The 142891-nt window shown below is 38.7% G+C and overlaps 13 protein-coding genes, 4 long non-coding RNA genes and 1 pseudogene across 27 annotated transcripts in view; 10 read left to right on the plus strand and 8 right to left on the minus strand.

The window, feature by feature from the left end:
• The window catches only part of LOC112202494, a 3266-nt gene extending 1501 nt beyond the window's left edge, over window positions 1-1765 (plus strand). The window contains exons 2-3 of the long non-coding RNA XR_002937399.2: window positions 87-178; window positions 1654-1765. This is a non-coding gene — a long non-coding RNA (uncharacterized LOC112202494). The remainder of the gene's footprint in view (window positions 1-86; window positions 179-1653) is intronic.
• Window positions 1766-4256: 2491 nt separating this feature from the next.
• On the minus strand, window positions 4257-4868 carry LOC112163801. Its single transcript, XM_024300059.1, has one exon. It carries the CDS (start codon window positions 4866-4868, stop codon window positions 4257-4259), a length of 612 nt encoding a protein of 203 aa, XP_024155827.1.
• A 9138-nt stretch (window positions 4869-14006) lies between these two features.
• Window positions 14007-19126, plus strand: LOC112201942 (pentatricopeptide repeat-containing protein At2g28050). Of its 2 annotated transcripts, none has more exons than XM_040507364.1 (3): window positions 14007-16124; window positions 17387-17508; window positions 18584-19126. In XM_040507364.1, the coding sequence occupies exon 1, from the start codon at window positions 14123-14125 to the stop codon at window positions 15458-15460; it is 1338 nt and encodes a 445-aa protein (XP_040363298.1). In that variant the 5' UTR covers window positions 14007-14122; the 3' UTR covers window positions 15461-16124; window positions 17387-17508; window positions 18584-19126. The 2 variants fall into 2 exon arrangements, with proteins under 2 accessions (XP_040363298.1, XP_024198637.1); XM_024342869.2 differs by having other exon boundaries at window positions 14007-15858; window positions 18584-19124.
• A 1070-nt stretch (window positions 19127-20196) lies between these two features.
• LOC112163802 lies at window positions 20197-20808 on the minus strand. Its single transcript, XM_024300060.1, has one exon. It carries the CDS (start codon window positions 20806-20808, stop codon window positions 20197-20199), a length of 612 nt encoding a protein of 203 aa, XP_024155828.1.
• A 15788-nt stretch (window positions 20809-36596) lies between these two features.
• On the plus strand, window positions 36597-41698 carry LOC121049488. 2 transcript variants are annotated; one of them, XR_005800460.1, is made up of 5 exons: window positions 36597-37149; window positions 38076-38265; window positions 39303-39324; window positions 39874-39965; window positions 41455-41698. It is a non-coding gene; the product is annotated as an uncharacterized LOC121049488 (long non-coding RNA). The 2 variants fall into 2 exon arrangements; XR_005800461.1 differs by having other exon boundaries at window positions 38079-38265.
• Window positions 41699-44064: 2366 nt separating this feature from the next.
• LOC112163803 lies at window positions 44065-44676 on the minus strand. The gene has a single exon (XM_024300061.1). The coding sequence runs from the start codon at window positions 44674-44676 to the stop codon at window positions 44065-44067; it is 612 nt and encodes a 203-aa protein (XP_024155829.1).
• Window positions 44677-50161: 5485 nt separating this feature from the next.
• LOC112201672 (pentatricopeptide repeat-containing protein At2g28050) lies at window positions 50162-66509 on the plus strand. Of its 5 annotated transcripts, XM_040507335.1 has the most exons (4): window positions 50162-52272; window positions 53531-53652; window positions 54726-54995; window positions 55591-55909. In XM_040507335.1, exon 1 carries the CDS (start codon window positions 50272-50274, stop codon window positions 51223-51225), a length of 954 nt encoding a protein of 317 aa, XP_040363269.1. In that variant the 5' UTR covers window positions 50162-50271; the 3' UTR covers window positions 51226-52272; window positions 53531-53652; window positions 54726-54995; window positions 55591-55909. The 5 variants fall into 5 exon arrangements, with proteins under 5 accessions (XP_040363269.1, XP_040363268.1, XP_040363270.1 ...); XM_040507334.1 differs by lacking the exon at window positions 55591-55909 and having other exon boundaries at window positions 54726-55311; XM_040507336.1 differs by lacking the exon at window positions 55591-55909 and having other exon boundaries at window positions 50162-52237; window positions 54726-55311.
• On the minus strand, window positions 56299-56909 carry LOC112163804. The gene is made up of 2 exons (XM_024300062.1): window positions 56901-56909; window positions 56299-56799 (listed from the first exon to the last, which is right to left on the minus strand). Exons 1-2 carry the CDS (start codon window positions 56907-56909, stop codon window positions 56299-56301), a joined length of 510 nt encoding a protein of 169 aa, XP_024155830.1.
• On the plus strand, window positions 59354-59913 carry LOC112201673 (probable L-cysteine desulfhydrase, chloroplastic). The gene is made up of 2 exons (XM_024342583.2): window positions 59354-59635; window positions 59804-59913. Exons 1-2 carry the CDS (start codon window positions 59409-59411, stop codon window positions 59829-59831), a joined length of 255 nt encoding a protein of 84 aa, XP_024198351.1. The 5' UTR covers window positions 59354-59408; the 3' UTR covers window positions 59832-59913.
• Window positions 66510-75443: 8934 nt separating the features above from the next.
• LOC112166575 lies at window positions 75444-79066 on the plus strand. The gene is made up of 4 exons (XR_002923325.2): window positions 75444-75629; window positions 76665-76686; window positions 77236-77327; window positions 78823-79066. It is a non-coding gene; the product is annotated as an uncharacterized LOC112166575 (long non-coding RNA).
• Window positions 79067-81440: 2374 nt separating this feature from the next.
• Window positions 81441-82052, minus strand: LOC112163805. The gene has a single exon (XM_024300063.1). The coding sequence runs from the start codon at window positions 82050-82052 to the stop codon at window positions 81441-81443; it is 612 nt and encodes a 203-aa protein (XP_024155831.1).
• Window positions 82053-93106: 11054 nt separating this feature from the next.
• Window positions 93107-95911, plus strand: LOC112202437 (annotated as a pseudogene).
• Window positions 95912-98242: 2331 nt separating this feature from the next.
• On the minus strand, window positions 98243-98854 carry LOC112163806. Its single transcript, XM_024300064.1, has one exon. The coding sequence runs from the start codon at window positions 98852-98854 to the stop codon at window positions 98243-98245; it is 612 nt and encodes a 203-aa protein (XP_024155832.1).
• A 3156-nt stretch (window positions 98855-102010) lies between these two features.
• On the plus strand, window positions 102011-103088 carry LOC121049244 (protein OSB3, chloroplastic/mitochondrial-like). Its single transcript, XM_040505922.1, has 3 exons — window positions 102011-102526; window positions 102679-102800; window positions 102918-103088. Exons 1-3 carry the CDS (start codon window positions 102415-102417, stop codon window positions 103086-103088), a joined length of 405 nt encoding a protein of 134 aa, XP_040361856.1. The 5' UTR covers window positions 102011-102414.
• Window positions 103089-117353: 14265 nt separating this feature from the next.
• On the minus strand, window positions 117354-117965 carry LOC112163807. Its single transcript, XM_024300065.1, has one exon. The coding sequence runs from the start codon at window positions 117963-117965 to the stop codon at window positions 117354-117356; it is 612 nt and encodes a 203-aa protein (XP_024155833.1).
• An 11438-nt stretch (window positions 117966-129403) lies between these two features.
• Window positions 129404-130935, plus strand: LOC112166029 (pre-mRNA-splicing factor CLF1). Of its 2 annotated transcripts, none has more exons than XM_024302780.2 (2): window positions 129404-129657; window positions 129781-130935. In XM_024302780.2, the coding sequence occupies exon 2, from the start codon at window positions 129817-129819 to the stop codon at window positions 130837-130839; it is 1023 nt and encodes a 340-aa protein (XP_024158548.1). In that variant the 5' UTR covers window positions 129404-129657; window positions 129781-129816; the 3' UTR covers window positions 130840-130935. The 2 variants fall into 2 exon arrangements, with proteins under 2 accessions (XP_024158548.1, XP_024158549.1); XM_024302781.2 differs by having other exon boundaries at window positions 129427-129458.
• A 136-nt stretch (window positions 130936-131071) lies between these two features.
• On the minus strand, window positions 131072-134806 carry LOC112166030. 2 transcript variants are annotated; one of them, XR_005810758.1, is made up of 6 exons: window positions 134501-134806; window positions 133827-134123; window positions 133185-133281; window positions 132387-132457; window positions 131503-131625; window positions 131072-131375 (listed from the first exon to the last, which is right to left on the minus strand). It is a non-coding gene; the product is annotated as an uncharacterized LOC112166030 (long non-coding RNA). The 2 variants fall into 2 exon arrangements; XR_005810757.1 differs by having other exon boundaries at window positions 131072-131405.
• A 532-nt stretch (window positions 134807-135338) lies between these two features.
• The window catches only part of LOC112201606 (bifunctional TH2 protein, mitochondrial), a 9083-nt gene continuing 1530 nt past the window's right edge, over window positions 135339-142891 (plus strand). For 2 of the 3 annotated variants that reach the window (XM_024342512.2, XM_040505610.1), the window contains exons 1-7: window positions 135339-136461; window positions 136537-136761; window positions 136918-137402; window positions 137483-137638; window positions 137739-137909; window positions 138003-138173; window positions 138267-138668. In XM_024342512.2, coding sequence (XP_024198280.1) covers window positions 135774-136461; window positions 136537-136761; window positions 136918-137402; window positions 137483-137638; window positions 137739-137909; window positions 138003-138173; window positions 138267-138389 — 2019 coding nt within the window. In that variant the 5' untranslated portion in view covers window positions 135339-135773 and the 3' untranslated portion in view covers window positions 138390-138668. Of the gene's footprint in view, window positions 136462-136536; window positions 136762-136917; window positions 137403-137482; window positions 137639-137738; window positions 137910-138002; window positions 138174-138266; window positions 138669-142891 lie in introns of those variants that run through there. The other variant, XM_040505611.1, reaches the window with a different exon arrangement.

Raw genomic sequence — 142891 nt, forward strand, 5'->3', positions numbered from 1 at the left:
GATTGCTGGTTGGTTTCTGATATGAAATCACTACTCACTGAATCAGTAAATGATAGTTTTTTTTCTTTCTTTTTTTGGTGATTTAGGTGTCAAGTGCTGGGTATGGTCACAATCGGAACTGTTCAAAGGTGCAATCATCCATCTTTGGGGCTTCTATCTCAACCTGGTCGTCTTTACAGTTGAGTAATCAGCTCTCATTTTTTTATTTATTTTTTATTTAGTTTGTTTGGGAATTCCAGGCTATGTTCTCCTTCCTTTATTTCGTTATCTTGCATACCGACTCCTTTGAACATCTAAAGCGTTGCTCTTCATTGAAATGAGTTTCCTATTTTCTGTCCTAAGCTTTGTTTTTGTGTGTCTATATAATTTAGGATGTTGATCGATATGGGCTTCACTGCTAGCATCATTGTTCATTAGTGGATTGCTCTGTTTCAAATTTAGTGTGGTTGTGAATATGAGATTTATATGAAATTAGATTAACAGCCAAATCAGAACTCCATAACGTTACCAAGAAAACACTAAATTTTAATTTCTAGCATCTATTTATGCATGTCGACAAATTTATAAGAAAGCACATGTCGACCTTCTTAGTGTGGATCCACGAAAACTTTTAAGGTCTCTCTCCTCATGGATTGAAATTTTCTTCCAAGAGTTTTTTATGGGTTTAATTTCTGAATTAGAGTTCCAATTTCACTTGTGTTTAATTTCTGAATAGTTGATGATAAAACTCTTTCATTATCTTTTATAGCTTTATCTGTAAAAATTTGTTGATCGAACAAAACCCACATCGTTTCTCTGGTCATTTCTCAATTCTTCTATGACTACTTTCACATATCCTGTGAATATCTTATCAAGTCTTCCAAAGCATCAGCATTATTCGAAAGGGAAGGTATGGTGCTTGGACCCCAAATAGACTGAACAGTTTATTTGATTGGAAATTAATCTGTCTTTGTTTTCTTGATTTGAAATCTTATTTGTTTTTCAGTTAAGCTAATAGAAGTGTTTTGTTTTGTTTTGTTTTTGGGTTCTTCATTTCATGTAAAATTTATGGTACCTTGAATTCTAATTATATTGATTGGAGATGCCTTATTTAATTTCATATTATTCTGTTAATCACTTGATGCTTCTTTCTTCATATGTATTGAGTAGCTTCTGGTCCAAAATCAAGTATTTACAGTCCCACATATTAGAATATAAAACATAATTTACACAGAGCTTGGAATGGTATGAAATTTTTGGCACATCAGGTTATCAAAGTATGGTTATGATGTTAATTTGCTTCTGTATATGTGTATATATATATATATATATATGCGACTGCTCTCTTTGACATAAGTTGACAAGTTTTGATTAGAGGCTGTGCAAAATGTAACTGTATTGTCATGTCTTTTGAGCCCAATGGCCTTGATTATGGCTCAAATTCAAGGTACAGAAAACACATTGAGAGCTGATAGACGATATTGGGTCTTAGTGCTCAAAACATTTGTTCTTCATTTGCGTATGTAAATATCTGGTTAGATTTCTCTATCATGGAACAATAGTTGCTGGAATGTTTGGTTCTCATTCAAAAATGCATCAAGCATGCCCATGTTTTGTTCCTTTGATGATATCATTAGCCTAATAATTGTTTGGGTTTTGCTTTATACCTTGTAGTTTCAGCATATGCAGTGAAAAATTCTATGCAAACTCTGAAGGCAAGTGATTGGCATCTTGAAGGAGCTAGGAGCATTTAATATATTCTACAGCAAAGCCACGGGAGGAGAAGAAAAACAAAACAAATGTCCAAGCTCTAGAGTACATTGTAAATTATTTTGCTAGTTAGCTTCAATATATAGTTAGGTCTCATGGAACAGTTAATGACTATTGTAGATGTATTTTGATGGCTGTAATGGCATTGGAGTTTTCAGAATGAATGCGAACAACAAAGAATGGCAAGAGCAAACTTATATGTGTCATCTGAAATACAAGGCAACAACAAACTTGAAAAACAATATGTTGTTGGAACAGCTGAGAAACAATAGAATAGAATAGAATCACAAATAACTATCCTCTGATATTGATTAAGACAACATAAAATTGTCACTCAAATGTACATAGAACCACAAATAAGTATCCTCTTATATTGGTTAAGACAACAGATAGTTGTCGCTCAAAGGTACATAGAACCATAAATAACTATCCTCCTATATTGATTAAGACAAAAGAAAAATGTAATCTGAACTAAAAAACCACGACAAATATTTGTTATATGTAATAGACATAGACAACATAATAGTTGGATTATTTGTTGTTTTATACACATTCAGACAACATAAAAACGAATTATAAATGTAGCTACAACAACAAATAACTGATGTTTCTTATATTTTCAGACTGCAGTTATATGTAATTGAAACATACTTAAGACCACAATTATTTGTAGTTTATAACCATTACAGACAACAAATAAGTTCTCAGCACCTAATACTTTAGTTCATTCATACCACTGAAAGATCATGAATACTGTCTTTGAAATTACTATTAAACAATAGAAGATAAAGACTGTTGATGTCTGTTTATATATAAGGTAACACATTTCTGTCGTCTGAAATCTTCATAACACACACCTTTACATGCGAGGAATCAATCAGACAACAGAAGACCAAAAACATGTCTGTCGTCTGAGTGCAATCAGACGACAGAGTTTAATTATCTGTCTTCTGATTGCACAAGAGACGGCAGCGCCTCAGACGACAGATAAACTCTGTCGTCTGATTAACTTTTTGGCATAGTGTGTTCTGAAAGTTATTTTAATTTTTGCATCAAGTTATCAATATGTTCTTCTATAGGAAAATTGAATGGGATGAGAAGTCAAAAACAAATATGTTCTTACAGTCATGAAGGATGCACTTTAAATTGCAAGGGAATGAAACATTTGTTACAATATAAGAACAACAACCCTGATAATAACTTCTGCGAGTAAAATCCAATTGTTAATTGTCTTTTGCTCTCTAATTTGAGTTAATAGGGTTTTATATTTTTTGCTCGTTTTCCTCTACTCTCCATATAAATTAACTTCTACTCGATAAGGACCGCTTCATGGCTGCAAATATGATGCCTTGAATTTGTCTTAGTTCAAGCTTCAGTTCTCACCCACTAAACCTCATTTTTTTAATTATTCTTTTTCTTCTTTTATCTTTTCAAAAGCTTGATCATAAAACACCAGCATGATGAGATTCGACATGACTGTCCTACAAGCTTGTATGCATATTTGTTTCTTTTATTTTTTTCCAAACTGTTGCAACAACATACAGAGATTATACAAAACGACTAATTCCAAAAGCCAACACACTTTGTTAAGTAACAGAAAGATCTCTACATTTGTCTCTACTTCTCTAGTTACCAATCTAAGTTGGTATGATATGGGGGGAAGTCTAACATAAAGGTATTAAGCCATAATAGAAGTTTTAGTTCCTCTACTTCCTTCACTAATAAGGCAAATGAGGCCGTTGCAGAAGATGTATGAAGTTGCTAACTGGCATGGCTTGCCTTTTCTCTTTCATCTGCAGGTGCAAAGTCTCAAGGCACCAAGCAGCTTAGACTTATGGAGTGCAGGATGTGCTCATCAATCAGAGAATTCTCAACATGTTCCAACTTTCATGTTCAGGCTTTCAGCCATTGGCTACCTTTCATTATAGTACGCAAAACATAGATACACCTATCATTCTACATAAAATCATACGATATCTGGGCAACCAACTCCAATGACCCGTAAGTACACTCTCAGGAAATCCTTGGAACTTTTATTTCTCGAAAGAATTCAGTTCAACAATTAATATTTGGAAGACGAAACTGAAAAGCATTTCTAGACTTTGTGGACTTCGATAAAAAGAAGTACTAGTCCTCCCATATATTATCCCTCCTTCGATACCGTACAGTTTCTTTTAGATTCATTTTTTCATTATATTCTGTGTCGTGGATGCAAAATGGAAAAGGCAAGGTGGAGTCAGAACATACCAAGATCAGACCACAAATAGAACAGATTCATATATATAACCAAAAACACCAAATTATCATCAAAGAAGAACTTTATATTTCATTAGTCACAAGTTAAGTTACATAAGGAAAGAGATGAACAAAAACAAATGTATATCTTTGTTTCCTTCGTTTCTTTTTCTTGAAATCAACAACAAATCTTGATCTTTCCGTATATTCTTTAATTACTAGCTATGTGGGAACTGGGAAGATTGAAGCCACCTCCAAGATTGATCAATGATTCAAAAGACGTTAGTAGCTTGAAGAGTCGTTCTTGGCTTTTTGATGAGACCAGAACACTGGGCAGTTCTCTTCATCTTCACAGCTTCAAGATTTTTCACCTCCAAACAATTCAGATACTCTTTCCTCACTTTCTTCATCAGTTTGCTCCCTGCGTTGGATCCACTTCTTTTATTGCTTGAAGAAGAAGGTGGAACCTTATCCAAAACCCTAACTTGCCGGCTTCGTTTCCGGGCGCTTTCTTTCTGATACAGATTCTTCAACCTTTCACCCGCTTCTTTCTCAGCCTCTTCCATTCTCTTCAACTTGGCGTGGTACAATTCCGACCATTTGAAACTCACTTTCTTGATCTTCATCTTCTCGATCACCTCATCTGTGGCTTTAACACCGAAATCTCTCTCGAAGAACTTCTTCCACAGCTTATCGGTGATGGGACTCAGATCTTTACCTTTGGTGCTCTTCTCGATGTGAACCAACTGGTCTTTGGAGCAGTGTGGTAAGACCTGCTCCAGAAACTTGAAGTGGAGGGACCCAACATCCCCAAGATCGTCTCGATTGTCTATTGCAATGGAGACCCAACGCTCATCAAGACATATCAACTTTACCTCTTCCATTGTGATGATTGTTTTGCGAGTGAAGTGAGTGAGGGCTCTGGTTTCTTTTTGTCTTATTTATACGAAAATGAGGTCGGCTTGGTTTCCTTTTCCTTAAGGGATAAGGATAATTAAGGAGTAGTGATCAAGTAACTATCCTTTTCCTTATACCGAATGGCTTCTGCCAAGTAAATAGATTTGCTGTAAAGAGACCTAGATATTAGGTAGCTAGGGTTAAGAAAAATAAGTACAGCTCCCAAAAAATGGTATAGACTATCAATAACTCTGCTCCCATAAAGAGATAACTGGTATAGAGTAGAATGGGGATTTAGATCCGCTAAAGTTAGATTTCTTGTATTTACATAAATTTCATAAAATCTTACTCCTCCTTTTAATCTAATGGGTTTTATTGTGCCACATAAGCTAACATTCATTTCTACACTATTTTTTCTCAATTGAATGTTAACGTCGTTAAGATGTGGTAAAAGAAAGAAAAAAAACCAGTCCTCTTTTGACGAACTGAATGGATGCACTTCTCATATCCCTTATATTATTGGTCTTTCTCTCCTCTTTTATTGTGCCACATAAGCTAACATTCATTTCTACTCTATTTTTTCTCAATTGAATGTTAACGTCGTTAAGATGTGGTAAAACAAAAACAAAAAAAGGGAAATGATCATTTACCCAATTTCAGCTTAAAAATTGCCCACTTGCTCCACTAACAGTTTTTTAACCCCATTTACCCAAAACACTCTAAGGGATTATTTCCCTAATACCCAATTAATTCTTTTTTGATTCTTTTTATTTATTTTTGGGACTTTTTTGCCCTCTCCTTCTTTCTCACTTAGAGAGAAAAGTCATCCTCCACCTTGCTATGCTCCGGTGACCAGTGGCCGGCTGCGGAATCCTGCGACCTGAATCCCGAATCTGACTACCGGACTGGTGACCGGATTCCCGCGTCTGATTTTATTACCCCCCAATAATACCCAGTAATCATATTATTGCCCCCCAATAAACTTGTTATCGGGGATCAATAATTAGTGAAAAATGAAGATGTTTTAAAATTTGAAAGATTTCGGAATTTTATTATTGCCCCCCAATAATCTTATCATTGCCCTAATAAACATTTTATTGCCCCTCAGTAATCTTATTATTGCCCTACAATACTCATATTATTGCCCTCAAGTGAACCAAAATGAATTCACTACAGACACAATTGATCAATTTATATGTTCAATTGTAAACGTTCACTTTTTTTTTCCTTTTTTTCCTTCCCCATTCTCGGAGCTCTTCCCATCAAAATCAGAAAAAAAAAAAAAAAAAAAACCATCAAAATTTTTCTCCGGCCACCCACGCTTCCCATGTGGACACCCATGCTCCTCCAGCCAGATTCCGATTGGACTGCCTTCGTCTTCTCCAGGCCCTCTTCTCCAGTCGCTCACCTGCAGCCCATCTCCTATAGGTCCCAGCCCCGACGCAGCAACACCCCTGCTTGCTCGTCCGTACCGGCCTTATCCATGCCTGCAGGTGCCCCACGCCGGCCCTCTCCACCATCACAGCCACCATCTCTCGAAGTCTCTAGATCGGAGGAAACCGAGAAAACCTCTGCACCGATCGGACGTTGGGTGCAGCTGAGGGATTCATGGACCTGATGACGCTCTGTTTGTTCAGCAAATCCAGCTGCTCCACCGAGATCCGACATCCTCATTTGCACCACCGGCGAGTTCACCACCACCTTCAACAACTAGCTCCGGCTCAGCCTGGACAGCACCTCCACATCACCGGTGCTGCAGAAGTTGCGTTTCAGGACAGGCAGGGAGTCGGCGGAGTCGGAGGCGACGATGGACATGGCATGAAGGGCCACGACCTGAGGCTAGAGGAATCTAACGTAGCTGTTCTGGTGTTGTCAGAGCAGAGAGAGAGAGAGAGAGAGAGAGAGAGAGAGAGAGAGAGAGAGAGAGAGAGAGAGAGAGAGAGAGAGAGATTCTGAGAGGAGAGAGATGATGAGTTTTAATTTGATTAATGGGGGCAAAACTGTCAATAGTTGTTAGATTGGGTAAATGGGTTAAAAAACTCTTAGTGGAGTTAATGGGCAATTTTAAAGCTGAAATTGGGTAAGTGGTCACGGCCCCCCAAAAAAAAGCCAATCCTCTTTTGACTAACTGAATGGATGCACTTCTCATATCCCTTATATTATTGGTCTTTCTCTCCTCTTTTCTTTCTCTTCTTCTGTCTTCCGGTAACAAAAATGTGTCTCTTTTGCAAGTAATCTTTTTTAATTCTACATATATATTATTCTTTCATGTAATTTTGATTTGATTTGATTTTTTTGCTTTCCCTTTAACCTGGCTGCTTTGAAAGTGAGAACATTAATTCTGTCAATGAAACAATCCTGTGTAGTATTGCGCCTTCAACACAAAAGAAGTAAAAATATGGTTATGAAATTTGGCCTTACAAGGATGAAAAGAAGAGGCAGACTATGTACTTTGTAGGCTTCAATTCAATTTAAGAACTTTGGATTTGAGATTCGTAGGTCAAAACTTCACCTGGTTACTGCATATCAGATCTAGGTTACTCCATATTTGGAATTTGGTGAATAACAATTTCTCAAATAAGTGCAAATCAGATCTAGGTTTTGGTGTAAAGAGACCTAGATATTAGGTAGCTAGGGTTTCTGGAAATAAAGCGTTGATAAAAATAAGTACGGCTCCCAAAAAATGGTATAGACTAGCAATAACTCTGCTCCCATAAAGAGATAACCACCAGTTTAGAGTAGAATGGGGATTTGGATCCTCTAAAGTTAGAAGTATTTGGATCCTCTAAGAGCATCTCCCATGGTAGTCTAAAAGCCAAATGGTTTTAGCTTACCAAAAATAGAATATTTCCTCTAATATGCTTTTTTGGCCTACCAGCAAAAAACAGTGCTGCCACCGTAGGCCAAATTCTGTAAGCCAAAAATCAAATATCATCACATCCAACGGCTATAATTTGAAAATGACTATAATTCCCAGCTCAGAATATATTTTCGAGTATGGTTTTGACGAGGCTATCAATAAAACTAGTCGTTTTAGTTAAATGAAAATAAGTATATCATAAAATTAATGATTACACATTTATTTTAAAAATTCTAAACATCCTCTCATATTGAAGATCTCAACAAGATATTTACAATGATGTAATTTTAATATTTAGTAACATTATAAATAATCCATGTATATAGGAAAAATGATTTTTCTTAAATGTAAAATTCATGTTCTTAAATAAACAAAAAAACAAAGTTAGCAGGGTCCACCATTTGGCTTACCAAATCTGAGCCCAAATTTGGCCTAGCAAATTTGAGAAGGCCAAATTTTTTTCTTAGTCCATGGGAAATAGTACACTCATAATATCATTAATCCTTGATCTGTTCATTGCTAGGTAGCAGGAGAGTATGTAATGACCTTCTTGGCATGAGTGTCTCTTGAATGAAGTTATCATTCATTCAAAAAATATATATTCTATGGTACATAAAGTAGACTAGTGTAGACAATCATAAAAAAAAAAAAATTTGAAATTGACAATCAGGTTTGTCATTTTGGGTCTGAGATCAATTAGAGTTCAAGTTCCCATCAAACTAGGGTTTTGAGGATAAGAAAGGGAGGCGGGGAGGTTAATAGCCTCTCAAATTGATAAGAAGTAAAAGAAAGAAGGAATGATGGTAAGGTCACAATGACGGAAAGACTTCATAAGACCTTAACACACCCAAATTCAACGAAGCCTCTATGGCTTGGGATTCCATTATCGACGTCCCTCGCCGAAGCAAAGCGGATTTCTTCTCTCCACAGCTCCAAGCTGTTTTGCAGCCTTTCAACTTCAACCATGGGTGACAAACACCCAAGAGAAACTGCACTCCACAGGCATGTCCTCTAGTCGAGATGGGTTCAAGGAGGATTTTGGTTGGAGGATGCAAACAGCAAGAGGGCGTCTCAAGGCCCTGAAAGACTGTGACAGACTCAAGGAGGAAGATCAAAATTGGTGTCGCCGATCTTTGGCGTGGAATGGATCTCAGCCTTTGAAGCTTGTAGGTAACGCAATGCTTTTAGTATGCTTCTGGAAGTGAGAGCGGTGAAGAGAAGAGTGTCTCTGGTTCAATTTTGGATGGGTGTTGAAGGCGGCGGAGGGGCGCTCGGAGTTGAGGTTTTTCTGGTTGCAAGGGCTCGCCGCACAACAATGATTGATTTCATGCTACAATATGTTAAGATGTCGGTGATAGGCAGCGCACACCGATTGATGGTAGTGAACAGGGCTGCCATCACTGATGAGGCAGGTTAGGTGCCCATATCAGTTGGGAGGCCAAACTCTAATTGGGTGTCCAAACTGACTCTGAAGCCCATATCAATTTGAGGCCCAAACCAATTCTGATGGCCAATGGTGTGTCCACAGTTTTTGAGAATGTTGCTTGGATCTGGGTCCATTCGTGGACCAGAATCATGGGCTCTAGTTCCCTAGGGCTTAGTATTTGGGACCCCGGTGGCTTCATTCAGCAAACTACATCTATATTTGACTTTTTTAGCCTGCAGATGTTGAGCAAAAAAAATGCACAAAGTGTAAAATGTCACCCAATGTAATTTCACTCATATTCATTAACGAAATAGAGTTTTAATTATTTCGGGTTCGACCCATTCAAGACAGAATGTGTCTCTTAATTACAATCTCTTGTTACAAGAGAAACACCCTTTGATTCCATTTATAAAGAAACCAATGTGTGGTTGTTTGTTTTTGCGGCTGCACCCGAATTTTGGAATGGGTTGCCTACGTACCCGGGAAGGGATCAAGCCACTCGTAGTTCAAGAGTTCCAATAGGTGAATGACCCATTGGAAGGCTTGGATTTTTGGGATAGGAATAGTGTTTAGGATGCGGTTGCATCTAGATTATTTGATTCCAGATTGCCTACATACCCTTGCAGGATCAAACCACATGTAGTTCCAGGCATTTGGGATTTAGATGGGTAGATGACCCATTTATTTTTGGATTTGTGTTTGAGATATTTGTGAGGGTTTAGAGCCCTTGAATTTGCTTTTGGGTGATTTGGGAATGATTTGATTTTTCTGGTGTTTGGGTGAATTTGACTGGTGGAGTCAGAGATTCGGATTTGCTGAATTTGACTGGGGGAGTCAGGGATTCGATTTGAATTTGCGGTTGCATCTAGTGGGTCGCTAGATTGCCTACATACCCTGTGAAGGGATCAAACCATTGTAGTTCTGAACATTTGTGGATTTTGGGTATTTGCCTTTTCCTTGGTTTTGTACCAAAAGGATTTTCATTTTGCCTTTTCTCTTAATTACAATCTCTTGTTACAAGAGAAACACCCTTTGATTCCATTTATAAAGAAACCAATGTGTGGTTGTTTGTTTTTGCGGCTGCACCCGAATTTTAGAATGGGTTGCCTACGTACCCGGAAAGGGATCAAGCCACTCGTAGTTCAAGAGTTCCAATAGGTGAATGACCCATTGGAAGGCTTGGATTTTTGGGATAGGAATAGTGTTTAGGATGCGGTTGCATCTAGATTATTTGATTCCAGATTGCCTACATACCCTTGCAGGATCAAACCACATGTAGTTCCAGGCATTTGGGATTTAGATGGGTAGATGACCCATTTATTTTTGGATTTGTGTTTGAGATATTTGTGAGGGTTTAGAGCCCTTGAATTTGCTTTTGGGTGATTTGGGAATGATTTGATTTTTCTGGTGTTTGGGTGAATTTGACTGGTGGAGTCAGAGATTCGGATTTGCTGAATTTGACTGGGGGAGTCAGGGATTCGATTTGAATTTGCTGTTGCATCTAGTGAGTCGCTAGATTGCCTACATACCCTGTGAAGGGATCAAACCATTGTAGTTCTGAACATTTGTAGATTTTGGGTATTTGCCTTTTCCTTGGTTTTGTACCAAAACGATTTTCATTTTGGGTTTCAAAGCATTTTTTATGAAACCAATATTCGGGTATTTTTTCTATTTGGACACCCGTAGCGTCAAGCTTCGCCGATTTCCTCAAATGGGTCCAAATTTGGACGTGGGCTTTGCTTGAGGGTCATGTTTCTTGGTCCACTCCAATCAAGAGCTGCCCAAATTTGATATGGGCACCCATGATGCTGAATAAACACGATTAAGCTTTTCGGAGTTGAGTAGGCCAATCTATCACGTATGCGATTTGAGTGTCAACAAATTAGAGGACCGCCTTTTTTTTTTCTTAGGTCTGCGACACATTTATTGGAATTTGTGAAGCCTACGAAGGTCGAGGCGGTGCCATCTTAGTGCAGCAAGGTTTGATCCTCCACATCTTGGGAGCACCCTTTATTTGTCGACAATTTTGAAAGCAAAACATAGCGGCCAACCAAAACAGAGACCATCTCTTAATTTGTTATTTGTGTTTTCTCAGGCCAGCGATACATTTGTGACTTATGGGGCCGAAACGGTGCCATCCCCTCTGTAACTTTGTCTTTCTTCTATTTTTTTTATTTGACATTCTTCAAAAGCTCGAGCGAACAAAACATCTTTTATATGAGCTGGGTCAGGTTGTAACCTCCTTGTGGCTTTAGTAGCTTGTAACAAGGGCTGCCTGTGTAACAAGATTGGGAGTTAGTAGAATACTTTTCCTGTCCTTGTTTACTGATCGATGCTTCATACTTGCAACTCATTGGCTGTAGCTTCTTTGGCTCTGCTTTCATCGCTTCAAAAGAATTGATAAGATCTCTCCTTCTCTATTTGTCAGCGAGTTTTAAACTGCAGAATGGCTACTGCCCGGTGTTCTCCACCTTTTTATGATTTGCTTTATGTACATAGGATCAAAGCTCATGTTTGTCTTCTTGCTCCACCGCTTCAAGCTTCAGAAGAAGATGTGCTGACACCAATACTTGTAGTAGGCATGACTCTTTAATTAATGTACACCTCCATTGTTTAATCACAGATTTTGTTTTGATGTACAGGTGTGTCAAATACAAACCAAGGTGCTTATGATCATGGCTATTTATTTATCACGTTGTCAACTTTCCTTCATTCTTTTTGTGTGGTTATTGCTTCTGAGCCATTCAATTGCTTTGCTAGCATTTTATTAACGAAGGCTTTGTGCAGATACCATTATGTGAAGAATTTTGGCCACATCAACACCAGACTGATCTCGTGTATTCCATGGCTTCTTTATATATATTTGGTTGTTTTGCTTTGTGTAAAGTTGACCACCTGCTCAATGAAAGGTCAAAGACAATCCCTGTGGCAATTTTTTGACAGAGCTTTGTCGTATTGACAGATCGACCCACGGATCACCATATTTGGTTTCTCCATATCCAGACTTCACCACTTGATTTGATCATTTTTGTATTTAAATTCACCATGTCTAAAGCAAAGCTCCAACACACTTTGTATAATAAGAAGATATGTTTAAATATGCCTTCCTCCTTGTTTTGACAAACCACCGCAGGCCTTTATTCTTATCTTCTTTATGCCTTAATGTATATATATATTTTGGTTTTGTCTTGGTCTGTTGAAGAAGACTTGATCATGCAACTTAATTAAATGACTTTCCAAGAGGTGCTTTTGTCATCTTACTGAGGAGGAATTCGGCCACATGCAGAAGTGACCCCAAAGTGCAAGATTAGCTCTCTTAGTCATTTGTTTTCCCATCCTTCTTTGACTTTTATTTTGAAAGAAATCTCATCGAGCTCGTTTTGGTTTTAAGAGCAGAAGAGCCGGAGTTTCAAGGACTCTCCTTGCTCAGATGTTTTTGTTAAGATAGTCTGACAGGGAAGCTTTTTGCTTGCTTTTTTTTTTTTTTCTAATGTCAGTGAAGATAAAAGTGATGAGTTCATCTCTTTCTTTTCTTCTTCTTTTGACATTCCTGCTTGCAGATTGTTGCAGGTTTCACTGTTTCAGTCAATGCTTTGTGGCACTGCTGGAACTTGAGAGCAGCGCTTGCTACTGGAACACGGGAGAGCCAGGGGGCTGCTGCTGGGATTTTACGAACCAACGGCCGTCACCCGGATTTTGAGGGCAAAAATGGTGCCCAGCGATATCGTCGGGGCTCGACGACAATACGGCATCCCAATGTACACCATGTCGAAGCTTGAGGATGATACGGCACCCTAAGGCATGCCGTGATGGAGCTCGACGACAATATCGGCACCCTAAGGCACACCATGTCGGAGCTTGAGGATGATACGGCACCCGAAGGCACGCCGTGCTGGAGCTCGACGACAATATCAGCACCCTAAGGCACGCTGTGTCGGATCCTCATTCAAGATGAACTTGTGCTTTTTTTCCATTTCAACAGCAGATTATGATGTTTTCTCTTTAAACTTCACACAAAACTACTTCTTTGTAGGGTAATGTTGTAGTTTGTTAGGCTCCTTGTTTAAGTGAGGTTCAATGTTTTAAGCGAATGGTGTATGATTCCGATTTTCTGGAAAATTTGTAAGTGCCGTTCTAGCCTGCGATTATCAATGAAATCTTCATTTACTCAAAAAAAAAAAAAAAAAAAAGAAGTAGAAGAAAGGAAAATAAAGTTGTGGCTTGAAAAATAGAAGAATGAAGAGAAAAATGGGTAGCAAGAAAAAGAGAGAGATAGAGAGAAGAGAGAAAGTTTCCGAGCCAATCTTCTTCTTGTAAAATTTACTTATTTCAAAAGGCATAGAGGTGGAGGTCATAAGCGTCTATACCAGATAGCTGCCAAAAAACACTAGTCAAAAACCACAATATGTGCCCGAGCAGAATTAAGGTAGATACAGATCAAACTAATAATAATTAAGCCATTATTATGACACCATTTCTAATTAAGGACTATCAGTTTTATTTCTAGTGTTTTCTTATTGTCAGTTTGCAAACAAGCAATAGCTTGTTGACAATGACGATTATTGTGATGAGAGATCAGTCTTTATTAGCTCATAATATCTATCAGCGTTTGCTTCTTTAGACATGAATAGTTCTGAATGTCAGTAATGATCACACGGTCACTAGGTGATTAAAATTTTTTTGTGGTCATCCACATTTGAATTTAATTTTAAGAGTTAAGGTTAAAACACTCAAAATTCATTTTTGGAATCTCAACTCTCTCTTGATATTAAATCTAAAATTGAGTTTTAGTGATAGTCCTTAGAAATAGTGTACCTTAAATGAGAATCCGAAGTGTACAGAGAACAAGCAGAGAGTAACAGACACTCAAAACAGAGGCCCAAAGCCGAACCGACGAACCAAGAGCATAACAGTTGGAAGAGGAAGACAAAAATCAGTTATCTGGTACATCAAAGATGTCGTTCCACAACGTCCTCCGAACCCTGAAAACTGTGAAAGTAAGAACCCAAGTACCCTTTCAAGAATTCTGTGAACTAATCTCTGCAATCCCAAGTCCCTCAGCTGCTCCAAAACCCTTGAATCCCACCACCATTTCCCTCCTGTCCAAGCTCAACCCCAACTCTCTGCACCTCATCCTCTCAGAACCCACACTCAGCGCCTCCAAATGCCTTGTCTTCTTCAACTTCCTCCTCAAAAACCAGTCCTTTATCTCATTCAAACTTGACCTCCAAGCCCACTTGACTCTCATTTGCAGGCTTATCAGGGCAAGAAAGATCACACTTGCGGAGCATGTTTTCAAGTCCATCTCGGTTGATCAAAATTCCAGGTACCCATTTCGTGCCATTGCTTCTTGTGTTGAAGTGTGTTGTCTTGAACCTGTGGTTGAAGCCAAGTTGTTCAATTTGATGCTTAAAGTTTACTCTGATATCAAAAATTTCGATGGAGGTTTGGAGGCTTTTGATTACATCAAGAGTATTGGGATTCGGATAGATGAGAGGACATATAATTTTTTTTCGGTTGCTATGAACAGAGCTGGTGAGGTGGAAAAGGGTATAGATTTCTTGTATAGATTGTTATATTCGGGCACTGGGGTCTCTGTGTATTGTTTGACAGCTGTGGTGGAGGGGATGTGTAGGAATGGAGAGATTACAAGGAGTAGAGAGTTGGTGCAGGAAATGGCTGGTAGAGGAATTAAACCCAATATCATCACATTCAATATAATGGTGGAAGCTTGTGCTAAGAGATGGAACTTTTCGGAGTTGGATTTGATTTTGCCTCTGATGGAAAAGGAAGGACTTGCATTTGATGTCAAGACATATGAATTCTTGATCGATGGCTTCACGAGCTCCGGGAAGTTAGAAGAAGCTGAAAGATTGGTTGGGGAGATGCATGACAAGGGATTGAAAGTAAAAACTCATGTATACAATTTGATAATAAATAGCTATTGTAGAAAAGGTTTTCTGGAAGGTGCTCTTTCTTTGTTTTCCAAGATGGCTGAGAGAAGTATATTCCAGAATGCTGATACATACTGGTTTCTAATAAATGGTATTTGCAAGGTTGGGGAGATGGGGCTGGCAATGCAATATGTTAATGAGATGCAGAACAAGGGATTTGAATTAGACAATCTTGACTGCAACATCTTGGCTGATGGTTTTCGCAGCAAAGGGATGGCCAACGAGCTTTTTGAGTTACAGGCGTTGATGGAGAAAAAAAGTTCTAAAGCTAATGGCTTTAAACAGAAGAAAAATGGATACGACTTGACGAGGAAGCAGCCAGCTGTACATAATAATTAAAAGCAGTAAGGGAGATTCACTTTGGTCATATATGAAGAAATAAGGAATTTGGTAGAATCCTATGATTGTAAAGCTGTTTTATACTGAAAGAAACGGGGGAGGGGCTATCATGGGAGAATGAAGCTCGATCAGAATTGGGATGGAGGATCAGAATTGCATGCTGGAGCTGGATCATAATCTTAGAAGTCATCGCACATTTATGGTAGGGAAAGCAGAATATATAGTAAACCAGTTTGAAATATGCTAAATGGGTTTGTGTGGATAGCAGTGCATATGCAAAAAACTCTCAAGACTGTGGAAGGAAAGAAAGATTAAATATACTAGTTGAGGTCATCACTATGTGACTTTACTCTGCCTGTGACTACTTCGAAGAAGATTAATTCTTAAATCTCCTTCTGGTTAGTATACTTTGCATCTCCCTTTGGTAATGGATTGAGAAATGAATATGATTTAGAAATAAAGGTACCACTATAAAAGTATAGCTGTGTGCATATGTCCCTTTCCTTCAGCAGTTTTATGTGATTACTATGTTTTGATGGCTGGGGAGCAAGTGATTCACATCCAGTTGAACATTGAGCACAGAGGGATATAGAGAGGATAGCTGGCTTGGCATTTTTCTATTTAGAGAGGTTAAGCTTGCTAACCATCAGATGGTTTATCTGAGGTGGCTAAATTCTGAGCTTGTTATCCATTGCAATATATTGTTTTCACTTAATAAGAAACCAACCATTTTTGAAAACTTTATTTTCATTCCATCATTTCTCAAGCTGTGTTCATGGAATAGTTTTCTCTTTGTTAATGCATTCTTTTTTAACAGACATAAAAGTTTGTGGCGTAAGCTACATAGGACTTACTATATGTTGAATATGATTTGCTGCAGCTGATGTCATATGTTGATGTAGAACTATTAATTTGAATTTTGATACCCTAAAAGAAGTACATGGAAATAAACCAACTTGTAATGCACGAATCGGAGTTGTATGAAATCATTAGTCTGAATTTTACTATTCATTATGAAATCATTAGTCATTCAATGTATGTGTATTTTGTATTTAACTTTACATGACCTGAATTTAGATAACTCATACTGGCTGACTAATGAGGATTCCATACTATCTCCCTATTCATCTTCTTGTATATTACTTTGTTCTATCTGTAGGCATTATTATGCAAGTTATGTGAGAATGGAAACATATTGGGAAATATTAATTTCCAATTCAAGTGAGGGAGGGTAAAATCTGTTATTTTATAGGTCCTGTGTCGTAAGAGGTTTTTCTCTTTTGCTTGGGTCTTTAATTTTCATCTTTTACCTAAAGATAGAGGGAGAAAGGAGAAAGGAGAAAGGAGGGTGGAAGGAGAAAGAAATGATGAATGTAAAAAATTTAAAAAGAAAAACTACCTCCCTCCCTTCTCTCCTGTATTTTGCTTCTATCTCTAACTGAAAACAAGCCCTTAGCTATTGTTGGGCTAGCACTAGAAGTGCAATTTTTTCTTTTTGGGGTTTTGTGTAGCTAAAACTGGAAGAAAATAAGAAAAAGCTATGAAAAGTAATAGACTCCATAGGTCCAGTCTCCTTGCAATCTCAAATAGTTTCCATTTTTCCTCAGATTAGGTACCTTTAGCCACAGATTACATAACATTGTGAATTGTCGAGAAATGTAACAGAAAATATGGGTCTGCAAATTCAAATACACATGTAATACTTTACTTATTTTTATAAATTGAGTTTTGAAGCCTTATCAAATCCATACTAATTCGAATATTTGGGATGTGCTGTATTCTTGAATCATGTTGGTTTTGGAATAGTATTATGTTGACCATATAAAGCAGTAGTCATGGACACATTGAAGAGAAAGTACCTGCCTTGTGCAAAAAGGCATATGCGATTGTGTTCATCTTTCACTCTGTCTCTCTTTTTCCTTTCAGATCACCCCAGATTTCAGAATGTTTCACTTGGCTCAATTGTGAAACTTGTATCATTTCATGAAATGCAGCAATTATGGAGGATATCTGTCCTTTCTACAGAACAAAGTTTTTGGTCTGGCGTGGTAAGACAAATTACATGACTATACCTTTATTATTGATTCCAGCTTCATCAATTTTAAGTTGGTTTTGGTGATACCTGAGTACAAGTTATATTTATATGATTTCTTAAATAGATAGGATTAGATTGAATGTGATCAGTATCCCCTACGGCCCTACCTGTGAGCTGAGGCTTAAAGTGGGATATGCATGGTTTAGGCTTCTTGTTCTGTTGTCTTGTTTAAACGGCTAAGTGATATGCTCATAGTCTACTGAATGATCAACTAGGATTAAATGAGCCTTGCGCATTACTCTCTACTTTATTTTGAACTGTTTTTTTGTTATTATCAGGGTTGTTGTTCTTATATTGTAACAAATGTTTCATTCCCTTGCAATTTAAAGTGCATCCTTCATGACTGTAAGAACATATTTGTTTTTGACTTCTCATCCCATTCAATTTTCCTATAGAACATATTGATAACTTGATGCAAAAATTAAAATAACTTTGAGAACACCACTAATTGAATGATTGCTCTGCAGTATGATAAGGCCTTTAGAAGCAAATGCAGGAAGGGAAAATTGTTTTGTAATGATGAGTTGGAGCCTTTAGAATATTAAACTGGAAAGTAAACTAATATAAGTAGTAGGATAGCTCTAGCGAGTACCATGCTGAAATTCTTGTAACCCTCTTGATATTGGTCAAATATGATGGTGGATAGCGTTTTCTACAAGTGCATGTTTTAAGTGAGGGAAAAGGAATTCTGATTAGCTTTGTCCAAGGGAAGAACACTGATGCTGAGGAAATCTTCAAATCTATCTCAGTAGATGAGAAGTACTACGTCTCTGGTGTTGAAATTTTCTCTCTTAGTTAAAGCCAAACTGTTCAATTCAATTCTTAAGAGTTTATAGGATAGTGAATATTTCCACAAAGCATTGTTTGGAGGCTTTTTAATTCATGAACATTAGTGGCTCTTCGATTGATAAGAGGACCTATACATCATTTGCTTGATCTTAGCATATGTGGTGGATGCCAATTGCGTTTACATTTCTTGTGTCTATTGGTCAAATTGTTAAATTAGGTCTCATTGTATTCTTTAACAGTTGTGGTTGCTGAGCTGCGTTGGAGTAGAGAGATTAGAAGGAGATGAGAGTTGGCAGAGGAGATCAGATATCTTTACCTTCAATAAAATGGTGGATGCTTGTGCTAAGAGATGCAACTTTTTGGAGTTGGATCTTATATTGCTTTTGTTGGCAAAGGAAGGAGTGGCATTTGAGGCCAAGACACATCAAGCTGTCTTAAAGAAATTCGCTGTCAGAGAAATTTCTCAGGGACACTTCTCAGTATTCAGTTTGATTTTTTTTTTTTTTTTTGTGAGTAAAATCCAATTGTTAATTGTCTTTTGCTCTCTAATTTGAGTTAATAGGGTTTTATATGTTTTGCTCGTTTTCCTCTACTCTCCATATAAATTAACTACTACTCGATAAGGGCCTCTTCATGGCTGCAAATATGATGCCTTGAATTTGTCTTAGTTCAAGCTTCAGTTCTCACCCACTAAACCTCATTTTTTTAATTATTCTTTTTCTTCTTTTTATCTTTTCAAAAGCTTGATCATATAACACCAGCATGATGAGATTCGACATAACATGACTGTCCTACAAGCTTGTATGCATATTTGTTTCTTTTATTTTTTTTCCAACTGTTGCAACAACATACAGAGATTATACAAAACGACTAATTCCAAAAGCCAACACACTTTGTTAAGTAACACAAAGATCTCTACCTTTGTCTCTACTTCTCTAGTTACCAATCTAAGTTGGTATGATATGGGGGGAAGTCTAACATAAAGGTATTAAGCCATAATAGAAGTTTTAGTTCCTCTACTTCCTTCACTAATAAGGCAAATGAGGCCGTTGCAGAAGATGTATGACACTAATAAGGCAAATGAGGCCGTTGCAGAAGATGTATGAAGTTGCTAACTGGCTTGCCTTTTCTCTTTCATCTACAGGTGCAAAGTCTCAAGGCACCAAGCAGCTTAGACTTATGGAGTGCAGGATGTGCTCATCAATCAGAGAATTCTCAACATGTTCCAACTTTCATGTTCAGGCGTTCAGCCATTGGCTACCTTTCATTATAGTACGCAAAACATAGATACACCTATCATTCTACATAAAATCATACGATATCTGGGCAATCAACTCAAATGACTCGTAAGTACACTCTCAGGAAATCCTTGGAACTTTTATTTCTCGAAAGAATTCAGTTCAACAATTAATATTTGAAAGACGAAACTGAAAAGCATTTCTAGACTTTGTGGACTTCGATAAAAAGAAGTACTAGTCCTCCCATATATTATCCCTCCTTCGATACCGTACAGTTTCTTTTAGATTCATTTTTTCATTATATTCTGTGTCGTGGATGCAAAATGGAAAAGGCAAGGTGGAGTCAGAACATACCAAGATCAGATCACAAATAGAACAGATTCATATATATAACCAAAAACACCAAATTATCATCAAAGAAGAACTTTATATTTCATTAGTCACAAGTAAAGTTACATAAGGAAAGAGATGAACAAAAACAAATGTATATCTTTGTTTCCTTCGTTTCTTTTTCTTGAAATCAACAACAAATCTTGATCTTTCCGTATATTCTTTAATTACTAGCTATGTGGGAACTGGGAAGATTGAAGCCACCTCCAAGATTGATCAATGATTCAAAAGACGTTAGTAGCTTGAAGAGTCGTTCTTGGCTTTTTGATGAGACCAGAACACTGGGCAGTTCTCTTCATCTTCACAGCTTCAAGATTTTTCACCTCCAAACAATTCAGATACTCTTTCCTCACTTTCTTCATCAGTTTGCTCCCTGCGTTGGATCCACTTCTTTTATTGCTTGAAGAAGAAGGTGGAACCTTATCCAAAACCCTAACTTGCCGGCTTCGTTTCCGGGCGCTTTCTTTCTGATACAGATTCTTCAACCTTTCACCCGCTTCTTTCTCAGCCTCTTCCATTCTCTTCAACTTGGCGTGGTACAATTCCGACCATTTGAAACTCACTTTCTTGACCTTCATCTTCTCGATCACCTCATCTGTGGCTTTAACACCGAAATCTCTCTCGAAGAACTTCTTCCACAGCTTATCGGTGATGGGACTCAGATCTTTACCTTTGGTGCTCTTCTCGATGTGAACCAACTGGTCTTTGGAGCAGTGTGGTAAGACCTGCTCCAGAAACTTGAAGTGGAGGGACCCAACATCCCCAAGATCGTCTCGATTGTCTATTGCAATGGAGACCCAACGCTCATCAAGACATATCAACTTTACCTCTTCCATTGTGATGATTGTTTTGCGAGTGAAGTGAGTGAGGGCTCCGGTTTCTTTTTGTCTTATTTATACGAAAATGAGGTCGGCTTGGTTTCCTTTTCCTTAAGGGATAAGGATAATTAAGGAGTAGTGATCAAGTAACTATCCTTTTCCTTATACCAAATGGCTTCTGCCAAGTAAATAGATTTGCTGTAAAGAGACCTAGATATTAGGTAGCTAGGGTTAAGAAAAATAAGTACGGCTCCCAAAAAATGGTATAGACTATCAATAACTCTGCTCCCATAAAGAGATAACTGGTATAGAGTAGAATGGGGATTTAGATCCGCTAAAGTTAGATTTCGTGTATTTACATAAATTTCATAAAATCTTACTCCTCCTTTTAATCTAATTGGTTTTATTGTGCCACATAAGCTAACATTCATTTCTACACTATTTTTTCTCAATTGAATGTTAACGTTCTTAAGATGTGGTAAAAGAAAGAAAAAAAACCAGTCCTCTTTTGACGAACTGAATGGATGCACTTCTCATATCCCTTATATTATTGGTCTTTCTATCCTCTTTTCTTGTGCCACATAAGCTAACATTCATTTCTACACTATTTTATCTCAATTGAATGTTAACGTCGTTAAGATGTGGTAAAAGAAAAAAAAAAAGGAAATGATCATTTACCCAATTTCAGCTTAAAAATTGCCCACTTGCTCCACTAACAGTTTTTTAACCCCATTTACCCAAAACACTCTAAGGGATTATTTCCCTAATACCCAATTAATTCTTTTTTTATTCTTTTATTTATTTTTGGGACTTTTTTTCCCTCTCCTTCTTTCTCACTTAGAGAGAAAAGTCATCCTCCACCTTGCTATGCTCTGGTGACCAGTGGCCGGCCGCAGACTCCGGCGACCGATGACCTGAATCCGGCGACCTGAATCCCGAATCCGACTACCGGACTGGTGACCGGATTCCCGCGTCTGATTTTATTACTCCCCAATAATACCCAGTAATCATATTATTGCCCCCCAATAAACTTGTTATCGGGGATCAATAATTAGTGAAAAATGAAGATGTTTTGAAATTTGAAAGATTTCGGAGGTTTATCTAAATAAATAATTTTATTATTGCCCCCCAATAATCTTATTATTGCCCTAATAAACATTTTATTACCCCTCAGTAATCTTATTATTGCCGTACAATACTCATATTATTGCCCCAATAATCATATTATTGCCCTCAAGTGAACCAAAATGAATACACTACTGTTCGCTCAAAAATTGTCTCGGCCGCGTGTCACTGGGCTGAGGTCTTCTTTGGCTTACACGTGTCCTTCTGGAGTGGTGACGTGTGCGCGGGCGTGCCAACTCGCGGCCGGTAGGCCAAGCGAGGTTTTGTTCTAGATTGTAGATCTTGCGCCGATCTGACTTCTGATTAGTTGATTGTGGGCCGAGGAAGGATCGATCTTGGCCGAAGGGTTCTCTCTGCCTTGAATGCAAGGACTTTAGCACGGATCGGCCTTATCTAGCCGCAGTGCTGTGTAATCGGTGATTGAGGTGAAAGTGAAGTGATGATGATTCTTTTTGTGAATTTGTATTTTGTATAAAGTAAATAACGTAAAGTAAACAACAGAAAATAAAAGTGCAAGTAAAGACAAAGTAAAGTGCAGGAATGTAAAGTGCAGCAAATAAAGTGCAGGAAGATAAACTGCTTGAATGTAAAGAGCAACAAAGTAAAGTGCAGGAAAGATAAATACCAGTAAAGAAAGCGATAAGATAAACACGTAAAGATTGATAAGTGTTGCTGAAATGTTGAAATGTATTGAGAAGAAATTTGTGTAATCGCGTAGAGCGTTTGGTTGAGGATCTCTAACAATGAATCCTATGGTCCTTTTTATAGTGAAGCTAAACTACTGAATGAAGGAAAAGAAACAATTTCAGCCTTCACAGTTAAGACCGCATGGATTACAAATAGAACAGTATTCATGTTTGTGATATCGTTATCAATGATTGATTCTATCATGACCAATTAATCAGGTCTTGTAACTGATGATTGGCAATAACACCTCCTAATGCTCATTCAAGTTAATTGCCCCAAACTTCGGTAACGTTTCTCCTGACAATCAACCTCTTTGATGTGTCGCGGCTAATTAGCCGCGGTCATTCATTATGACTTGTGGGTCTGCTGTCACTCATTAAACTTTGTGATTTACTTGATTTCTTCCGATTTAATAATGGCTTTCTGCACACGTTATTTTTAGTCCTCAATTTGACTTGATGCTTAGACAATCAATAGTCGACTCACTTGGGGGGGGCTACATCTCATGAATTCAATGAATAATCGTAGCCGGCAAAGGACCATATTAGCTGGTATCACGAGTACCACGGTTGTTGAAGAACCGCACTTGAACGGACGCGGTTAATAAAGGTCCATGGTTAACTAATTGTATACTGGGCATATAGAATGTATAACTTATAATCCTCAACTCTTTGGGTGGTACTGGCGAGCTGGTATCACGAGTACTACGATTGTTGAAGAGCCGCACTTGAACAGACGCGGTTAATAAAGGTCCATGATTATAAATTCAACCTGAACTTAGTTGAATTTTCCATGGCACACAAGGGAACTGGTTTGCTGATGAGTTTCATTGCAGTCTATGTCCATGTTCGCTAGTTTTTCTTCCAACTCAAAATCATTATCTCCTTTTCCCAGCTCCGCGGCGTACTTAAGTTCTCGTTGGCGAATGTGTTCTTCCATCTTCAAAAGAAGCTTCCTCTCTTGTGGAGTTACCCCATATGTACTGATAACCGAGTACATTCTGTGGTACTCCTTTAGATACTTGAGATCTCGCTGGGATACTGGTAAATCCACAGTGTCAGCTACCAACTCCACACCATCTATTTGTGCCTAATACAAAATCTTCAAACCTGCACTTGATGTACTTTGCACCATTAGAGGCTCAAGACCTGGGTTTTCTGTTAACGCTTTCAGAGTATCTAGTTCTTCCCACGTCGGCCCGTACAAAGCTAAAGCCGAATGTGTCTTGTGGTACTCCTTCATGGTAGTCCAACCCGTTGTGGAAAAAGGAGGTAGCTTGTTTCTCAGGATTTCAACTTTCAACTTCCCAACTTGAGAGTTCTCCGTGACTCCAAGGGGTACCTTGTCAGATGCAGTTGCTGGAGCTATCTCGGTAGCAGGAACATAATGGGCTCCTTTCTTCTCATCCTCTGCAAGTGGCCCTGGGGTTTTTGTTGACATAGAAGTGGATCCTGAATCAAATCTCCTTGTTGGATGACGACTACCATGCGGCTTTTGTTGATTTTCTCTCTCCCAGCATCCATGAAAACTTTGTATGTTGCCTTTGTACTCAAGTTTCTTTTGTACCTCTTGATCTTTTCTTGCCAACGCCAACCTTCTGGCCATGGCAAGTTCTCGTTGTTGCCGGCGTTTCTGGGTTTTGGATAAAGGCTCAATGCGGTGATCTCTAGATACTTTGCCGTACCATCTATTGTCATGGGTGACCGGAGGCTTGTATGCCCGTGGCCTCCTTTCATCATATTCCCGGGTGCCTCCATTATTCGGAGTAGAATTCCTGCTGGCCCAACTAGTGAGGCTAGTATGGTCATACACCATAGGAGATTTTCCTTTTTCTCGATTAGTCTGACCATGCTTTATTGGAGAACTTTCCTTCTTGCTACTATCATAAGGAGGGTTATCATAATAAAGCCTTCTACGGACAGGCTTTGGCTCGATCTTTGCGGCTACTGGTCTCTCTCTCTCTTAGCGGGCTCTTCTCCACGCCTTCTACAATAACTTGGTTCTGTGGCCGACGATATTCTCTAACCGCTTTGCACTTGTGACTGAGACTTTTGAGAATCCCCTTGATCAAGCAGCTTACCCTTCTCCCTGACTCTGTCGCTGTCATGAGTCTTTGGTTGCAGAATTTTATCAAGACCAACCTCCTTCTGGCACCTTCCACATAGCACTGCGGCCACTGGGACTTGAGCAGTTGTTAACTTAGAAGGAGAAAGCTTGATTAAACCCACCATCACTCCTTCAGCCATAGAGAGGTCTTTCTGCTTTGTACTCATGTCGGCTGCCATGGGAATCCCAGCACTAATCATATTCACTTTGGCAGTCGGGAAAGGGTCGCTATCCACCTTCATTGTAGAAATTGACTTGTCAGGGAACTTGAGCTTTCCTTGATCGATTAAGTTCTGCACAACATCACGAAAGATAACACAATTATTGGTCGAATGTTTCCAGGAATTATGAAATTTACAAAACATTCTTCCTTTTATTTGTTCAACAAATGGTAAAACATGTCCAGCAGATAATTTAATTAACTTCGCGGCTAAAAGTTGATCAAAGATCAAATCAGCCTTGCGAATGTCAAAGGAATACGTGCGTGGTGGAGACTTATAAGTGTCGTGTAGAGAACATGCAACTGACTCAGTTTTCTCTAAAGCCTTGCATACAAAAGGCCGTTTCACAGTAAGCTCAGCCGAATTAATTTCGGCCATATCTTCGTCGCTACTCCACTCTTCAATATGGGCCGCGCCAACGGCCTGACTAGTGTAGTATGTGCCTTTTGAAGCAAGCCTTTTTCTGCACTTCCTCTCTCAAAATTGCATCGTATCTTATGACTCTGGATTCAAGTTCATAAAGATCTCTGAATGTCAGACCTTCAAACTTTTTCCTAAACTCGAAGCCAAGTCCTGCCAATGCCATCTCTACAAACTCAGATTCTGGTAACTGCGCTTTGCATCTGGCTCTTAGGAGTTTAAATCTCCCTATATACTCTTGAGCAGTCTCATTGTCCGTCTGAAATGATTTAGCCAACTCAGCTACCGGTATGTTCTGCTCTGCCTTGTGGAATCGGTCATGGAATGCTCGCTCATGTTCTCTCCAATTTTGGATAGAATTGGGTGGTAGGTTCACGAACCACGAAAAGGCTGGACCGGTAAGAGAATTGATGAACAATTGCATGCGGTTCTCTTCACTATTTGCCTCACCACACTGTGAAATAAACCGCCCGATGTGTTCAATCGTAGACTGATAAGCATCCCCATAAAACAAATGGAAAGCGGGAACATGGTATCGATGCGGTAAGGGAACTTGGTCGATATGAGGTGGATACGGCTTCGTATAAGTAGGTCTATCTACCCGCTGGCGCAGATCACCCACCATGCCCTCCACCAGATTCTGAATTTCATTAAAGAGAACAGGTCTATTATGATCGCCATGCCATGGCTGCATTTGTTGTTGCTGGTTTTGGATAGGCTGCCACTGTATTCCATGCTCCGCGTGATCTGGTGGATTATGATGCAGGGGAACTTGTTGGCCATATGCTTAATATGTCGTTTGGTTCGGCCAGGGCTGCAGACCAGTAGTTTGTTGTTGCGCATATACATGTTGATTGAGGGGTTGAACATGTCTCGCAACATTATTTTGGTTGAGGGTTTGATGAGCCAGGTGGTTCTGAGGCCGTGGAATCTGGTGTACATGATTCTGGTTGCTTGTATTTTGCCCAAAGTGTCCATTAGAAAAAACTTGTTGAGTTGACACTTGATGAACTGACTGCTGTCGAGGCTCTAAGAAAGAATGTTGTTGACTTAGAGAATGAACAGTCGCGGCTGGTCTCATCGGCAATGGTGCAGCCTGTCCAGTTGGATGTGGTATTTGTTGTGTTTGACTGCTTTGACCTTGCTCAAAAGACCAATTTCTTTTGCCTTCATTCTGATTGCTATGCGGCACTTGTGTTCCTGTTCCAGTCTGAAACCAACGTAGCCACGCATTCATCATATCAGACTGGACTCCCATGCTGCGGTTGAGTTGCCTAAAACCATTTTCAAGATTGCGGTCGAGCCGAGTAAAACAATTTTCAAAACTTCGACCCATCCGACCGATGCCATCTTCAACGTTGTCAAGATCATTGTTAAGACTCTGCCAAGATACATCTGCCGCAGTGGTTGCTGGTGCGCTCGTAGGTACTAGTTCATACAATGGATTAAATCTTGATGGCAACAGAGTCTTTCCTGTACCAACACTTGCAGACGCGTTAAGCGGCTCATATAACGGATTATAGCCCGAAGAGAATCCCCAAGGGAACGATCCGGTAGTGGCTGTAGCTGCTGGTACACCTACTGACTCATAAGGAGGGGTATACCCAGGTGGCAGGCCCTATGGATAAGTTACAGGATCATACGGTCGAGTACCAGCCGCAGTTGTAAAATCAACTCGATTTGTTGTCCCTGAGGTTTGGATGATATGTGACTGCGGCTGCTGACTGAAAGATGGATGACTCACCGTAGTGGAGGCCGACACTACCGTGGCGGTCGTAGCGACTGATGATGCAGGACGTGCCATGACTCCACTCGTAGAGATCCCACTTAATGTCGAAGCCGATGATTGAACTGATGTCATTGGGAGACTTGACATGGGCACAATGAGATCTCTAGAAGTAGCTTGATCTGTTAGGACAAAAAGAAGAGGTGTGGCCTTGTTGCCTACACCTGTAACAACGATTCCCTCGAGACTTGGCGTAGGGATCTGGTAACATTCACCGAGTGTTGTCCCACTGGGCGTGCCAAAAGATGTTAGCTCAAAAATTGTCTCGGCAGCGTGTCACCGGGGCCGAGGTCTTCTTTGGCTTACACGTGTCCTTCTGGAGTGGTGACGTGTCCTTTTGGAGTGGCTTACACATTGAAGAGAAAGTACCTGCATTGTGCAAAAAGGCAGATGTGATTGTGTTCATCTTTCACTCTGTCTTTCTCTTTTCCCTTTCAAATCACCCCAGATTTCAGAATGTTTCACTTGGCTCAATTGTGAAACTTGTATCATTTCATGAAATGCAGCAATTATGGAGGATATCTGTCCTTTCTACAGAACAAAGTTTTTGGTATGGCGTGGTAAGACAAATTATATGACTATACCTTTATTATTGATTCCAGCTTCATCAATGTTAAGTTGGTTTTGGTGATACCTGAGTACAAGTTATATTAATATGATTTCTTAAATAGATAGGATTAGATTGAATGTGATAAGTATCCCCTACGGCCCTACCTGTGAGCTGAGGCTTAAAGTGGGATATGCATGGTTTAGGGTTCTTGTTCTGTTGTCTTATTTAAACGGCCAAGTGATATGCTCATAGTCTGCTGTATGATCAACTAGGATTAAATGAGCCTTGCGCATTACTCTCTACTTTATTTTGAACTGTTTTTTTTGTTATTATTCATGAATTAAAAAGCCTCCAAACAATGCTTTGTGGAAATATTCACTATCCTAATAAACTCTTAAGAATCGAATTGAACAGTTTGGCTTTAACTAAGAGAGAAAATTTCAACACGAGAGACGTAGTACTTCTCATCTACTGAGATAGATTTGAAGATTTCCTCAGCATCAGTGTTCTTCCCTTGGACAAAGCTAATCAGAATTCCTTTTCCTTCACTTAAAACATGCACTTGTAGAAAAGGCTATCCACCATCATATTTGACCAATATCAAGAGGGTTACAAGAATTTCAGCTTGGTACTCGCTAGAGCTATCCGTAGTACTTATATTAGTTTACTTTCCAGTTTAATATTCTAAAGGCTCCAACTCATCATTACAAAACAATTTTCCCTTCCTGCATTTGCTTCTAAAGGCTTTATCATGCTGCAGAGCAATCATTCCATTAGTGGTGTCACTATGCCAAAAAGGTGATCATACGACACACATCAGACGACAGAAGCCTAATTTTCTGTCGTCTCAATTTTTCAGACGACATAAAAATGTAATTATGTTGTCTGAATATTCACTGAAACACACTTTTTTCATTTTGAATAAGAGGGTGGCATTCAGACAACATAATAACGTTGTTAGTTCAAGATAGAAATATAACTATCATTTTCATTCATCTGAAGCCGAGAAGGTAGTCATATTCAGACAACGGTGATAAGAAAATTCTATTGTCTGAATATAAATTGTTGAAATTTTGGAATTCTCCCCCCAGGCTCGTTTGACCATTTCCCTCTCAAAATGGTCAAACCCTAGTTGAGTCAAAAGACCAGTAACATTCAAACAACAGATTTAGAGAAATTGTGTTGTCCGATCAATTTTTTAATTTCGGTATTTTCTTTTTAGCAAACTACAAAGACCCCCCTAGTAGAAGTCCAAAACACAAATAACTCCTCCACTTTTGATTTTATACATCTAAGAACAAAAGTTTACACTTAAGGACATTTTGTCTTTAGTAAGTCTTTTACTTTCCTTAATAGTTATCTCTTCCTTGGGTAAAAATAAAATTGACGGAGCGTAGTGGGCCAATGCTTTTGAATTTGTTTGTTTAACCATATTGCAGGTATAAATCCATCCTCTATACTCGAAGGTAAACGGTTATTTTCACCATTCATAATTTCGATTATTGATAGACTTGAGTTGATTGCTATTTGCAAAATTACTACTAAGGAACTGCAAAAGGAGAGAGAGAAATTGAGAAAATTAAAAACCTATAGAGATAATCTTAGTAGAGATTCTCCCAATTACTGGGATATTATCTATAGACTACAGACTAGAATATATAAAATAGAAGAGGAGATAGATAATCTCTTAGAAGTTCTGGAAGAGGAACAAAAACCTCTTGATTATTTGAGCATTGGTTAGATCCGCACATCACTGGTATCAGAGCTTGTAAAATAGCTCAAGGAGAACCCCTCCTTAATGGGGACAATGTCAGAATTGTTATTAGAAAAAATAAATTCTCTATTGAAATCTTCTGATGAGAAATATCAGAAGTTGTTACTAGAAATATCTAGATGTCAAACTCATCTAGAAAAATTACCTGCTATAATCCACCAATTAGAAAGATTGGAAAACAAACTGGATTATATCAAAGAACTTCCAAAAGTGGAAGAAGAAAAGCTGACAGTTGTCAGTAGAAAAGTCAATGAACAGCAAAAAACGCTGGATATCATGAAAAATATACTGAAGGACAAGAAAGTGCCTACAGTAAAAAGAAAACTAATGGATTCAAACCGTTAGAAAAACCAGACACAAATCGTATTCCAAATATGATTTTTCTGGAACCATCTACTAGTCAGACTAGTATCCGGTATGAAAATCCGGAAAATAGAGAAATGAAGATGTTAAGCATCTTTGGGAAAAAGAAGGGAGTACAGCTCCTAAATGCTGAAGAATTCGAATTCAACGAAATCGAACAAGAGGTAAAAAATTCCTCAATCCCAAAGTTAGATTTTAAACAAATCTACAAAAGGGGAAAGTTTGATTTAATGGATAGCCATTATTTTAAACTTCTGGAAATTACAACTCCAGCTACAGCAGGAGGAGAGACTGATCTTCTATTAATCACTCCTTCAGAAGTTGCTAGAGCTCAAGCAAAAAAATATCAATTTATGCATATTGGAGCAGTCCAAGTAGGCATAAATCTGCTTGCACGTGAAGGCATAAACTGTTCGGTCCTATGTGTCCTACAGGACAACAGGTTAATAGACTTCCAAGCTAGTCTGTTGGGAACACTCGAAGCATCCTTATGCGACCAAGTAGCATATTTCAACTGCTTCCCCAACTTCACCACCAGCTTGAAAGATGCAGCTCATTGTCTCAGACTGAGAGTCAAGACAGATGGTATATCCATGAAAGAAGATATGCAAGAACTTGCTATAGTATATAGAATATACTATAAATTGATGAGTACTACAGTAGCCCCTAAGACAAGGATAACAAATATCCCAGGTCTTACTACTGGATTCCTCACCAATCAAAAGAACCATTCACAACAAATCCACAAAGTTACTTGGAATGAAGTAACTTTTCCTCTTGAATGGAAATTATCCGGTCCAAAGAAGCAGCCGGAAAGAGCAAAAGCAAAGATCTACGAGAGTAGAAAGACTGGAGAAATTAGTCTTAATTTTGACAATCACAGAAGAAGTGATGTCAGTCCTGAGAATCTCAGGATAAACAAGAACAATCTTCTAAGAAGAAGCTACAGCACTAGAGAAGCTAGTGTCAGTGGTATAAAACCCACTATTGAAGAGCCAATTTCTGAAGAAGAATTGGAAGCTGATCTGAACAGACCAGTCCATATGTTCAGAACTAAGAAGCTCTATGATCTTTATGAAGAAGCTGGGAATTGCGAAAATCCTGAACGATTAGAAAAACTAATCGAAGAAATGAAAGAATACAAATTCAGAAAGACAAGAAAAGTCTTTCCTTATCAAGATATTGAAATGGAAGAAGGAGAAAGCTCCAGAACTTTCATTAGCAAAGAAGAAAAAAGAAAAATATTACTCTAAAAAATTTAAAAAGAGTAATCAGAAGAAGAATTGGAAATTCAAGAGAAGTTCCAATTACAAAAAGCAACAGGATGAAGATCCTAAAAAGAAATTCTTCAAAAAGAAGAATACTCATCAGCATAAACAGCCTAGCAAGAAAGCTTGCAGATGTTGGTTGTGTAAAGCTGAAGGACACTATGCAAATGAATGTCCGGAAAAGGGTAAAAGATCTACTAAGGCTCTCTTTGAAGAATATGAGCAAATAGTAGAGGTAGCAAACATGAAAGGCTACGAAATAGCCTATTCTGATGATGAAGATGACGACAGGTCAGTCTACTCTGCCTGGTCTGGAGAAGAAGAAAGTTCATCAGAAGAGTCTGAGATTGATTCTGAAGTAGAGTACTTCGAATCTAGACAACTGAATGTTTTGAGAATAAAAAACTGGGAAGAAAGCAAGACAGAATCCTTCATGTCTTCTTATCAGGTGAACCCTGGTACATTCGTTTGTGACTACTGCTTTTGTCATGAAAAGAATGGTCTCCCAATGTTTTGTGAAGAGTCTAAGAAGACTTATCACAAAGAATGCTTCATAGCTGAAGCGAGAAGAAAAACCAAGAATGGTCTTGTTAGCCAATTGGTTAAGCAAGAATATGAAGAGTATTTTGCCGAGCAAAAGGCAAAAGAAATTGAAACTCTTTTCCAGGAAACCATGGAACCGTCTTCCTCGAAAAAGGAAGAAATCGTCGATAAAGAAAAAGTCGATGAAGATATTGAACTGGTTGAAATACCAGAAAATGTAGAACTGGTAAAACCACCAGAAACGGTACATCTCTTAGAAAGACAAGAGGAGGCTACTGACACATGGGATCTACTTGGCCAACCTTCTGGCAAGTATGATTATAAAGTCAGATATGATCCTCCGTCCTGGTTCAGTGATCCAGACATCAAAGAGATAATTCCTACAAACTGGGATGATAGTGAAGATAAATCACCCATGCAGGAAAATGTTTCAGAAGAATGTAAACCATTCATTCCAAAAGAGCAAGCTCAAGAAAATGAGCCTCACCAATCGAAAGTCGTCTCTACAAGTAGATACAGCAACTACATAGAGATCGGACTCAAATTCCCTGATCACAGGAAATATCATCTACATGCCTTTGTAGATAATGGATCAGGTTTTACTGTTGCAAAGAGATTTGCAATTCCAGATGAACTCTGGAAAGAAGATAAGAAAAAGTCTGCTACTGGTGTTACATTTGATGGAAGCCATCTCACCATGAAGAAAGTAGCAAAAAATGTTCATATCACCATTGGTGGAGGAACATTTATCATCCAGAATGTTTGGCAGTCAGAAGGCCAAGGATCTGATTTCCTGTTAGGAAATGATTTTATTCTCCAACAAAGATTTATTCAGGATGAAGAAGCGATAGGCTTCAGGAAAGGAGGACGGGTGTTCTGGGCAGACCGACTCACACATGCATTCAGTGTGGTAGGTCCCGGTTTTACTACTCACTATCAGAGATCGCAACAGAATAGTGGTGATCTTCCCCCCTACAAACCCAAATTCGAGCCCATACTCCAAATCAAACAACAAGAAGAATTGCTTGTTGAAGAATCTTCAGAAGAAGAAGAAGAAGAAGCCAGTGAAGATGAAGAAGCTAGTTTCATCCATGAACACAACCTCAAGCACTTTCAGAATAAGCTTGAGTCTCAGCAAATTCCCACTCTTGAAAAAATCAAGAAACTACTCGAGCAGAATGTGGATACAAATCCTCAAAAGTTTTGGGAAAAAGACCCAGTGGTCTGTGAATTGAAATTGCATGACATGAATGCTATCTGCCATGTCAAAGCCATTCCTCATTACAAAGAGGAAGATCAAAAGGAATTCAGAAAAGATATTGAAGATCTCCTGAACAAGAGATTGATTCAACCTTCCACTAGCCCTCATCATGCTCCAGCATTCTACGTGAGAAATCATGCAGAAACTCTAAGAGGAAAAGCTAGAATGGTGATTGACTACAGAGATGTCAACAAGAAGACTGTCAAAGATGGTTATCAAATTGCTCAAGTAAGAGTACTGATCAACCAGCTCACAGGAGCCAAAGTCTTTTCGAAATTCGATGCAAAGTCGGGTTTCTGGCAAGTCAAGATGCATCCTGAGAGCATACCTCTCACTGCATTTGGAACACCACAAGGCCATTATGAATGGTTAGTAATGCCTTTTGGTCTAAAGCAAGCTCCCTCAATCTTCCAAAGAAAGATGGACAACATCTTCAAGCATGTGGCAGAGTTTTGCGTCGTCTACATAGATGACATCCTAGTCTTCTCCAAAAACAAAGAAGAACACATGAAACACCTCCATGAGGTAGTAAAGCTGATAGTTCAGCATGGAATCATCCTAGGTGAAAAGAAAATCTTCTTTATCCTTGATGAAGTTGATTTCCTAGGGATAAACATCAAAAATGGAGTAATAAAACTCCAACCTCATATTCTTGAAAAGATCTGGAAGTTCCCAGACAAAATTCCTGATGCTAAGAGTCTAGAGAGATTCCTTGGTGTCATAAATTATGGGAGAGATTTCATCCCTAAAATCTCAGGGTTAACAGCGATGTTATCTCCTAAGACAAGTTCCAAAAGAAAATGGAACTTCACAGAAGATGATGAAAAGATTGTGAAGCAGATAAAAAATCTCTGCAAAAACCTCCCTCCTCTCCAACAACCAGAAGAGAATGATGAAATTATCCTCCAGACAGATGCGAGCGATAATTACTGGTCCGGTGTTGTTCTGGCAAGAGCGCCTGGAACTAACATTGAAAAGATCTGCAAATTTTGTAGTGGCAAGTTCAGCCCTGCAGAACTGAATTATCCCACAGGGGAAAAAGAAATTTTGGCTGTCAAGAAAACGATTTTAAATTCACCAGCTTTTCTTGGAAAAACCTTTACTGTCCGCACCGATTGTGCCAGAGTAAAGAATTTCAAAAATTTTAAACTTGATAAAGCTGCTGATAGAGGAAGATTAGCAAACTGGCAATTATTTCTTAACCAATATGATTATAATGTTGAATTAATTGCAGGAAACAAGAATTATCTTCCAGACGCATTGACCAGGGAAATGGCAATGTTTAGCCAAAGAGAAGACGACGAAGGTCGTAATCCCAGAAGCAGAAGGACTGGGAAAGAACATGAGCATCAAGAAGATCCTATGGAAACCAAAGAAAAAGTTCTTAAAAGGTTTCTGCTAAGTCCTAAAGGACTAGCCTCAACTGATCAATCCCAGGGTAAAGGATTGGCTAGCCCGTCTCAAACGGCAGACGGTAAAGGCTCATCAAGACCGTTGACGGCTGCTGCTTTGCCAAAAAGCAGACCAACTCCAACTGGAGTCATAAATGTTTTTAATTATGAATTAAGAACTTTTGACACTCCTGTGTTCAGAACTGGCAGGAGACTAGCTTATCACCAGAAGGCAATCTTAGATAATCTCTTATTTGCTTTCCAAGAAAGAAGCAGTGGTCTAATGTTCCCGGCACTCTTTGCACTAGCTGAAGAACTATATGAGAACGCCAGACCACAATTTGAAGAAAGTCATATACAGCAGAGTGCTGTAAGAAAAGAAAAATTCTCTTCCTTGAAAGTCCAGAAAGTGCTAGAGTTCCTGTCATGGCACTTAATGAATCAGACTGGCATGAATTCCACAGTCTGATAGGAAGACATAATCCAGAAGACCTAGTTCCTCCAACTCTCTTTATTGTTTCAGGTCCTTATGTTGGAAGATACCTGGTTAATGTTCAGAGTGAACATCCTCAAGAACACAAGCTCTGGCTTGTTGAAAATGGTTTTGTCCATAATCTGTGGACTAAAACAAATGATGATCTAAAAGGTTTGCCGCCTATCATTGTTAATACAGTCAAAAATGTAAGAAAAAATGACTGTATGCTTAGACTGAAGTTCAGATCCACTCCTCCAGAATGGATCCAGAAGGCAAACGGTGAAGTTGAATATATTCCTCCTTATCATTATGTAAGAATTATTCAAAGGAAATATCTTCAACCAGCCTGTGTAGGGTACAATGGCCAACCAAACTCAAGCATCCCTTGGATGAAAGCCATGACTCTAGAATATATCAAAAAGATCATCTCTGAGGATACCTACAATACCTTCCTGGCAGCAGGAGAGAAAACTATCATCACTGCTTACGATCATCCTGACGTAGTCAGCAGTGACTTGTTTCTATCTCTTACCAGAAAAGAGATAGATTCGACACTGGCATGCTTACGATGGGTGGAAAAACTTGAAACTGACAACCACTACAAGATGTATGTTGATACAGATGTCGAAGACAATGCAACAACAGTAAGGATGGCCCAGGCAGATAACGACTCGTTTGTCCTTGGTCACAATTCAGAAACCGACGAGAACATGTGAAGCAGCAGGTGTAGAAAACACCGAAAGTCCTTTTGGATTTTTCCTAAAAGTGACTTTTGCTTTTCAAAAAGCAGGTGAAAAACATTTCACCTAAAGGAATCTGCTTTTTCCCCGGTCGACCTCCACCAGCAGGAGCACTAAGGAAAGCAGGAAATCACGGAGTCGTTCTGTACATTTTGTTGTTTTGAATTGTAATTTGAATTCCGCTCCCTATATAAGGAGCTTTAGCTTCCCTTAGAAGGCATTCGAAGAAAAAGGCATTAGTTCTATATTCGAAAATCTCTAAGATCAGCATATCTCAGTAGCAGTAGCAGTCCGTCTGTGGACACAGTGTGCTTTCTATTACAAGTAAGTGTTTGTAAATCAGTTATGAATAGCTAAAACAGCTTCTAGCTGTTTGCCCAAGAGTGAGGCTCTGGGTTCTGTATCTGTATTTATGTTTGAATAAATAAATTCAGTTTGTGCCCAGTACTCTGTCACAAAAATATTTTACTGTTTTTGCATCTATGTTTTGGTAACAGTAGCAGTCAGTAAGCAGTAGCAGTCTTTCTATAAAAAATGACCCCTATCATACTAAGGCAGCAGTGATTCCGCCCTGGTAGTAGCCGCTTAGACAGGAAGTCGTTAGGTGAAATTGTGGCATGTTGAAGGCTAGTCCTTAGGCTGATACTGTGTTAGTTTGGAAAAGAAATAGGCTGATACTGTGTACTGTAGCTGATACTATGTAAAAAGCAAAGAAGGTAAAAGAAGAATAGTGTCTGTCCTTAATTGTATAGTGGAAAAGGTTGTGGACTTAGTTGTCAAAAAATATGTTGTCTGGTAGTGCTTTGTAGTTAACCCTTTTCTTTTTCCTTTGAAAGTCCCATGTCCTTAAGCCTGATATTTTTTTCATTTGGGCTAAAACTCTCAAGTCTCGAGTAGAGTTTCTTTTTGGGTCACCCACTCACCCCTTCTCCATCACTCTTCCGCTCTAGCTGTTTCTTTCCCACATAACTCATCACCCCATAGCTGTTTCTCCATCTATGAACGAGGAACTAGTGTAGCTTTTGGGTACTCGAATCCAAAAGCCCCAACTACATTTCTCTCTCTCTTTACTCGTTAGATCACCCGTTCATCCAACCCTAGAATTGTAAAAAACTAGATTAGTTGCAGTAGCCATGGCCATCTCTTCCATGGACCCAAAAGCCGTGAAATCGGACTTGGTCTTCATCCTCGACTACGGCTCCCATACACCCACCTCATCACTCGCCGCATCCGATCCCTCTCCGTCTTCTCCCTCACCATCTCCTGCACCAGCCCCCTCAAGGCCATCACCGACCTCAACCCCAGCGTTGTCATCCTCTCCGGCAGTCCCCATTCCGTCCACACTGACGACTCCCCCAGCTTCCCAGCAGGGTCCACCGAGTGGGTCGAGGCCCACGACTTCTTCGTCCGCGGAATCTGCTATGGCTTGCAACTGATTGTGCAGAAGCTTGGCGGGGTGGTTAGGGCTGGGAAGAAGCAAGACTATGGCAAGATGGAGATTGTGGTGGAGAGCAATTCGGGGATTTTCCGGGACCAAGAGGGTTGGGGATACCCAGGGGTTCCGGGTGATGGAGCAGAGCTAGCAGGGAGTGGTGGCCGCCATTGAAAGCCTAGAAAGGAGGTTCTATGGGCTGCAGTACCACCCTGAGGTATTATTTCAATGGACTTGTTATCATGTGCTTTCAACATTTTTGTTATGTATGTTGCCGAATTGGACTTTGATGAAACCCGCAATGTTTGTTATGACTTTCATATCTAGTAAATATGAATGGTTTTTGGTTCCTTCTGATTTCCCACAGAAAAAGTCATGTAGTAGAAGTCTCTGTTTCTATTTCAAAGTGTGTCACCTTCTGTGTGTTATAATGTGATGGAAAGGAATGTTAGCAGTTGCTTTTAATGTTGACTGTTTGTTTTTTTTTTTTAAGTTTTCCTTGATTGAAAATTTCAATTGTTATTAGCAATTATAACTGCTTCAGTGAATGAGATTCGTAAATAGGGAATGGGAAAGAATGGGTTTTGGGAAGAGAAATGGGTCAGGGGGAGTATTTTTCTCTCATTCCTTTCGTTATTTGCAGATAATCTCAAAAAATGATAGTTTTTTAATTGCCAAAATGTGTGTCAACTCCTATAATGTATGTTCTTCCTCTGAGTTGGGATTTCAGACTTCGATAAACCTAAAGACCTGTAAGTTGAGGAACTCATTACACTATTATCTTAAATTGAGTGAGTGATGCTTATCCCATCTAGATTAGATTGATAGGAGAAGGTGGATTCCTCCTGTAATCTGCAGATGAAGTGTACACCCTCTCTCTAGTCGAGTTTCCTACCAAAAGAGGTTTGCTGAGCTTGTTGTTAAACTTTCTTTCACAAGTTACCCCAGACACTGCATGCGTTGTAGATTCAATGCCATGCATCATTGTTAAACTTCTTTTATATATCCCTTTCAATTGTACTTGCTACCTGGTTTGACTATTACATTTTACTTGGAGATTATTTGTTATTATTTTGGAATAGCCTATTCTTGAGCTTGTATCTCCAGACTTGCTATGATTGTGTTTGTTTCCTTTTCGTTTAGAAGAACCGGCCATGTTTCACATTTCTATCAACTTGATTGTAAAACTGCAAGTATGCTGCATTATCAAAAGAAGAGTGGGAAGAACAATTCGCAAGTATAAACTGCAAGTATGCTGCATTACTTGGAGATTATAGTTTTATTCTGAAGCATAAACAACGCAGGTTGTTAAAGTGAAATCAGCCATCTCAAGGTCTGGTTCATTCTCTATTATATATATCGATCTTATTTGCTTTACCGGAAAAGAAAAAAAACATTTGGGGACAAGCTGTGATTAATTAGTTATCTTTTTGATTGGCTTTTATATATTGTTTATAATCAACATGCATTTATGCAGAGTGGATTTAGATTATGGCAGCACTCACAGTTCTTATTTTAGTATCCGTTTGATAATCTCAAACCATTTTATGGCTCCACTTTTTCTAATTTTTGGTTGTACACAATGAGACATGGTAGTTAATTAACTGTTATAATTGTCTGTTGGATCATTGTATGGAATTGATCAAAGGTCTTTTGCTGTTATTAGCTGAGTTGATTGAATGAGTTGCGAGAAAAAGATTGGTAGAATAAGATTAGTGTTTCTGTCTTAGTTCGATGAGATCAAGTTAGATATTTTCTGCTAAAAAGACAATTCTTTTTGTTTTTCTTTTTAAATAGATAGGGTGTTGTGTTTAGATTCATCAAATGTAGGTTCTTTTGGGTAAGTAAAACTCCTTTGCTGACAAAGTCAGATATCACCAGATATTTGAGGGATTGTGAATATGAAACAAACTTAGTCCTCTGCTGCATCTTCTTTTGCTTTACCAAGCCTTTTCTCTACTCTTTTCCCAGCTTTCCATCACCTGGGTATGTACCTTCCACTATAAATAATTGCTTCACAGGCAGCTGGACCTTTATTTCAAAATTTCATTTCTATTTGAACATTATGTCCACATTAAGAAAGGGGGAGTTCTAAGAGAGAAAATATTGATTACTGTTATGCTTCATTGATATGATTGCCCTCTTATTTGTGGTTTCTGCTTCAGACCGGTTTTCCTTATACTTTCAACTGAATTCATAGACTCTTTTTTTGCATGTTCATGATCTTCATAGCTATAGTTTGTGTTCGATATGAATTATATGATAGATTTCTATTCTTAAAAGCTGTATGCTTAATTTTTCTCTTTGTCAATTGCATCATTTATTCTTCTTTGTATGATATCCTTATTTCTACTTTTTATTGTATTGCAGGTCTGTTAGCAAGAAGAAATAGGTGAGATTTCATGTTTGTGTGACTCAACTTAAAATATAGTTTTACGATGGGTATTCTAAGTGTCTTAACTCTTTTCTTATTTAATTCAACATTATACTTATCAAATATAATACAAGAAAATGAAGTATTTCTCACATACAAATAATATGGCATCCAGAAAGAAAATATCTCAAGAAGAATAAATGCAAATAGATTAGCTTATTGAAAATAGGTGCTTCCTCGGTTCATACACAGTAGATCATACATAGAATAATTCATATTCCAGTTGTTTGCTTTTTTATTTTTAAACATATTCCAGTTTATTGCTTTTATAATTCATGTTTTGTCGTCTTTCATCGGTTATGGATTTATGTTTTGTGCTCTCTGCTACTTTGTGTGTGTGTTTTTTTTTTTTACTGGAGAACAGTTTTTCGGTGTATGTTTTAGTAGTGGAGTTGAGTTTTGATGGCTTTGTATGGCTTTTCGATTGCTGGTTGGTTTCTGATATGAAATCACTACTCACTGAATCAGTAAATGATAGTTTTTTTGTTTTTGTTTTTGGTGATTTAGGTGTCAAGTGCTGGGTATGGTCACAATCTGAACTGTTCAAAGGTGCAATCATCCATCTTTGGGGCTTCTATCTCAACCTGGTCGTCTTTACAGTTGAGTAATCAGCTCTCATTTTTTATTTTATTTTTTATTTAGTTTGTTTGGGAATTCCAGGCTATGTTCTCCTTCCTTAATTTCATTATCTTGCATACCGACTCCTTTGAACATCTAAAGCGTTGCTCTTCATTGAAATGAGTTTCCTATTTTCTGTCTTGAGCTTTGTTTTTGTGTGTCTATATAATTTAGGATGTTGATCGATATGGGCTTCACTGCTAGCATCATTGTTCATTAGTGGATTGCTCTGTTTCAAATTTAGTGTGGTTGTGAATATGAGATTTATACGAAATTAGATTAACAGCCAAATCAGAACTCCATAACGTTACCAAGAAAACACTAAATTTTAATTTCTAGCATCTATTTATGCATGTCGACAAATTTATAAGAAAGCACATGTCGACCTTCTTAGTGCGGATCCCCGAAAACTTTTAAGGTCTCTCTCCTCATGGATTGAAATTTTCTTCCAAGAGTTTTTTTATGGGTTTAATTTCTGAATTAGAGTTCCAATTTCACTTGTGTTTAATTTCTGAATAGTTGATGGTTAAACTCTTTCATTATCTTTTATAGCTTTATCTATAAAAATTTGCTGATCGAACAAAACGCACATCGTTTCTCTGGTCATTTCTCAATTCTTCTATGACTACTTTCACATATCCTGTGAATATCTTATCAAGTCTTCCAAAAGCATCAGCATTATTCGAAAGGGAAGGTATGGTGCTTGGACCCCAAATAGACTGAACAGTTTATTTGATTGGAAATTAATCTGTCTTTGTTTTCTTGATTTGAAATCTTATTTGTTTTTCAGTTGAGCTAATAGAAGCGTTTTGTTTTGTTTTGTTTTTGGGTTCTTCATTTCATGTAAAGTTTATGGTACCTTGAATTCTAATTATATTGATTGGAGATACCTTATTTAATTTCAGATTATTCTGTTGATCACTTGATGCTTCTTTCTTCATATGTATTGAGTAGCTTCTGGTCCAAAATCAAGTATTTACAGTCCCACATATTAGAATATAAAACATAATTTACACAGAGCTTGGTATGGTATGAAATTTTGGGCACATCAGGTTATCAAAGTATGGTTATGATGTTAATTTGCTTCTGTATATATATATATATATATATATATATATATATATATATATGCGACTGCTCTCTTTGACATAAGTTGACAAGTTTTGATAAGAGGCTGTGCAAAATGTAACTGTATTGTCATGTCTTTTGAGCCCAATGGCCTTGATTATGGCTCAAGTTCAAGGTACAGAAAACACATTGAGAGCTGATAGACGATATTGGGTCTTAGTGCTCAAAACATTTGTTCTTCATTTGCGTATGTAAATATCTGGTTAGATTTCTCTGTCATGGAACAATAGTTGTTGGAATGTTTGGTTCTCATTCAAAAATGCATCAAGCATGCCCATGTTTTGTTCCTTTGATGATATCATTAGCCTAATAATTGTTTGGGTTTTGCTTTATACCTTGTAGTTTCAGCATATGCAGTGAAAAATTATATGCAAACTCTGAAGGCAAGTGATTGGCATCTTGAAGGAGCTAGGAGCATTTAATATATTCTACAGCAAAGCCACGGGAGGAGAAGAAAAAACAAATGTCCAAGCTCTAGAGTACATTGTAAATTATTTTGCTAGTTAGCTTCAATAGTTAGGTCTCATGGAATAATTAATGACTATTGTAGATGTATTTTGATGGCTGTAATGGCATTGGAGTTTTCAGAATGAATGCGAACATCAAAGAATGGCAAGAGCAAACTTATATGTGTCATCTGAAATACAAGGCAACAACAAACTTGAAAAACAATATGTTGTTGGAACAGCTGAGAAACAATAGAATAGAATAGAATCACAAATAACTATCCTCTGATATTGATTAAGACAACATAAAATTGTCGCTCAAATGTACATAGAACCACAAATAAGTATCCTCTTATATTGGTTAAGACAACAGATAGTTGTCGCTCAAAGGTACATAGAACCATAAATAACTATCCTCCTATATTGATTAAGACAACAGAAAAATGTAATCTGAACTAAAAAACCACGACAAATATTTGTTATATGTAATAGACATAGACAACATAATAGTTGGATTATTTGTTGTTTTATACACATTCAGACAACATAAAAACGAATTATAAATGTAGCTACAACAACAAATAACTGATGTTTCTTATATTTTCAGACTGCAGTTATATGTAATTGAAACATACTTAAGACCACAATTATTTGTAGTTTATAACCATTACAGACAACAAATAAGTTCTCAGCACCTAATACTTTAGTTCATTCATATCACAGAAAGATCATGAATACTGTCTTTGAAATTACTATTAAACAATAGAAGATAAAGAATGTTGATGTCTGTTTATATATAAGGTAACACATTTCTGTCGTCTGAAATCTTCATAACACACACCTTTACATGTGAGGAATCAATCAGACAACAGAAGACCAAAAACATGTCTGTCGTCTGAGTGCAATCAGACGACAGAGTTTATCTGTCGTCTGATTGCACAAGAGACGGCAGCGCCTCAGACGACAGAAAATCATGCAATCAGACGACAGATAAACTCTGTCGTCTGATTAACTTTTTGGCATAGTGGTTCTCAAAGTTATTTTAATTTTTGCATCAAGTTATCAATATGTTCTTCTATAGGAAAATTGAATGGGATGAGAAGTCAAAAACAAATATGTTCTTACAGTCATGAAGGATGCACTTTAAATTGCAAGGGAATGAAACATTTGTTACAATATAAGAACAACAACCCTGATAATAACTTCTGTGAGTAAAATCCAATTGTTAATTGTCTTTTGCTCTCTAATTTGAGTTTATAGGGTTTTATATTTTTTGCTCGTTTTCCTCTACTCTCCATATAAATTAACTTCTACTCGATGAGGACCGCTTCATGGCTGCAAATATGATGCCTTGAATTTGTCTTAGTTCAAGCTTCAGTTCTCACCCACTAAACCTCATTTTTTTAATTATTCTTTTTCTTCTTTTATCTTTTCAAAAGCTTGATCATATAACACCAGCATGATGAGATTCGACATGACTGTCCTACAAGCTTGTATGCATATTTGTTTCTTTTATTTTTTTGCCAACTGTTGCAACAACATACAGAGATTATACAAAACGACTAATTCCAAAAGCCAACACACTTTGTTAAGTAACACAAAGATCTCTACCTTTGTCTCTCTACTTCTCTAGTTACCAACCTAAGTTGGTATGATATGGGGGGAAGTCTAACATAAAGGTATTAAGCCATAATGGAAGTTTTAGTTCCTCTACTTCCTTCACTAATAAGGCAAATGAGGCCGTTGCAGAAGATGTATGAAGTTGCTAACTGGCTTGCCTTTTCTCTTTCATCTACAGGTGCAAAGTCTCAAGGCACCAAGCAGCTTAGACTTATGGAGTGCAGGATGTGCTCATCAATCTGAGAATTCTCAACATGTTCCAACTTTCATGTTCAGGCGTTCAGCCATTGGCTACCTTTCATTATAGTACGTAAAACATAGATACACCTATCATTCTACATAAAATCATACGATATCTGGGCAATCAACTCCAATGACCCGTAAGTACACTCTCAGGAAATCCTTGGAACTTTTATTTCTCGAAAGAATTCAGTTCAACAATTAATATTTGAAAGACGAAACTGAAAAGCATTTCTAGACTTTGTGGACTTCGATAAAAAGAAGTACTAGTCCTCCCATATATTATCCCTCCTTCGATACCGTACAGTTTCTTTTAGTTTCATTTTTTCATTATATTCTGTGTCGTGGATGCAAAATGGAAAAGGCAAGGTGGAGTCAGAACATACCAAGATCAGATCACAAATAGAACAGATTCATATATGTAACCAAAAACACCAAATTATCATCAAAGAAGAACTTTATATTTCATTAGTCACAAGTTAAGTTACATAAGGAAAGAGATGAACAAAAACAAATGTATATCCTTGTTTCCTTCGTTTCTTTTTCTTGAAATCAACAACAAATCTTGATCTTTCCGTATATTCTTTAATTACTAGCTATGTGGGAACTGGGAAGATTGAAGCCACCTCCAAGATTGATCAATGATTCAAAAGACGTTAGCAGCTTGAAGAGTCGTTCTTGGCTTTTTGATGAGACCAGAACACTGGGCAGTTCTCTTCATCTTCACAGCTTCAAGATTTTTCACCTCCAAACAATTCAGATACTCTTTCCTCACTTTCTTCATCAGTTTTCTCCCTGCGTTGGATCCACTTCTTTTATTGCTTGAAGAAGAAGGTGGAACCTTATCCAAAACCCTAACTTGCCGGCTTCGTTTCCGGGCGCTTTCTTTCTGATACAGATTCTTCAACCTTTCACCCGCTTCTTTCTCAGCCTCTTCCATTCTCTTCAACTTGGCGTGGTACAATTCCGACCATTTGAAACTCACTTTCTTGATCTTCATCTTCTCGATCACCTCATCTGTGGCTTTAACACCGAAATCTCTCTCGAAGAACTTCTTCCACAGCTTGTCGGTGATGGGACTCAGATCTTTACCTTTGGTGCTCTTCTCGATGTGAACCAACTGGTCTTTGGAGCAGTGTGGTAAGACCTGCTCCAGAAACTTGAAGTGGAGGGACCCAACATCCCCAAGATCGTCTCGATTGTCTATTGCAATGGAGACCCAACGCTCATCAAGACATATCAACTTTACCTCTTCCATTGTGATGATTGTTTTGCGAGTGAAGTGAGTGAGGGCTCTGGTTTCTTTTTGTCCTATTTATACGAAAATGAGGTCTGCTTGGTTTCCTTTTCCTTAAGGGATAAGGATAATTAAGGAGTAGTGATCAAGTAACTATCCTTTTCCTTATACCAAATGGCTTCTGCCAATTGTAAATAGATTTGCTGTAAGGAGACCTAGATATTAGGTAGCTAGGGTTAAGAAAAATAAGTACGGCTCCCAAAAAATGGTATAGACTATCAATAACTCTGCTCCCATAAAGAGATAACTGGTATAGAGTAGAATGAGGATTTGGATCCGCTAAAGTTAGATTTCGTGTATTTACATAAATTTCATAAAATCTTACTCCTCCTTTTAATCTAATGGGTTTTATTGTGCCACATAAGCTAACATTCATTTCTACACTATTTTTTCTCAATTGAATGTTAACGTCGTTAAGATGTGGTAAAAGAAAGAAAAAAAACCAGTCCTCTTTTAACGAAATGAATGGATGCACTTCTCATATCCCTTATATTATTGGTCTTTCTCTCCTCTTTTCTTTCTCTTATTGGATGCACTTCTCATATCCCTTATATTATTGGCCTTTCTCTCCTCTTTTATTGTGTCACATAAGCTAACATTCATTTCTACACTATTTTTTCTCAATTGAATGTTAACGTCGTTAAGATGTGGTAAAACAAAAAAAAAGGGAAATGATCATTTACCCAATTTCAGCTTAAAAATTGCCCACTTGCTCCACTAACAGTTTTTTAACCCCATTTACCCAAAACACTCTAAGGGATTATTTCCCTAATACCCAATTAATTCTTTTTATTTAGTTTTGAGACTTTTTTGCCCTCTTCTTCTTTCTCACTTAGAGAGAAAAGTCATCCTCGACCTTGTTATGCTCCGGTGACCAGTGGCCGGCTGCGGAATCTGGCGACAGATGACCGGAATCCCGAATCTGACTACCGGACTGGTGACCGGATTCCCGCTTCTGATTTTATTACCCCCCAATAATACCCAGTAATCATATTATTGCCCCCCAATAAACTTGTTATCAGGGATCAATAATTAGTGAAAAATGAAGATGTTTTGAAATTTGAAAGATTTCGGAGGTTTATCTAAATAAATAATTTTATTATTGCCCCCTAATAATCTTATTATTGCCCTAATAAACATTTTATTGCCCCTCAGTAATCTTATTATTGCCCTACAATACTCATATTATTGCCCTCAAGTGAACCAAAATGAATACACTACAGACACAATTGATCAATTTATATGTTCAATTGTAAACGTTCACTTTTTTTTCCCTTTTTTTCCTTCCCCATTCTCGGAGCTCTTCTCATCGAAATCAGAAAAAAAAAAAAAACCATCAAAATTTTTCTCCGGCCACCCACGCTTCCCCTGTGGACACCCATGCTCCTCCAGCTAGATTCCGACTGGACTGCCTTCGTCTTCTCCAGGCCCTCTTCTCCAGTCGCTCACCTGCAGCCCATCTCCTATAGGTCCCAGCCCCGACGCAGCAACACCCCTGCTTACTCGTCCGTACCGGCCTCATCCATGCATGCAGGTGCCCCACGCCGGCGCTCTCCACCATCACAGCCACCATCTCTCGACGTCTCCAGATCGGAGGAAACTGAGAAAACCTCTGCACCAATCGAACGTTGGGTGCAACTGAGGGATCCATGGACCTGATGACACTCTGTTTGTTCAGCAAATCTAGCTGCTCCACCGAGATCCGACATCCTCATCTGCACCACCGGCGAGTTCACCACCACCTTCAACAACTAGCTCCGGCTAAGCCTGGATAGCACCTCCACATCACTGGTGCTGCAGAAGTTGCGTTTCAGGACAGGCAGGGAGTCGGCGGAGTCAGAGGCGACGATGGGCATGGCATGGAGGGCCATGACCTAAGGCTAGAGGAATCTAACGTAGCTGTTCTGGTGTCGTCAGAACCGAGAGAGAGAGAGAGAGAGAGAGAGAGAGAGAGAGAGAGAGAGAGAGAGAGAGAGAGAGAGAGAGAGAGAGAGAGAGAGAGATTCTGAGAGGAGAGAGATGATGAGTTTTAATTTGTTTAATGGGGGCAAAACTGTCAATAGTTGTTAGATTGGGTAAATGGGTTAAAAAACTCTTAGTGGAGTTAATGGGCAATTTTAAAGCTGAAATTGGGTAAGTGGTCACGGCCCCAAAAAAAAAGCCAGTCCTCTTTTGACGAACTGAATGGATGCACTTCTCATATCCCATATATTATTGGTCTTTCTCTCCTCTTTTCTTTCTCTTCCTCTGTCTTCCGGTAACAAAAATGTGTCTCTTTTGCAAGTAATCTTTTTTATTCTACATATATATTATTCTTTCATGTAATTTTGATTTGATTTGATTTTTTTGCTTTCCCTTTAACCTGGCTGCTTTGAAAGTGAGAACATTAATTCTGTCAATGAAACAATCCTGTGTAGTATTGCGCCTTCAACACAAAAGAAGTAAAAATATGGTTATGAAATTTGGCCTTACATGGATGAAAAGAAGAGGCAGACTATGTACTCTGTAGGCTTCAATTCAATTTAAGAACTTTGGATTTGAGATTCGTAGGTCAAAACTTCACCTGGTTACTGCATATCAGATCTAGGTTACTCCATATTTGGAATTTGGTGAATAACAATTTCTCAAATAAGTGCAAATCAGATCTAGGTTTTGGTGTAAAGAGACCTAGATATTAGGTAGCTAGGGTTTCTGGAAATAAAGGGTTAATAAAAATAAGTACGGCTCCCAAAAAATGGTATAGACTAGCAATAACTCTGCTTCCATAAAGAGATAACCACCAGTTTAGAGTAGAATGGGGATTTAGATCCTCTAAAGTTAGAAGGATTTGGATCCTCTAAGAGCATCTCCCATGGTAGGCTAAAAGCCAAATGGTTTTAGCTTACCAAAAATAGAATATTTCCTCTAATATGCTTTTTTGGCCTACCAACAAAAAACAGTGCTGCCACCGTAGGCCAAATTCTGTCAGCCAAAAATCAAATATCATCACATCCAACCGCTATAATTTGAAAATGACTATAATTCCCAGCTCAGAATATATTTTCGAGTATGGTTTTGACGAGGCTATCAATAAAACTAGTCGTTTTAGTTAAATGAAAATAAGTATATCATAAAATTAATGATTACACATTTATTTTAAAAATTCTAAACATCCTCTCATATTGAAGATCTCAATAAGATATTTACAATGATGTAATTTTAATATTTAGTAACATTATAAATAATCCATGTATATAGGAAAAATGATTTTTCTTAAATGTAAAATTCATGTTCTTAAATAAACAAAAAAACAACGTTAGCAGGGCCCACCATTTGGCTTACCAAATCTGAGCCCAAATTTGAGAAGGCCAAATTTTTTTCTTATTCCATGGGAAATAGTACGCTCATAATATCATTAATCCTTGATCTGTTCATTGCTAGTTAGCAGGAGGGTATGTAATGACCTTCTTGGCATGAGTGTCTCTTGAATGAAGTTATCATTCATTCAAAAAAAATATATTCTATGGTACATAAAGTAGACTAGTGTAGACAATCATAAAAAAAAAAAAAAAAAAAAAATTGAAATTGACAATCAGGTTTGTCATTTTGGGTCTGAGATCAATTAGAGTTCAAGTTCCCATCAAACTCGGGTTTTGAGGATAAGAAAGGGAGGCGGGGAGGTTAATAGCCTCTCAAATTGATAAGAAGTAAAAGAAAGAAGGAATGATGGTAAGGTCACAATGACGGAAAGACTTCATAAGACCTTAACACACCCAAATTCAACGAAGCCGCTATGGCTTGGGATTCCATTATCGACGTCCCTCGCCGAAGCAAAGTGGATTTCTTCTCTCCACAACTCCAAGCTGTTTTGTAGCCTTTCAACTTCAACCATGGGTGACAAACACCCAAGAGAAACTGCACTCCATGGGCATGTCCGCTAGTCGGGATGGGTTCAAGGAGGATTTTGGTTGGAGGATGCAAACAACAAGAGGGCGTCTCAAGGCCCTGAAAGACTGTGACAGACTCAAGGAGGAAGATCAAAATTGGTGTCACCAATCTTTGGCGTGGAATAGGGTGGACTGGATCTCAACCTCTGAGGCTTGTAGGCAACGCAATGCTTTTAGTATGCTTCTGGAAGTGAGAGCGGTGAAGAGAAGAGTGTCTCTGGTTCAATTTTGGATGGGTGTTGAAGGCGGCGGGGGGGGGGGCGCTCGGAGTTGAGGTTTTTCTGGTTGCAAGGGCTAGCCGCACAACAATGATTGATTTCATGCTACAATATGTTAAGATGACGGTGATAGGCGGCGCACACCGATTGATGGCGGTGAACAGGGCTGCCATCACTGATGAGGCAGGTTAGGTGCCCGTATCAGTTGGGAGGCCCAACTCTAAATGGGTGTCCAAACTGACTCTGAAGCCCATATCAATTTGAGGCCCAAACCAATTCTGATGGCCAATGGTGTGTCCACAGTTTTTGAGAATGTTGCTTGGATCTAGGTCCATTCGTGGACCAGAATCATGGGCTCTAGTTCCCTAGGGCTTAGTATTTGGGACCCCGGTGGCTTCATTCATCAAACTACGTCTATATTTGACTTTTTTAGCCTGCAGATTATGATGTTTTCTCTTTAAACTTCACAGAAAACTACTTCTTTGTAGGGTAATGTTGTAGTTTGTTAGGCTCCTTGTTTAAGTGAGGTTCAATGTTTTAAGCGAATGGTGTAAGATTCCGATTTTCTGGAAAATTTGTAAGTGCCGTTCTAGCCTGCGATTATCAATGAAATCTTCATTTACTCAAAAAAAAAAAAAAAGAAGTAGGAGAAAGGAAAATAAAGTTGTGGCTTGAAAAATAGAAGAATGAAGAGAAAAATGGGTAGCAAGAAAAAGAGAGAGATAGAGAGAAGAGATAAAGTTTCCGAGCCAATCTTCTTCATGTAAAACTTACTTATTTCAAATGATTACCACAAGGCATAGAGGTGGATGTCATAAGCGTCTATACCAGATAGTTGCCAAAAAACTCAAGTCAAAAACCACAATATGTGCCCAAGCAGAATTAAAGTAGATACAGATCAAACTAAAAATAATTAAGCCATTATTATGACACCATTTCTAAGGACTATCAGTTTTATTTTTAGTGTTTTCTTATTGTCAGTTTGCAAACAAGCAATAGCTTGTTGACAATGACGATTATTGTGATGAGAGATCAGTCTTTATTAGCTCATAATATCTATAAGCGTTTGCTTCTTTAGACATGAATAGTTCTGAAGGTCAGTGATGATCACACGGTCACTAGGTGATTAAAAAAATTTTGTGGTCATCCACATTTGAATTTAATTTTAAGAATTAAGATTAAAACACTTAAAATTCATTTTTGGAATCTCAACTCTCTCTTGATATTAAATCTAAAATTGAGTTTTAGTGATAGTCCTTAGAAATAGTGTACCTTAAATGAGAATCCGAAGTGTACAGAGAACAAGCACAGAGTAACAGACACTCAAAACAGAGGCCCAAAGCCGAACCGACGAACCAAGAGCATAACAGTTAGAAGAGGAAGACAAAAATCAGTTATCTGGTAAATCAAAGATGTCGTTCCACAACGTCCTCCGAACCCTGAAAACTGTGAAAGTAAGAACCCAAGTACCCTTTCAAGAATTCTGTGAACTAATCTCTGCAATCCCAAGTCCCTCAGCTGCTCCAAAACCCTTGAATCCCACCACCATTTCCCTCCTGTCCAAGCTCAACCCCAACTCTCTGCACCTCATCCTCTCAGAACCCACACTCAGCGCCTCCAAATGCCTTGTCTTCTTCAACTTCCTCCTCAAAAACCAGTCCTTTATCTCATTCAAACTTGACCTCCAAGCCCACTTGACTCTCATTTGCAGGCTTATCAGGGCAAGAAAGATCACACTTGCGGAGCAAGTTTTCAAGTCCATCTCGGTTGATCAAAATTCCAGGTACCCATTTCGTGCCATTGCTTCTTGTGTTGAACTGTGTTGTCTTGAACCTGTGGTTGAAGCCAAGTTGTTCAATTTGATGCTTAAAATTTACTCTGATATCAAAAATTTCGATGGAGGTTTGGAGGCTTTTGATCACATCAAGAGTATTGGGATTCGGATAGATGAGAGGACATATAATTTTTTTTCGGTTGCTATGAACAGAGCTGGTGAGGTGGAAAAGGGTATAGATTTCTTGTATAGATTGTTATATTCGGGCACTGGGGTCTCTGTGTATTGTTTGACAGCTGTGGTGGAGGGGATGTGTAGGAATGGAGAGATTAGAAGGAGTAGAGAGTTGGTGCAGGAAATGGCTAGTAGAGGAATTAAACCCAATATCATCACATTCAATATAATGGTGGAAGCTTGTGCTAAGAGATGGAACTTTTCGGAGTTGGATTTGATTTTGCCTCTGATGGAAAAGGAAGGAGTTGCATTTGATGTCAAGACATATGAATTCTTGATCGATGGCTTCACGAGCTCCGGGAAGGTAGAAGAAGCGAAAGATTGGTTGGGGAGATGCATGACAAGGGATGGAAAGTAAAAACTCATGTATTCAATTTGATAATAAATAGCTATTGTAGAAAAGGTTTTCTGGAAGGTGCTCTTTCTTTGTTTTCCAAGATGGCTGAGAGAAGTATATTCCAGAATGCTGATACATACTGGTTTCTAATAAATGGTATTTGCAAGGTTGGAGAGATGGGGCTGGCAATGCAATATGTTAATGAGATGCAGAACAAGGGATTTGAATTAGACAATCATGACTGCAACATCTTGGCTGATGGTTTTCGCAGCAAAGGGATGACCAACGAGCTTTTTGAGTTACATGCGTTGATGGAGAAAAAAAGTTCTAAAGCTAATGGCTTTAAACAGAAGAAAAATGGATAGGACTTGACGAGGAAGCAGCCAGCTGTACATAATAATTAAAAGCAGTAAGGGAGATTCACTTTGGTCATATATGAAGAAATAAGGAATTTGGTAGAATCCTATGATTGTAAAGCTGTTTTATACTGAAAGAAACGGGGGAGGGGCTATCATGGGAGAATGAAGCTCGATCAGAATTGGGATGGAGGATCAGAATTGCATGCTGGAGCTGGATCATAATCTTAGAAGTCATCGCACATTTATGGTAGGGAAAGCAGAATATATAGTAAACCAGTTTGAAATATGCTAAATGGGTTTGTGCGGATAGCAGTGGATATGCAAAAAACTCTCAAGACTGTGGAAGGAAAGAAAGATTAAATATACTAGTTGAGGTCATCACTATGTGACTTTACTCTGCCTGTGACAACTTCGAAGAAGATCAATTCTTAAATCTCCTTCTGGTTAGTATACTTTGCATCTCCCTTTGGTAATGGATTGAGAAATGAATATGATTTAGAAATAAAGGTACCACTATAAAAGTATAGCTGTGTGCATATGTCCCTTTCCTTCAGCAGTTTTATGTGATTACTATGTTTTGATGGCTGGGGAGCAAGTGATTCACATCCAGTTGAACATTGAGCACAGAGGGATATAGAGAGGATTGCTGGCTTGGCATTTTTCTATTTAGAGAGGTTAAGCTTGCTAACCATCAGATGGTTTATCTGAGGTGGCTAAATTCTGAGCTTGTTATCCATTGCAATATATTGTTTTCACTTAATAAGAAACCAACCATTTTTGAAAACTTTATTTTCATTCCATCATTTCTCAAGCTGTGTTCATGGAATAGTTTTCTCTTTGTTAATGCATTCTTTTTTAACAGACATAAAAGTTTGTGGCGTAAGCTACATAGGACTTACTATATGTTGAGTATGATTTGCTGCAGCTGATGTCATATGTTGATGTACAACTATTAATTTGAATTTTGATACCCTAAAAGAAGTACATGGAAATAAACCAACCTGTAATGCACGAATCGGAGTTGTATGAAATCATTAGTCTGAATTTTACTATTCATTATGAAATCATTAGTCATTCAATGTATGTGTATTTAGTATTTAACTTTACATGACCTGAATTTAGATAACTCATACTGGCTGACTAATGAGGATTCCATACTATCTCCCTATTCATCTTCTTGTATATTACTTTGTTCTATCTGTAGGCATTATTATGCAAGTTATGTGAGAATGGAAACATATTGGGAAATATTAATTTCCAATTCAAGTGAGGGAGGGTAAAATCTGTTATTTTTTAGGTCCTGTGTCGTAAGAGGTTTTTCTCTTTTGCTTGGGTCTTTAATTTTCATCTTTTACCTAAAGATAGAGGGAGAAAGGAGAAAGGAGGGTGGAAGGAGAAAGAAATGATGAATGTAAAAAAATTTAAAAAGAAAAACTACCTCCCTCCCTTCTCTCCTGTATTTTGCTTCTATCTCTAACTGAAAACAAGCCCTTAGCTATTGTTGGGCTAGCACTAGAAGTGCAATTTTTTCTTTTTGGGGTTTTGTGTAGCTAAAACTGGAAGAAAATAAGAAAAAGATATGAAAAGTAATAGACTCCATAGGTCAAGTCTCCTTGCAATGTCAAATAGTTTCCATTTTTCCTCAGATTAGGTACCTTTAGCCACAGATTACATAACATTGTGAATTGTCGAGAAATGTAACAGAAAATATGGGTCTGCAAATTCAAATACACATGTAATACTTTACTTATTTTTATAAATTGAGTTTTGAAGCCTTATCAGATCCATACTAATTCGAATATTTGGGATGTGCTGTATTCTTGAATCATGTTGGTTTTGGAATAGTATTATGTTGACCATATAAAGCAGTAGTCATGGACACATTGAAGAGAAAGTACCTGCATTGTGCAAAAAGGCATATGTGATTGTGTTCATCTTTCACTCTGTCCTTCTCTTTTTCCTTTCAGATCACCCCAGATTTCAGAATGTTTCACTTGGCTCAATTGTGAAACTTGTATCATTTCATGAAATGCAGCAATTATGGAGGATATCTGTCCTTTCTACAGAACAAAGTTTTTGGTCTGGCGTGGTAAGACAAATTATATGACTATACCTTTATTATTGATTCCAGCTTCATCAATTTTAAGTTGGTTTTGGTGATACCTGAGTACAAGTTATATTTATATGATTTCTTAAATAGATAGGATTAGATTGAATGTGATCAGTATCCCTACGGCCCTACCTGTGAGCTGAGGCTTAAAGTGGGATATGCATGGTTTAGGGTTCTTGTTCTGTTGTCTTGTTTAAACGGCTAAGTGATATGCTCATAGTCTACTGAATGATCAACTAGGATTAAATGAGCCTTGCACATTACTCTCTACTTTATTTTGAACTGTTTTTTTGTTATTATCAGGGTTGTTGTTCTTATATTGTAACAAATGTTTCATTCCCTTGCAATTTAAAGTGCATCCTTCATGACTGTAAGAACATATTTGTTTTTGACTTCTCATCCCATTCAATTTTCCTATAGAACATATTGATAACTTGATGCAAAAATAAAGTAACTTTGAGAACACCACTAATTGAATGATTGCTCTGCAGTATGATAAGTCCTTTAGAAGCAAATGCAGGAAGGGAAAATTGTTTTGTAATGATGAGTTGGAGCCTTTAGAATATTAAACTGGAAAGTAAACTAATATAAGTAGTAGGATAGCTCTAGCGAGTACCATGCTGAAATTCTTGTAACCCTCTTGATATTGGTCAAATATGATGGTGGATAGCCTTTTCTACAAGTGCATGTTTTAAGTGAGGGAAAAGGAATTCTGATTAGCTTTGTCCAAGGGAAGAACACTGATGCTGAGGAAATTTTCAAATCTATCTCAGTAGATGAGAAGTACTACGTCTCTGGTGTTGAAATTTTCTCTCTTAGTTAAAGCCAAACTGTTCAATTCAATTCTTAAGAGTTTATAGGATAGTGAATATTTCCACAAAGCATTGTTTGGAGGCTTTTTAATTCATGAACATTAGTGGCTCTTCGATTGATAAGAGGACCTATACATCATTTGCTTGATCTTAGCATATGTGGTGGATGCCAATTGCGTTTACATTTCTTGTGTCTATTGGTCAAATTGTTAAATAAGGTCTCATTGTATTCTTTAACAGTTGTGGTTGCTGAGCTGCGTTGGAGTAGAGAGATTAGAAGGAGATGAGAGTTGGCAGAGGAGATCAGATATCTTTACCTTCAATAAAATGGTGGATGCTTGTGCTAAGAGATGGAACTTTTTGGAGTTGGATCTTATATTGCTTTTGTTGGCAAAGGAAGGAGTGGCATTTGAGGCCAAGACACATCAAGCTGTCTTAAAGAAATTCGCTGTCAGAGAAATTTCTCAGGGACACTTCTCAGTATTCAGTTTGATTTTTGTTTTTTTTTTGGTGAGTAAAATCCAATTGTTAATTGTCTTTTGCTCTCTAATTTGAGTTAATAGGGTTTTATATTTTTTGATCGTTTTCCTCTACTCTCCATATAAATTAACTACTACTCGATAAGGGCCGCTTCATGGCTGCAAATATGATGCCTTGAATTTGTCTTAGTTCAAGCTTCAGTTCTCACCCACTAAACCTCATTTTTTTAATTATTCTTTTTCTTCTTTTTATCTTTTCAAAAGCTTGATCATATAACACCAGCATGATGAGATTCGACATAACATGACTGTCCTACAAGCTTGTATGCATATTTGTTTCTTTTATTTTTTTGCCAACTGTTGCAACAACATACAGAGATTATACAAAACGACTAATTCCAAAAGCCAACACACTTTGTTAAGTAACACAAAGATCTCTACCTTTGTCTCTACTTCTCTAGTTACCAACCTAAGTTGGTATGATATGGGGGGAAGTCTAACATAAAGGTATTAAGCCATAATAGAAGTTTTAGTTCCTCTACTTCCTTCACTAATAAGGCAAATGAGGCCGTTGCAGAAGATGTATGAAGTTGCTAACTGGCTTGCCTTTTCTCTTTCATCTACAGGTGCAAAGTCTCAAGGCACCAAGCAGCTTAGACTTATGGAGTGCAGGATGTGCTCATCAATCAGAGAATTCTCAACATGTTCCAACTTTCATGTTCAGGCGTTCAGCCATTGGCTACCTTTCATTATAGTACGTAAAACATAGATACACCTATCATTCTACATAAAATCATACGATATCTGGGCAATCAACTCCAATGACCCGTAAGTACACTCTCAGGAAATCCTTGGAACTTTTATTTCTCGAAAGAATTCAGTTCAACAATTAATATTTGAAAGACGAAACTGAAAAGCATTTCTAGACTTTGTGGACTTCGATAAAAAGAAGTACTAGTCCTCCCATATATTATCCCTCCTTCGATACCGTACAGTTTCTTTTAGTTTCATTTTTTCATTATATTCTGTGTCGTGGATGCAAAATGGAAAAGGCAAGGTGGAGTCAGAACATACCAAGATCAGATCACAAATAGAACAGATTCATATATGTAACCAAAAACACCAAATTATCATCAAAGAAGAACTTTATATTTCATTAGTCACAAGTTAAGTTACATAAGGAAAGAGATGAACAAAAACAAATGTATATCCTTGTTTCCTTCGTTTCTTTTTCTTGAAATCAACAAAAAATCTTGATCTTTCCGTATATTCTTTAATTACTAGCTATGTGGGAACTGGGAAGATTGAAGCCACCTCCAAGATTGATCAATGATTCAAAAGACGTTAGTAGCTTGAAGAGTCGTTCTTGGCTTTTTGATGAGACCAGAACACTGGGCAGTTCTCTTCATCTTCACAGCTTTAAGATTTTTCACCTCCAAACAATTCAGATACTCTTTCCTCACTTTCTTCATCAGTTTGCTCCCTGCGTTGGATCCACTTCTTTTATTGCTTGAAGAAGAAGGTGGAACCTTATCCAAAACCCTAACTTGCCGGCTTCGTTTCCGGGCGCTTTCTTTCTGATACAGATTCTTCAACCTTTCACCCGCTTCTTTCTCAGCCTCTTCCATTCTCTTCAACTTGGCGTGGTACAATTCCGACCATTTGAAACTCACTTTCTTGATCTTCATCTTCTCGATCACCTCATCTGTGGCTTTAACACCGAAATCTCTCTCGAAGAATTTCTTCCACAGCTTGTCGGTGATGGGACTCAGATCTTTACCTTTGGTGCTCTTCTCGATGTGAACCAACTGGTCTTTGGAGCAGTGTGGTAAGACCTGCTCCAGAAACTTGAAGTGGAGGGACCCAACATCCCAAGATCGTCTCGATTGTCTATTGCAATGGAGACCCAACGCTCATCAAGACATATCAACTTTACCTCTTCCATTGTGATGATTGTTTTGCGAGTGAAGTGAGTGAGGGCTCTGGTTTCTTTTTGTCCTATTTATACGAAAATGAGGTCAGCTTGGTTTCCTTTTCCTTAAGGGATAAGGATAATTAAGGAGTAGTGATCAAGTAACTATCCTTTTCCTTATACCAAATGGCTTCTGCCAAGTAAATAGATTTGCTGTAAAGAGACCTAGATATTAGGTAGCTAGGGATAAGAAAAATAATTACGGCTCCCAAAAAAATGGTATAGACTATCAATAACTCTGCTCCCATAAAGAGATAACTGGTATAGAGTAGAATGAGGATTTGGATCCGCTAAAGTTAGATTTCGTGTATTTACATAAATTTCATAAAATCTTACTCCTCCTTTTAATCTAATGGGTTTTATTGTGCCACATAAGCTAACATTCATTTCTACACTATTTTTTCTCAATTGAATGTTAACGTCGTTAAGATGTGGTAAAAGAAAGAAAAAAAACCAGTCCTCTTTTGACGAACTGAATGGATGCCCTTCTCATATCCCTTATATTATTGGTCTTTCTCTCCTCTTTTGTTGTGCCACATAAGCTAACATTCATTTCTACACTATTTTTTCTCAATTGAATGTTAACGTCGTTAAGATGTGGTAAAAGAAATAAAAAAGGGAAATGATCATTTATCCAATTTCAGTTTAAAAATTGCCCACTTGCTCTACTAACAGTTTTTTAACCCCATTTACCCAAAACACTCTAACAGTAAAGATTGTATGTTGTGAAATTGATTATGTCTGAAAAGTACAATTATGAAGCCGGGTGATTACAACAACCCCGTGCTTAAGTGAATTACTGGTAAATGTGTTTTGATGTTATGATGACGTTAAGCTGTGGGCCCTAGTCCCTTCAGATAGTGCACTATTATACTCTTAGGAAGGGTGGTACTTTGAGTATACATACTTTGGAGGGTGTCCTTGGTATGCTGCGGCTTACCCATGCTTTGGTATTATGGACCCTAGCATGTGGATTCCCGTGCTTTGGTATTATGGACCCTAGCACGCGGATTTATGATTTGTTACCAGTCAACCTGGTTTTCCCGTGTTTTGGTATTATGTACCCTAACACGTGGATTTATGATTTGTTACCAGTTAATCTGAAAATTCACTAAAAAGAGGAGTGTACTTATGTTATTTTGATCAAATATCTATCTATGATATATTTTGAATATGTGAAGGTGTTAGTGAAATTGATCAAATATCTATCTATGATATATTTTGAATATGTGAAGGTGTTTGTGAAAAGAAAATCAAGCATGCATTACTCTAATGTTATTTCACATATTAATGTTGCAATATTTGTTGGTTGTGATCAAGCATGTGTTGCTCAAATGTTATTTCACATATTAATGCTGCAATATTTGTTGATTGTTTACTTGAGTTATAAGAATTGTAACATAATAAATCAACAGTTCTTTCTTGTTTTCTCACGAGCTGTCAAAAGCTTACCGGGTTTTGTGTTGTTGCAATTCCCGGTACACTATTCAAATTGTGTAGTGGGTAATCTCACAGGTCAGGAGAATCAGGGCAGTGATCGTGCGGTTTAGAGTATTAGTATTAGATTTACAGCATTTGTTTTTGTGAGGAGAATTATACTCATTTGAGTTTTACAATTTGATTTGGTGAGAGTGTGACGTAATAAGTAGCTTGAGGATTTGGTTTATGTAATATTAAGAGGTGTAAGGTGTGGTTGTTTCTGAGAGAAAAATTCAGAACGTTATTTGTATTGTTATTAGTCATGTTCCGGATTTGAATCCTTATTTCAAAATTCGGGGTGTGACATTTTGATACTCTTACAACAGTTTGTTATGTTTTTGTTGTGTGAGCAACTTTAGAATTTGTTGGAAGTTTAATTTTGCCTCCCACCCAGCCCAAGCCACATCGTGTCGAAAGAAAAATGAAACAAATTCTCTTGAGCTCTCTCAGTTGTGAAACCCCCGTCTCTCCACCACCCCTCCCCACGACTCTCCCAATCGTGAAACCCCTCTCTCTCAGTCTCTCGATCTATCTTGTCTCAATTTCATGCTCACTTCTTCTTCAATCTCATCACCCCCTTTCAAACCCCAACCCTAAAATCTTCCTCCCCCAGCAATGGCCTCCTCCCCCGACCACAACCACACCCTGAACGGCGATTCCAACACCCACGCCTCCAAAAAGCCCAAACTCTCCTTCGTCACCCCCTCCGAAATCGCCGCCGAATTCTCCCACCACGATCCCACCGTCGCCCGAATCAACAACGGCAGCTTCGGGTCCTGCCCCGACTCAGTCCTCCAGGCCCAGCGCCGCTGGCAGCTCAAGTACCTCTCCCAGCCCGATCACTTCCAAGCCGGCATCCTCCACTCCCGCACCCTCATCAAGGACCTCATCAACGCCGACCACGTCGACGAGGTCTCCATCGTCGCCATCGTCCTCCAGCAGGCCGCCTGGGGCTTCTCCTAGAGCAAGTTCGAGCAGGGCGACGCCGTCGTCATGCTCCACTACGCCTACGGCGCCGTCAAGAAGTCGATTGAGGCCTACGTCACTCGCGCCGGCGGGCACGTCATTGAGGTACCCTTGCCGTTTCCTTTGAATTCCAACGATGAGATTGTAACCGAGTTTAAGAAGGCTTTGGAGAAGGGGAAGGCTAATGGTAGGAGGGTTAGGCTACATTCCTTCTCCCGGTTGCCACGTCAACTCCGTCAAGTGGAACCACACCAGTTAGTCACTCTCACTCTCACTCTTGTTCTTCATTTGTTGATTTGATTTTGATGAATTCGAAGACGGTTATAGATTTCTTTGCGTTTGGTTTCGAACTTTGCAACTGTTTTTATGAATCAATAGTTTTTAGGCGAATTTTCTGTTTAATGTGGGTTGTGATTTTGCAGATTTGGTTGTGGTGAGTGCCGGAGATGATAAGAAGATATCGTTGTGGCATAAGAATGGGCAGAGCTTGGGGACTATTCCGGTGGCCGGGACGGACAGTGGTGACAACATTAAGGTAATTTTGTTTTGTAACTGAGAAGATATGGTGTGATATTGGATGTGAAGTGAAATGCTTGGGAGAATGAGTTAACTGAGTGGAAATGTTTATACAGGAGTCTATATCGGCGCTTAGCTTCAGTAACAAGGTTTCGAGATATATATGTTCTGGTGGTAGCTGTGATTGATCATATTACTTCAATGCCTCTAATATTGGTGTGAAGAGTTCATTTTGAAGGTTTTTACAATATCAAAACACAACAGACCCTAATATTGTTTTAGATGTTGCATAAACTTTATATTACATATTCTGCTTTACTTGGATGCTAGGTATTTAAATCAGAGAACCTTGAACCTGACATGCTTATTTGGTCCATGTAAATTTCAATGTGCAATGAACTAAACTCCATTCTCAGAAGCTTGGTTTAGCTAATTTTGGTTTTGGGAATTATCTAGTGAGTTTGAGAACAGTCATTGGTGGGGCAACATTTTGGTTGGTCTGAAATGGGAAAGATTATATTTACAACCAAAATGTTCTTTATGGAGATGCCAAATAATTTCCGATTACCAATTTGATGTTGCCCAGGTTGAGTTAATCAAGTGTTTTCAATTATCTTTACAACCGCATATGGAGTCTGTTGATTTTGACAAAGTCTTGTTCTTTGGCTTCCTACTTACAATTTGCTTGGCATGGAATCTATCACTCAGTTTGAATTCCAACAGTGATACTAGGCAGAAAGGCAGAAAAACATACATCTATTGATGCCATCATCCACATTGATGCACTGTTGTAGTTAATACTCTTGACCATGCATCATAGTCTAAAACTGAATTGCTACCCTACTTTTCCTTTTAACAACCTCTAGCTTCTCATATATATACTCTTTTATAGTGGCAAGTGAGAAGGATGATATGAATGAATCACAGAAAGATATCTTAGTGTGGAAAAATATCCTTGTGTGGAAAGATCTCCTTGCCAAGCCTCATGAGTGGTGGGACGTCAGATCGAAAGAGGTAGCAACTTTTATATGGTTAATTTCAGTTGACATTTTTATTTAATTTTGTACAAATGGTGATATAATCCTTTCATGTGTAAGCAATTTCTCATACCCTTTCATAATTTGTGCTCAGGGTTCCCCAAAGGCTGCAGCCTTCGAGCGTAAGAGTAATGGCGAATTACGTATGATTGATGATTCAACTCCCGAGGTTTCTCTCACTCTCCCTTACGCCAATTTCGATTTTCTTAATGTGGGTTGCTCCACTTCTTTATTAATCATCTGCATCTCTATGCTATGTCACTGATTTAAGAACCAAATTTAACCGAAGAAACCAGAAAAATGATGTTACCAGCAATATATGCTTCTGATGCAACTATATATCATTTTTGCAACACCAGTCCAACCTTAACTAGTGAATTTATTTAGAATTTAAGTTTCCGAATCAGAGCTGAAACGTACTTGGTGTCAATTTCCTAGTCAAACAGGACAACTTTTAGTCAATCAGATTTCAATTTTGTCAATGATATTGTTTGGTTTGATTGTTCTTTCTTAATTTTAACTGGATGTAGCGTTGATTTTAGTAACTATTCCCAAGGATCCTACACTTATCCTGAAGCTAGTATTGGAATATACCGGATTCTGCGATACAGTCCACCCTCTAAGTGTAGGTCAACAACTGATCTTAGTTCAGTCTACTCAATCCAGATCCAAAACTTGAAATACTACTTGAAAGGTTGGGGCATGTGTCATTCTGGTTTAATTGTCTTGACTTGGTCTCTACTGTATCAACATCATCTTAATTCTGCCCTTTAGCTTCATGCCATTTAGATCTCCAAGTTGTCCCTCTTTCTAGACAACATCATCTTGTTAGACACGGTTTCTCTGATTTATTATGAAATCAGTCTCGACATTGGTTAGAATTGATGGGAAAGAAACCATTGGGAAAATTGATGAAGATTTTGTACGTTTGTGCAACTTTGGATTGGTGGCCTCCTGAGAAATGTGACTATGGAACTTGCAGCTGGGGCAAGGCTACTCTTCTTAATCTGGTATCTCACATTTCTCATTGCTATTAATTAATGATCGGAAATCACTGCTAATCTTTATATGCTTTTGGTGCTTGAACATAATTGTATTCACTTTTTCTATCTTTGATGTTCTATAAGAAAGTTTCCCAGTTTGTCATGATAAAAGAAGAAACTTTTTGGTAGTACTGTTCTATTCAGATTGAATGTTTAAAGTTAATCTCATTATTTGGAAAAGCTCCTCAGTTCTAAGCCAATGTACAAATCTTAAGTCTGCTTTCTGATCTATTTTGTTTCTGGAAAATCCTTTCTGATATATAATTGATAATTATTGTGCAGGATCTAAGTAATACTGTCTTATCAAATGCCATAAAGGGTAAGAACTCCTAGATATCTGAATGACTGTGACTTGGTTTATAATCTTGTATGAGCCTAAAATGAACTCTGTAGATGATTTAACTCCTGATTGCCTTGGCTGGGCTGGACTTGTATATGAGCACGTCCTTGGTGAAGAGAAGTACACATTTGTCGAAAATGTGAAGAACCCTCATTCTTGCACAATCTTAATCAAAGGTATTCAGTCAGTAGCTCCATGCAAATTGCAAAGTTCTATATACAATTTTGTTCTCTATCCATGTCTCGATATATATCTTGCATCCCTGTCATGGTAATGCGTACATGATACACATAATTTTAGTGCCATTGCCAAGTCATGTGGTAGTTAATTCTTATTTTCACTTTTAATGGTGCAGGGCCTAATGATCATACAATTGCCCATATTAAGGATGCTGTTCTTATTTACTCTAATTAACGTTTTTCTGGTTTTCAACAGTCTTCAATTATGACAGTGAGGACTGGGAAGGAAGACATTAGAGCCATAACAAGGATGCCCACTCTGCGGTAATGATCCAAAGCTCGAGAAGCAACGTAAATGAGTTTTGGACTGGGATCTTAGAGCTCGAGAAGCAAGTGCTATGGATTACCTCCTTTCAGCATATGAGCTACCAAGTTTGATTCATGTGTAGGTAGTAGCTAGGAAGGCTTGTTTGGTACATTATCTAATAACTTGAATGTTTGAAAAACTTATATGATATGGATTAGTGTGGGTTTATGTGGTAATATGGAGCATTATTTATGAAAAGATATTCCAGGTATGGAATACATAATGAACAAATAACAGCTCAAAACAATGTTGTGAGAACCAAGCTCAGACAACAAACCTAATGTTGCTCACACAATGGATGATAAAAAGAATTTGTTGTGTGAACTAACAACAAACAACAAAAGAAAATAAACTTCTGTTGTGTGAGATTCAAACACACAACGGAAATAAAATCATTTCTGTTGTCTGAGTAACCAACAGACAAGGGAGATAATTTCACTTCCGTTGTGTGTTACTTACCTCAGACAATAAAGAATGAGTTACATCTGTTGTATGTTATTAGTCTCAGACAACAAAGAATAAGTTATACCCGTTGTGTCTTATGAATCTCACACAACAAAGAATAAGTTATACCCGTTGTGTGTTATGAATATCACACAACAAATAATAAGTTATACCCGTTGTGTGTTATGAATCTCACACAACGGCAAAATTTCTTTTTCTGTTGTGTGAATGACCGAGGCATCCCTGCGCATGCCATGGCAGGCACCTGCTTCGCAGAATTCACACAACAGAAAAATAACTTTTCTGTTGAGAAAACTAATGTTAGACAAAGGTGGAATTACCGTTGTGTGATTTTTCAATCACACAACACTCGCTTAGACCACGGTGAGCTTGGTCATCACACAACAGAAATCCACCGTCGTCTGATGACCTTTTTGTAGTAGTGATTATTGGTCTTTCTCTCCTCTTTTCTTCCTCTTATTGGATGCACTTCTCATATCCCTTATATTATTGGTCTTTCTCTCCTCTTTTATTGTGCCACATAAGCTAACATTCATTTCTACACTATTTTTTCTCAATTGAATGTTAACGTCGTTAAGATGTGGTAAAACAAAAAAAAGGGGAAATGATCATTTACCCAATTTCAGCTTAAAAATTGCCCACTTGCTCCACTAACATTTTTTTAACCACATTTACCCAAAATACTCTAAGGGATTATTTCCCTAATACCCAATTAATTCTTTTTTTATTCTTTTTATTTATTTTTGGGACTTTTTTGCCCTCTCCTTCTTTCTCACTTAGAGAGAAAAGTCATCCTCCACCTTGCTATGCTCTGGTGACCAGTGGCCGGCCGCAGACTCCGGCGACCGATGACCGGAATCCGGGGACCTGAATCCCGAATCCGACTACCGGACTGGTGACCGGATTCCCGCGTCTGATTTTATTACTCCCCAATAATACCCAGTAATCATATTACTGCCCCCCAATAAACTTGTTAACGGGGATCAATAATTAGTGAAAAATGAAGATGTTTCGAAATTTGAAAGATTTCGGAGGTTTATCTAAATAAATAATTTTATTATTGCCACCCAATAATCTTATTATTGCCCTAATAAACATTTTATTGCCCCTCATTAATCTTATTATTGCCCTACAATACTCATATTATTGCCCCAATAATCATATTATTGCCCTCAAGTGAACCAAAATGAATACACTACTGTTCGCTCAAAAATTGTCTCGGCCGCGTGTCACTGGGCCGAGGTCTTCTTTGGCTTACACGTGTCCTTCTGGAGTGGTGACGTGTGCGCGGGAGTGCCAACTCGCGGCCGGTAGGCCAAGCGAGGTTTTGTTCTAGATTGTAGATCTTGCGCCTATCTGACTTCTGATCAGTTGATTGTGGGCCGAGGAAGGATCGATCTCGGCCACAGGGTTCTCTCTGCTTTGAATGCAAGGACTTTAGCACGGATCGACCTTATCTAGCCGCAGTGCTGTGTAACTCGGTGATTGAGGTGAAATTGAAGTGATGATGATTCTTTTTGTGATTTTGTATTTTGTATAAAGTAAATAAGGTAAAGTAAACAACAGAAAATAAAAGTGCAAGTAAAGGCAAAGTAAAGTGCAGGAATGTAAAGTGCAGGAAGATAAACTGCTTGAATGTAAAGAGCAACAAAGTAAAGTGCATGAAAGATAAATACCAGTAAAGAAAGCGATAAAATAAACACGTAAAGATTGATAAGTGTTGCTGAAATGTTGAAATGTATTGAGATAAAATTTGTGTAATCGCGTAGAGCGTTTGGTCGAGGACCTCTAACAATGAATCCTATGGTCCTTTTTATAGTGAAGCTAAACTACTGAATGAAGGAAAAGAAACAATTTTAGCCTTTACAGTTAAGACCGCATTGATTACAAATAGAACAGTATTCATGTTTGTGATATCGTTATCAATGATTGATTCTATCATGACCAATCAATCAGGTCTTGTAACTGATGATTGGCAATAACACCTCCTAATGCTCATTCAAGTTAATTGCCCCAAACTTCGGTAACGTTTCTCCTGACAATCAACCTCTTTGATGTGTCACGGCTAATTAGCCGCGGTCATTCATTATGACTTGTGGGTCATTTATTCTCTACCGATTTAATAACGGCCGAGTAAAACAAGATTGCGGTCGAGCTGAGTAAAACAATTTTCAAAACTTTGACCCATCCGACCGATGCCATCGTCAACGTTGTCAAGATCATTGTTAAGACTCTTCCAAGATACATCTGCCGCAATGGTTGCTGGTGCGCTCGTAGGTACTAATTCATACAATGGATTAAATCTTGTTGGCAACAGAGTCTGTCCTGTACCAACACTTGCAGACGCGTTAAGCGGCTCATATAACGGATTATAGCCCGGAGAGAATCTCCAAGGGAACGATCCGGTACTGGCTGTAGCTGCTGGTACACCTACTGACTCATAAGGAGGGGTATACCCAGGTGGCAGGCCTCATGGATAAGTTACAGGATTATACGGTCGAGTACCAGCCGCAGTTGTAAAATCAACTCGATTTGTTGTCCCTGAGGTTTGGACGATATGTGACTGCGGCTGCTTTGGACGATATGTGACTGCGGCTGCTGACTGAAAGATGGATGACTCATCGTAGTGGAGGCCGACACTACCATGGCGGTCGTAGCGACTGATGATGCAGGACGTGCCATGACTCCACTCGTAGAGATCCCACTTAATGTCGAAGCCGATGATTGAACTGATGTCATTGGGAGACTTGACATGGGCACAATGAGATCTCTAGAAGTAGCTTGATCTGTTAGGACAAAAAGAAGAGGTGTGGCCTTGTTGCCTACACCTGTAACAACGATTCCCTCGAGACTTGGCGTAGGGATCTGGTAACATTCACCGAGTGTTGTCCCACTGGGCGTGCCAAAAGATGTTCGCTCAAAAATTGTCTCGGCAGCGTGTCACCGGGGCCGAGGTCTTCTTTGGCTTACACGTGTCCTTCTGGAGTGGTGACGTGTCCTTTTGGAGTGGCTTACACATTGAAGAGAAAGTACCTGCATTGTGCAAAAAGGCAGATGTGATTGTGTTCATCTATCACTCTGTCTTTCTCTTTTCCCTTTCAGATCACCCCAGATTTCAGAATGTTTCACTTGGCTCAATTGTGAAACTTGTATCATTTCATGAAATGCAGCAATTATGGAGGATATCTGTCCTTTCTACAGAACAAAGTTTTTGGTATGGCGTGGTAAGACAAATTATATGACTATACCTTTATTATTGATTCCAGCTTCATCAATGTTAAGTTGGTTTTGGTGATACCTGAGTACAAGTTATATTAATATGATTTCTTAAATAGATAGGATTAGATTGAATGTGATAAGTATCCCCTACGGCCCTACCTGTGAGCTGAGGCTTAAAGTGGGATATACATGGTTTAGGGTTCTTGTTCTGTTGTCTTGTTTAAACGGCCAAGTGATATGCTCATAGTCTGCTGTATGATCAACTAGGATTAAATGAGCCTTGCGCATTACTCTCTACTTTATTTTGAACTGTTTTTTTGTTATTATTCATGAATTAAAAAGCCTCCAAACAATGCTTTGTGGAAATATTCACTATCCTAATAAACTCTTAAGAATCGAATTGAACAGTTTGGCTTTAACTAAGAGAGAAAATTTCAACACCAGAGACGTAGTACTTCTCACCTACTGAGATAGATTTGAAGATTTCCTCAGCATCAGTGTTCTTCCCTTGGACAAAGCTAATCAGAATTCCTTTTCCCACACTTAAAACATGCACTTGTGGAAAAGGCTATCCACCATCATATTTGACCAATATCAAGAGGGTTACAAGAATTTCAGCATGGTACTCGCTAGAGCTATCCGTAGTACTTATATTAGTTTACTTTCCAGTTTAATATTCTAAAGGCTCCAACTCATCATTACAAAACAATTTTCCCTTCCTGCATTTGCTTCTAAAGGCTTTATCATGCTGCAGAGCAATCATTCTATTAGTGGTGTCACTATGCCAAAAAGGTGATCATACGACACACATCAGACGACAGAAGCCTAATTTTCTGTCGTCTCAATTTTTCAGACGACATAAAAATGTAATTATGTTGTCTGAATACTCACTGAAACACACTTTTTTCATTTTGAATAAGAGGGTGGCATTCAGACAACATAATAACATTGTTAGTTCAAGATAGAAATATAACTATCATTTTCATTCATCTGAAGCCGAGAAGGTAGTCATATTCAGACAACGGTGATAAGAAAATTCTGTTGTCTGAATATAAATTGTTGAAATTTTGGAATTCTCCCTCCATGCTCGTTTGACCATTTCCCTCTCAAAATGGTCAAACCCTAGTTGAGTCAAAAGACCAGTAACATTCAAACAACAGATTTAAAGAAATTGTGTTGTCCGATCAATTTTTTAATTTCGGTATTTTCTTTTTCCTTTGAAAGTCCCATGTCCTTAAGCCTGATATTTTTTTCATTTGGGCTAAAACTCTCAAGTCTCGAGTAGAGTTTCTCTTTGGGTCACCCACTCACCCCTTCTCCATCACTCTTCCGCTCTAGCTGTTTCTTTCCCACATAACTCATCACCCCATAGCTGTTTCTCCATCTATGAACGAGGAACTAGTGTAGCTTTTGGGTACTCGAATCCAAAAGCCCCAACTACATTTTTCTCTCTCTTTACTCGTTAGATCACCCGTTCGTCCAACCCTAGAAGGCTAGAATCGTAAAAAACTAGATTAGTTGCAATAGCCATGCCATCTCTGCCATGGACCCAAAAGCCGTGAAATCGGACTTGGTCTTCATCCTCGACTACGGCTCCCATACACCCACCTCATCACTTGCCGCATCTGATCCCTCTCCGTCTTCTCCCTCACCATCTCCTACACCAGCCCCCTCAAGGCCATCACCGACCTCAACCCCAGCGTTGTCATCCTCTCCGGCAGTCCCCATTCCGTCCACACCGACGACTCCCCCAACTTCCCAGCCGGGTTCACCGAGTGGGTCAGAGGCCCACGACTTCTTCGTCCGCGGAATCTGCTATGGCTTGCAACTGATTGTGCAGAAGCTTGGCGGGGTGGTTAGGGCTGGGAAGAAGCAAGACTATGGCAAGATGGAGATTGTGGTGGAGAGCAATTCGGGGATTTTCCGGGACCAAGAGGGTTGGGGATACCCAGGGGTTCAGGGTGATGGAGCTGAGCTAGCAGGGAGTGGTGGCCGCCTGTTAATGCTTGGATCCGTTGGGGATCTAATTAACGATAAGTAAGAGAAAGAGAGAGAGAATGACACAAGATATATAGTGGTTCGTCTCCCGCCTTAGCGGGAAACTACGTCCACTTGAAAGCTTATACTAGTGTGTCGAGCCTTGCGGCCTAACAAGATTACAAGAGATGTAATGGGATTGGATTGGAATGGTGTTTAAGTGGGAGGAGGCATTCCTTTTATAGGTGAAGGAATGCTTCTCCTTTACATTTTCTTAGATGTGGGACAAGAAACCACTATTCTAGTCTAGAGAAGCATATTGTGGAGGCAACTTGGCAAGGCCGGAAAGGTGACTTCCCGGCGACGGATTTGCGACTTCCGGATACCGTAGCGTAGCTTGAACATAGGGCTACAAGATGCAAGTAGCGGTTGGGCCTCACCACGGCTTGTGGGTGTCCCAAAGAGGGTGTTAATTATGCTTGGTGAGATAGCAAACTAGTGTCACTAGTAGAGGTATCTACAAGTCCCCGAAGTCCCCAAGTAAGAGGTGCTTCTTGGTTGGGAAGTTATACACATGATGTCACCAAGCATAAGAAAACCGGGCGGTACGGAGCCCCTACAAGTCCCCGAACTCCGTAAGCAAGAAGGGACTCGTAAACCTGCACAACAAAGACAAAAAACAGGCATATGTAGAATGCTCGTTGCATTGGGCAACAAATGTGAGTTGCATTGATATGCGTTGGCATATATGAGCGTAATAGTGCGCATATGGTCGTGTGAGAAAATGAATTGCATATGATAAATGCGTGACGCGCGCAAGGAGACGAACGAGGTCGAGTTTGACGGGGTTATGCTCGCGAGATGCAAGTTGCATGAGCGCCGCGGAGGTATGTATTTGTAACTCATGAACGATGATCGCGAGTACGGTTGTGTTTGTTTGGTTGTCTCTCGTATTAATGGAACGCGAAAAGAATTTTGATTTGTCGCAATCGGTAAACGACAAATGGTAGAAAAATTCAATGTTCCATTAACGTGTAGTGTGTCGAGTGGACATGAGTGTAAAGCTCGAGGATTGCCGGGAAGGCATGAGCGGAAAGCTCGGGGGTGCCGGGAAGGCATGAGCGGAAGCTCGGGGGTGCCGGGGAGGCATGAGCGGAAAGCTCGGGGGTGCCGGGAAGGCATGAGCGGAAGCTCGGGGGTGCCGGGGAGGCATGAGCGGAAGCTCGGGGTGCCGGGAAGGCATGAACGGGAAGCTCGGGGGTGCCGGGAAGGCATGAGCCGAAGCTCGGGGTGCCGGGAAGGCATGAGCGGAAGCTCGGGGTGCCGGGAAGGCATGAGCAGGAAGCTCGTGAGCGGAAGCTCAAGGGTTGCCGGGAAGGCATGAGCGGAAGCTCGGGGTGCCGCGAAGGCATGAGCGGAAGCTCGGGGGTTGCCGGGAAGGCATGAGCGGAAGCTCGGGGTGCCGCGAAGGCATGAGCGGAAGCTCGGGGTGCCGCGAAGGCATGAGCGGAAGCTCGGGGTGCCGCGAAGGCATGAGCGGGAAGCTCGTGAGCGCAAGCTCAAGGGTTGCCGGGAAGGCATGAGCGGAAGCTCGGGATGCCGGGAAGGCATGAGCGGGAAGCTCGTGAACGGAAGCTCGGGGGTTGCCGGGAAGGCATTAACGGGTAGCTCGACGGTGATTCCCTGAGGCATGAGCGTGACCGTTGCTAATTATGTTGGGCTGTATGTACAAGTCCCCGAAGTCCCCAGTCAAGGAGGGTGTTCTTGCGGGTTGATACCAAAGCGTAGCTTTGTGCCGTATATCAAGCATAATTAGTGCGAGTGCGTCGTCCATCTAGAATTGTTAGAGCGAACGCTTTTGCCCTTTCGGGTGGGCCCCTGCTAGGCCCTGCGAGGAGTCCCCCACTCCTGGCTATAGACCTCCGGATGGTCAGAAAATTGTTTGATGAGGGGAGCTGCGCGGAGCAGAGGGTGTTGGGTAGCGAGCCCAATCTTAGGTACCCAAGCGTCGGGGTTAACTGCCGGATCAATGGCTGCCGTGGGCTGTGTTAACTAGTCCCTAGCTGTTTTCTCGAAGGAGAAACTTGACTGCAATGCCGCGTAGCAGTCATTGTCATTATGAGGCGTTGCCTTACCGCCTGGCGGTTGTTTGAAAAATGATAAACACATAGAGCAAGTAATAAAATTTTGTTTGAGTGTCCCATACTTATTTAATTTTTGCAATTAAAATAGAAGCATGGTATATGTGTATAGCATGTACTTGTAATGTGGATGCTAATATCATTTTTGCATTTTTGTAGATATGCTAATGGATCATTGAGATCGGTATGTGAAGCATGGCATATCTAGTACGTGAGATCTAGAAAGTGTTGCCAAATCTACGAAATGTTGTTGGCATGCTCAAAAGTTTATGGAAGCATGTAAAAGCATATCAAGTGTGATATTCTATAAGCATGCTTAGAAGTAGTAAAAGCATGTGATTGGCATGGCATTAGCTCAATTTGAAAGAGCGTAAAAGATAAGATATAGCGACTTATCTTATGCCAAGTTGGAGGCTAGCGGAGTTGGCCGAGCATGACGGTCCATTGCCTTGGTGGATAAAGTGCTCCGAGAATGTATGTCAACTCGTAGTTGAGGTTGAATGCTCGACAGAAATAATTGAATTTCCTTGAAACAAAATATATGATTAATATGTGGATTTGTAAAATCAACACCAATAGCTTGCATATGTCCTTTGATAAAGTTTTAAGCAAAGTGTATAAGTTGACATGAGATATTGAACTTAGATAGGCATAAATGTCATTTACACACGAAGAACAATGTGTCAAAGTATGAATGAGTACTTGTTGGTAGATTGCTAGCCCATAAATATAATCATATTGTCACAAGGTAATGAAGCCATGCAAAATGCATTTTCAGATTGTGAGCTACTGCCACTGACCATAAACTCATAGTAATGTAGAATTTGGTAGGGATATTGATTGAGACATTTGAATATTTGAAGAGAGCATTTAATTGATGTCATGCTGAATAGTAACTTCGGTACACATGTTTGGAGGATTATATGCATGGCACATGCATAATTTTGAACTAGCATAGTAATTGAAACACGTTGACTATGCCAACGCCGCCTGGGCTTAGCAAGCATCACGTTGTGGTAGCCATACTTTAATTCGAACTGGTGTATTGCACATGTGAGCTACTGAGCTAGTCTGTGGCATTTTCCACTTAGAGCATGCATATAATCATCTCAACTATATATAATTATATGTGTATGTGTCGAGAGTGAATTGCCATCGATATCAATAGACATGCCAATAAACAAATGTTATTTCTGTTGGGCATAATATGGCATTGCTAGCATATTTATATTAATATATGGACGGTGATGAGTTTGAATCATGGCATCATAAATATAGTAAATATATATGTGAGGCTGTGATGCAAATGTTGTTTGCACTAATACCAAAAGTATTAGTATCAGGAGCATATGGGCCATGCCTTATAATAAATAGGGTGCCTGTCAGATAGTGGTATAGCTATTAGTAGCGTTTAAATTATAAGCCATGCCTCTGCAAAGGCACGTGTGTAGCACAGAAAAGGATAGCAAGACTTATCTTATGGCTGTCCTTGCTGCAGAACTTCAAAACTTCGAAGTAGGCAGGCGTTCAAAACTTAAACCCAGAGAAATTCAAAGTAGGCGGTGGAAGAAGAAGATGAGCCCAACCCAGTCATCACGGATGACGCCGATGCATGGCTGATTACTGGCAATTGATGGCTTCTGTTGAAGTTTTCGTGAAAGGCCAGAGATGAACGATGCCGGTGACGGCGGGCATTGTGCTCGTGCGCAGAGAGAAGACATGGTGAACGCTGCACAGTCAAGCTCAGTGTCCAAGAGTTTTGGGTGTGCCGGTAGAATTTCTGGGTGTGAAGAGAAGATGTTGGTGTGTGGCCAAGAACTTCTGGCGGTTTTCTGAGATGACTACACCGGCGGTGCGTCAAGATTGTTAGCGGATGGTGCTTGGCGGTAATGAGCAAGTGGAGCGTTAGTCTTGGGTGAGTTGTGGCCAGCGGGTGGTTTTCCGGCAGAGGATGGCTAGCGGTCAGCGGAGAAGGATAGCCTGACAGCTGGGGGAGGAGGCCGGTTCCTCTGGTTTGAGGCTAGCGGTTCCGCCGGTGGGGCCGCTGAGGTTGGCTAGTGGCAGAAGCGCGGGTTAGTAGAAGCTCAGGTCAGCGGTGTACAGTTCGGCGGAGCCTCTCCGGTGGTGAAGTTCAGCGGAGGCTGCTCGGTGGTGCAGTCTGGCGGAGGAGTTCGACGCTGATGGGCGGGCTTGGAGCTCGGCAGAGGCTACGAGTTCAGCGGAGCTGGAGTGCAGCGGAGAAGCTTGCTTGAGGTGTCTAGCGGAGGTATTGACGCTGGTGTTGGCTAGCGGGGTTTGGATGGCCCAACTCGTGGTGGAGTTCAGCGGAGCTGGGTTTTGTCAGCTGTGGTCTTGGTTGGCGGAAGTGATGACTAGCGGAAGTCGACTTGCGAGTGTAGTCCTGCTAGCGGAGGTCATGAGGTCAGCGGAACCCTTCTTGGGCGGAGAGTGCCTGGTGCTTAGTATTGACGGAGGAATTTACCGCGCTGCCGCCGACATAGCTCGGCGGAGGAATTGTTCAGCGGAACTTTCCGGCGGAGGCCTGGGACACCAGCGGAGTTTACTGATGCTCCGTCAAGGCCGTGAGCCTCTGGAGCTAGCGGTGCTGTTTTGCCGCTGATGATGTTGGGCGGAAGATGTCGGTGCTGCCGCTGTCGGAGGTACTCCCAAGCTCCAAAAGAGGATAGCCGGCGGTGATGATGGGCAGCGGCACAGTCGCGCTGAAGAGCTGGCGAAAGGGCTCGCCGGCGGAAGATGCTCGGTTGGTCGCTGAGCGCTAGTGGGTCTTGAGAGCTGTTGCTGTCGGTTCCGCTAGTGGTGTTTAGCGGAGGCTCGGTGCCGGCGGAGTGTCGTGAAGGTGGCAGCGAGCTGTGATCGCCGCAGGAGGTAGCGGTATACAGTTCAGCGGGGCGCTGATGACTGAAGAATGCCAAAGGGTGTCCAGAGCAAATCTCTGGGTGTCCAGAGCAATTTGACACATAATTATTATTATTATTTTTTTTGGTTTGCCAGCGTTGACTTTTTTGAGTTGGGCGTTGACCAGCCTTGACTGGCGTTGACCGAATGTTGATCGGCCCATACGTTGGTGTTTTGATCAATTTCTGCAAGTTTTGACCACTCCTTGGGCATTGACCAGACTAGCTCGGTGTTGACCGGCCCTCAAGGTGCAAGTTACCGCTAAGAATTTCAATTATATAACTCAAAGAAAGAAATTATTTTGAGCTCGGTTAAGATGACTTAACTCAATGGTAAGTGACTAAGCCTTTGTGTTGGCTTCCCACAGACGGCGCCAATGTTAATGCTTGGATCCGTTGGGGATCTAATTAATGATAAGTAAGAGAAAGAGAGAGAGAATGACACAAGATATATAGTGGTTCGTCTCCCGCCTTAGCGGGAAACTACGTCCACTTGAAAGCTTATACTAGTGTGTCGAGCCTTGCGGCCTAACAAGATTACAAGAGATGTAATGGGATTGGATTGGAATGGTGTTTAAGTGGGAGGAGGCATTCCTTTTATAGGTGAAGGAATGCTTCTCCTTTACATTTTCTTAGATGTGGGACAAGAAACCACTATTCTAGTCTAGAGAAGCATATTGTGGAGGCAACTTGGCAAGGCCGGAAAGGTGACTTCCCGGCGACGGATTTGCGACTTCCGGATACCGTAGCGTAGCTTGAACATAGGGCTACAAGATGCAAGTAGCGGTTGGGCCTCACCACGGCTTGTGGGTGTCCCAAAGAGGGTGTTAATTATGCTTGGTGAGATAGCAAACTAGTGTCACTAGTAGAGGTATCTACACCGCCATTGAAAGCCTAGAAAGGAGGTTCTATGGGCTGCAGTACCACCCTGAGATATTATTTCAATGGACTTGTTATCATGTGCTTTCAACATTTTTGTTATGTATGTTGCCGAATTGGACTTTGATGAAACCCGCAATGTTTGTTATGACTTTCATATCTAGTAAATATGAATGGTTTTTGGTTCCTTCTGATTTCCCACAGAAAAAGTCATGTAGTAGAAGTCTCTGTTTCTATTTCAAAGTGTGTCACCTTCTGTGTGTTATAATGTGATGGAAAGGAATGTTAGCAGTTGCTTTTAATGTTGACTGTTTGTTTTTTTTTTTTAAGTTTTCCTTGATTGAAAATTTCAATTGTTATTAGCAATTATAACTGCTTCAGTGAATGAGATTCGTAAATAGGGAATGGGAAAGAATGGGTTTTGGGAAGAGAAATGGGTCAGGGGGAGTATTTTTCTCTCATTCCTTTCGTTATTTGCAGATAATCTCAAAAAATGATAGTTTTTTAATTGCCAAAATGTGTGTCAACTCCTATAATGTATGTTCTTCCTCTGAGTTGGGATTTCAGACTTCGATAAACCTAAAGACCTGTAAGTTGAGGAACTCATTACACTATTATCTTAAATTGAGTGAGTGATGCTTATCCCATCTAGATTAGATTGATAGGAGAAGGTGGATTCCTCCTGTAATCTGCAGATGAAGTGTACACCCTCTCTCTAGTCGAGTTTCCTACCAAAAGAAGTTTGCTGAGCTTGTTGTTAAACTTTCTTTCACAAGTTACCCCAGACACTGCATGCGTTGTAGATTCAATGCCATGCATCATTGTTAAACTTCTTTTATATATCCCTTTCAATTGTACTTGCTACCTGGTTTGACTATTACATTTTACTTGGAGATTATTTGTTATTATTTTGGAATAGCCTATTCTTGAGCTTGTATCTCCAGACTTGCTATGATTGTGTTTGTTTCCTTTTCGTTTAGAAGAACCGGCCATGTTTCACATTTCTATCAACTTGATTGTAAAACTGCAAGTATGCTGCATTATCAAAAGAAGAGTGGGAAGAACAATTCGCAAGTATAAACTGCAAGTATGCTGCATTACTTGGAGATTATAGTTTTATTCTGAAGCATAAACAACGCAGGTTGTTAAAGTGAAATCAGCCATCTCAAGGTCTGGTTCATTCTCTATTATATATATCGATCTTATTTGCTTTACCGGAAAAGAAAAAAAACATTTGGGACAAGCTGTGATTAATTAGTTATCTTTTTGATTGGCTTTTATATATTGTTTATAATCAACATGCATTTATGCAGAGTGGATTTAGATTATGGCAGCACTCACAGTTCTTATTTTAGTATCCGTTTGATAATCTCAAACCATTTCATGGCTCCACTTTTTCTAATTTTTGGTTGTACACAATGAGACATGGTAGTTAATTAACTGTTATAATTATCTGTTGGATCATTGTATGGAATTGATCAAAGGTCTTTTGCTGTTATTAGCTGAGTTGATTGAATGAGTTGCGAGAAAAAGATTGGTAGAATAAGATTAGTGTTTCTGTCTTAGTTCGATGAGATCAAGTTAGATATTTTCTGCTAAAAAGACAATTCTTTTTGTTTTTCTTTTTAAATAGATAGGGTGTTGTGTTTAGATTCATCAAATGTAGGTTCTTTTGGGTAAGTAAAACTCCTTTGCTGACAAAGTCAGATATCACCAGATATTTGAGGGATTGTGAATATGAAACAAACTTAGTCCTCTGCTGCATCTTCTTTTGCTTTACCAAGCCTTTTCTCTACTCTTTTCCCAGCTTTCCATCACCTGGGTATGTACCTTCCACTATAAATAATTGCTTCACAGGCAGCTGGACCTTTATTTCAAAATTTCATTTCTATTTGAACATTATGTCCACATTAAGAAAGGGGGAGTTCTAAGAGAGAAAATATTGATTACTGTTATGCTTCATTGATATGATTGCCTCTTATTTGTGGTTTCTGCTTCAGACCGGTTTTCCTTATACTTTCAACTGAATTCATAGACTCTTTTTTTGCATGTTCATGATCTTCATAGCTATAGTTTGTGTTCGATATGAATTATATGATAGATTTCTATTCTTAAAAGCTGTATGCTTAATTTTTCTCTTTGTCAATTGCATCATTTATTCTTCTTTGTATGATATCCTTATTTCTACTTTTTATTGTATTGCAGGTCTGTTAGCAAGAAGAAATAGGTGAGATTTCATGTTTGTGTGACTCAACTTAAAATATAGTTTTACGATGGGTATTCTAAGTGTCTTAACTCTTTTCTTATTTAATTCAACATTATACTTATCAAATATAATACAAGAAAATGAAGTATTTCTCACATACAAATAATATGGCATCCAGAAAGAAAATATCTCAAGAAGAATAAATGCAAATAGATTAGCTTATTGAAAATAGGTGCTTCCTCGGTTCATACACAGTAGATCATACATAGAATAATTCATATTCCAGTTGTTTGCTTTTTTATTTTTAAACATATTCCAGTTTATTGCTTTTATAATTCATGTTTTGTCGTCTTTCATCGGTTATGGATTTATGTTTTGTGCTCTCTGCTACTTTGTGTGTGTGTTTTTTTTTTTTACTGGAGAACAGTTTTTCGGTGTATGTTTTAGTAGTGGAGTTGAGTTTTGATGGCTTTGTATGGCTTTTCGATTGCTGGTTGGTTTCTGATATGAAATCACTACTCACTGAATCAGTAAATGATAGTTTTTTTGTTTTTGTTTTTGGTGATTTAGGTGTCAAGTGCTGGGTATGGTCACAATCTGAACTGTTCAAAGGTGCAATCATCCATCTTTGGGGCTTCTATCTCAACCTGGTCGTCTTTACAGTTGAGTAATCAGCTCTCATTTTTTATTTTATTTTTTATTTAGTTTGTTTGGGAATTCCAGGCTATGTTCTCCTTCCTTAATTTCATTATCTTGCATACCGACTCCTTTGAACATCTAAAGCGTTGCTCTTCATTGAAATGAGTTTCCTATTTTCTGTCTTGAGCTTTGTTTTTGTGTGTCTATATAATTTAGGATGTTGATCGATATGGGCTTCACTGCTAGCATCATTGTTCATTAGTGGATTGCTCTGTTTCAAATTTAGTGTGGTTGTGAATATGAGATTTATACGAAATTAGATTAACAGCCAAATCAGAACTCCATAACGTTACCAAGAAAACACTAAATTTTAATTTCTAGCATCTATTTATGCATGTCGACAAATTTATAAGAAAGCACATGTCGACCTTCTTAGTGCGGATCCCCGAAAACTTTTAAGGTCTCTCTCCTCATGGATTGAAATTTTCTTCCAAGAGTTTTTTTATGGGTTTAATTTCTGAATTAGAGTTCCAATTTCACTTGTGTTTAATTTCTGAATAGTTGATGGTAAAACTCTTTCATTATCTTTTATAGCTTTATCTATAAAAATTTGCTGATCGAACAAAACGCACATCGTTTCTCTGGTCATTTCTCAATTCTTCTATGACTACTTTCACATATCCTGTGAATATCTTATCAAGTCTTCCAAAAGCATCAGCATTATTCGAAAGGGAAGGTATGGTGCTTGGACCCCAAATAGACTGAACTGTTTATTTGATTGGAAATTAATCTGTCTTTGTTTTCTTGATTTGAAATCTTATTTGTTTTTCAGTTGAGCTAATAGAAGCGTTTTGTTTTGTTTTGTTTTTGGGTTCTTCATTTCATGTAAAGTTTATGGTACCTTGAATTCTAATTATATTGATTGGAGATACCTTATTTAATTTCAGATTATTCTGTTGATCACTTGATGCTTCTTTCTTCATATGTATTGAGTAGCTTCTGGTCCAAAATCAAGTATTTACAGTCCCACATATTAGAATATAAAACATAATTTACACAGAGCTTGGTATGGTATGAAATTTTGGGCACATCAGGTTATCAAAGTATGGTTATGATGTTAATTTGCTTCTGTATATGTATATGTATATATATATATATATATATATATATATATATATGCGACTGCTCTCTTTGACATAAGTTGACAAGTTTTGATAAGAGGCTGTGCAAAATGTAACTGTATTGTCATGTCTTTTGAGCCCAATGGCCTTGATTATGGCTCAAGTTCAAGGTACAGAAAACACATTGAGAGCTGATAGACGATATTGGGCCTTAGTGCTCAAAACATTTGTTCTTCATTTGCGTATGTAAATATCTGGTTAGATTTCTCTGTCATGGAACAATAGTTGTTGGAATGTTTGGTTCTCATTCAAAAATGCATCAAGCATGCCCATGTTTTGTTCCTTTGATGATATCATTAGCCTAATAATTGTTTGGGTTTTGCTTTATACCTTGTAGTTTCAGCATATGCAGTGAAAAATTATATGCAAACTCTGAAGGCAAGTGATTGGCATCTTGAAGGAGCTAGGAGCATTTAATATATTCTACAGCAAAGCCACGGGAGGAGAAGAAAAAACAAATGTCCAAGCTCTAGAGTACATTGTAAATTATTTTGCTAGTTAGCTTCAATAGTTAGGTCTCATGGAATAATTAATGACTATTGTAGATGTATTTTGATGGCTGTAATGGCATTGGAGTTTTCAGAATGAATGCGAACATCAAAGAATGGCAAGAGCAAACTTATATGTGTCATCTGAAATACAAGGCAACAACAAACTTGAAAAACAATATGTTGTTGGAACAGCTGAGAAACAATAGAATAGAATAGAATCACAAATAACTATCCTCTGATATTGATTAAGACAACATAAAATTGTCGCTCAAATGTACATAGAACCACAAATAAGTATCCTCTTATATTGGTTAAGACAACAGATAGTTGTCGCTCAAAGGTACATAGAACCATAAATAACTATCCTCCTATATTGATTAAGACAACAGAAAAATGTAATCTGAACTAAAAAACCACGACAAATATTTGTTATATGTAATAGACATAGACAACATAATAGTTGGATTATTTGTTGTTTTATACACATTCAGACAACATAAAAACGAATTATAAATGTAGCTACAACAACAAATAACTGATGTTTCTTATATTTTCAGACTGCAGTTATATGTAATTGAAACATACTTAAGACCATAATTATTGGTAGTTTATAACCATTACAGACAACAAATAAGTTCTCAGCACCTAATACTTTAGTTCATTCATACCACAGAAAGATCATGAATACTGTCTTTGAAATGACTATTAAACAATAGAAGATAAAGACTGTTGATGTCTGTTTATATATAAGGTAACACATTTCTGTCGTCTGAAATCTTCATAACACACACCTTTACATGTGAGGAATCAATCAGACAACAGAAGACCAAAAACATGTCTGTCGTCTGAGTGCAATCAGACGACAGAGTTTATCTGTCGTCTGATTGCACAAGAGACGGCAGCGCCTCAGACGACAGAAAATCATGCAATCAGACGACAGATAAACTCTGTCGTCTGATTAACTTTTTGGCATAGTGATGTTCTCAAAGTTATTTTAATTTTTGCATCAAGTTATCAATATGTTCTTCTATAGGAAAATTGAATGGGATGAGAAGTCAAAAACAAATATGTTCTTACAGTCATGAAGGATGCACTTTAAATTGCAAGGGAATGAAACATTTGTTACAATATAAGAACATGCAACAACCCTGATAATAACTTCTGTGAGTAAAATCCAATTGTTAATTGTCTTTTGCTCTCTAATTTGAGTTAATAGGGTTTTATATTTTTTGCTCGTTTTCCTCTACTCTCCATATAAATTAACTTCTACTCGATAAGGACCGCTTCATGGCTGCAAATATGATGCCTTGAATTTGTCTTAGTTCAAGCTTCAGTTCTCACCGGCCCACTAAACCTCATTTTTTTAATTATTCTTTTTCTTCTTTTATCTTTTCAAAAGCTTGATCATATAACACCAGCATGATGAGATTCGACATAACATGACTGTCCTACAAGCTTGTATGCATATTTGTTTCTTTTATTTTTTTGCCAACTGTTGCAACAACATACAGAGATTATACAAAACGACTAATTCCAAAAGCCAACACACTTTGTTAAGTAACACAAAGATCTCTACCTTTGTCTCTCTACTTCTCTAGTTACCAACCTAAGTTGGTATGATATGGGGGGAAGTCTAACATAAAGGTATTAAGCCATAATAGAAGTTTTAGTTCCTCTACTTCCTTCACTAATAAGGCAAATGAGGCCGTTGCAGAAGATGTATGAAGTTGCTAACTGGCTTGCCTTTTCTCTTTCATCTACAGGTGCAAAGTCTCAAGGCACCAAGCAGCTTAGACTTATGGAGTGCAGGATGTGCTCATCAATCAGAGAATTCTCAACATGTTCCAACTTTCATGTTCAGGCGTTCAGCCATTGGCTACCTTTCATTATAGTACGTAAAACATAGATACACCTATCATTCTACATAAAATCATACGATATCTGGGCAATCAACTCCAATGACCCGTAAGTACACTCTCAGGAAATCCTTGGAACTTTTATTTCTCGAAAGAATTCAGTTCAACAATTAATATTTGAAAGACGAAACTGAAAAGCATTTCTAGACTTTGTGGACTTCGATAAAAAGAAGTACTAGTCCTCCCATATATTATCCCTCCTTCGATACCGTACAGTTTAAACATTTTTTCATTATATTCTGTGTCGTGGATGCAAAATGGAAAAGGCAAGGTGGAGTCAGAACATACCAAGATCAGATCACAAATAGAACAGATTCATATATGTAACCAAAAACACCAAATTATCATCAAAGAAGAACTTTATATTTCATTAGTCACAAGTTAAGTTACATAAGGAAAGAGATGAACAAAAACAAATGTATATCCTTGTTTCCTTCGTTTCTTTTTCTTGAAATCAACAAAAAATCTTGATCTTTCCGTATATTCTTTAATTACTAGCTATGTGGGAACTGGGAAGATTGAAGCCACCTCCAAGATTGATCAATGATTCAAAAGACGTTAGCAGCTTGAAGAGTCGTTCTTGGCTTTTTGATGAGACCAGAACACTGGGCAGTTCTCTTCATCTTCACAGCTTCAAGATTTTTCACCTCCAAACAATTCAGATACTCTTTCCTCACTTTCTTCATCAGTTTGCTCCCTGCGTTGGATCCACTTCTTTTATTGCTTGAAGAAGAAGGTGGAACCTTATCCAAAACCCTAACTTGCCGGCTTCGTTTCCGGGCGCTTTCTTTCTGATACAGATTCTTCAACCTTTCACCCGCTTCTTTCTCAGCCTCTTCCATTCTCTTCAACTTGGCGTGGTACAATTCCGACCATTTGAAACTCACTTTCTTGATCTTCATCTTCTCGATCACCTCATCTGTGGCTTTAACACCGAAATCTCTCTCGAAGAACTTCTTCCACAGCTTGTCGGTGATGGGACTCAGATCTTTACCTTTGGTGCTCTTCTCGATGTGAACCAACTGGTCTTTGGAGCAGTGTGGTAAGACCTGCTCCAGAAACTTGAAGTGGAGGGACCCAACATCCCCAAGATCGTCTCGATTGTCTATTGCAATGGAGACCCAACGCTCATCAAGACATATCAACTTTACCTCTTCCATTGTGATGATTGTTTTGCGAGTGAAGTGAGTGAGGGCTCTGGTTTCTTTTTGTCTCTTATTTATACGAAAATGAGGTCAGCTTGGTTTCCTTTTCCTTAAGGGATAAGGATAATTAAGGAGTAGTGATCAAGTAACTATCCTTTTCCTTATACCAAATGGCTTCTGCCAAGTAAATAGATTTGCTGTAAAGAAACCTAGATATTAGGTAGCTAGGGTTAAGAAAAATAAGTACGGCTCCCCAAAAATGGTATAGACTATCAATAACTCTGCTCCCATAAAGAGATAACTGGTATAGAGTAGAATGAGGATTTGGATCCGCTAAAGTTAGATTTCGTGTATTTACATAAATTTCATAAAATCTTACTCCTCTTTTTAATCTAATGGGTTTTATTGTGCCACATAAGCTAACATTCATTTCTACACTATTTTTTCTCAATTGAATGTTAACGTCGTTAAGATGTGGTAAAAGAAAGAAAAAAAACCAGTCCTCTTTTGACGAACTGAATGGATGCACTTCTCATATCCCTTATATTATTGGTCTTTCTCTCCTCTTTTCTTTCTCTTATTGGATGCACTTCTCATATCCCTTATATTATTGGTCTTTCTCTCCTCTTTTATTGTGCCACATAAGCTAACATTCATTTCTACACTATTTTTTCTCAATTGAATGTTAACGTCGTTAAGATGTGGTAAAACAAAAAAAAAAGGGAAATGATCATTTACCCAATTTCAGCTTAAAAATTGCCCACTTGCTCCACTAACAGTTTTTTAACCCCATTTACCCAAAACACTCTAAGGGATTATTTCCCTAATACCCAATTAATTCTTTTTATTTAGTTTTGAGACTTTTTGGCCCTCTCCTTCTTTCTCACTTAGAGAGAAAAGTCATCCTTCACCTTGCTATGCTCCGGTGACCAGTGGCCAGCCGCGGAATCCGGCAACCGATGACCGGAATCCTGCGACCTGAATCCCGAATCTGACTACCTGACTGGTGACCGGATTCCCGCGTCTGATTTTATTACCCCCCAATAATACCCAGTAATCATATTATTGCCCCCAATAAACTTGTTATCGGGGATCAATAATTAGTGAAAAATGAAGATGTTTAGAAATTTGAAAGATTTCGGAGGTTTATCTAAATAAATAATTTTATTATTGCCCCCCAATAATCTTATTATTGCCCTAATAAACATTTTATTGCCCCTCAGTAATCTTATTATTGCCCTACAATACTCATATTATTTCCCTCAAGTGAACCAAAATGAATACACTACAGACACAATTGATCAATTTATATGTTCAATTGTAAACGTTCACTTTTTTTTTCCTTTTTTTCCTTCCCCATTCTCGGAGCTCTTCCCATCGAAATCAGAAAAAAAAAAAAAAAAAAAAAAAACCATCAAAATTTTTCTCCTGCCACCCACGCTTCCCCTGTGGACACCCATGCTCCTCCAGCCAGATTCCGACTGGACTACCTTCGTCTTCTCCAGGCCCTCTTCTGCAGTCGCTCACCTGCAGCCCATCTCCTACAGGTCCCAGCCCCAACGCAGCAACACCCCTGCTTGCTCGTCTGTACCGGCCTCATCCTTGCCTGCAGGTGCCCCACGCCGACGCTCTCCACCATCACAGCCACCATCTCTCGACGTCTCCAGATTGGAGGAAACCGAGAAAACCTCTGCACCGATCGGACGTTGGGTGCAGCTGAGGGATTCATGGACCTGATGACGCTCTGTTTGTTCAGCAAATCCAGCTGCTCCACCGAGATCCGACATCCTCATCTGCACCACTGGCGAGTTCACCACCACCTTCAACAACTAGCTCCGGCTCAGCCTGGACAGCACCTCCACATCACCGGTGCTGCAGAAGTTGCGTTTCAGGACAGGCAGGGAGTCGGCGGAGTCGGAGGCGACGATGGGCATGGCATGGAGGGCCACGACCTGAGGCTGGAGGAATCTAACATAGCTATTTTGGTGTCGTCAAAGTCGAGAGAGAGAGAGAGAGATTCTGAGAGGAGAGAGATGATGAGTTTTAATTTGTTTAATGGGGGCAAAACTGTCAATAGTTGTTAGATTGGGTAAATGGGTTAAAAAACTCTTAGTTGAGTTAATGGGCAATTTTAAAGCTGAAATTGGGTAAGTGGTCACGGCCCCAAAAAAAAAGTCAGTCCTCTTTTGACTAACTGAATGGATGCACTTCTCATATCCCTTATATTATTGGTCTTTCTCTCCTCTTTTCTTTCTCTTCCTCTGTCTTCCGGTAACAAAAATGTGTCTCTTTTGCAAGTAATCTTTTTTAATTCTACATATATATTATTCTTTCATGTAATTATGATTTGATTTGATTTTTTTGCTTTCCCTTTAACCTGGCTGCTTTGAAAGTGAGAACATTAATTCTGTCAATGAAACAATCCTGTGTAGTATTGCGCCTTCAACACAAAAGAAGTAAAAATATGGTTATGAAATTTGGCCTTACATGGATGAAAAGAAGAGGCAGACTATGTACTTTGTAGGCTTCAATTCAATTTAAGAACTTTGGATTTGAGATTCGTAGGTCAAAACTTCACCTGGTTACTGCATATCAGATATAGGTTACTCCATATTTGGAATTTGGTGAATAACAATTTCTCAAATAAGTGCAAATCAGATCTAGGTTTTGGTGTAAAGAGACCTAGATATTAGGTAGCTAGGGTTTCTGGAAATAAAGGGTTAATAAAAATAAGTACGGCTCCCAAAAAATGGTATAGACTAGCAATAACTCTGCTCCCATAAAGAGATAACCACCAGTTTAGAGTAGAATGGGGATTTGGATCCTCTAAAGTTAGAAGGATTTGGATCCTCTAAGAGCATCTCCCATGGTAGGCTAAAAGCCAAATGGTTTTAGCTTATCAAAAATAGAATATTTCCTCTAATATACTTTTTTGGCCTACCAACAAAAAACAGTGCTGCCACCGTAGGCCAAATTCTATAAGCCAAAAATCAAATATCATCACATCCAACGGCTATAATTTGAAAATGACTATAATTCCCAGCTCAAAATATATTTTCGAGTATGGTTTTGACAAGGCTATCAATAAAACTAGTCGTTTTAGTTAAATGAAAATAAGTATATCATAAAATTAATGATTACACATTTATTTTAAAAATTCTAAACATCCTTTCATATTGAAGATCTCAACAAGATATTTACAATGATGTAATTTTAATATTTAGTAACATTATAAATAATCCATGTATATAGGAAAAATGATTTTTCTTAAATGTAAAATTCATGTTCTTAAATAAACAAAAAAACAAAGTTAGCAGGGTCCACCATTTGGCTTACCAAATCTGAGCCCAAATTTGGCCTAGCACATTTGAGAAGGCCAAATTTTTTTCTTAGTCCATGGGAAATAGTACGCTCATAATATCATTAATCCTTGATCTGTTCATTGCTTGGTAGCAGGAGGGTATGTAGTGACCTTTTTGGCATGAGTGTCTCTTGAATGAAGTTATCATTCATTCAAAAAAAAAAATTTCTATGGTACATCAAGTATACTAGCGTAGACAATCATAAAAAAAAAAAAAAATTGAAATTGACAATCAGGTTTGTCATTTTGGGTCTGAGATCAATTAGAGTTCAAGTTCCCATCAAACTCAGGTTTTGAGGATAAGAAAGGGAGGCGGGGAGGTTAATAGCCTCTCAAATTGATAAGAAGTAAAAGAAAGAAGGAATGATGGTAAGGTCACAATGACGGAAAGACTTCATAAGACCTTAACACACCCAAATTCAACGAAGCCTCTATGGCTTGGGATTCCATTATCAACGTCCCTCGCCGAAGCAAAGTGGATTTCTTCTCTCCATAGCTCCAAGCTGTTTTGCAGCCTTTCAACTTCAACCATGGGTGACAAACACCCAAGAGAAACTGCACTCCATGGGCATGTCCTCTAGTCGGGATGGGTTCAAGGAGGATTTTGGTTGGAGGATGCAAACAACAAGAGGGCGTCTCAAGGCCCGAAAGACAGTGACAGACTCAAGGAGGAAGATCAAAATTGGTGTCACCGATCTTTGGCGTGGAATGGGGTGGACTGCATCTCAGCCTCTGAGGCTTGTAGGCAACGCAATGCTTTTAGTATGCTTCTGGAAGTTAGAGCGGTGAAGAGAAGAGTGTCTCTGGTTCAATTTTGGATGGGTGTTGAAGGCGGCGAAGGGGCGCTCGGAGTTGAGGTTTTTCTGGTTGCAAGGGCTCGCCGCACAACAATGATTGATTTCATGCTACAATATGTTAAGATGACGGTGATAGGCGGCGCACATCGATTGATAGCGGTGAACAAGGCTGCCATCACTGATGAGGCAGGTTAGGTGCCCCTATCAGTTGGGAGGCCCAACTCTAATTGGGTGTCCAAACTGACTCTGAAGCCCATATCAATTTGAGGCCCAAACCAATTTTGATGGCCAATGGTGTGTCCACAGTTTTTGAGAATGTTGCTTGGATCTGGGTCCATTCGTGGACCAGAATCATGGGCTCTAGTTCCCTAGGGCTTAGTATTTGGGACCCCGGTGGCTTCATTCAGCAAACTACGTCTATATTTGACTTTTTTAGCCTGCAGATGTTGAGCAAAAAAAATGCACAAAGTGTAAAATGTCACCCAACGTAATTTTACTTGTATTCATTAACGAAATAGAGTTTTAATTATTTCAGGTTCGACCCATTCAAGACAGAATGTGTCTCTTAATTACAATCTCTTGTTACAAGAGAAACACCCTTTGATTCCATTTATAAAGAAACCAATGTGTGGTTGTTTGTTTTTGCGGCTGCACCCGAATTTTGGAATGGGTTGCCTACGTACCCGGGAAGGGATCAAGGCACTCGTAGTTCAAGAGTTCCAATAGGTGAATGACCCATTGGAAGGCTTGGATTTTTGGGATAGGAATAGTGTTTAGGATGCGGTTGCATCTAGATTATTTGATTCCAGATTGCCTACATACCCTTGCAGGATCAAACCACATGTAGTTCCAGGCATTTGGGATTTAGATGGGTAGATGACCCATTTATTTTTGGATTTGTGTTTGAGATATTTGTGAGGGTTTAGAGCCCTTGAATTTGCTTTTGGGTGATTTGGGAATGATTTGATTTTTCTGGTGTTTGAGTGAATTTGACTGGTGGAGTCAGAGATTCGGATTTGCTGAATTTGACTGGGGGAGTCAGGGATTCGATTTGAATTTGCGGTTGCATCTAGTGGGTCGCTAGATTGCCTACATACCCTGTGAAGGGATCAAACCATTGTAGTTCTGAACATTTGTGGATTTTGGGTATTTGCCTTTTCCTTGGTTTTGTACCAAAAGGATTTTCATTTTGCCTTTTCTCTTAATTACAATCTCTTAACACCCTTTGATTCCATTTATAAAGAAACCAATGTGTGGTTGTTTGTTTTTGCGGCTGCACCCGAATTTTGGAATGGGTTGCCTACGTACCCGGGAAGGGATCAAGGCACTCGTAGTTCAAGAGTTCCAATAGGTGAATGACCCATTGGAAGGCTTGGATTTTTGGGATAGGAATAGTGTTGAGGATGCGGTTGCATCTAGATTATTTGATTCCAGATTGCCTACATACCCTTGCAGGATCAAACCACATGTAGTTCCAGGCATTTGGGATTTAGATGGGTAAATGACCCATTTATTTTTGGATTTGTGTTTGAGATATTTGTGAGGGTTTAGAGCCCTTGAATTTGCTTTTGGGTGATTTGGGAATGATTTGATTTTTCTGGTGTTTGGGTGAATTTGACTGGTGGAGTCAGAGATTCGGATTTGCTGAATTTGACTGGGGGAGTCAGGGATTCGATTTGAATTTGCGGTTGCATCTAGTGGGTCGCTAGATTGCCTACATACCCTGTGAAGGGATCAAACCATTGTAGTTCTGAACATTTGTGGATTTTGGGTATTTGCCTTTTCCTTGGTTTTGTACCAAAAGGATTTTCATTTTGCCTTTTCTCTTAATTACAATCTCTTAACACCCTTTGATTCCATTTATAAAGAAACCAATGTGTGGTTGTTTGTTTTTGCGGCTGCACCCGAATTTTGGAATGGGTTACCTACGTACCCGGGAAGGGATCAAGGCACTCGTAGTTCAAGAGTTCCAATAGGTGAATGACCCATTGGAAGGCTTGGATTTTTGGGATAGGAATAGTGTTTAGGATGCGGTTGCATCTAGATTATTTGATTCCAGATTGCCTACATACCCTTGCAGGATCAAACCACATGTAGTTCCAGGCATTTGGGATTTAGATGGGTAGATGACCCATTTATTTTTGGATTTGTGTTTGAGATATTTGTGAGGGTTTAGAGCCCTTGAATTTGCTTTTGGGTGATTTGGGAATGATTTGATTTTTCTGGTGTTTGGGTGAATTTGACTGGTGGAGTCAGAGATTCGGATTTGCTGAATTTGACTGGGGGAGTCAGGGATTCGATTTGAATTTGCGGTTGCATCTAGTGGGTCGCTAAATTGCCTACATACCCTGTGAAGGGATCAAACCATTGTAGTTCTGAACATTTGTGGATTTTGGGTATTTGCCTTTTCCTTGGTTTTGTACCAAAAGGATTTTCATTTTGCCTTTTCTCTTAATTACAATCTCTTAACACCCTTTGATTCCATTTATAAAGAAACCAATGTGTGGTTGTTTGTTTTTGTGGCTGCACCCGAATTTTGAAATGGGTTGCCTACGTACCCGGGAAGGGATCAAGGCACTCGTAGTTCAAGAGTTCCAATAGGTGAATGACCCATTGGAAGGCTTGGATTTTTGGGATAGTAATAGTGTTTAGGATGCGGTTGCATCTAGATTATTTGATTCCAGATTGCCTACATACCCTTGCAGGACCAAACCACATGTAGTTCCAGGCATTTGGGATTTAGATGGGTAGATGACCCATTTATTTTTGGATTTGTGTTTGAGATATTTGTGAGGGTTTAGAGCCCTTGAATTTTCTTTTGGGTGATTTGGGAATGATTTGATTTTTCTGGTGTTTGGGTGAATTTGACTGGTGGAGTCAGAGATTCGGATTTGCTGAATTTGATTGGGGGAGTCAGGGATTCGATTTGAATTTGCGGTTGCATCTAGTGGGTCGCTAGATTGCCTACATACCCTGTGAAGGGATCAAACTATTGTAGTTTTGAACATTTGTGGATTTTGGGTATTTGCCTTTTCCTTGGTTTTGTACCAAAAGGATTTTCATTTTGGGTTTCGAAGCATTTTTTATGAAACCAATATTCGGGTATTTTTCTATTTGGACACCCGTAGCGTCAAGCTTCGCTGATTTCCTCAAATGGGTCCAAATTTGGACGTGGGCTTTGCTTGAGGGTCATGTTTCTTGGTCCACTCCAATCAAGAGCTGCCCAAATTTGATATGGGCACCCATGATGCTGAATAAACACGATTAAGCTTTTCGGAGTTGAGTAGGCCAATCTATCACGTATGCGATTTGAGTGTCAACAAATTAGAGGACCGCCTTTTCTTTTCTTAGGTCAGCGACACATTTATTTGAATTTGTGAAGCCTACGAAGGTCGAGGCGGTGCCATCTTAGTGCAGCAAGGTTTGATCCTCCACGTCTTGGGAGCACCCTTTATTTGTCGACAATTTTGAAAGCAAAACATAGCGGCCAAGCAAAACAGAGACCATCTCTTAATTTGTTATTTGTGTTTTCTCAGGCCAGCGATACATTTGTGACTTATGGGGCCGAAACGGTGCCATCCCCTCTGTAACTTTGTCTTTCTTCTATTTTTTTTATTTGACATTCTTCAAAAGCTCGAGCGAACAAAACATCTTTTATATGAGCTGGGTCAGGTTGTAACCTCCTTGTGGGTTTAGTAGCTTGTAACAAGGGCTGCCTGTGTAACAAGATAGGGAGTTAGCAGAATACTTTTCCTGTCCTTGTTTACTGATCGATGCTTCATACTTGCAACTCATTGGCTGTAGCTTCTTTGGCTCTGCATTCATCGCTTCAAAAGAATTGATAAGATCTCTCCTTCTCTATTTGTCAGCGAGTTTTAAACTGCAGAATGGCTACTGCCCGGTGTTCTCCACCTTTTTATGATTTGCTTTATGTACATAGGATCAAAGCTCATGTTTGTCTTCTTGCTCCACCGCTTCAAGCTTCAGAAGAAGATGTGCTGACACCAATACTTGTAGTAGGCATGACTCTTTAATTAATGTACACCTCCATTGTTTAATCACAGATTTTGTTTTGATGTACAGGTGTGTCAAATACAAACCATGCATTGATTCTCAAGGTGCTTATGATCATGGCTATTTATTTATTTATCACGTTGTCAACTTTCCTTCATTCTTTTTGTGTGGTTATTGCTTCTGAGCCATTCAATTGCTTTGCTAGCATTTTATTAACGAAGGCTTTGTGCAGATACCATTATGTGAAGAATTTTGGCCACATCAACACCATACTGATCTCGTGTATTCCATGGCTTCGTTATATATATTTGGTTTGCTTGGTGTAAAGTTGACCACCTGCTCAATGAAAGGTCAAAGACAATCCCTGCGGCAATTTATTGACAGAGCTTTGTCGTATTGACAGACCCACGTATCACCATATTTGGTTTCTCCATATTCAGACTTCACCACTTGATTTGATCATTTTTGTATTTAAATTCACCATGTCTAAAGCAAAGCTCCAGCACACTTTGTATAATAAGAAGATATGTTTAAATATGCCTTCCTCCTTGTTTTGACAAACCACCGCAGGCCTTTATTCTTATCTTCTTTATGCCTTAATGTATATATATATTTTGGTTTTGTCTTGGTCTGTTGAAGAAGACTTGATCATGCAACTTAATTAAATGACTTTCCAAGAGGTGCTTTTGTCATCTTACTGAGAAGGAATTCGGCCACATGCAGAAGTGACCCCAAAGTGCAAGATTAGCTCTCTTAGGCTATGTTTGGTATGGCTGGGCTTTTCAGAAAAGCTGGCTTCTGCTTATTTCTGAGAATAAGTGGCTGAAAAGCAAAGCTGCTGAGTGTTTGGTAAACTGGCTTTTTATAAGAGCTGTCAGTGGCAGAAGCAGTGAGAAAGTGTTTGGTAGTCATTTGTTTTCCCATCCTTCTTTGACTTTTATTTTGAAAGAAATCTCATCGAGCTCGTTTTGGTTTTAAGAGCAGAAGAGCCGGAGTTTCAAGACTCTCCTTGCTCAGATGTTTTTGTTAAGATAGTCTGACAGGGAAGCTTTTTGCTTGCTTTTTTTATTTTATTTATTTATTTTTTTTTTTCTGATGTCAGTGAAGATAAAAGTGATGAGTTCATCTCTTTCTTTTCTTCTTCTTTTGACATTCCTGCTTGCAGATTGTTGCAGGTTTCAGTCAATGCTTTGTGGCACCGCTGGAACTTGAGAGCAGCGCTTGCTACAGGAACATGGGAGAGCCAGGGGGCTGCTGCTGGGATTTTACGAACCAACGGCCGTCACCCAGATTTTGAAGGCAAAAATGGTGCCCAGCGATATCGTCGGGGTTCGACGACAATACGGCATCCCAATGTACACCATGTCGAAGCTTGAGGATGATACGGCACCCTAAGGCACACCGTGATGGAGCTCGACGACAATATCGGCACCCTAAGGCACACCATGTCGGAGCTTGAGGATGATACGGCACCCGAAGGCACGCCGTGCTGGAGCTCGACGACAATATCAGCACCCTAAGGCACGCCGTGTCGGAGCATGATATTGATACCCTACGGTATCACTTCGTTGGAGGCCTGCATCATTTGCTGACAGCAAAGGAAAAGGTGCAGATCGGTGAAAGGCTCACCTCCTCTTTCTTGCTTTCTTCCTCTCCTTGGCTGCTGTAACTCTGCCTCTTCACTCTCCTCCTCACGCTGCTTTGCTCCTCCTCCTTCTTTTGACCTCCTAGGCTCGTTTTATATGAGACCCAAGAGTTGTTGAGGTTGAACTGTTCTCACCTTTTTTAATTGTACTTGGACTCGTCCTCTTCTCAAATTACATCTGCCTTGAACTCTTTTTTTATTACTTTGTTGTAGAGTTTTAGTAAAGGTAGAAGTAACTCGGCAGAAAAACCGTAGAATCCTAGAAGTGCCATGCCTTTTTTTCTTATTATTCTTTTCATGTTTTGGTTTTGCCGAAAACACTCATATTGTTGAAGAGTCCTCATTCAAGATGAACTTGTGCTTTTTTTCCATTTCAAAAGCAGATTATGATGTTTTCTCTTTAAACTTCACACAAAACTACTTCTTTGTAGGGTAATGTTGTAGTTTGTTAGACTCCTTGTTTAAGTGAGGTTCAATGTTTTAAGCGAATGGTGTATGATTCCGATTTCCTGAAAAATTTGTAAGTGTCGTTCTAGCCTGCGATTATCAATGAAATCTTCATTACTCAAAAAAAAAAAAAAAAAAGAAGTAGGAGAAAGGAAAATAAAGTTGTGGCTTGAAAAATAGAAGAATGAAGAGAAAAATGGGTAGCAAGAAAAAGAGAGAGATAGAGAGAAGAGAGAAAGTTTCCGAGCCAATCTTCTTCATGTAAAACTTACTTATTTCAAAAGGCATAGAGGTGGAGGTCATAAGCGTCTATACCAGATAGCTGCCAAAAAACACAAGTCAAAAACCACAATATGTGCCCGAGCAGAATTAAGGTAGATACAGATCAAACTAAAAATAATTAAGCCATTATTATGACACAATTTCTAAGGACTATCAGTTTTATTTTTAGTGTTTTCTTATTGTCAGTTTGCAAACAAGCAATAGCTTGTTGACAATGACGATTATTGTGATGAGAGATCAGTCTTTATTAGCTCATAATATCTATAAGCGTTTGCTTCTTTAGACATGAATAGTTCTGAATGTCAGTGATGATCACACGGTCACTAGGTGATTAAAAAAATTTTGTGGTCATCCACATTTGAATTTAATTTTAAGAGTTAAGATTAAAACACTTAAAATTCATTTTTGGAATCTCAACTCTCTCTTGATATTAAATCTAAAATTGAGTTTTAGTGATAGTCCTTAGAAATAGTGTACCTTAAATGAGAATCCGAAGTGTACAGAGAACAAGCACAGAGTAACAGACACTCAAAACAGAGGCCCAAAGCCGAACCGACGAACCAAGAGCATAACAGTTGGAAGAGGAAGACAAAAATCAGTTATCTGGTAAATCAAAGATGTCGTTGCACAACGTCCTCCGAACCCTGAAAAATGTGAAAGTAAGAACCCAAGTACCCTTTCAAGAATTCTGTGAACTAATCTCTGCAATCCCAAGTCCCTCAGCTGCTCCAAAACCCTTGAATCCCACCACCATTTCCCTCCTCTCCAAGCTCAACCCCAACTCTCTGCACCTCATCCTCTCAGAACCCACACTCAGCGCCTCCAAATGCCTTGTCTTCTTCAACTTCCTCCTCAAAAACCAGTCCTTTATCTCATTCAAACTTGACCTCCAAGCCCACTTGACTCTCATTTGCAGGCTTATCAGGGCAAGAAAGATCACACTTGCGGAGCAAGTTTTCAAGTCCATCTCGGTTGATCAAAATTCCAGGTACCCATTTCGTGCCATTGCTTCTTGTGTTGAACTGTGTTGTCTTGAACCTGTGGTTGAAGCCAAGTTGTTCAATTTGATGCTTAAAGTTTACTCTGATATCAAAATTTCGATGGAGGTTTGGAGGCTTTTGATCACATCAAGAGTATTGGGATTCGGATAGATGAGAGGACATATAATTTTTTTTCGGTTGCTATGAACAGAGCTGGTGAGGTGGAAAAGGGTATAGATTTCTTGTATAGATTGTTATATTCGGGCACTGGGGTCTCTGTGTATTGTTTGACAGCTGTGGTGGAGGGGATGTGTAGGAATGGAGAGATTAGAAGGAGTAGAGAGTTGGTGCAGGAAATGGCTAGTAGAGGAATTAAACCCAATATCATCACATTCAATATAATGGTGGAAGCTTGTGCTAAGAGATGGAACTTTTCGGAGTTGGATTTGATTTTGCCTCTGATGGAAAAGGAAGGAGTTGCATTTGATGTCAAGACATATGAATTCTTGATCGATGGCTTCACGAGCTCCGGGAAGGTAGAAGAAGCCGAAAGATTGGCTGGGGAGATGCATGACAAGGGATGGAAAGTAAAAACTCATGTATACAATTTGATAATAAATAGCTATTGTAGAAAAGGTTTTCTGGAAGGTGCTCTTTCTTTGTTTTCCAAGATGGCTGAGAGAAGTATATTCCAGAATGCTGATACATACTGGTTTCTAATAAATGGTATTTGCAAGGTTGGAGAGATGGGGCTGGCAATGCAATATGTTAATGAGATGCAGAACAAGGGATTTGAATTAGACAATCATGACTGCAACATCTTGGCTGATGGTTTTCGCAGCAAAGGGATGACCAACGAGCTTTTTGAGTTACATGCGTTGATGGAGAAAAAAAGTTCTAAAGCTAATGGCTTTAAACAGAAGAAAAATGGATAGGACTTGACGAGGAAGCAGCCAGCTGTACATAATATTAAAAGCAGTAAGGGAGATTCACTTTGGTCATATATGAAGAAATAAGGAATTTGGTAGAATCCTATGATTGTAAAGCTGTTTTATACTGAAAGAAACGGGGGAGGGGCTATCATGGGAGAATGAAGCTCGATCAGAATTGGGATGGAGGATCAGAATTGCATGCTGGAGCTGGATCATAATCTTAGAAGTCATCGCACATTTATGGTAGGGAAAGCAGAATATATAGTAAACCAGTTTGAAATATGCTAAATGGGTTTGTGCGGACAGCAGTGGATATGCAAAAAACTCTCAAGACTGTGGAAGGAAAGAAAGATTAAATATACTAGTTGAGGTCATCACTATGTGACTTTACTCTGCCTGTGACAACTTCGAAGAAGATCAATTCTTAAATCTCCTTCTGGTTAGTATACTTTGCATCTCCCTTTGGTAATGGATTGAGAAATGAATATGATTTAGAAATAAAGGTACCACTATAAAAGTATAGCTGTGTGCATATGTCCCTTTCCTTCAGCAGTTTTATGTGATTACTATGTTTTGATGGCTGGGGAGCAAGTGATTCACATCCAGTTGAACATTGAGCACAGAGGGATATAGAGAGGATTGCTGGCTTGGCATTTTTCTATTTAGAGAGGTTAAGCTTGCTAACCATCAGATGGTTTATCTGAGGTGGCTAAATTCTGAGCTTGTTATCCATTGCAATATATTGTTTTCACTTAATAAGAAACCAACCATTTTTGAAAACTTTATTTTCATTCCATCATTTCTCAAGCTGTGTTCATGGAATAGTTTTCTCTTTGTTAATGCATTCTTTTTTAACAGACATAAAAGTTTGTGGCGTAAGCTACATAGGACTTACTATATGTTGAGTATGATTTGCTGCAGCTGATGTCATATGTTGATGTACAACTATTAATTTGAATTTTGATACCCTAAAAGAAGTACATGGAAATAAACCAACCTGTAATGCACGAATCGGAGTTGTATGAAATCATTAGTCTGAATTTTACTATTCATTATGAAATCATTAGTCATTCAATGTATGTGTATTTAGTATTTAACTTTACATGACCTGAATTTAGATAACTCATACTGGCTGACTAATGAGGATTCCATACTATCTCCCTATTCATCTTCTTGTATATTACTTTGTTCTATCTGTAGGCATTATTATGCAAGTTATGTGAGAATGGAAACATATTGGGAAATATTAATTTCCAATTCAAGTGAGGGAGGGTAAAATCTGTTATTTTTTAGGTCCTGTGTCGTAAGAGGTTTTTCTCTTTTGCTTGGGTCTTTAATTTTCATCTTTTACCTAAAGATAGAGGGAGAAAGGAGAAAGGAGGGTGGAAGGAGAAAGAAATGATGAATGTAAAAAAATTTAAAAAGAAAAACTACCTCCCTCCCTTCTCTCCTGTATTTTGCTTCTATCTCTAACTGAAAACAAGCCCTTAGCTATTGTTGGGCTAGCACTAGAAGTGCAATTTTTTCTTTTTGGGGTTTTGTGTATCTAAAACTGGAAGAAAATAAGAAAAAGATATGAAAAGTAATAGACTCCATAGGTCAAGTCTCCTTGCAATGTCAAATAGTTTCCATTTTTCCTCAGATTAGGTACCTTTAGCCACAGATTACATAACATTGTGAATTGTCGAGAAATGTAACAGAAAATATGGGTCTGCAAATTCAAATACACATGTAATACTTTACTTATTTTTATAAATTGAGTTTTGAAGCCTTATCAGATCCATACTAATTCGAATATTTGGGATGTGCTGTATTCTTGAATCATGTTGGTTTTGGAATAGTATTATGTTGACCATATAAAGCAGTAGTCATGGACACATTGAAGAGAAAGTACCTGCATTGTGCAAAAAGGCATATGTGATTGTGTTCATCTTTCACTCTGTCCTTCTCTTTTTCCTTTCAGATCACCCCAGATTTCAGAATGTTTCACTTGGCTCAATTGTGAAACTTGTATCATTTCATGAAATGCAGCAATTATGGAGGATATCTGTCCTTTCTACAGAACAAAGTTTTTGGTCTGCCGTGGTAAGACAAATTATATGACTATACCTTTATTATTGATTCCAGCTTCATCAATTTTAAGTTGGTTTTGGTGATACCTGAGTACAAGTTATATTTATATGATTTCTTAAATAGATAGGATTAGATTGAATGTGATCAGTATCCCCTACGGCCCTACCTGTGAGCTGAGGCTTAAAGTGGGATATGCATGGTTTAGGGTTCTTGTTCTGTTGTCTTGTTTAAACGGCTAAGTGATATGCTCATAGTCTACTGAATGATCAACTAGGATTAAATGAGCCTTGCGCATTACTCTCTACTTTATTTTGAACTGTTTTTTTGTTATTATCAGGGTTGTTGTTCTTATATTGTAACAAATGTTTCATTCCCTTGCAATTTAAAGTGCATCCTTCATGACTGTAAGAACATATTTGTTTTTGACTTCTCATCCCATTCAATTTTCCTATAGAACATATTGATAACTTGATGCAAAAATAAAATAACTTTGAGAACACCACTAATTGAATGATTGCTCTGCAGTATGATAAGTCCTTTAGAAGCAAATGCAGGAAGGGAAAATTGTTTTGTAATGATGAGTTGGAGCCTTTAGAATATTAAACTGGAAAGTAAACTAATATAAGTAGTAGGATAGCTCTAGCGAGTACCATGCTGAAATTCTTGTAACCCTCTTGATATTGGTCAAATATGATGGTGGATAGCCTTTTCTACAAGTGCATGTTTTAAGTGAGGGAAAAGGAATTCTGATTAGCTTTGTCCAAGGGAAGAACACTGATGCTGAGGAAATTTTCAAATCTATCTCAGTAGATGAGAAGTACTACGTCTCTGGTGTTGAAATTTTCTCTCTTAGTTAAAGCCAAACTGTTCAATTCAATTCTTAAGAGTTTATAGGATAGTGAATATTTCCACAAAGCATTGTTTGGAGGCTTAGACTGTTCAATTCAATTCAATTCTTTCATCTACAGGTGCAAAGTCTCAAGGCACCAAGCATCTTAGACTTATGGAGTGCAGGATGTGCTCATCAATCAGAGAATTCTCAACATGTTCCAACTTTCATGTTCAGGCGTTCAGCCATTGGCTACCTTTCATTATAGTACGTAAAACATAGATACACCTATCATTCTACATAAAATCATACGATATCTGGGCAATCAACTCCAATGACCCGTAAGTACACTCTCAGGAAATCCTAGGAACTTTTACTTCTCGAAAGAATTCAGTTCAACAATTAATATTTGAAAGACGAAACTGAAAAGCATTTCTAGACTTTGTGGACTTCGATAAAAAGAAGTACTAGTCCTCCCATATATTATCCCTCCTTCGATACCGTACAGTTTCTTTTAGATTCATTTTTTCATTATACTGTGTCGTGGATGCAAAATGGAAAAGGCAAGGTGGAGTCAGAACATACCAAGATCAGATCACAAATAGAACAGATTCATATAAGTAACCAAAAACACCAAATTATCATCAAAGAAGAACTTTATATTTCATTAGTCACAAGTTAAGTTACATAAGGAAAGAGATGAACAAAAACAAATGTATATCTTTGTTTCCTTCGTTTCTTTTTCTTGAAATCAACAACAAATCTTGATCTTTCTGTATATTCTTTAATTACTAGCTATGTGGGAACTGGGAAGATTGAAGCCACCTCCAAGATTGATCAATGATTCAAAAGACGTTAGCAGCTTGAAGAGTCGTTCTTGGCTTTTTGATGAGACCAGAACACTGGGCAGTTCTCTTCATCTTCACAGCTTCAAGATTTTTCACCTCCAAACAATTCAGATACTCTTTCCTCACTTTCTTCATCAGTTTGCTCCCTGCGTTGGATCCACTTCTTTTATTGCTTGAAGAAGAAGGTGGAACCTTATCCAAAACCCTAACTTGCCGGCTTCGTTTCCGGGCGCTTTCTTTCTGATACAGATTCTTCAACCTTTCACCCGCTTCTTTCTCAGCCTCTTCCATTCTCTTCAACTTGGCGTGGTACAATTCCGACCATTTGAAACTCACTTTCTTGATCTTCATCTTCTCGATCACCTCATCTGTGGCTTTAACACCGAAATCTCTCTCGAAGAACTTCTTCCACAGCTTGTCGGTGATGGGACTCAGATCTTTACCTTTGGTGCTCTTCTCGATGTGAACCAACTGGTCTTTGGAGCAGTGTGGTAAGACCTGCTCCAGAAACTTGAAGTGGAGGGACCCAACATCCCCAAGATCGTCTCGATTGTCTATTGCAATGGAGACCCAACGCTCATCAAGACATATCAACTTTACCTCTTCCATTGTGATGATTGTTTTGCGAGTGAAGTGAGTGAGGGTTCTGGTTTCTTTTTGTCCTATTTATACGAAAATGAGGTCAGCTTGGTTTCCTTTTCCTTAAGGGATAAGGATAATTAAGGAGTAGTGATCAAGTAACTATCCTTTTCCTTATACCAAATGGCTTCTGCCAAGTAAATAGATTTGCTGTAAAGAGACCTAGATATTAGGTAGCTAGGGATAAGAAAAATAAGTACGGCTCCCAAAAAATGGTATAGACTATCAATAACTCTGCTCCCATAAAGAGATAACTGGTATAGAGTAGAATGAGGATTTGGATCCGCTAAAGTTAGATTTCGTGTATTTACATAAATTTCATAAAATCTTACTCCTCCTTTTAATCTAATGGGTTTTATTGTGCCACATAAGCTAACATTCATTTCTACACTATTTTTTCTCAATTGAATGTTAACGTCGTTAAGATGTGGTAAAAGAAAGAAAAAAAACCAGTCCTCTTTTGACGAACTGAATGGATGCACTTCTCATATCCCTTATATTATTGGTCTTTCTCTCCTCTTTTGTTGTGCCACATAAGCTAACATTCATTTCTACACTATTTTTTCTCAATTGAATGTTAACGTCGTTAAGATGTGGTAAAAGAAAAAAAAAAGGGAAATGATCATTTACCCAATTTCAGCTTAAAAATTGCCCACTTGCTCCACTAACAGTTTTTTAACCCCATTTACCCAAAACACTCTAACAGTAAAGATTGTATGTTGTGAAATTGATTATGTCTGAATAGTACAATTATGAAGCCGGGTGATTACAACAACCCCGTGCTTAAGTGAATTACTGGTAAATGTGTTTTGATGTTATGATGACGTTAAGCTATGGGCCCTAGTCCCTTCAGATAGTGCACTATTATACTCTTAGGAAGGGTGGTACTTTGAGTATACATACTTTGGAGGGTGTCCTTGGTATGCTGCGGCTTACCCATGCTTTGGTATTATGGACCCTAGCATGTGGATTCCCGTGCTTTGGTATTATGGACCCTAGCACGCGGATTTATGATTTGTTACCAGTCAACCTGGTTTTCCCGTGTTTTGGTATTATGGACCCTAACACGTGGATTTATGATTTGTTACCAGTTAATCTGAAAATTCACTAAAAAGAGGAGTGTACTTATGTTATTTTGATCAAATATCTATCTATGATATATTTTGAATATGTGAAGGAGTTTGTGAAAAGAAAATCAAGCATGCATTACTTTAATGTTATTTCACATATTAATGTTGCAATATTTGTTGGTTGTGATCAAGCATGTGTTGCTCAAATGTTATTTCACATATTAATGCTTCAATATTTGTTGATTGTTTACTTGAATTATAAGAATTGTAACATAATAAATCAACAGTTCTTTCTTGTTTACTCACGAGCTGTCAAAAGCTTACCGGGTTTTGTGTTGTTGCAATTCCCGGTACACTATTCAAATTGTGTAGCGGGTAATCTCACAGGTCAGGAGAATCAGGGCAGTGATCGTGCGGTTTAGAGTATTAGTATTAGATTTACAGCATTTGTTTTTGTGAGGAGAATTATACTCATTTGAGTTTTACAATTTGATTTGGTGAGAGTGTGCTGTAATAAGTAGCTTGAGGATTTGGTTTATGTAATATTAAGAGGTGTAAGGTGTGGTTGTTTCTGAGAGAAAAATTCAGAACGTTATTTGTATTGTTATTAGTCATGTTCCGGATTTGAATCCTTATTTCAAAATTCGGGGTGTGACATTTTGATACTCTTACAACAGTTTGTTATGTTTCTGTTGTGTGAGCAACTTTAGAATTTGTTGGAAGTTTAATTTTGCCTCCCACCCAGCCCAAGCCACATCGTGTCGAAAGAAAAATGAAACAAATTCTCTTGAGCTCTCTCAGTTGTGAAACCCCCGTCTCTCCACCACCCCTCCCCACGACTCTCCCAATCGTGAAACCCCTCTCTCTCAGTCTCTCGATCTATCTTGTCTCAATTTCATGCTCACTTCTTCTTCAATCTCATCACCCCCTTTCAAACCCCAACCCTAAAATCTTCCTCCCCAGCAATGGCCTCCTCCCCCGACCACAACCACACCCTGAACGGCGATTCCAACACCCACGCCTCCAAAAAGCCCAAACTCTCCTTCGTCACCCCCTCCGAAATCGCCGCCGAATTCTCCCACCACGATCCCACCGTCGCCCGAATCAACAACGGCAGCTTCGGGTCCTGCCCCGACTCAGTCCTCCAGGCCCAGCGCCGCTGGCAGCTCAAGTACCTCTCCCAGCCCGATCACTTCCAAGCCGGCATCCTCCACTCCCGCACCCTCATCAAGGACCTCATCAACGCCGACCACGTCGACGAGGTCTCCATCGTCGCCATCGTCCTCCAGCAGGCCGCCTGGGGCTTCTCCTAGAGCAAGTTCGAGCAGGGCGACGCCGTCGTCATGCTCCACTACGCCTACGGCGCCGTCAAGAAGTCGATTGAGGCCTACGTCACTCGCGCCGGCGGGCACGTCATTGAGGTACCCTTGCCGTTTCCTTTGAATTCCAACGATGAGATTGTAACCGAGTTTAAGAAGGCTTTGGAGAAGGGGAAGGCTAATGGTAGGAGGGTTCGGCTACATTCCTTCTCCCAGTTGCCACGTCAACTCCGTCAAGTGGAACCACACCAGTTAGTCACTCTCACTCTCACTCTTGTTCTTCATTTGTTGATTTGATTTTGATGAATTCGAAGACGGTTATAGATTTCTTTGCGTTTGGTTTCGAACTTTGCAACTGTTTTTATGAATCAATAGTTTTTAGGCGAATTTTCTGTTTAATGTGGGTTGTGATTTTGCAGATTTGGTTGTGGTGAGTGCCGGAGATGATAAGAAGATATCGTTGTGGCATAAGAATGGGCAGAGCTTGGGGACTATTCCGGTGGCCGGGACGGACAGTGGTGACAACATTAAGGTAATTTTGTTTTGTAACTGAGAAGATATGGTGTGATATTGGATGTGAAGTGAAATGCTTGGGAGAATGAGTTAACTGAGTGGAAATGTTTATACAGGAGTCTATATCGGCGCTTAGCTTCAGTAACAAGGTTTCGAGATATATATGTTCTGGTGGTAGCTGTGATTGATCATATTACTTCAATGCCTCTAATATTGGTGTGAAGAGTTCATTTTGAAGGTTTTTACAATATCAAAACACAACAGACCCTAATATTGTTTTAGATGTTGCATAAACTTTATATTACATATTCTGCTTTACTTGGATGCTAGGTATTTAAATCAGAGAACCTTGAACCTGACATGCTTATTTGGTCCATGTAAATTTCAATGTGCAATGAACTAAACTCCATTCTCAGAAGCTTGGTTTAGCTAATTTTGGTTTTGGGAATTATCTAGTGAGTTTGAGAACAGTCATTGGTGGGGCAACATTTTGGTTGGTCTGAAATGGGAAAGATTATATTTACAACCAAAATGTTCTTTATGGAGATGCCAAATAATTTCCGATTACCAATTTGATGTTGCCCAGGTTGAGTTAATCAAGTGTTTTCAATTATCTTTACAACCGCATATGGAGTCTGTTGATTTTGACAAAGTCTTGTTCTTTGGCTTCCTACTTACAATTTGCTTGGCATGGAATCTATCACTCAGTTTGAATTCCAACAGTGATACTAGGCAGAAAGGCAGAAAAACATACATCTATTGATGCCATCATCCACATTGATGCACTGTTGTAGTTAATACTCTTGACCATGCATCATAGTCTAAAACTGAATTGCTACCCTACTTTTCCTTTTAACAACCTCTAGCTTCTCATATATATACTCTTTTATAGTGGCAAGTGAGAAGGATGATATGAATGAATCACAGAAAGATATCCTAGTGTGGAAAAATATCCTTGTGTGGAAAGATCTCCTTGCCAAGCCTCATGAGTGGTGGGACGTCAGATCGAAAGAGGTAGCAACTTTTATATGGTTAATTTCAGTTGACATTTTTATTTAATTTTGTACAAATGGTGATATAATCCTTTCATGTGTAAGCAATTTCTCATACCCTTTCATAATTTGTGCTCAGGGTTCCCCAAAGGCTGCAGCCTTCGAGCGTAAGAGTAATGGCGAATTACGTATGATTGATGATTCAACTCCCGAGGTTTCTCTCACTCTCCCTTACGCCAATTTCGATTTTCTTAATGTGGGTTGCTCCACTTCTTTATTAATCATCTGCATCTCTATGCTATGTCACTGATTTAAGAACCAAATTTAACCGAAGAAACCAGAAAAATGATGTTACCAGCAATATATGCTTCTGATGCAACTATATATCATTTTTGCAACACCAGTCCAACCTTAACTAGTGAATTTATTTAGAATTTAAGTTTCCGAATCAGAGCTGAAACGTACTTGGTGTCAATTTCCTAGTCAAACAGGACAACTTTTAGTCAATCAGATTTCAATTTTGTCAATGATATTGTTTGGTTTGATTGTTCTTTCTTAATTTTAACTGGATGTAGCGTTGATTTTAGTAACTATTCCCAAGGATCCTACACTTATCCTGAAGCTAGTATTGGAATATACCGGATTCTGCGATACAGTCCACCCTCTAAGTGTAGGTCAACAACTGATCTTAGTTCAGTCTACTCAATCCAGATCCAAAACTTGAAATACTACTTGAAAGGTTGGGGCATGTGTCATTCTGGTTTAATTGTCTTGACTTGGTCTCTACTGTATCAACATCATCTTAATTCTGCCCTTTAGCTTCATGCCATTTAGATCTCCAAGTTGTCCCTCTTTCTAGACAACATCATCTTGTTAGACACGGTTTCTCTGATTTATTATGAAATCAGTCTCGACATTGGTTAGAATTGATGGGAAAGAAACCATTGGGAAAATTGATGAAGATTTTGTACGTTTGTGCAACTTTGGATTGGTGGCCTCCTGAGAAATGTGACTATGGAACTTGCAGCTGGGGCAAGGCTACTCTTCTTAATCTGGTATCTCACATTTCTCATTGCTATTAATTAATGATCGGAAATCACTGCTAATCTTTATATGCTTTTGGTGCTTGAACATAATTGTATTCACTTTTTCTATCTTTGATGTTCTATAAGAAAGTTTCCCAGTTTGTCATGATAAAAGAAGAAACTTTTTGGTAGTACTGTTCTATTCAGATTGAATGTTTAAAGTTAATCTCATTATTTGGAAAAGCTCCTCAGTTCTAAGCCAATGTACAAATCTTAAGTCTGCTTTCTGATCTATTTTGTTTCTGGAAAATCCTTTCTGATATATAATTGATAATTATTGTGCAGGATCTAAGTAATACTGTCTTATCAAATGCCATAAAGGGTAAGAACTCCTAGATATCTGAATGACTGTGACTTGGTTTATAATCTTGTATGAGCCTAAAATGAACTCTGTAGATGATTTAACTCCTGATTGCCTTGGCTGGGCTGGACTTGTATATGAGCACGTCCTTGGTGAAGAGAAGTACACATTTGTCGAAAATGTGAAGAACCCTCATTCTTGCACAATCTTAATCAAAGGTATTCAGTCAGTAGCTCCATGCAAATTGCAAAGTTCTATATACAATTTTGTTCTCTATCCATGTCTCGATATATATCTTGCATCCCTGTCATGGTAATGCGTACATGATACACATAATTTTAGTGCCATTGCCAAGTCATGTGGTAGTTAATTCTTATTTTCACTTTTAATGGTGCAGGGCCTAATGATCATACAATTGCCCATATTAAGGATGCTGTTCTTATTTACTCTAATTAACGTTTTTCTGGTTTTCAACAGTCTTCAATTATGACAGTGAGGACTGGGAAGGAAGACATTAGAGCCATAACAAGGATGCCCACTCTGCGGTAATGATCCAAAGCTCGAGAAGCAACGTAAATGAGTTTTGGACTGGGATCTTAGAGCTCGAGAAGCAAGTGCTATGGATTACCTCCTTTCAGCATATGAGCTACCAAGTTTGATTCATGTGTAGGTAGTAGCTAGGAAGGCTTGTTTGGTACATTATCTAATAACTTGAATGTTTGAAAAACTTATATGATATGGATTAGTGTGGGTTTATGTGGTAATATGGAGCATTATTTATGAAAAGATATTCCAGGTATGGAATACATAATGAACAAATAACAGCTCAAAACAATGTTGTGAGAACCAAGCTCAAACAACAAACCTAATGTTGCTCACACAATGGATGATAAAAAGAATTTGTTGTGTGAACTAACAACAAACAACAAAAGAAAATAAACTTCTGTTGTGTGAGATTCAAACACACAACGGAAATAAAATTATCTCTGTTGTCTGAGTAACCAACAGACAAGGGAGATAATTTCACTTCCGTTGTGTGTTACTTACCTCAGACAACAAAGAATGAGTTACATCTGTTGTCTGTTATTAGTCTCAGACAACAAAGAATAAGTTATACCCGTTGTGTCTTATGAATCTCACACAACAAAGCATAAGTTATACCCGTTGTGTGTTATGAATATCACACAACAAATAATAAGTTATACCCGTTGTGTGTTATGAATCTCACACAACGGCAAAATTTCTTTTTCTGTTGTGTGAATGACCGAGGCATCCCTGCGCATGCCATGGCAGGCACCTGCTTCGCAGAATTCACACAACAGAAAAATAACTTTTCTGTTGAGAAAACTAATGTCAGACAAAGGTGGAATTACCGTTGTGTGATTTTTCAATCACACAACACTCGCTTAGACCACGGTGAGCTTGGTCATCACACAACAGAAATCCACCGTCGTCTGATGACCTTTTTGTAGTAGTGATTATTGGTCTTTCTCTCCTCTTTTCTTCCTCTTATTGGATGCACTTCTCATATCCCTTATATTATTGGTCTTTCTCTCCTCTTTTATTGTGCCACATAAGCTAACATTCATTTCTACACTATTTTTTCTCAATTGAATGTTAACGTCGTTAAGATGTGGTAAAACAAAAAAAGGGGGAAATGATCATTTACCCAATTTCAGCTTAAAAATTGCCCACTTGCTCCACTAACATTTTTTTTACCACATTTACCCAAAATACTCTAAGGGATTATTTCCCTAATACCCAATTAATTCATTTTTTATTCTTTTTATTTATTTTTGGGACTTTTTTGCCCTCTCCTTCTTTCTCACTAAGAGAGAAAAGTCATCCTCCACCTTGCTATGCTCTGGTGACCAGTGGCAGGCCGCAGACTCCGGCGACAGATGACCGGAATCCGGCGACCTGAATCCCGAATCCGACTACCGGACTGGTGACCGGATTCCCGCGTCTGATTTTATTACTCCCCAATAATACCCAGTAATCATATTATTGCCCTCCAATAAACTTATTATCGGGGATCAATAATTAGTGAAAAATGAAGATGTTTCGAAATTTGAAAGATTTCGGAGGTTTATCTAAATAAATAATTTTATTATTGCCACCCAATAATCTTATTATTGCCCTAATAAACATTTTATTGCCCCTCAGTAATCTTATTATTGCCCTACAATACTCATATTATTGCCCCAATAATCATATTATTGCCCTCAAGTGAACCAAAATGAATACACTACTGTTCGCTCAAAAATTGTCTCGGCCGCGTGTCACTGGGCCGAGGTCTTCTTTGGCTTACACGTGTCCTTCTGGAGTGGTGACGTGTGCACGGGCGTGCCAACTCGCGGCCGGTAGGCCAAGCGAGGTTTTGTTCTAGATTGTAGATCTTGCGCCTATCTGACTTCTGATCAGTTGATTGTGGGCCGAGGAAGGATCGATCTCGGCCACAGGGTTCTCTCTGCTTTGAATGCAAGGACTTTAGCACGGATCGACCTTATCTAGCCGCAGTGCTGTGTAACTCGGTGATTGAGGTGAAATTGAAGTGATGATGATTCTTTTTGTGATTTTGTATTTTGTATAAAGTAAATAACGTAAAGTAAACAAAAGAAAATAAAAGTGCAAGTAAAGGCAAAGTAAAGTGCAGGAATGTAAAGTGCAGGAAGATAAACTGCTTGAATGTAAAGAGCAACAAAGTAAAGTGCAGGAAAGATAAATACCAGTAAAGAAAGCGATAAAATAAACACGTAAAGATTGATAAGTGTTGCTGAAATGTTGAAATGTATTGAGATAAAATTTGTGTAATCGCGTAGAGCGTTTGGTCGAGGACCTCTAACAATGAATCCTATGGTCCTTTTTATAGTGAAGCTAAACTACTGAATGAAGGAAAAGAAACAATTTTAGCCTTTACAGTTAAGACCGCATTGATTACAAATAGAACAGTATTCATGTTTGTGATATCGTTATCAATGATTGATTCTATCATGACCAATCAATCAGGTCTTGTAACTGATGATTGGCAATAACACCTCCTAATGCTCATTCAAGTTAATTGCCCCAAACTTCGGTAACGTTTCTCCTGACAATCAACCTCTTTGATTTGTCGCGGCTAATTAGCCGCGGTCATTCATTATGACTTGTGGGTCATTTATTCTCTACCGATTTAATAACGGCCGAGTAAAACAAAATTGCGGTCGAGCTGAGTAAAACAATATTCTAAACTTTGACCCATCCGACCGATGCCATCGTCAACGTTGTCAAGATCATTGTTAAGACTCTTCCAAGATACATCTGCCGCAGTGGTTGCTGGTGCGCTCGTAGGTACTAGTTCATACAATGGATTAAATCTTGTTGGCAACGGAGTCTGTCCTGTACCAACACTTGCAGACGCGTTAAGCGGCTCATATAACGGATTATAGCCCGGAGAGAATCTCCAAGGGAACGATCCGGTACTGGCTGTAGCTGCTGGTACACCTACTGACTCATAAGGAGGGGTATACCCAGGTGGCAGGCCTCATGGATAAGTTACAGGATTATACGGTCGAGTACCAGCCGCAGTTGTAAAATCAACTCGATTTGTTGTCCCTGAGGTTTGGACGATATGTGACTGCGGCTGCTGACTGAAAGATGGATGACTCACCGTAGTGGAGGCCGACACTACCGTGGCGGTCGTAGCGACTGATGATGCAGGACGTGCCATGACTCCACTCGTAGAGATCCCACTTAATGTCGAAACCGATGATTGAACTGATGTCATTGGGAGACTTGACATGGTCACAATGAGATCTCTAGAAGTAGCTGATCTGTTAGGACAAAAAGAAGAGGTGTGGCCTTGTTGCCTACACCTGTAACAACGATTCCCTCGAGACTTGGCGTAGGGGTCTGGTAACATTCACCGAGTGTTGTCCCACTGGGCGTACCAAAAGATGTTCGCTCAAAAATTGTCTCGGCAGCGTGTCACCGGGGCCAAGGTCTTCTTTGGCTTACACGTGTCCTTCTGGAGTGGTGACGTGTCCTTCTGGAGTGGCTTACAAATTGAAGTGAAAGTACCTGCATTGTGCAAAAAGGCATATGTGATTGTGTTCATCTTTCACTCTGTCTTTCTCTTTTTCCTTTCAGATCACCCCATATTTCAGAATGTTTCACTTGGCTCAATTGTGAAACTTGTATCATTTCATGAAATGCAGCAATTATGGAGGATATCTGTCCTTTCTACAGAACAAAGTTTTTGGTCTGGCGTGGTAAGACAAATTATATGACTATACCTTTATTATTGATTCCAGCTTCATCAATGTTAAGTTGGTTTTGGTGATACCTGTGTACAAGTTATATTAATATGATTTCTTAAATAGATAGGATTAGATTGAATGTGATAAGTTTCCCCTACGGCCCTACATGTGAGCTGAGGCTTAAAGTGGGATATGCATGGTTTAGGGTTCTTGTTCTGTTGTCTTGTTTAAACGGCTAAGTGATATGCTCATAGTCTACTGTATGATCAACTAGGATTAAATGAGCCTTGCGCATTACTCTCTACTTTATTTTGAACTTTTTTTTTGTTATTATTCATGAATTAAAAAGCCTCCAAACAATGCTTTGTGGAAATATTCACTATCCTAATAAACTCTTAAGAATCGAATTGAACAGTTTGGCTTTAACTAAGAGAGAAAATTTCAACACCAGAGACGTAGTACTTCTCATCTATCTCATTTCCTCAGCATCAGTGTTCTTCCCTTGGACAAAGCTAATCAGAATTCCTTTTCCCACACTTAAAACATGCACTTGTAGAAAAGGCTATCCACCATCATATTTGACCAATATCAAGAGGGTTACAAGAATTTCAGCATGGTACTCGCTAGAGCTATCCGTAGTACTTATATTAGTTTACTTTCCAGTTTAATATTCTAAAGGCTCCAACTCATCATTACAAAACAATTTTCCCTTCCTGCATTTGCTTCTAAAGGCTTTATCATGCTGCAGAGCAATCATTCCATTAGTGGTGTCACTATGCCAAAAAGGTGATCATACGACACACATCAGACGACAGAAGCCTAATTTTCTGTCGTCTCAATTTTTCAGACGACATAAAAATGTAATTATGTTGTCTGAATACTCACTGAAACACACTTTTTCATTTTGAATAAGGGGGTGGCATTCAAACAACATAATAACGTTGTTAGTTCAAGATAGAAATATAACTATCATTTTCATTCATCTGAAGCCGAGAAGGTAGTCATATTCAGACAACGGTGATAAGAAAATTCTGTTGTCTGAATATAAATTGTTGAAATTTTGGAATTCTCCCTCCATGCTCGTTTGACCATTTCCCTCTCAAAATGGTCAAACCCTAGTTGAGTCAAAAGACCAGTAACATTCAAACAACAGATTTAAAGAAATTGTGTTGTCCGATCAATTTTTTAATTTCGGTATTTTCTTTTTCCTTTGAAAGTCCCATGTCCTTAAGCCTGATATTTTTTTCATTTGGGCTAAAACTCTCAAGTCTCGAGTAGAGTTTCTCTTTGGGTCACCCACTCACCCCTTCTCCATCACTCTTCCGCTCTAGCTGTTTCTTTCCCACATAACTCATCACCCCATAGCTGTTTCTCCATCTATGAACGAGGAACTAGTGTAGCTTTTGGGTACTCGAATCCAAAAGCCCCAACTACATTTTTCTCTCTCTTTACTCGTTAGATCACCCGTTCGTCCAACCCTAGAAGGCTAGAATCGTAAAAAACTAGATTAGTTGCAATAGCCATGGCCATCTCTGCCATGGACCCAAAAGCCGTGAAATCGGACTTGGTCTTCATCCTCGACTACGGCTCCCATACACCCACCTCATCACTTGCCGCATCCGATCCCTCTCCGTCTTCTCCCTCACCATCTCCTGCACCAGCCCCCTCAAGGCCATCACCGACCTCAACCCCAGCGTTGTCATCCTCTCCGGCAGTCCCCATTCTGTCCACACCGATGACTCCCCCAGCTTCCCAGCCGGGTTCACCGAGTGGGTCAGAGGCCCACGACTTCTTCGTCCGCGGAATCTGCTATGGCTTGCAACTGATTGTGCAGAAGCTTGGCTGGGTGGTTAGGGCTGGGAAGAAGCAAGACTATGGCAAGATGGAGATTGTGGTGGAGAGCAATTCGGGGATTTTCCGGGACCAAGAGGGTTGGGGATACCCAGGGGTTCAGGGTGATGGAGCAGAGCTAGCAGGGAGTGGTGGCCGCCATTGAAAGCCTAGAAAGGAGGTTCTATGGGCTGCAGTACCACCCTGAGGTATTATTTCAATGGACTTGTTATCATGTGCTTTCAACATTTTTGTTATGTATGTTGCCGAATTGGACTTTGATGAAACCCGCAATGTTTGTTATGACTTTCATATCTAGTAAATATGAATGGTTTTTGGTTCCTTCTGATTTCCCACAGAAAAAGTCATGTAGTAGAAGTCTCTGTTTCTATTTCAAAGTGTGTCACCTTCTGTGTGTTATAATGTGATGGAAAGGAATGTTAGCAGTTGCTTTAATGTTGACTGTTTGTTTTTTTTTTTTAAGTTTTCCTTGATTGAAAATTTCAATTGTTATTAGCAATTATAACTGCTTCAGTGAATGAGATTCGTAAATAGGGAATGGGAAAGAATGGGTTTTGGGAAGAGAAATGGGTCAGGGGGAGTATTTTTCTCTCATTCCTTTCGTTATTTGCAGATAATCTCAAAAAATGATAGTTTTTTAATTGCCAGAATGTGTGTCAACTCCTATAATGTATGATCTTCCTCTGAGTTGGGATTTCAGACTTCGATAAACATAAAAACCTGTAAGTTGAGGAACTCATTACACTATTATCTTAAATTGAGTGAGTGATACTTATCCCATCTAGATTAGATTGATAGGAGAAGGTGGATTCCTCCTGTAATCTGCAGATGAAGTGTACACCCTCTCTCTAGTCGAGTTTCCTACCAAAAGAAGTTTGCTGAGCTTGTTGTTAAACTTTCTTTCACAAGTTACCCCAGACACTGCATGCGTTGTAGATTCAATGCCATGCATCATTGTTAAACTTCTTTTATATATCCCTTTCAATTGTACTTGCTACCTGGTTTGACTATTACATTTTACTTGGAGATTATTTGTTATTATTTTGGAATAGCCTATTCTTGAGCTTGTATCTCCAGACTTGCTATGATTGTGTTTGTTTCCTTTTCGTTTAGAAGAACCGGCCATGTTTCACATTTCTATCAACTTGATTGTAAAACTGCAAGTATGCTGCATTATCAAAAGAAGAGTGGGAAGAACAATTCGCAAGTATAAACTGCATGTATGCTGCATTACTTGGAGATTATAGTTTTATTCTGAAGCATAAACAACGCAGGTTGTTAAAGTGAAATCAGCCATCTCAAGGTCTGGTTCATTCTCTATTATATATATCGATCTTATTTGCTTTACCGGAAAAGAAAAAAAACATTTGGGGACAAGCTGTGATTAATTAGTTATCTTTTTGATTGGCTTTTATATATTGTTTATAATCAACATGCATTTATGCAGAGTGGATTTAGATTATAGCAGCACTCACAGTTCTTATTTTAGTATCCGTTTGATAATCTCAAACCATTTTATGGCTCCACTTTTTCTAATTTTTGGTTGTACACAATGAGACATGGTAGTTAATTAACTGTTATAATTGTCTGTTGGATCATTGTATGGAATTGATCAAAGGTCTTTTGCTGTTATTAGCTGAGTTGATTGAATGAGTTGCGAGAAAAAGATTGGTAGAATAAGATTAGTGTTTCTGTCTTAGTTCGATGAGATCAAGTTAGATATTTTCTGCTAAAAAGACAATTCTTTTTGTTTTTCTTTTTAAATAGATAGGGTGTTGTGTTTAGATTCATCAAATGTAGGTTCTTCTGGGTAAGTAAAACTCCTTTGCTGACAAAGTCAGATATCACCAGATATTTGAGGGATTGTGAATATGAAACAAACTTAGTCCTCTGCTGCATCTTCTTCTGCTTTACCAAGCCTTTTCTCTACTCTTTTCCCAGCTTTCCATCACCTGGGTATGTACCTTCCACTATAAATAATTGCTTCATAGGCAGCTGGACCTTTATTTCAAAATTTCATTTCTATTTGAACATTATGTCCACATTAAGAAAGGGGGAGTTCTAAGAGAGAAAATATTGATTACTGTTATGCTTCATTGATATGATTGCCCTCTTATTTGTGGTTTCTGCTTCAGACCGGTTTTCCTTATACTTTCAACTGAATTCATAGACTCTTTTTTTGCATGTTCATGATCTTCATAGCTATAGTTTGTGTTCGATATGAATTATATGATAGATTTCTATTCTTAAAAGCTGTATGCTTAATTTTTCTCTTTGTCAATTGCATCATTTATTCTTCTTTGTATGATATCATTATTTCTACTTTTTATTGTATTGCAGGTCTGTTAGCAAGAAGAAATTGGTGAGATTTCATGTTTGTGTGACTCAACTTAAAATATAGTTTTACGATGGGTATTCTAAGTGTCTTAACTCTTTTCTTATTTAATTCAACATTATACTTATCAAATATAATACAAGAAAATGAAGTATTTCTCACATACAAATAATATGGCATCCATAAAGAAAATATCTCAAGAAGATTAAATGCAAATAGATTAGCTTATTGAAAATAGGTGCTTCCTCGGTTCATACACAGTAGATCATACATAGAATAATTTATATTCCAGTTGTTTGCTTTTTATTTTTTAAACATATTCCAGTTTATTGCTTTTATAATTCATGTTTTGTCGTCTTTCATCGGTTATGGATTTATGTTTTGTGCTCTCTGCTACTTTGTGTGTGTTTTTTTTTTTTTTTACTGGAGAACAGTTTTTCGGTGTATGTTTTAGTAGTGGAGTTGAGTTTTGATGGCTTTGTATGGCTTTTCGATTGCTGGTTGGTTTCTGATATGAAATCACTACTCACTGAATCAGTAAATGATAGTTTTTTTTTTTTTTTTTGGTGATTTAGGTGTCAAGTGCTGGGTATGGTCACAATCTGAACTGTTCAAAGGTGCAATCATCCATCTTTGGGGCTTCTATCTCAACCTGGTCGTCTTTACAGTTGAGTAATCAGCTCTCATTTTTTTTTTTTTTATTTAGTTTGTTTGGGAATTCCAGGCTATGTTCTCCTTCCTTAATTTCGTTATCTTGCATACCGACTCCTTTGAACATCTAAAGCGTTGCTCTTCATTGAAATGAGTTTCCTATTTTCTGTCCTGAGCTTTGTTTTTGTGTGTCTATATAATTTAGGATGTTGATCGATATGGGCTTCACTGCTAGCATCATTGTTCATTAGTGGATTGCTCTGTTTCAAATTTAGTGTGGTTGTGAATATGAGATTTATATGAAATTAGATTAACAGCCAAATCAGAACTCCATAACGTTACCAAGAAAACACTAAATTTTAATTTCTAGCATCTATTTATGCATGTTGACAAATTTATAAGAAAGCACATGTCGACCTTCTTAGTGCGGATCCCCGAAAACTTTTAAGGTCTCTCTCCTCATGGATTGAAATTTTCTTCCAAGAGTTTTTTATGGGTTTAATTTCTGAATTAGAGTTCCAATTTCACTTGTGTTTAATTTCTGAATAGTTGATGGTAAAACTCTTTCATTATCTTTTATAGCTTTATCTGTAAAAATTTGCTGATCGAACAAAACCCACATCGTTTCTCTGGTCATTTCTCAATTCTTCTATGACTACTTTCACATATCCTGTGAATATCTTATCAAGTCTTCCAAAAGCATCAGCATTATTCGAAAGGGAAGGTATGGTGCTTGGACCCCAAATAGACTGAACAGTTTATTTGATTGGAAATTAGTCTGTCTTTGTTTTCTTGATTTGAAATCTTATTTGTTTTTCAGTTGAGCTAATAGAAGCATTTTGTTTTGTTTTGTTTTTGGGTTCTTCATTTCATGTAAAGTTTATGGTACCTTGAATTCTAATTATATTGACTGGAGATGCCTTATTTAATTTCAGATTATTCTGTTAATCACTTGATGCTTCTTTCTTCATATGTATTGAGTAGCTTCTGGTCCAAAATCAAGTATTTACAGTCCCACATATTAGAATATAAAACATAATTTACACAGAGCTTGGTATGGTATGAAATTTTGGGCACATCAGGTTATCAAAGTATGGTTATGATGTTAATTTGCTTCTGTATATGTGTATATATATATATATATATATATATATATATGCGCGACTGCTCTCTTTGACATAAGTTGACAAGCTTTGATCAGAGGCTGTGCAAAATGTAACTGTATTGTCATGTCTTTTGAGCCCAATGGCCTTGATTATGGCTCAAATTCAAGGTATAGAAAACACATTGAGAGCTGATAGACGATATTGGGTCTTAGTGCTCAAAACATTTGTTCTTCATTTGCGTATGTAAATATCTGGTTAGATTTCTCTGTCATGGTTCAAAAATGCATCAAGCATGCCCATGTTTTGTTCCTTTGATGATATCATTAGCCTAATAATTGTTTGGGTTTTGCTTTATACCTTGTAGTTTCAGCATATGCAGTGAAAAATTATATGCAAACTCTGAAGGCAAGTGATTGGCATCTTGAAGGAGCTAGGAGCATTTAATATATTCTACAGCAAAGCCACGGGAGGAGAAGCAAAAACAAATGTCCAAGCTCTAGAGTACATTGTAAATTATTTTGCTAGTTAGCTTCAATAGTTAGGTCTCATGGAATAATTAATGACTATTGTAGATGTATTTTGATGGCTGTAATGGCATTGGAGTTTTCAGAATGAATGCGAACATCAAAGAATGGCAAGAGCAAACTTATATGTGTCATCTGAAATACAAGGCAACAACAAACTTGAAAAACAATATGTTGTTTGAACAGCAGAGAAACAATAGAATAGAATAGAATCACAAATAACTATCCTCTGATATTGATTAAGACAACATAAAATTGTCGCTCAAATGTACATAGAACCACAAATAAGTATCCTCTTATATTGGTTAAGACAACAGATAGTTGTCGCTCAAAGGTACATAGAACCATAAATAACTATCCTCCTATATTGATTAAGACAACAGAAAAATGTAATCTGAACTAAAAAACCACGACAAATATTTGTTATATGTAATAGACATAGACAACATAATAGTTGGATTATTTGTTGTTTTATACACATTCAGACAACATAAAAACGAATTATAAATGTAGCTACAACAACAAATAACTGATGTTTCTTATATTTTCAGACTGCAGTTATATGTAATTGAAACATACTTAAGACCACAATTATTTGTAGTTTATAACCATTACAGACAACAAATAAGTTCTCAGCACCTAATACTTTAGTTCATTCATACCACAGAAAGATCATGAATACTGTCTTTGAAATTACTATTAAACAATAGAAGATAAAGAATGTTGATGTCTGTTTATATATAAGGTAACACATTTCTGTCGTCTGAAATCTTCATAACACACACCTTTACATGTGAGGAATCAATCAGACAACAGAAGACCAAAAACATGTCTGTCGTCTGAGTGCAATCAGACGACAGAGTTTATCTGTCGTCTGAGTGCAATCAGACGACAGAGTTTATCTGTCGTCTGATTGCACAAGAGACGGCAGCGCCTCAGACGACAGAAAATCATGCAATCAGATGACAGATAAACTCTGTCGTCTGATTAACTTTTTGGCATAGTGGTTCTCAAAGTTATTTTAATTTTTGCATCAAGTTATCAATATGTTCTTCTATAGGAAAATTGAATGGGATGAGAAGTCAAAAACAAATATGTTCTTACAGTCATGAAGGATGCACTTTAAATTGCAAGGGAATGAAACATTTGTTACAATATAAGAACAACAACCCTGATAATAACTTCTGTGAGTAAAATCCAATTGTTAATTGTCTTTTGCTCTCTAATTTGAGTTTATAGGGTTTTATATTTTTGCTCGTTTTCCTCTACTCTCCATATAAATTAACTTCTACTCGATGAGGACCGCTTCATGGCTGCAAATATGATGCCTTGAATTTGTCTTAGTTCAAGCTTCAGTTCTCACCCACTAAAACCTCATTTTTTTAATTATTCTTTTTCTTCTTTTATCTTTTCAAAAGCTTGATCATATAACACCAGCATGATGAGATTCGACATGACTGTCCTACAAGCTTGTATGCATATTTGTTTCTTTTATTTTTTTGCAAACTGTTGCAACAACATTCAGAGATTATACAAAACGACTAATTCCAAAAGCCAACACACTTTGTTAAGTAACACAAAGATCTCTACCTTTGTCTCTACTTCTCTAGTTACCAACCTAAGTTGGTATGATATGGGGGGAAGTCTAACATAAAGGTATTAAGCCATAATAGAAGTTTTAGTTCCTCTACTTCCTTCACTAATAAGGCAAATGAGGCCGTTGCAGAAGATGTATGAAGTTGCTAACTGGCTTGCCTTTTCTCTTTCATCTGCAGGTGCAAAGTCTCAAGGCACCAGCAAGCAGCTTAGACTTATGGAGTGCAGGATGTGCTCATCAATCAGAGAATTCTCAACATGTTCCAACTTTCATGTTCAGGCGTTCAGCCATTGGCTACCTTTCATTATAGTACGTAAAACATAGATACACCTATCATTCTACATAAAATCATACGATATCTGGGCAATCAACTCCAATGACCCGTAAGTACACTCTCAGGAAATCCTTGGAACTTTTATTTCTCGAAAGAATTCAGTTCAACAATTAATATTTGAAAGACGAAACTGAAAAGCATTTCTAGACTTTGTGGACTTGGATAAAAAGAAGTACTAGTCCTCCCATATATTATCCCTCCTTCGATACCGTACAGTTTCTTTTAGATTCATTTTTTCATTATACTGTGTCGTGGATGCAAAATGGAAAAGGCAAGGTGGAGTCAAAACATACCAAGATCAGATCACAAATAGAACAGATTCATATAAGTAACCAAAAACACCAAATTATCATCAAAGAAGAACTTTATATTTCATTAGTCACAAGTTAAGTTACATAAGGAAAGAGATGAACAAAAACAAATGTATATCTTTGTTTCCTTCGTTTCTTTTTCTTGAAATCAACAACAAATCTTGATCTTTCTGTATATTCTTTAATTACTAGCTATGTGGGAACTGGGAAGATTGAAGCCACCTCCAAGATTGATCAATGATTCAAAAGACGTTAGCAGCTTGAAGAGTCGTTCTTGGCTTTTTGATGAGACCAGAACACTGGGCAGTTCTCTTCATCTTCACAGCTTCAAGATTTTTCACCTCCAAACAATTCAGATACTCTTTCCTCACTTTCTTCATCAGTTTGCTCCCTGCGTTGGATCCACTTCTTTTATTGCTTGAAGAAGAAGGTGGAACCTTATCCAAAACCCTAACTTGCCGGCTTCGTTTCCGGGCGCTTTCTTTCTGATACAGATTCTTCAACCTTTCACCCGCTTCTTTCTCAGCCTCTTCCATTCTCTTCAACTTGGCGTGGTACAATTCCGACCATTTGAAACTCACTTTCTTGATCTTCATCTTCTCGATCACCTCATCTGTGGCTTTAACACCGAAATCTCTCTCGAAGAACTTCTTCCACAGCTTGTCGGTGATGGGACTCAGATCTTTACCTTTGGTGCTCTTCTCGATGTGAACCAACTGGTCTTTGGAGCAGTGTGGTAAGACCTGCTCCAGAAACTTGAAGTGGAGGGACCCAACATCCCCAAGATCGTCTCGATTGTCTATTGCAATGGAGACCCAACGCTCATCAAGACATATCAACTTTACCTCTTCCATTGTGATGATTGTTTTGCGAGTGAAGTGAGTGAGGGCTCTGGTTTCTTTTTGTCTTATTTATACGAAAATGAGGTCAGCTTGGTTTCCTTTTCCTTAAGGGATAAGGATAATTAAGGAGTAGTGATCAAGTAACTATCCTTTTCCTTATACCAAATGGCTTCTGCCAAGTAAATAGATTTGCTGTAAAGAGACCTAGATATTAGGTAGCTAGGGTTAAGAAAAAAAAGTACGGCTCCCCAAAAATGGTATAGACTATCAATAACTCTGCTCCCATAAAGAGATAACTGGTATAGAGTAGAATGAGGATTTGGATCCGCTAAAGTTAGATTTCGTGTATTTACATAAATTTCATAAAATCTTACTCCTCTTTTTAATCTAATGGGTTTTATTGTGCCACATAAGCTAACATTCATTTCTACACTATTTTTTCTCAATTGAATGTTAACGTCGTTAAGATGTGGTAAAAGAAAGAAAAAAAACCAGTCCTCTTTTGACGAACTGAATGGATGCACTTCTCATATCCCTTATATTATTGGTCTTTCTCTCCTCTTTTATTGTGCCACATAAGCTAACATTCATTTCTACACTATTTTTTCTCAATTGAATGTTAACGTCGTTAAGATGTGGTAAAACAAAAAAAAAAAGGAAATGATCATTTACCCAATTTCAGCTTAAAAATTGCCCACTTGCTCCACTAACAGTTTTTTAACCCCATTTACCCAAAACACTCTAAGGGATTATTTCCCTAATACCCAATTAATTCTTTTTTTATTCTTTTTATTTATTTTTGGGACTTTTTTGCCCTCTCCTTCTTTCTCACTTAGAGAGAAAAGTCATCCTCCACCTTGCTATGCTCTGGTGACCAGTGGCCGGCCGCAGACTCCGGCGACCGATGACCGGAATCCGGGGACCTGAATCCCGAATCCGACTACCGGACTGGTGACCGGATTCCCGCGTCTGATTTTATTACTCCCCAATAATACCCAATAATCATATTATTGCCCCCCAATAAACTTGTTATCGGGGATCAATAATTAGTGAAAAATGAAGATTTTCGAAATTTGAAAGATTTCGGAGGTTTATCTAAATAAATAATTTTATTATTGCCACCCAATAATCTTATTATTGCCCTAATAAACATTTTATTGCCCCTCAGTAATCTTATTATTGCCCTACAATACTCATATTATTGCCCCAATAATCATATTATTGCCCTCAAGTGAACCAAAATGAATACACTACTGTTCGCTCAAAAATTGTCTCGGCCGCGTGTCACTGGGCTGAGGTCTTCTTTGGCTTACACGTGTCCTTCTGGAGTGGTGACGTGTGCGCGGGCGTGCCAACTCGCGGCCGGTAGGCCAAGCGAGGTTTTGTTCTAGATTGTAGATCTTGCGCCTATCTGACTTCTGATCAGTTGATTGTGGGCCGAGGAAGGATCGATCTAGGCCACAGGGTTCTCTCTGCTTTGAATGCAAGGACTTTAGCACGGATCGGCCTTATCTAGCCGCAGTGCTGTGTAACTCGGTGATTGAGGTGAAAGTGAAGTGATGATGATTCTTTTTGTGATTTTGTATTTTGTATAAAGTAAATAACGTAAAGTAAACAATAGAAAATAAAAGTGCAAGTAAAGGCAAAGTAAAGTGCAGGAAGATAAACTGCTTGAATGAAATGAGCAACAAAGTAAAGTGCAGGAAAGATAAATACCAGTAAAGAAAGCGATAAGATAAACACGTAAAGTTTGATAAGTGTTGCTGAAATGTTGAAATGTATTGAAATAAAATTTGTGTAATCGCGTAGAGCGTTTGGTTGAGGACCTCTAACAATGAATCCTATGGTCCTTTTTATAGTGAAGCTAAACTACTGAATGAAGGAAAAGAAACAATTTTAGCCTTTACAGTTAAGACCGCATTGATTACAAATAGAACAGTATTCATGTTTGTGATATCGTTATCAATGATTGATTCTATCATGACCAATCAATCAGGTCTTGTAACTGATGATTGGCAATAACACCTCCTAATGCTCATTCAAGTTAATTGCCCCAAACTTCGGTAACGTTTCTCCTGACAATCAACCTCTTTGATGTATCGTGGCTAATTAGCCGCGGTCATTCATTATGACTTGTGGGTCATTTAATCTCTACCGATTTAATAACGGCCGAGTAAAACAAGATTGCGGTCGAGCCGAGTAAAACAATTTTCAAAACTTTGACCCATCCGACCGATGCCATCGTCAACGTTGTCAAGATCATTGTTAAGACTCTTCCAAGATACATCTGCCGCTGTGGTTACTGGTGCGCTCGTAGGTACTAGTTCATACAATGGATTAAATCTTGATGGCAGCGGAGTCTGTCCTGTACCAACACTTGCAGACGCGTTAAGCGGCTCATATAACGGATTATAGCCCGGAGAGAATCTCCAAGGGAACGATCCAGTACTGGCTGTAGCTGCTGGTACACCTACTGACTCATAAGGAGGGGTATACCCAGGTGGCAGGCCCCATGGATAAGTTACAGGATCATACGGTTGAGTACCAGCCGCAATTGTAAAATCAACTCGATTTGTTGTCCCTAAGGTTTGGACGATATGTGACTGCGGCTGCTGACTGAAAGATGGATGACTCACTGTAGTGGAGGCCGACACTACTGTGGCGGTCGTAGCGACTGATGATGCAGAACGTGCCATGACTCTACTCATAGAGATCCCACTTAATGTCGAAGCCGATAATTGAACTGATGTCAGTGGGAGACTTGACATGGGCACAATGAGATCTCTAGAAGTAGCTGATCTGTTAGGATAAAAAGAAGAGGTGTGGCCTTGTTGCCTACACCTGTAACAACGATTCCCTCGAGACTTGGCGTAGGGGTCTGGTAACATTCACCGAGTGTTGTCCCACTGGGCGTGCCAAAAGATGTTCGCTCAAAAATTGTCTCGGCAGCGTGTCACCGGGGCCGAGGTCTTCTTTGGCTTACACGTGTCCTTCTGGAGTGGTGACGTGTGCGCGGGCGTGCCAACTCGCGGCTGGTAGGCCAAGCGAGGTTTTGTTCTAGATTGTAGATCTTGCGCCTATCTGACTTCTGATCAGTTGATTGTGGGCCGAGGAAGGATCGATCTCGGCCACAGGGTTCTCTCTGCTTTGAATGCAAGGACTTTAGCACGGATCGGCCTTATCTAGCCGCAGTGCTGTGTAACTCGGTGATTGAGGTGAAAGTGAAGTGATGATGATTCTTTTTGTGATTTTGTATTTTGTATAAAGTAAATAACGTAAAGTAAACAACAGAAAATAAAAGTGCAAGTAAAGGCAAAGTAAAGTGCAGGAAGATAAACTGCTTGAATGAAAAGAGCAACAAAGTAAAGTGCAGGAAAGATAAATACCAGTAAAGAAAGCGATAAGATAAACACGTAAAGTTTGATAAGTGTTGCTGAAATGTTGAAATGTATTGAAATAAAATTTGTGTAATCGCGTAGAGCGTTTGGTTGAGGACCTCTAACAATGAATCCTATGGTCCTTTTTATAGTGAAGCTAAACTACTGAATGAAGGAAAAGAAACAATTTTAGCCTTTACAGTTAAGACCGCATTGATTACAAATAGAACAGTATTCATGTTTGTGATATCGTTATCAATGATTGATTCTATCATGACCAATCAATCAGGTCTTGTAACTGATGATTGGCAATAACACCTCCTAATGCTCATTCAAGTTAATTGCCCCGAACTTCGGTAACGTTTCTCCTGACAATCAACCTCTTTGATGTATCGCGGCTAATTAACCGCGGTCATTCATTATGACTTGTGGGTCATTTAATCTCTACCGATTTAATAACGGCCGAGTAAAACAAGATTGCGGTCGAGCCGAGTAAAACAATTTTCAAAACTTTGACCCATCCGACCGATGCCATCGTCAACGTTGTCAAGATCATTGTTAAGACTCTTCCAAGATACATCTGCCGCAGTGGTTACTGGTGCGCTCGTAGGTACTAGTTCATACAATGGATTAAATCTTGATGGCAGCGGAGTCTGTCCTGTACCAACACTTGCAGACGCGTTAAGCGGCTCATATAACGGATTATAGCCCGGAGAGAATCTCCAAGGGAACGATCCAGTACTGGCTGTAGCTGCTGGTACACCTACTGACTCATAAGGAGGGGTATACCCTGGTGGCAGGCCCCATGGATAAGTTACAGGATCATACGGTCGAGTACCAGCCGCAATTGTAAAATCAACTCGATTTGTTGTCCCTGAGGTTTGGACGATATGTGACTGCGGCTGCTGACTGAAAGATGGATGACTCACTGTAGTGGAGGCCGACACTACCGTGGCGGTCGTAGCGACTGATGATGCAGAACGTGCCATGACTCTACTCATAGAGATCCCACTTAATGTCGAAGCCGATAATTGTACTGATGTCAGTGGGAGACTTGACATGGGCACAATGAGATCTCTAGAAGTAGCTGATCTGTTAGGACAAAAAGAAGAGGTGTGGCCTTGTTGCCTACACCTGTAACAACGATTCCCTCGAGACTTGGCGTAGGGGTCTGGTAACATTCATCGAGTGTTGTCCCACTGGGCGTGCCAAAAGATGTTCGCTCAAAAATTGTCTCGGCAGCGTGTCACCGGGGCCGAGGTCTTCTTTGGCTTACACGTGTCCTTCTGGAGTGGTGACGTGTGCGCGGGCGTGCCAACTCGCGGCCGGTAGGCCAAGCGAGGTTTTGTTCTAGATTGTAGATTGTGCGCCGATCTGACTTCTGATCAGTTGATTGTGGGCCGAGGAAGGATCGATCTCGGCCACAGGGTTCTCTCTGCTTTGAATGCAAGCACTTTAGCACGGATCGGCCTTATCTAGCCGCATTGCTGTGTAACTCGGTGATTGAGGTGAAAGTGAAGTGATGATGATTCTTTTTGTGATTTTGTATTTTGTATAAAGTAAATAACGTAAAGTAAACAACAGAAAATAAAAGTGCAAGTAAAGGCAAAGTAAAGTGCAGGAATGTAAAGTGCAGGAAGATAAAATGCTTGAATGTAAAGAGCAACAAAGTAAAGTGCAGGAAAGATAAATACCAGTAAAGAAAGCGATAAAATAAACACGTAAAGATTGATAAGTGTTGCTGAAATGTTGAAATGTATTGAGATAAAATTTGTGTAATCGCGTAGAGCGTTTGGTCCCTCTAACAATGAATCCTATGGTCCTTTTTATAGTGAAGCTAAACTACTGAATGAAGGAAAAGAAACAATTTCAGCCTTTACAATTAAGACCGCATTGATTACAAATAGAACAGTATTCATGTTTGTGATATCGTTATCAATGATTGATTCTATCATGACCAATCAATCAGGTCTTGTAACTGATGATTGGCAATAACACCTCCTAATGCTCATTCAAGTTAATTGCCCCAAACTTTGGTAACGTTTCTCCTGACAATCAACCTCTTTGATGTGTCACGGCTAATTCATTCATTATGACTTGTGGGTCTGCTGTCACTCATTAAACTTTGTGATTTACTTGATTTTTTCCGATTTAATAATGGCTTTCTGCACACATTATTTTTAGTCATCAATTTGACAATAAACATTTAATGTGCCGCGGCTAATTAGCCGCGGATATTCATTACGCTTTGTGGGTCGGGCCCACCTATCTGCCACGTGATAATAAACATTTAATGTGCCGCGGCTAATTAGCCGCGGATATTCATTACACTTTGCCGGTCGGGCCCACCTATCTGCCACGTGAGCCTTGCCAAATATAGGTTCAAACAACTACAGACACAATTGATCTATTTATATGTTCAATTGTAAACGTTCACTTTTTTTTCCTTTTTTCCTTCCCCATTCTCGGAGCTCTTCCCATCGAAATCAGAAAAGAAAAGAAAAACCATCAAAAATTTTCTCCGGCCACCCACGCTTCCCCTATGGACACCCATGCTCCTCCAGCCCGATTCCGACTGGACTGCCTTCATCTTCTCTAGGTCCTCTTCTCCAGTCGCTCACCTACAACCCATCTCCTACCGGTCACAGCCCCGACACAGCAACACCCCTGCTTGCTCGTCCGTACCGGCCTCATCCATGCCTGCAAGTACCCCACACCGGCGCTCTCTACCATCACAGCCACATCTCTCGACGTCTCCAGATCGGAGGAAACCGAGAAAACCTCTACACCGATCGGACGTTGGGTGCAGCTGAGGGATCCATGGACCTGATGACGCTCTGTTTGTTCAGCAAATCCAGCTGCTCCACCGAGATCCGACATCCTCATCTGCACCACAGGCGAGTTCACCACCTCCTTCAACAACTGGCTTCGGCTCAGCCTGGACAGCACCTCCACTTCACTGGTTCTGCAGAAGTTGCGTTTCAGGACGGGCAGGGAGTCGAAGGCGACGATGGGCATGGCATGAAGGGCCACGACCTGAGGCTAGAGGAATCTAACGTAGCTGTTCTAGTGCCGTCAGAGTCGAGAGAGAGAGAGAGAGAGAGAGAGAGAGAGAGAGAGAGAGAGAGAGAGAGAGAGAGAGAGAGAGAGAGAGAGAGAGATTCTGAGAGGAGAGAGATGATGAGTTTTAATTTGTTTAATGGGGGCAAAACTGTCAATAGTTGTTAGATTAGGTAAATGGGTTAAAAAACTCTTAGTGGAGTTAATGGGCAATTTTAAAGCTGAAATTGGGTAAGTGGTCACGGCCCAAAAAAAAAAACCAGTCCTCTTTTGACGAACTGAATGGATGCACTTCTCATATCCCTTATATTATTGGTCTTTCTCTCCTCTTTTCTTTCTCTTCCTCTGTCTTCCGGTAACAAAAATGTTTCTCTTTTGCAAGTAATATTTTTTATTCTACATATTATTCTTTCATGTAATTTTGATTTGATTTGATTTTTTTGCTTTCCCTTTAACTTGGCTGCTTTGAAAGTGAGAACATTAATTATGTCAATGAAACAATCCTGTGTAGTATTGTGCCTTCAACATAAAAGAAGTAAAAATATGGTTATGAAATTTGGCCTTACATGGATGAAAAGAAGAGGCAGACTATGTACTTTGTAGGCTTCAATTCAATTTAAGAACTTTGGATTTGAGATTCGTAGGTCAAAACTTCACCTAGTTACTGCATATCAGATCTAGGTTACTCCATATTTGGAATTTGGTGAATAACAATTTCTCAAATAAGTGCAAATCAGATCTAGGTTTTGCTGGAAAGAGACCTAGATATTAGGTAGCTAGGGTTTCTGGAAATACAGGGTTAATAAAAATAAGAACGGCTCCCAAAAAATGGTATAGACTAGCAATAACTCTGCTCCCATAAAGAGATAACCACCAGTTTAGAGTAGAATGGGGATTTGGATCCTCTAAAGTTAGAAGGATTTGGATCCTCTAAGAGCATCTCCCATGGTAGGCTAAAAGCCAAATGGTTTTAGCTTACCGAAAACAGAATATTCCCTCTAATATGCTTTTTTGGCCTACCAACAAAAACAGTGCTGCCACCGTAGGCCAAATTCCGTAAGCCAAAAATCAAATATCATCACATCCAACGGTTATAATTTGAAAATGACTATAATTCCCATCTCAGAATATATTTTCGAGTATGGTTTTGACGAGGCTATCAATAAAACTAGTCGTTTTAGTTAAATGAAAATAAATATATCATAAAATTAATGATTACACATTTATTTTAAAAATTCTAAACATCCTCTCATATTGAAGATCTCAACAAGATATTTACAATGATGTAATTTTAATATTTAGTAACATTATAAATAATCCATGTATATAGGAAAATGATTTTTCTTAAATGTAAAATTCATGTTCTTTTTTTTTTTTTTTGGAGTGGAAGACGACAATAGAACCAACACACACACTCATGCAGTGTATCCCAGCATAGCCAGACTAATCACTGCACCGCAGACGCACGAACCATTGGGTGTTTTAACTAACCCATGTCCCTCAAATCTGCTGGCCACAGGATGGAGCTTGGGTTCGAACTCTAGACCTGGGGGTTCCAGAGTAGGCAGCTCGACCAACACACCACACCACGTGGTTAAAAAATTCATGTTCTTAAATAAACAAAAAAACAAAGTCAGCAGGGCCCACCATTTGGCTTACCAAATCTGAGCCCAAATTTGGCCTAGCAAATTTGAGAAGGCCAAATTTTTTTCTTAGTCCGTAGGAAATAGCTTACCGTGGGAGGATGTTTTAGGCTATAAATGAGATTATAGCCTACGGTGGGAGATGCCCTTGTAGAATTGATGCTGTTAAAAGGCATAAACGAAATTTCAGTGAGTCGATAATGTTAATAGAACTTCTCGATTAAGGCAGGTATAATTTAGGTTATTTGTGGTTTTTATTTGGTTTCATATTGACTCAACAAATCTCACACTATCCCGGTAGTATAATCTGTTTATTTGAACGTAGTTGCTACACAATGTTCATGAGATCACTATTCATGTGGGTGTACTGATCATAGAATCCATAGAATCTATTCTCCAATGAATAATGATAAAAAGATAGTACTGAAGATGAATCAGTTTATAACAAAAATAGAGACAATGTAAAGCAGGTAAACGTAGAGGGTACATTAACAAAGGGTTCATGGTTCCACAATCCACAAGTCAGTGACGGTGGTGTTGGGCAATTATGATGGAGTTGGCGACATTCAAGTGATTCCATTCAATCGGTTGCTGATTTAGGTTGAGGTTCAGGGAGTGTCACGGCCTTCATATTGTCTCATTGGGTTCAACGGATTGGATCTTCGTTAGGCATGTTGTTGCATGTAGATCAACGACGTTTCGACTGTGAGGAGGTGATGGGGATGCTGGTGGTGATGGACCTTAATCAACATTTCTGACGCTGTCATAGGTAGCAATTGTTGGCCTCCTTCTCTAAGGATCTGGATTTTGTGTTCTTGCATGTAAATAGTTTGTGCGGGTTTGTGGGCAGCTAGGGCATGGAGTCATTAGTTGTAAGGGTTCTCCTTCGCTGGCGGTAGCAACTGGTTTAGTTGCTGAGCCGGCTGCAGGTTCCGACATCGGCAGCCTTTCCCTAGTCCAGTTAGGAAAATACTTGCTGGGCAGCCCCTCCTAACCAACTGCTACGTGTCTTACTCCCACTCCAACACCAGTTTATTTTTCTTCAACGTACATTTGTGCCTTCTCTTCTCCTTCTTCCTACTTCACTGATCTACATTGAAGTCGAATTGTGCCCGAAAGAGGAAATACTTTAAATCTAATTCAATCCCACAGAAACCAAACAAGAGATCTGGAAATCTTTTTTTTTTTTTTGAGAAGAGAAATCTGATAAAAGCTTTAAGGATAATCCAAAAGTAGGCAAAGTATGAAACCAAATTCGAAATTCTCAAGATCTCACATATCTGAACGATCCGAAAAATGATGAAATCAATTTGCAATGGAGAACTTGAAGTTTCAATCCCCAGTCAAAACGAAGGCAAAACATCGAACTGGTTTGAGATTGGGAATAGAGTGAGAAGTGGGTTATGTCCTTCCAGGTTTAGTAATCTAGCTGTTTTTTGTTTTTTTCTTATAAATCTAGCTTTTAGTTTAGGTAAAACTTAATTTGATTTGGGTATCAAACAATGTTCTAAAAACCGGCCTAGGCGCCGCCTAGGCGGCAAGGAACCGCTCCGATTTTGGCCTAGGCGTTTCCCTTAGGCGCTGGGCTACTAGGCGGGCTAGGCGGGAACTAGGCGGTGCTAGGCGGTGCTAGGCGGGGACTAGGCGGTGATAGGCTGGGATTAGGCGGGCTAGGCGGTTCTAGGTGGAGCCTAGGCGGTCATAAACCCTAATTTATTCTATATTTTGACTATTTTTATATTTATAATTAATTTTTAGACTTTAAATATTGTCATTTATATTATTATATGTCATTAAAATAATTTAAAAATTATAAAAAATAAAAATAAAAAAAATAAAAAAAACCGCCTAGTCCCCGCCTAGGCGCTAGTCCCTGGGTCACCACCCGACTAGCGCCTAGGGTTGGTATCAAATTGATACATGTTCAAAGCTTAATAACCTTAATTCAAGGTTTCATTTGAAATGCGGAGTGTGGGTTCGGAAAAATGGTGAACTTGGTTTCAGAAAAAGAAGAGGAAGAAGGAAAAGAGAAGGCACCGAGCCACCGATGTTGGAGAGAGAAGGGAAAAAAAAAAAAATAGGTATTGGAGTAGGAGTGAGACATGCACGTATTGGTTAGGAAGGGCTTCCCAGCTAGTATTGTCCGTCCAGTTATTACTTCTGCTGTTGGGGGTCCCTCAACGAGGCCCACTGTTGTTTGCAGAAACTTGCAACTGCGCCGCCACTACTGCCTTGCTGGTGTCGGTACTCGGATATCCTGACAACCACTATTAGACAGTTCGATTGACCAAGACCATGGTCTTATTAGTGCCTGTTACCCAAGCCCTGGATAAGTGTCCAATAACGCTCAGATCATCTGCTCTCCCCTAAGAAAGAGGTTGATTGGGTGGTTCACTGGTTCTAGTGCTCAACCTAGCTAAGTGGAATGGCACGAGCACGGCCGAGGCCGACAAAATATGGGCTTGAATCATGGGCCAAGCTGGGCTTAACATATAAGTAAATGGGCATACAGGGGCTCGAGCATGATAATAAATGGGTCAGCTCGAGCACTGCATGAAGTACAAATAGACCAGCTTAAAATGAGTTGGGCCCGGCGGGGTCGACCCATTTGCCACCTCTACTTGAAATATGCATAACTGGCCATAGCATTATAGCTTTTTACATTTTCTGGATTACATTTGGTTCTTCATTGTAGGGGTGGACTTTTGACAGCTGAAAAATTGAAAACCGGTCAAATTTAGATTGAATCTCCGCAGAGAAACTATGACACGTTTACTTACATAGAATGGAAAATAATCATGAATCGGAGACAACAGGAATGAGAGAAGAAAGGAATTGGTATTGATTCCGGAGGAGTTGATTCCTAAACCCATCTCCCCCCTTCGTAATCAAATTCCTGAGTATTCAGAAATCGATTCCTTATAAGGAGGTGGGACCTACACCCATTCTGATTCCTTCATGTGTTAGTAAACGCATGAGCATGAATACTTTTATCCAGAATCATTCTGATTCCTTTATGTGTTAGTAAACGTAGGAATAGTTTTACCCGCTAATCATTCCCTCTCATTCCAAGTAAGTAAACGTGCTCTAGAATCAGACTGAACTGCCGGTCCGTGCTGAAAACCCTATCGAACCGGTCACATCAAAGTTCGACAATACAACAAATTGGAATCAACCGAATCAAACTGGTTCCATCAATTTCTTTTGAACATTACCCTAGGCTTGCACACACAGCATTACATTCCTGTCTATTTTAATTGAGGTGTCAAATTATTATTGGTAGTAAATATGTTTCTCTAGAATTGCACACACTAGATTATATATATATATATATATATTTTCCCAATATCCCTATACGTTTCATACCACACCTGCAAGTACACAGACGCCTTTTCTGGGTTCTCTCTTTGTTTCAAACAAAGGCAGTTAAGCAGCTCATATTCTCTCACCTCTTGGTTATTTATTGGTTTTGTGGGCGGGTTTTTTTTGGGCATCAACATATGAAGGAGTCTTTGATTTCGTGTACAAAATTGTGTTGAGAGAGAGAGAGAGAGATTGAATACTCAAATTTGTAGATATGGAAGCGCTACAATCACTATATGAATAGTCCATCCGGACGATCCGGTCCGTCGGTTGATTTCAATTCCAGTTATAACTAGGTTTCTTAATCCTAATCGGTGTTGCATCTGTATGTTTGTCTATAAATAAATAAATACCATCCAAAATCCTCCATTGTTTTCTGTTTAGGAAATCGAAAAAAATCCCCAGATCGATCGATCGAAGATGGTATATGACGAGATTGTGGCTGTTGAGAGGCGGAACAGGGATTGGAGAAGGGTTCACTATGAGCAAGAGGTCAGAAACAATCCTCTGAATTACGACTCCTGGCTCGCTTACATAGGGCTAGAAGAGAGTGCTGCTGCGAATAAGCACCGAATCAGAGAGCTGTTCCGGCGAGCTACAGCTAATGTTCCTCCGGTGCCGGAGTTGTACCGGGACGGGAAGCTTCGGTGGCGGCGCTATGTTGATTTGTGGATCTATTATGCAACTTATGAGGAGGGTTCCGGAGGAGACGCGAGACAAGTTTATGAGCAGTGCCTTGCGGTGATTCCTCATGACAAGTTCTCATTTGCCAAGGTTTGGCTTCTTGCAGCGGGTTTGGAGTTACGACAGGGGAATCTCAAGGGTGCGCGCAAGATCCTGGCCACTGCCATGAGAACGGCACCAAAACCCAAGATATTTATCAAGTGCATTGAGATGGAGATGAAGCTTGGGAATTTGAATCAGTGTCGGAAACTGTACGAGAAGTATGTGTGTTGGAAACCACAGAACTGGGATGGTTGGGTCAAGTACGCAGAGTTTGAGAGAGCATTGGGGGAGACAGAACGAGTGAGGGCCCTTTTCGAATTGGGTATCCAGCAGCCGGAAACCGACCTTCGTGAGCGGTTGTGGTCGGCGTACATTGAGTTTGAAATATCCGAGGGGGAGTTTGAGAGAACTAGAAAACTCTACGAGAGACTACTAGACTGCTCAAAGGATGTCCGGGTCTGGATCAGTTATGCAAGGTTTGAGGCACAAGAGAACCATTCTATTGAACATGCTACAATGGTTTTCAGTAGAGCTGCTCGCTATTTAAAAGCTTGGGGTCGAAGTCAGGAGGAGAGGAATATGTTGGGACAAGTATGGTTGGATATGGAGGCTAGCTTTGGCGATCTGGGCCTCAAGAGTTGGATTAAGATGTTCAAAATAGAAGAAAAAAGTTACTCGATCTCAAGGCTGTGGCCTCCAGATCGAGTTGTAAACTGAAATTCAAACGATTCATGTCTCTTTTATTTATTCTACTTCTTTTTGTTTTGTAAAACTGTTGTGATAATCTTCAAAAGCCTTAAAGTTGCCCGACTCTGTTTGCATCATTTGCTTGGATCTTGTTCTTTCTGTAATTGTTCCCACATATTTGTTCTCAAAAGTACACTCCCGCTCGATGCTGCGGGTTGGTTCCTTTTTTCTTGTCTCAAATTTGTTCATGGTAAAGTCACAATTGTAAGGTAAGAAATGTTAAACTGAGAAAAGTTTAGCATCTTACACACACTGACACTAGAGCTTATGGAAACTTAGCATTATCGATCACTCAGCCATGCAATTGAAGAGGCGTTAAGTGATGGGGTTTAGATTAAAACCGTCAAGTTTGGTTCCAAGAATACAAATTTTGACGACTCTTGCATTTGACGTTACAAAGCTGTGAAAACGACGACAGGAACACTAAAAGAACAGGGAATGAAAAGCAAATATGCTTGTGGGAATAGCTGGACTCCTCTCTTTCTATTTTCCTTCTTCTCTTTTACCTACAAAAAAAAGAGAGACCAACCACAGAACTAAAAGAAAGCACGGTTATGGGCACGACCATACTCCTTTCAAACAGAAGCATCTAATTGGCAAATTAACTGAATCTATTCAAGAAGATAAACTGACCATGGAAATTAGTGGGACTCTAGCCCAGAAGTTTGCAACTGCATCAGCCAAATGAAAAGCATCATGTGTGTTGTCTCCTCCTGAACAGTAGCATAATAAGCAGGTTACCTTCAATCCTTTTGCCTGATTCAAAAGCAAACATAGGATAAAAAATCACCTTAATCTCAAGTTCTAGCTTGTAAAAAAAAGGGTTTAAAGCCTTTAAAGGTATGCTTTAGGGGAGTGGGGTAGAGAAGGACTTTGGACAAATAAAAACTCAATGCTCTAAAATGAAATGTCCACCTAGAAATTCTTTATCTTGGAGATCAATTATTTACTAAAGAGAGGGCGAGCATCATACAAACAATTTAGAAGGATGAACTCCATGCAACTTCTCATGAGTGGAGTCTCCTTATTCATTTCTTTATTTAAAAGTTAATAGAATGTGGCTCCTGCCTTGTTATGCTCTCCTATGATGCTTCTCTGCTTATTCTTTTTCAACTTTTTAGTTTCTGTTTTTTACCCCCTCTTTTTAACTGTTATATTTATTGATCTACAGCAAGAAATACACACAGCTGATCAACACCTGCAGCAACATCACACTGCTGCCACACCTGATCAACGCCAGAACAAGCAAGAAAAACATGATTCACATTCTAGAGAATAACCGTCTCAAATTTGTTACAGAAACCTTCTACAACCCAGTAGATATTTGTTAGAATCGAGCTAAACTTCCGCTCTTGATTATTGCACCTCATGTATATATATATATATATATATATATATATATATATATAGGTGCCTTGTATTTGTAATTATATGAAGGAAAATAAAATTACTATTCTGTTAAGAAAATTCTCTCTCCAGTTTTTCATCAATATTGATGCTGAAACTTAACCACTTACCATGTCTCTCAGTACTTGGGATCAATCTCTCCAGTCTCCATAAGTCTGGAGATAAAGTCTCTTTTCTTTAACTGCCATGTAACCTCAACTTATCAGTGACATTGAAACAATCAGTACAATATCAATTAAATCTAGAACAGAAATGATGAAGAATACGAGTGGAATTTTAAGTTACCTGGATCTGGAAAGTTCAAATAAATCTAGGCTTTTATTATTAGGATTCTTATTAGTATGAGGATTTATTTTTTAGGATTCTTTTAAGCATAGGAATATAAAAAATTACTTAATCCTAGTTATTCTAGGATTATCTTAGCCTCTCTATATAGAGGGCTTTGTAGTCTTTTATTTTCAGATTTGAGTTAATAAAAATTGAAAGATTTGTGTGATGCAACCTAACCTAAGGTGTGATGCCTAAGACCTCCGGGTGTGATGCCTAGAAACCCTACTGGTGTGATGCTAGTGGCCTTATCCTAGAATCTCACCAGTGTGATGCTGGTAGTTCTTTCCCTTCCTTCGTAACTTTCTTATTCTAAATCCATTTTCTTCTAAATAATCGAGACCTCAGCAATCAAATCCTAAAGTACTCAAAGTAACCCTAGTTCTACAGTTTTTTGTCTATTGGTCCTGCATCAAGAAAGGAAGGTAACTCATAGGTAGCTCATCATCTTCTGAATTATGGAGTGTTTCAATCTTTCTGTCAATTAATTTAGGCTAACAAAATGAATGAGGTAGAAGACATAGAAAGAGCTGTGGCCTTAAATCATTAACGTTAAACAGTATGTAAAAAAAGTACATTACCAATCAAGTATATAGCAGCACTCATTGTTGTCCTCATATAAAATTATCCACATATGCATCTTATCCGTCATACTACCATGAAGAATCGTGCTACTTCCTGAATGACACAAAGAAAAAGAAAATTGCTCATCAAGGCATGAACTTATAATTTGTAAAGAGATGAAGAGAGAGATATGAACTTATGAAGACAGCAATAATAACAACCGATGTCTATAAGAGATTCACCAAACAAATGAATATGGTATTACAGATTACAGGATTTATATTAGAGGAAGGTTGTATGATTTCGGTTTATATTTGTAATATCTATGCAAGAATTGTGAAAGTAAATTATATCAAGCAATTATGCGTTGTTTGTTCCAACTCCTGAACAGTTGAAGTGGACGAAGCAAACACAAAAGCAGAGGGAATGAATGGGAAAAGATCATGTGACTGCTGGTAACTAAGGGGGGATCTCCTCCCTCTAATAGGGTACTTGTTCAAACCACAGCACAACCCCAAAATATTGCTCCTTCCAATTGTTGATTAAGTATGCACTTTTGACAGATGTAATGGCTGCTCAGGGCAATAAAAATATACAAACTTAAAGTTGTGTAACCAGTAAGAATTATGATGAAGTAACAAGAGAAGATTTAAACTTACATTCAGGATACAGCCGGACATGAATTAGTAAGCAAATTTGAGGGGAGGGGGGTGCGGAACAGCTGAGAATAGCCAATGTTGCTCTCTAAGTGAAAAACACGACAGTGACGACTTGTGGATCTCATTCCAAACTGTAAAGATGAATACAGAATTAGAAAGAAAATAAGGCTTTTGACTCATCCACCCAAGCATCATAGTCATAATAGAAATTGACTATTTCTATGTTGAGTAAAAGAAATCCTCTGGTAGCAGGTGTCAAGGGCCAAGCCAGAGTTCATGCAGCCTCAGACGATAAACCTGCAGGCCGCAGCAGAAGAATAAGCACGTTCATCTTCAGTGTAAACCAAAGTATAAAGAATAAGCACGTTATTAATAAAGAAAGTACTGATTTTGAGGTGCTGAAAGACTTTTAAGTAGAACAGAGGTACACTTAGCAGAGGCAAAGAATGTTAAAGGTCCCTATCTTAGACCATGAAGGACTCAAGTAAGCAAATTTTGTAAGGCATTATAAAAACAATAGACTTGTAAAGCCGGAAAACCCAATTGCTGCTATCCGGAAAACCCAGTCGACCATTAACCCAATCCATTTCATTAAACGCCGCACACAACACAATTACACAACTCTCATAAAAAAAAAAACAGAGGATTACAGAAGCTCTCGTCATATTACTCACATTTCCCCAATTTAGCTCTCCATTTTCTCCAACACCAAGAAACACCCATTTTCTCCAAAACCAGAGAGCGCCATGGATTCTCCAGCTCGCACACTGTGGAAGCAGTTCGGTGCTCGTTCCTTGCGGCACGGTGCAATTTTGGAGACTAACCGGACTAGTACGTACGAAGCACTCTACAGCCCCTTCATGGTAAGCTTAGCCTCCGGCGGCGACCTCCCACCGGAAAGTTTTCATCGCCATGTAGCCGGAGTTCGGCAAATTCTGGAAGCCATGGCCACAGTGTAAGTCCGTCTCCGTTGCCCCTTGTCTTTTTATTTTGATTTGTCTTTGATTGAATACGATTCTAGGGTTTTGTCTGTTTAGGCCTTTGTTCTCTGCCGTCCGATCTCCGATTCTAGGTTTCGTCTGTTTAGGGCTTTGTTCTCTGCCGTCCGATCAATTGACTTTGTATGCTTTATATTATTTGACTCACTGACTTTAGGGTTGGGTCAGATTCGGGATTTTCCCGCACAAAGATTTTACCCCAAGTAGTAAAAGAATCTTTTGGTTAATTGCCAAAGATTTTCACTTTTCCTTGATTGATTGATTGATTAGGGTAATAGTGACTTGGGATCAAGTTTGATCAAGTAATAAACTATGGTAAAAAGATTTGTTTTTTGGGATCAATCTTTTTACCGTGGTAATGTGACTTAGGATCAAGTTTTGACTTTTTACCCAACAACACGCCAATGGAGGAAGTGCTCACTTTTTGACCTTTTTTGAGTCATGGTTTGAACTGAAAAACTATAAGATGTCTAGACTCTAGGGACCAATATAAAGTTATGTCTGTACCAAACAAATTTATCCGACATGTATAAACGTATGCCTGCCTATATGTACGTATTCGTATGTGAGGTTATAGAAGGAGTGAAATGGATCAAGATCTGGGCAAGAGAGGTGTTGGGGTTCTTCTTTCTGTCTTTCTGTTGGAGTTTAATTCTTGTTCTTCTGTTTTGACTTTTGAATAAGTCATATCTGTACCTCCTATTCCTTTTGAATTTGCTGCTATTGACCAAGTCTTTAGGAGTCCTACATGATCAAGTAGTTAGTTCAGTAGTAGTAGTAGTAGGGAACATAGTGTTCTTAAATATTTCTACACTTTCTCATATTTTTCTTTCTTTCATGGAATTGTCTTTTATTTCCTTTTGAGAATAAATATTGCCATCAGAGATTGAAATCTAAAATTCCAATCTTTAACCTTGTTAATGTAAATCTCTCTCTCTCTCTCTCTCTCATGCTTTTTCCTTCTTCATCTGTTAGATATGCATGGGCTGAGGAGAGTACATCAATTAGGGGAAACAAATCGGCCCAAGCTGCAATTTGTGGGTTGAGGCAGGGAGTTGAAGAGGAACACACTTACCTCTCCTCCCAATTGGAGAAATGGGGGGTAGATGCCTCCAAATACTCCTCTGAACCAGTTGAGTATTGCCAGTTTATCACTGCTAAGTTTCCCTTTTGCAATGATGCACACTATGTTGCTTTCTTGTTAGCTTCAACGATTACCTTTATCAGTCTCTCTGCCTATTTGGCTAGAAAGTTAAAGCGAGTTGCACATCCTAAGTATCTTCATTGGATCGAAAGATTTGCCTCTGAAAGTTTTCAAGCCTCATGTATGCAAAATGAGCAAGTTTTGAATGATATCTGCAAGGATGCAAATTTGTCTTTGAACAGTGGTAAAGTTGGTGGTTTTGGGATTGAAATACATTATCGTAAAGCTATGCAACTGTCAGTTAACTTCTTTGCCAGGCACGTGACTATTGAGGAATGTTGCATAGTTCCCTTGACAAAGGAACACAATCCTGCAAGGGAACTAATACTTGTAGCATGTGCTTTGGATTCACCATGCTGCTCATATATGAAATGTGAAGCTTACACCAAAGATTTCACTTGTCTAGTGCTCAATATCATTCCTATTGTGAAGGGTGAGTACCAACACTTACTATAATGTTGAGTCACATTTCATTTTGGATTTGAGTTTCATTTTTTTTGTTTTGCAGTGGGATTCGTCCACGAAAATGTAAGGAATGCTTTGAGCCAATTAGCTGATTTTCAAGTAAAGGCCACGGGAATTAAAGACATTGATGAAGTCAATATCGGTCAAAGTTTCACTGATCTACTACTAACCATTGGTAGTAGTAAGAACACTTGCAATGCAAGAGTTCATGTTGTGGCGGCCCTTTATGATAATTACGATAATAAATTGAAGTCAGCTGTATCATCAGGTATTCCACACTTTGGCTTTTCTTCTGTAGAACAGTTAATCTAGAATTTAGGAATTGTTTATAACATATATCAGGAACTTTGGCTTGGCCAATAAGGTTGAGTTTTTCTCAACTTACAACTCTATCTAATAGTCCTCTTTTCTGTTGTTCGAACAGAGTGTATGGATAAATGTATTTTGCATACAAACTTGGAATCAAGTACTGTGAAACTTGATCTATTCAGGGAGATATCCAGAAATACCAATAATGAAAAGTTGCTCAGCATATATGTTGGCAATGGCATCGATGACCTAGGATGTCTTCTAGAGGCAGATATTGGCATTGTTCTCAATCCTTGCCCTGAGTTGTTGTTTCTGAGCACTCAGTTTGGAGTGTCGTTTGTGCCACTATGGGAGGTAACAGTGGCGAAACAGAAACAGATGCGTGAAGGGATACACTTTTTATGGAAATCAAGAACCGGGACCCTCTATGTAGTTAAAACTCTGGATGAAATTACAGCTTTCATGTATGGGGCATTTAAGATTGATTGTACACCAGAGACCAAAAATGCTAGTGGACCATATGAATCTTCATCATTAGGAAACCTGTTTTCAAGTTTGCCAAAACCGAAGAGTGCAAGCCAATCAGCATACTTTAGCTTGGTAACTTTTCATTGTAGCTTCTTCCCTTTCCAACATAACACAAGTTATCTATATTCTAATTTAGTCTTTTTACCTTGCAGGTAGAGAATATGAGATTTGAGAAGCAGCAAGCTGAGAAGCCAGAGATATATTTGACTAGTGCTACTCCCAGGAAACCACCTAAGAAAGAAAAACTACCCTTAGCACTCATTTTGCCAAAGCCGAAGAATCTAAACCTATCTGTTGACTCTAGCAATGTAAGTTTTCATTGAACCACTGCTGAATCCTTTCTTCCAGTTTCAACAGAACAGGAAATTTATTCTAGTTTAATAACCCTTTTTAGTTTTGACCATGCAGGTACAGAAAAGGGAACTGGAAAAAAAGCAGACTGAGCAAGCAGATGGTAACCAGAAAGTTGAGAAGGCAGAAGATGATATCCAAATGCCACCAGCTAAGAAAGAAAAGCTACCATTAGCACTTCTTTTGCCAAAGCCTAAGAATCTAAACCCATTTGTTCACTCTAGCAATGTAAGTTTCCATTGAACCACTGCTGAATCCTTTCTTCCAGTTTCAACACAACATGAGCTGTTTTCTAGTTTAATAAACCTTTTTACCTCGCAGGTAGAGAAAAGGGAACTGGAAAAGCAGCAGGCTCGGCAAGCAGATGGTAATCAGAAATTTGAGGAGGAGAAAGATGATATCCAAATGCTACCATCTAAGAAAGAAAAGCTACCATTAGCACTGCTTTTGCCAAAGCCGAAGAATCTAAACCCATCTGTTGACTCTAGCAATGTAAGTTTTCATTGAACCTCTGCTGAATCCTTTCTTCCAGTTGCAACAGAACACAAGCTGTGTTCTAGTTTAATAACCCATTTTACCTCACAGGTAGAGAAAAAGGAACAGGCTGAGCAACAAGATGTGAACCAGAAGGAGGAAGATGCGGTAGAAGATGGAAATAAGCAAGTTGAGAAGGAAGAAGATATGCAAGCAGATGGGAAAACCAAATGAGCAAGTTGTAAAGGAGGATGATGTGAAAAAAATGTGAAGGAGCAAGTTGAGAAGCAAGGACAGCTGCTTTAGTATTTGTTGTATAGACAAGAGTTTTGAACCTAACAATTGTAAATGACAGTAGAGCTCACCTCCATTGAAGGGTGAAGGAACAAAATTGGTTGAGAAAGTCTCTTTTAGTATTGGTTTTCGCTACCATGTTGAGGATTTTCAAGTAAAACCGCAAAGAAGACTTTTGTTTCATCAATCTGTAGCAAAAGGTTACCCATTCTAGTTCAGGTAAGCTCTGTTTTCCTCAATCTTTGCTTTTATTAACTTGATAGTCACAACCTGAATGCTCTTATTGTTGTGAATTTGGCTCGTTGATATGCCTAAATTGATTAGGATTCAAGGCAAAACCCAATGGGTAAATGAAGATTAGTGCGCACAGGAATTCTTCTAGTATCCTAATGGGTTTTGGAATAGGAAGAGTTATTCCTATTGATTTCGACCTGGAAAGTAAGTTCTATTCTAGTTAGGAATAGGAAAGCTAGCTCTCTTTCCTTGTTCTAATAGTTTTAGGAATCCTAATGTGACATGTTTGTAACCAGCACCTATAATCTCTAAATAGGGCTGCAGGGAGGTCACATAATGTGTCCTCAGATCAGAGAAGAGATCAAAGAGAGATCTCAGAGAGTTCTCAGCTACATATAAACACAGGGGCAGGGAGAGCCAAGGGTGATAGAGAGATCTAGCAAAGGGGTTGGGGATTAGCATAGGGATTTCAATAAGTACTTGTAATCAAGTTGTTATTCTCCATAGTGCTAGTGATTCTCAAGAGAGATCACACAGAGGACGTAGGCAAAGTTTTTGTCAAACCTCTATAAAATTCTGTGTTCGTGTGCTGTGGTTTTCTTGCTGTGATATTTTGCATCATCATCCTATTACTGTTTGCAGTCATAAGTCTACAAAGAGAAACAAGGTTCTGGGTAAAAGGTGCATATTTACTACACTTATAAAGTTCTTACACTTGTAAGTATAGTTTCTACTCTTTATTTTATTTTTATTTTTGGTTAACTAGATGAGGTATTTTACCAACTTAATGAAAAGATTAAGAGTTTCTGTAGTTTATTTGTTGAAGCTTTTGATGCTTAATTTTTGAATTTGAGCTTCTGGAACTGGAATTTGGGCATGAGACTTGGTATTTAATTTATATATACGAAATCACTTGTATATTGGTTGAACAGAAACTATTTCTGTTTGCCTTTTTTGTTGGTGCACATTGGTTTAGAGATATAGATAAACCTTTCTAAGAAGAATCTGTTCCCAAGAAAGAATCCTTCACGTTATGATGATCTGGTTAACACTGGAACTTGCATGCTAAGTAGCGCATTAGTATTAAGAGCTAAGAACTAGCCACAAGTTTTGAGTAGAAGCTTGAAGATTCAAATAATAAATTTGATTTCATTAGGAGACACCTATTCCATATTTTGTGGACAAATCAAAACTATGTCATTTACAACCCAAGTTCACATGTCCATGTACTTTGGTGTCTGATCGAGTTCCACATATATACAAAATTTCACATCTTCTTGTTTGAGGCCTTGAAGTCTTTATGTTTGTAATATGTAGATTTTTTCCCTTTACAGCAAAGCAAAACAATATATACTCGGGAGTATGTCTGGTTTTCTCAACTTTATATACATGTAGGATTTTTTTTATAGTTATGATCGTTCATCTGGCTATGAGCACTTCATTGCTTGAATTTTTCCTAGATGCAAACCAGATTTTTTGGTGGTTTATGGATCTTGATCATTAAAACTATTGTAGCTATATTAATTTCTATGCTGATTTAACAAGGCCCTTAAGATATCAAACCAGTTTGGGAGAATATAATACATAACAGGTGATTTGAAGATCAAAAGTTGTTTATAGTTTTTTTGACAACAATTATGGCAAGACGTAGTTATAAACCAATGTTTAGTTGTTGTGAGTACGTGTTGTATGACAACTGCCACTATAATGCAGCATATCTATATGATTATGCACCTTTTTTTTGTGTACTATGAAATGTGTGAGTGTGCGCGCACGTGCGCTCTTTATTTTTTCGTTGCTTTTTCAGTCTAGCATGTGATACTGGTCTTTTTGGATGACAATTACCTATCTGTGGTTACCTTGATGCAATGATTTAACATAGAAAATTCCTGCTCCACCAGTCATTGGCTTAACTGATATTCATGAAATCATTGTTACTTTTGCTTTACTCCAGAATCCAGATAGCCAGGTGGGTAGGTCCAGCTCTCTTATATATTTGTTGTTTAGGATGTTTATAATATTATTAGCGAATTTAGGTTCTTGTCAGAATTGTCGACTTGAGTTGGTTGAATTTAACTGGAGGGGCACAGTGATTTGAGTTCTTCTGTTTTTGGCCTAGGGCTAGTCCTGTTTATGTTTTGTTTCCTGTAGCTAGCTGATGACTTCTGTACATGGCTTTTGTTTCGTGTTTCTGGTTCATTCCTTAAAGTACAGTTACTTTCTTTTCAAAAATAAAAATTAATAAACAAATAAAGATATTAGCAAAGCCTTGATTAGTCAAGTTGAATCATATTAGAGAACTTCATCAAGAGTTCTGTAGTTACACTACCAAAGATAGCCCTCATAACCACTACTACTTGTAACTTTATTTAGACCTGTTTCCTGCTCGAATGGGTACACCAAAAAGTAAAAATTTTACCGTAATTGAATGGCATGTGTACATCATTTTTCTGTTGTGGTATTTGTGGGAACACCAAAATCTATAATGAACTTGGATAATTGTGGTTGATATTCATAGTTTTATTCATGAAGTCATTGTACACATTTGTTTTCTCCATTTATTGTTTATTGTTATATTCTTATCTAGTTTTCAATGTAAACATGTTTTGCTTGAGTGAAAGAATTGAAAAGCAGCAGATAATGAATCGCTGAGTGGATACTTTCAAAACCTCTTCTGGGCCTTTTGAAATAAATAAAATGTGATGTGCTGGTTATATGCTCAGATCCTGTTCTTGCCGTAGTCCAAAAACCTAATCTAGCATGCATCATATCAGATCCTGAAACTGATAGACTGATAATTATACTGGTAGTAGTATGCATCTATAACAATGATAATAATTTCTTATCAGCAGGAATAAAGGATTTTTAAATTTGAGTACTTGATTAATAGTTAATACTTTGTTTCTGTGTATCCTTTGTCTAAGGATTTATTTTCATCTCTTGATACAGGAGTTACTACAAGTAAGTCACAATGCCATTTTTCAGTTTGTGCATCTATGTTTCTCTTGTTTGAACATATGCATTTCCATATATGTATTATGTAGTCAATGAAGATTTGTGGTGTATTATTTATAATGCGTTGTTGTTTTTTTCACTGGTGTGCATTTGCTAATCCTGTCATTCAATGTAGCAAGCAGTTTCTTTTACTGCTGTTGAAGGTACCAGCAGGTGTGGTTGCTAATGTTTTAATTGATGTCTTCAAGTACCACTTAATTGGTACTTATTTTTACCTTGCACTTTCTAAATTTGTAGGATTATGCAAGCATGTGATGATTATTTGGTAGCGGTACCGATTACCTGCAGAGTCTATGATAATGCTTGTATTGTTTGATAGTTCAGAAAATAGGTCAATAAGGGCAGACTGAAAAGTTGTCAATATAATGGCCTCCCTGTTTTAATGTCACTTGTTTCTGGGAAAAAATATTACTTCTCCATAAATAGTTACGTCCCTTGAATGTTCTATTCCTACATCAGCCAAGTCCCCAAAGCTAGCCTCCATATTCAACCACTCTTCTAGCAATCTTACTTTAATTCAGGTGCTGAAGTTCTAAGATGATTATTAGCTCTCCAAAATCCCTGATAGGCAGAAGAATCAAAATATAACGCTGAGATGCTGTTCATCAGATCATTGAAACACTAAAGATATAGTACTTTAGAAGATCTCTAGGACTGCTTACATGTGCTCTCAAATTTTAGATAATGGCAGTTCTCGCAGATACTTGTTATTGGAATTATAGTGATTTGAACATTCAATGTCAGCTGCAGAAAATGGAGGTTTTGACGATGATCCTTTTTTTCAGTTATAATTTCAATTGTTGCATATAAATTGCTTTCTTCTTAGTTAAGTATCTATGAGGCCTAAAATGTAATATTTGACCCCAAAGGAGTTCATTCTCCAGGCAATTTTGTCACCATTCTAACTTTGTAACATTTTCCATAGTCTTCACTCTTCAGTATGCACAAGATCTAGCCATCTAGGCCTTCCTTTAGGCTCATAGTATGTTGGATATTTTGTCTGCTAGAATAGGTTGAATAGTTTTCTTTTCTTTTATTTATTTATTTATTTTTTGGCAAAGTTGTTGAATAGTTCAATTTTACCTGGATCAGGGATCGCTGCGGTACGGGTTTGCAATACCCTAACTTTTATGGTATGCGGTACGCTAAGATATATTAGTTAAAGAGATAATTAGTACTCATTAGTTTGGTAC

This window comes from Rosa chinensis, chromosome 5 (assembly GCF_002994745.2).
Source record: "Rosa chinensis cultivar Old Blush chromosome 5, RchiOBHm-V2, whole genome shotgun sequence".
Taxonomy (NCBI): domain Eukaryota; kingdom Viridiplantae; phylum Streptophyta; class Magnoliopsida; order Rosales; family Rosaceae; genus Rosa; species Rosa chinensis.

Bases quoted from the DNA above. Each gene is read 5' to 3' on its own strand.
- LOC112163801 (XM_024300059.1), bottom strand. From the start codon at position 4,868: ATGGAAGAGGTAAAGTTGATATGTCTTGATGAGCGTTGGGTCTCCATT.
- LOC112201942 (XM_040507364.1), top strand. From the start codon at position 14,123: ATGTCGTTCCACAACGTCCTCCGAACCCTGAAAACTGTGAAAGTAAGA.
- LOC112163802 (XM_024300060.1), bottom strand. From the start codon at position 20,808: ATGGAAGAGGTAAAGTTGATATGTCTTGATGAGCGTTGGGTCTCCATT.
- LOC112163803 (XM_024300061.1), bottom strand. From the start codon at position 44,676: ATGGAAGAGGTAAAGTTGATATGTCTTGATGAGCGTTGGGTCTCCATT.
- LOC112201672 (XM_024342582.2), top strand. From the start codon at position 50,272: ATGTCGTTCCACAACGTCCTCCGAACCCTGAAAACTGTGAAAGTAAGA.
- LOC112201673 (XM_024342583.2), top strand. From the start codon at position 59,409: ATGCTCCACTACGCCTACGGCGCCGTCAAGAAGTCGATTGAGGCCTAC. The intron at 59,636-59,803 runs GTTAGTCACTCT...GTGATTTTGCAG, and splicing joins CGTCAAGTGGAACCACACCA to ATTTGGTTGTGGTGAGTGCC.
- LOC112163805 (XM_024300063.1), bottom strand. From the start codon at position 82,052: ATGGAAGAGGTAAAGTTGATATGTCTTGATGAGCGTTGGGTCTCCATT.
- LOC112163806 (XM_024300064.1), bottom strand. From the start codon at position 98,854: ATGGAAGAGGTAAAGTTGATATGTCTTGATGAGCGTTGGGTCTCCATT.
- LOC121049244 (XM_040505922.1), top strand. From the start codon at position 102,415: ATGGAGTCTGTTGATTTTGACAAAGTCTTGTTCTTTGGCTTCCTACTT. The intron at 102,527-102,678 runs GCAGAAAAACAT...ACTCTTTTATAG, and splicing joins CAGTGATACTAGGCAGAAAG to TGGCAAGTGAGAAGGATGAT. The intron at 102,801-102,917 runs GTAGCAACTTTT...ATTTGTGCTCAG, and splicing joins GGGACGTCAGATCGAAAGAG to GGTTCCCCAAAGGCTGCAGC.
- LOC112163807 (XM_024300065.1), bottom strand. From the start codon at position 117,965: ATGGAAGAGGTAAAGTTGATATGTCTTGATGAGCGTTGGGTCTCCATT.
- LOC112166029 (XM_024302780.2), top strand. From the start codon at position 129,817: ATGGTATATGACGAGATTGTGGCTGTTGAGAGGCGGAACAGGGATTGG.